This window comes from Talpa europaea (genome assembly GCF_964194135.1).
Source record: "Talpa europaea genome assembly, chromosome: 12".
Lineage (NCBI taxonomy): Eukaryota > Metazoa > Chordata > Mammalia > Eulipotyphla > Talpidae > Talpa > Talpa europaea.
In genome coordinates this window covers 7,335,737-7,469,698 of record NC_140079.1, presented here as the reverse complement: position 1 = coordinate 7,469,698, position 133,962 = coordinate 7,335,737, and the positions used below count along the sequence as shown (strand labels likewise).

At 56.2% G+C, this 133,962-nt stretch overlaps 4 protein-coding genes across 6 annotated transcripts; all 4 read left to right on the top strand.

The window, feature by feature from the left end:
- Positions 1-52,261: 52,261 nt before the first annotated feature.
- Positions 52,262-85,261, top strand: TCF3 (transcription factor 3; the record flags this gene model as incomplete). 3 transcript variants are annotated; one of them, XM_084250696.1, is made up of 18 exons in its annotated part: positions 52,262-52,339; positions 55,642-55,714; positions 70,042-70,115; positions 70,332-70,410; positions 72,503-72,570; positions 73,389-73,521; positions 74,320-74,369; positions 76,063-76,165; positions 76,248-76,411; positions 76,493-76,625; positions 77,068-77,126; positions 77,231-77,309; positions 78,110-78,183; positions 78,588-78,746; positions 78,826-78,949; positions 81,961-82,093; positions 82,252-82,487; positions 85,119-85,261. In XM_084250696.1, the coding sequence occupies 18 exons, from the start codon at positions 52,268-52,270 to the stop codon at positions 85,259-85,261; spliced, it is 1,956 nt and encodes a 651-aa protein (XP_084106822.1). The 3 variants fall into 3 exon arrangements, with proteins under 3 accessions (XP_084106822.1, XP_084106821.1, XP_084106820.1); XM_084250695.1 differs by lacking the exon at positions 82,252-82,487 and adding an exon at positions 84,594-84,820 and having other exon boundaries at positions 52,268-52,339; positions 78,585-78,746; XM_084250694.1 differs by having other exon boundaries at positions 52,268-52,339; positions 78,585-78,746.
- Positions 85,262-88,337: 3,076 nt separating this feature from the next.
- Positions 88,338-91,984, top strand: UQCR11 (ubiquinol-cytochrome c reductase, complex III subunit XI; the record flags this gene model as incomplete). The annotated part of the gene is made up of 3 exons (XM_084250713.1): positions 88,338-88,387; positions 90,802-90,950; positions 91,831-91,984. The coding sequence occupies 2 exons, from the start codon at positions 88,338-88,340 to the stop codon at positions 90,920-90,922; spliced, it is 171 nt and encodes a 56-aa protein (XP_084106839.1). The 3' UTR covers positions 90,923-90,950; positions 91,831-91,984.
- A 6,346-nt stretch (positions 91,985-98,330) lies between these two features.
- MBD3 (methyl-CpG binding domain protein 3) lies at positions 98,331-107,288 on the top strand (the record flags this gene model as incomplete). The annotated part of the gene is made up of 6 exons (XM_084250705.1): positions 98,331-98,440; positions 103,430-103,589; positions 104,208-104,345; positions 105,141-105,231; positions 105,562-105,739; positions 107,081-107,288. 6 exons carry the CDS (start codon positions 98,331-98,333, stop codon positions 107,286-107,288), a joined length of 885 nt encoding a protein of 294 aa, XP_084106831.1.
- Positions 107,289-116,891: 9,603 nt separating this feature from the next.
- On the top strand, positions 116,892-123,182 carry MEX3D (mex-3 RNA binding family member D; the record flags this gene model as incomplete). The annotated part of the gene is made up of 2 exons (XM_084250436.1): positions 116,892-117,471; positions 121,816-123,182. The coding sequence occupies 2 exons, from the start codon at positions 116,892-116,894 to the stop codon at positions 123,180-123,182; spliced, it is 1,947 nt and encodes a 648-aa protein (XP_084106562.1).
- Positions 123,183-133,962: the final 10,780 nt, after the last annotated feature.

Here is a 133,962-nt window from a genome sequence, read left to right as displayed (position 1 = left end):
CCTCTGTGTACCCCAGCCCCCCACCACCCAAAGCTTGGGGCCATCAAGTGGCAGGAGTTCAGTGCCTGGGCTCCAGTTGTCCGGGAGGGCTTCTGGGGTGGAGGGGGCTGGGGTTGGGATGGTTCCCCTACCACCACCCCCAGCCCTTGGATCTCAGCTCAAGTGAGCTTGAAAGGCTGCAAGGGGGTCAGTTTCTCAGCTGCCTGGAGGGGGAGAGCAGAGCTCATTAGGGGAGGGGATCAGACAAGGCGCTCAGCTGGGGCGGGGAGGCTGTGACAAGAGGGAATATTTTATCGAGGCGGCTGAGATCTCTCTTCCAAGGCCAGCGGCCCCTCAGATATTGAGCCTCCCTGTCGATGCCACTAGCTGTAAGTGGAGGGAAAAAAATCGCTTAATGGGCTGCTTGAGCCCCACTCAGGTGGGTGGGTGCCCCGACAGCCAGGAAAAGAAGGTGGTGCTGGACCCTTAAAGGGGTCTCTGTCCCCCCTCCAGGCTTGGGGGCTCAGGGAGGAGGGCTGGAGATAGCTGCTAATAACCCTTCAAAAGCTGAGCTCATTTGCCGACTTCCTGCTACAGGAGGCCCTGGGATCTCCATTTATTTCCATCTCAGGGGCTGTGTCTCCTTCATACAATTAGCAATGGATCTTTATGGTACCTACTGAGTGCCAGCGCCAGGCTGGCCCAGTCAGCCTGAAAACTGTGGGTGGAGCAGGTGTGAATACATGAGAAGAGGGAACAGCATACCTGGTGGAGGGAACAGCAGAGGGAAAGGCTTCACTGCTGGAGGAGCATGGACTGTGAGGGGCGAGGTCCGGCAGGATCTGTGGGCCTGGAGAGGGTCTGGATCATCACTTTGGGGGTGCTTTCCTTGGGGAGATTCAATGTGGCAGGGGGAGCACTGACTGGAATATTATTAGTTTTTAATGAAAACTAGCACCGTTTCAGGATAAGGAGGTGATGCTATTTCCATCTTCTAGAAGGGATGGAGTTACGGAGTTGGGAGCCACCCCTGCCTCTTCCCTGTGCAGGGAAGGCCAGGCTGTCCCAGGCAGGCTCACAGGGGATGAAGCTGGGTTCAAGCGGACGGAGAAAGTGGGACCAGGGTCCCCATCACAGCCAATTTTGGACAAGCTGAGTCATAAAAATTTTTGTTACATTTTCAGCCTGTTTTTGAGCAAGTCTGGATGTGTGTTTTTAAGCAAGTATGTATGTATGGGGAATGAAACTTTTTTAAAAACAGTAATAATCACGGCCTCTCTGCTGGCGCAGGGGGTTAAGTCTCAGCACTATGAAGCTATCCACAGCCACGGTGGCCTGAGTTCCATCCCCAGCCAAGGAGCTACCCACATGGCACAGCAGGCCTCTCCTGTCTCCCCGCTGCTCCCCTCAGCTGTGTATTTCAGTGGATCTGCCAGTTCTGTTCCCCACTCTGTCTCTGGTGAATCCTCTCACCCCCGCACCTCTGGCCTGTACCCCAGTTTTGTATGCATAAATAAATAATTTTTTTTTTTTTTTAAAAAAGCAAACCTGACTGGGAAAGGATAAATTGCTGTAGTTCAAGCCACTCAGGTCCTGTGTTATGGAGGCTCCGGAAGCTAACACATTAACAAGAGGTTGTAACTTACATTTGGCCGCACTATTGGTTTGTCCAGTCTATGGTTTTTTATTATCTAATATGGTGTCACACAGAATAGTTTCATTGCCCTAAAAATCCCCTGCACTCCTCCTATCCATCCCTCCCTCCGCCCGGACACCCACCTCTCCTTTTACTATCTCCTAGTTTTATCTTTTCCAAAATTTCAGAGTTGGGTCCCTCGGTCTGGAGGCTCTCAGACTGGCTTCTCTCATTTAGTGACATGCACTTAAGGTTCCTTCGTGCCTTTTCATGCCTTCATAGCTTATTTCTTTTTATTGCTGAATAATATTCCATTATCTGGATGGACCACCGTTTAGATCTCCATTCACCTCCTGGAAAACATCTCAGTTGCATCCAAGTTTTGACAATTATGAAAAAAGCTGCAATAAACATTCACAGGCAGGCTTGTGCCAATTGCTTTGGCATAGTTTCCTTTTCTAATCTATCCTAGAAACCTTTGGAACCACTGCTCAGACAGGGTCTCCTCTGGCATGGCTGCGGAGCACACTGGGGTGCAGATGGCCTGTGACTTAATTCACCAGCATCCATTGTTGGTCATGCGATGTGTCTCAGATTTCTTCTGGAACAGCTAGGGCTGCTGGGAACGCGTGTAAACACTGCACGCTTCCGTGCGAGGCCGTGGGATAAATTCCTAGCAGTGAGACTACAGGGCCAAGGAATGCACTTACTACTTATGGAGCACCTGTGTGTTCTGGGGATGGTTTTTGGGGGCTCTGGATCCATCAGGGAAGGTGACATGTGAAGGCTTTTGTCCTCACCACGTTGGTATTTTGAATATACTTTTACATTTTTGTTTGCTACCGGCACATTGTATTCCAAAAAGACCCACTCGAATTGCCTTAATGACCAAAAGTGTGTAATTGTGAGCGTGTGTATCATGGCAATCTTAGAGGCTTCTGGTGTCGCCTGCTCTCCTGGGCTCATGGAGACGGAGTGGGGTCCCTGGAGGGCGGAGCAGCCGATAAGCAAACACGTCAATCACTCGATGCATCGAATTGGGTTAATAAAGCTGCCTGATGGAGAGATGGCTTTGGAAATCCATGTGCCCACCCATGACCAACAGAGACAGCATTCTAGAGCAGCTGGCCGGCAGGCCAGTGCTTGGACAGGCAGGGGCACACCCAAACGGGGACTTACTCTCCAGGGCTCAGCTTCTCCGTGTACCAGGGCTTCCATGCTGTATGCGGGCAACTGCAATCCAGACTGGTGGCCTGTGACGGTCATACTCAAGCCCCGTTGTCCTGTCCTAGGCTCTGGGACTGAGCAGTGTCCAAGGTGGCAGAACCCTGCTCTCTGAGAGCACCCAGGGGAAGCCAACATTTATGAAATGGCGCATAATACAACTGTTTTTTTTTTTTAAGATTTATTTATGAAATAAGAGCTGCGGTATAGGCCAGAGGTACAGGGGGTGAGAGATTCACCACAGACAGAGCGGGGAACAGAACAGGCAGACAGACTGAAATACACTGCTGAGGGAAGCAGCGGGCGAGACAGGAGAGGTCTGCTGTGCCATGTGGGTAGCTCCCTGGCAGGCCAGGGATAGAACTCATGCTGCAGAAGCTGCGGATTGCTTCATAGTGCTGCGTCTTAACCCCTTGTGCCACCAGGGAGGCCCACAGGCCTGGTATTGTGTTCTGAATCCAGGAGGGTGTTCCAGGAGGACTTCTGAGAAGGTGGTACTGAGGGACACCTGAGCTAAGCGGGGGGGAGGGGCGGAGGACTGTCCCTGCAGCAGGAATAGCAGGAGAGAAGGTGGGGAGGCCAGAGAGGGACCAGAGCAGCACAGAAAGGTGGAGCTGAGCTAGGGTGGGGAAGGAAGACAGGAGGGGCAGACATGCTCATGAACACACACACTTCCACACACCTGTGCACACGCACAAACACGCCACACCCATGTGTACCTGCAACACACCAGAGTGCAAAAGCACATGCACACGATCACACCCCCATTTGTCCCCCCACACTTGCACAGATCGTCACAAACCCAGGTGCACAAACATGCTCACACATATAACCTGTAACGGCTCACACACCTGTACAAGCACAGGCACGATGCTCACACACATGCTCACAAATACTTCATAATAGGACATGTTTGGAGAAATGCATCGTTAGGCAATTTCATTGTTGTGCAGACATCAGAGTGAATGACATAAGCCAGATGGTACAGCTGCACGCGCCTCGTTGTAAGCAGGACATCAGTGACCAAGGTGTGTTTCAGCGACACATGACTATACACGCAGCATCACTCGTATGTCTGCACATACACACATACTCCCATGCACACACACACATCCCCTCACATGCTCGTGTGCACCCACACACACTCACATGCTCACACACCCATGTATCCACACAGCACACAATACCCACTCACACCTCACACATCGGGCACAGGCACACTCACTACACGATATACACACAGTCACTGACATTGACCAGCCTCTCCCCTCCCCCTCTCACAATGCACTCATGCACACTCACACCCATTTATATACATAAGTGCAAACACAAGTGTAGAGGCACCCAGTGTACCCCACTCACCCATGCACCAATATGAACACTCACACGGTACATGCACTTGCACTTTCATTCACACTCGCACTAAAATGCACAAAGTCATGCTTGCTTTCTCTCTCTCTCTCACACATACACACACACACACTCGTTCAGGGCTGCCCTGAACCATTCATACAGTACAAACTCAGCAGCCATTTTCAAAATAGCTCATCCTTTGATGAAATACAGCTTTTTCATCTTGCACAGGCATTGGCAAACCTCTGCCTTCCTCCCCCTCCCCACTCAATAACCAGGTTAAAATAAAAATTGAATTCCAGCATCTGCTTTCAAAAATAACCCCCACACCATCCACTGGTCAATGCAGCCTTCCTCAGCCGTTAAGAAATACAAAGGCTGTGGAGGGAGACAGGAGACTAGTCAGGTGCAGCAGTATGCCAAAATAATAAAATAAAATAAATGCAAATTTGGGCTGCGTGTCACACGAAAACCACGGTTCTATGAAGTATGTCTGGGTATGGCACAGAAGCCAGGAGACCCCAGCAAAATGACCACAGCTGAGTTTAGATGAGTGAAGCTGTAGCTGGTGGTTTTGTCCTTTTTTGTTCCCTTTAAAGTAGTTATGAATTGTGTCGTTTCCTCCTTTGGATTTCTACCACTGACTTCAGGGTGTGTGTGTGTGTTTCATTGAGATCATTTAAATAAATCTCTCAGCACTGGACTTGGCGTAGCATGGATATAAAAACTACGGCATACCCTAAGATTTTTAAAAGATTTATTTATTCATGCACATAAGAACTGGGGTATAGGCCAGAGGTGCACGGGGTGAGAGGATTCACCACAGACAGAGTGGGGAGCAGAACAGGCAGATCTACTGAAATACACTGCTGAGGGGAGCAGCGGGAGAGTTAGGAGAGGTCTGCTGTGCCATGTGGGTCAGCTCCCTGGCTGGGGATCGAACTCATGCTGCAGTGGTTGAGGATAGCTTGATAGCACTGAGACTTTAACCCCTGTGCCACCAGGGAGGCCCCTAAAATGTTTTTTTAAATCACATGTTTGCAGGCCTCCCCAGTGGCGCAGCAGTTGAGTGCTGGGTTGCGAAGCTGCCGGCAGCCTCTGCAGCGCTGGTTCCATCTCTGGCTGCTCCCCGGCCACCGCCACCGGAGGAGGGTCCCGCATGGCGTGGAGGAGGGTCCCGCATGGCGTGCAGACCTCTCCTGCCGCCCGCTGCTCCCCTCAGCAGTGTGCTTGCTCCCCTCAGCAGTGTGCTTCGGTCCTTCTGCCTGCTCTGCTCCCCACTCTGGCTCTGGTGAATTCGCTCACCCTCCCGCGCTTCTGACTGTACCCAGTGCTTGTATAAATAAATAAATAAATAAATCTTTAAAACAAAAATAAAATAAAATCACATGTTTGCATCAAATTATTCAATCTTGTTTCTTACCCCTGAAGGAAGAAGAAATATTTTGGTTCCCACAATAGGAATGCTAGCATTTTAAAAGGAGAGACTTTATCTTTACAATGAATCACTTTTTGACATAATCCAATTGTTCATTTTAATAACCCCAACTAGTTATTGGGGCCTTTGGAGCCTTTTTTTTTTTTAACTAAATGGAAAGATTTAGAACATTCGTTTAAAAATAACCAGGTTTCTTCCCTGAAGTCTACAGCCTTGAATCAGGGCTTTCCTTGAGCCATAGTTGTGTGAAAGGCTCTGGTGAGGCACCAAGATTACACAGCACCCCAAAGTTCTTAATTTCAACATTGCATTTTAATTCTTGTTCCTCCTTATAGGGACCCAGTGAGCACTGGCTAAATTTCCTGATTTTCTTTCTGCGGTCTCCATGATCAGCCTGGTGTGGCAGAAAGAACCAGAAGCCCCTGAGCCACACTTTCCGGATCCCCGGCCCACCAGCCTGAAGTCCCTGAGACTGGGGCAGGTCTATGATCCCTTCTGAGTCTTGCTTTTGCCCCGGGGAATGGAGGCCCGCCAGCTCTGGGGGATGGCCAGGAAGGTTCTCAGAGGCTGCCCCGCGCATGTTGGGGTCCTCGCCGCCTCCTCATCCCGGTCCCCGGCCACCCGCCGCCCCCACCACAGGAAGCCGTGCGTCCCCGAGATAAGAAACGGGTCAATAAACTTTTTTCTAAGACGGGCCGGATTGCTCCACACTCCCGGCCCCCTACCCCTCCGCAGCCCCCGCTCCACGCCAGGAAAGGTCAGATGTGAGACGGCATCGACCCGCGCCGGGAGCCAGGCCCCCGGCCACGCCGCGGCCGCGCTGACCAACTGACCGCGCGCCGCCCGGGAGCGGGCCGTCCGCCGGCCAATGGGAGCGCGCCGAGCCGCGGTTGCCGGGCAACGCGCGCCGGGAGGAGGGGCGGGGCCGGCGCGGGGATGGATTGCAGATTGCCGCTGATCAATCCGGCGCGTGTGCGCATGCGCGACCCGCGGCTGGGAGGGATGTGCAGCCGGCGCGCTGGGGCCATCGATCGCTGTGGCCCGAGGCGCTTAATAAGCTCCAAGAAGGGCTTAAGGGAGGGGTCTGGGTGCCTCCTCTCCTCCCCTTACCCTCCCCCCCCGTCCTTTCAATAATAATAACAACAATAGCAACGGCAGCTCACGGCCCTGCACCGTTTCACGCCTGCTGGACCCTTGCACTTAAAATCTTCCCACCGTCCCAGCCAGGGCGGCCGGCCGGCCTCAGCTTTGTCCTGAAGGGGGACGCGGGGACCAGATTTCTTGGTTAGTATCCCGGCCCCACCACCCTCAGGCCAAGTGCCGGCCCTCTCAGGCCTTAGGGGTCTCACCTGTAGCGGGGTAAAGATAGTACCTGCCCCACAGGGCTTTGAGAGGGTGCAGGGAGGGTCCTTAAAGGGCTTTGTTTCTAGGCATCAGCCAGTTTATTCTCAGATGGGGATGCTGAGGTCTGGAGAGGGGAAGTCAGGGGCTCAAAGACAGGGTCTCCACTCTGCTGGCTTTTATCTGCGGGGCATTCATATGGTCTTCCCAATACTTACAGAGCATGCATGGTGGGCCTGGCTCTGTGCTCACTTCGTGCTGGCAATTTGTGAGGCGTTTCTGCGTTTATCTCATCAATTCTACGCAATCCCCATGCACTGGGGAACTTGTCCCCGTTTTGTGGATGGGGAAACAGGAGAAAGTGAGGCCCCTTTCTCCTTCCTTTTCACCTTCTCCTCCTCCACCTACCCCCCTTTTCCTTCTCCCACTTTTCTCTCCTCACTGTTCCTCCTACATTTCCTTCTTTCCTCCATCTCTCCTTTCTCGTCATTCCTCTGAGTTGTTTGGGTTAAAAGCCAACAGGTTTTCCAGGAACTTCCATGAGAAAGGCATTCCTTGCACCCTGGATCAGGCCCTCATCAGTCCCAGCTGGGTGTGGGCGAGGGAGCAGGGCTACCTGGTGTCAAGTGGAAAGGAGATTCTGGATCTGCTGGGACTGTCTTGGTTTTCACTGCCTCGGAGTCCCTGTATATCTCTACACACACACACACACACACACACCCTCCAACCCTGCCCCCACCCTGCTGTGTGGCTCTGAGCTGCTGACATGCCCTTTCTGAGCCGCCATCCCATGGGAGGGGAGTCCTAAGGCTGCCATAACAAGGTGGCACAGACCAGGAGCTTAAACAACAGAGTTTTATTCTCCCACAGTTCTGGAGGCTGAGGTCAAGGTGTCACAGGACCAAACTCCCTCTGAAGGTTCCAGGAGAGTATCTTCCTGTTTCTTCCAGCTTCTGGTGATGCTGCCAATCCTTGGCACCCCCATAGATGCTTCAGTTGTTCCCCCCCCACCCCCGCCTCCATCATTCCATGACCTTCTGTCTGTGTCTTCTCCTTTCTTCTGTGTCACTGGATTTAAGGGTCACCCGATGCAGCGTCATTTTAATTGGATTTCATCCTCGTTTTAATTGGATTTCACCTGCAAAAATGTACAGTATTTTCAAATAAGTCCCCATACTGAAGTTCCAGGGGATACAACTTTTGGGGGGCACCATCCAATTCACTACAGGTGGGCATACAGGGAGAGGATATGAGGGCGGTCCCAGGAAAATGTTGACAGAGGCCTGGGAATTTACCAAAATGGGCTCCTGTGACCTTCAACTGTCACGAGGTCTGTGTACTTCTTACCACGTGAGCATCTCTCATGTTCTCAAAGGTTGTCCTCCATCACCTTTTTTTTAAAGATTTATTTATTTATGTATACAAGAACTGGGGTATAGGCCAGAGGTGCGGGGGAGGGGAGGCGGTGAGAGGATTCACCAGAGACAAAGTGGGGAACAGAACAGGCGGATCAACTGAAATCCACTGCTGAGGGGAGCAGTGGGGAGACAGGAGAGGTTCGCCGCGCCATGTGGGTCACCTCCCTGGCCGGGGATCGAAATCGTGCTACAAGGACAGCAGATAGCGTCATAGTGCTGAGTCTTAACACTTTGTGCCACCAGGAAGGCCCCTGGATCAAAGGCATTTGAAGTCTGTACCTATCCCAGGAAGCCAGCATCACTGAAACACAGTGATGGGGAAGGGCCACTTCATCCTCATTAGGTCATTTTCTTTTTTTTTTTTTAAAGATTTATTTATTTATACAAGAACTGGGGTACAGGTCAGAGGCATGGGAGGGTGAGAGAAATCACCAGAGAGAGAGTGGGGAGCACAACAGGCAGACAGACCGAAGACACTGCTGAGGGGAGCAGCGGGCGAGACAGGAGAGGTCTGCTGTGCCATGTAGGAATCTCCGTGGCTGGCTGGGAATCGAACATGCGCTGCAGAGGCTGCGGACAGCTTCAGAGTGCAGCGCTCAACCCACTGCGCCACCGGGGAGGCCCTAAGTTATTTTCTTTTTAACTGAGGTCAAATTCACATAGCACAGAATTAATTGGCCACTTTAAAGTGTACGGGTCTGTGGTATTTAGCACATTTAGTACAAGCAACCATCACCACTACCTAGTTCCAAAACATCTTCATCCCTCCAAACAAAACCTGGTCCCCACCAGCAGACACCTCCCTCCCCTGCCACAGTCTCTGCAGCTGGGCCTGTCCTGGACATTTCTCGTCAGGGACTCACACCGCGTGGCCTTGTGTGTCTGGCTTCTCTCCCTGAGCAGCGTGTGTCCAGGGTCCCGCCACATTGTAGGGTGACAAATCTTCACTCTTCTTTCTCTAAAACAATTTTTTAAATTGTGGTAAAATGCACATAACATGAAATTTACCACTTTGGCCATTTTAAGTGCATGACTCAGTGACATTGGTACATTCACACGGTTGTGCAGCCTTCCCCACGCCACCCCCGCTCCAGAACTTTCTCATCTTCCCCAACTGGAACTCCATCCCCATCAAACACTAACTCCCTCCCCTCCCAGCCCGGGCACCCTACACCTACCCACTGTCTCTATGGCTGTGACTCCTCTGAGGCCCTCCTGTGAGTGGGTCACACAGGAGTTGCCTTTTGGAGTCTTTGGATGCTTATTTCACTGAGCATCCTGTCCTCGAGGCCCATCTGCATTGTCTATGTCAGAATTTTCTTCTCATTCCACACTAAAGAATAATGTTCCACTGAGTGGATGTGCACGTCGTGTGTGTCCATCCGCTGATGGACACTAGCGTTGCCTCCGCCTCTTGGCTGTTGTGAGTCTTGCTGCTGTGGACATAGGCCTATGTCCACAGCCATTTTTGATCTCATCACTTTCCAAGAAGCTGACCCGGAAGCATGGGACCAACCCAGTGGGGTCAAAGTTCCCCGTCCTGCCTCACTTGAGGCTGAGCCTCCTGATCCTAATGGAAAGGACGATGCCAAGAGGGGACAGTCCTGGGAGTGGGCCGGACCCTGAGTCCCACTGGGATCTTGGGCATGTCACTTCCCTAAATCTGAGGTTCAGTTTCCTCATCTGTAAAATGGGAATAGCCAGCCTTGACTCGGCGCCTCTGGGGTGCCAACAAGTCCTGAGTAACAGACCCCTGCTGCTGCTGCTGTGGTCAGGGTCTGAAATGACTCATTAGCATCCCATGGCCACCGGGCCCTGCTCTCCTTCCCGGGCGTCTCCGGCCCTCTGGCAGCAAACAGACGCTGGCGTTATTTCTGATTTGTCCCGGTCCCCTGAAGAAATACATTTTCTTTCAATTATTAATCATCGAGGTGTGAGAGATACATAGGAATGAAATTAGCTCTCTGACCTTTGGGGAGAGGGACGGGGGTGGAGAGGGGGTGGCCCCTACTCAGCAGAGGCCAGATGGGGGTCCTGGAGCGGGAGCTAAGGCTCCAGAAGACTCCCGGGAGAAGAGTGCAGAAATGGGGTCCTGGTGAAAGGAATGGTGAGGGGTGCCGTTTCACTTTTCCCTCCTCTTTTTTCTCTTTTCTTTTCTTCTGGGGAACTGGTGGGGAACCAGGCGCTAAGGCAAGAGAGGTCTGAGGGAGGCAGGACCCCTGCTGACCTGCTCCCGTGCTGTTGGAGGAATTTTCTAGCTTTGCGTTTCCTCAAACCTCCCCTCAAGTCTCTTCTACAAGTACCTCATCTTCTCCCTGTGCCCTCCTCAATTATCCTTCAAAAACTCCCAAGTGCCCCCTCTGTGCCTAGTCCCCTGGAAGGCAATGCCCACCCCTCGGAGCCACCCTCCCACGGGCTGGCAGGGACACACCAGACCGCCCACTGGATACAGCGGGATGAGGTGTCTAGGAGGCCCTGCCTGGGAGGGCTGGAGGATGAAGAGGGGCTTAGCTGGATGCGGAGCAGGACTCCAGCCAAGAGGACAAAGGCCAAGTGGGGTGGGAGCACCCAAGAAAACAGCAGGGCTCTGCTGGGGGCAGCGGCAGGCTGTCATGCGGCTGGCAATGGCACCAGCGGTGGGTGGCTTCCAGGAGCATCAGACTGAGGCGCTTGGACTGGCAGCAGCGAGCTTCAGGAGGACTTCGAGCAAGGGAAGGATCAGTTTCCATCTGGCCTTGCACGGTCCCTGAGGAGCCAGGTGGGGGTCAGGCAGGGAGAGGCTTCTGAGGTAGAAGGGGGAAGCGGTGACCCACAGGTCTTGGGAAGCAGGGCGGAGGGACCAGGTCTCGCAGGACCAAGGCAAGCTTTTGGGGAAGAGGTGAAGCTACGCATGGTCAATCCCGACCTGCTCAGGCTCTATTAAGTCCAGGGTCAGAACCCAGAGCTACCACACTGTGCATGCAGACCTCGCCCTGCTGGCACATAGGTGTGGTGATCATGGCTGCGGCTTCGCCTCCTGGACTCTGCACAGGCCGTTCCCTCTGCTGGCAACTCTCCCCCATCTAAGGAAAGGGCAGGCACCCCCAAATGGAAGGAAATGCAGAGCTAGTACACCCTCAGGAAGCCACGCACTCCTGCGGGGCAGGGGCACCTGTTACAAAACCCATTTTACAGACAAAAGCGCTGGGGTGGGCTAGGTTAGAAACGCGCTGGAGGTCACACGGCGGGCAGTAAGCGGGTAGGATTTCCCCAGCCTACTTCTGCCTTTGCCCCCTGTCACCCAGAACAGCCGGGGAGGGGCTGTGAAATGGGGGGGGGCTCAGCAGGAGGGGCCGGGTTCAGCCAAGCTCGAGGGCCAGAGCAGAGCAGAGCACCGGCTGGTGACTGGTGACTCCCCTCCCAGCCCCGCTGCCCGCAGGCACCCTGAGGAGGCGCCTCTCCCTGCAGCCCGGGGCTGGGTCCTGGGTGGGTGGGGCTGGTGCCCGCTGCCTCTCGGCTTGGGGGCCCGTTGGGGGAAGGGCGGGGGGCAAGGGGTCTGCTTGCCCGGCCCTTCCTCTCAACTCGCTGCAGCGGCCACACCGATCAGCAGCGAGCGATCAATGGCGTATTGAGCACTTTTCAAGCTTCGGTGATTTTTGTGGATTCAGTGTAAACCGCAGCCTGGTCCCACTCCCATCGACCTTGGGCGGAGGCGCCCCTCCCCATCCCGCGGCTGACAGCTCCCGCCCCCGGCTCTGCGCCCCAGCACCCTGGGGGGAATCACCCACTCTCCCGCGGGAATCAGAGAGAGGCCTGGCCGGGGGGCACAGACAGGGCAAGGAGGGAGGTTCCCTGTGGGCAGAGCAGGGCTGGTGTGGGGGCTGGTGAGATGGACCCAGGCTGTCGGGAGCCCTACATGGGGGGCCAGCTCCAGGTGTTACAGGGGCCCTCAGGGAGAAGGTAAGGCCGGGAGGGGCCACATGCTGGCTCTTCTGTGTCCCTACCTTCCTGCCCTGGAGGGTGCTCTTTGCCCACCCCAGCCCTGGACCTGGGACCAGCTACAGGTCAAGTGGTTCTTCCTGCTTCTCCACGTGGGTTCCCCTACTCTGCCCTGGTGCATCATTCTCTGCAGATGTTGGTCACTCCTGAACCAGCACTGAGGCCAACACAGAGGCTTCCTCCCCCAGAACATGTGCAGGTACAGTAAATATTTAGAAAGGGAGTTCCAGAAAGCTCCATGGCTGCATAGGTTACCTGTACAAAATAACCCCACTTAAGCCTCTTTGTCCATCCACTTATATGCCCACGTATCCACCCTTCACCGAAATACTGGTCTGTGTGTTCAGCAACACACCTACATGCTGACTGACTTACCAACCCTCTCATCCCTCTGTCTTTTCACCAAGATTCATTCATTTAACCATCTATCCACCTATAGTCAGCAAGTCCACATTCACTGAAGTACACCTCCATCCTTCCATCCCTTGTATCACCATCAACCCATTCACATACCCATTGATTCACCCATCCATTCTACCCATACATGCCCCCATTTATTTACTCATCTATTCATCTTTCCATCCATCTATCCATCCACTCACCCATTCATTGATTGACCCATACATTTATCCATTATTCTGATTTATCCATCCATTTATCCCTCCTTCTAGCCATCCATCCATCCACCAAACCATTCACCCATCTACCCACGTGTTTACAATACATTCACCCACTCATGCATCTGTTTATCAGGCCCTTCAGTCATCCATCCACACAGACAACAAGTCATATATTCACCAACATGCCCAGTGACTCATCCATCCATCCATCCACCCATCTATTGTATCACCATCCATCCTCCTAACCGTTCATACCATTATCTACCCATTCACTCATCCATCCACCCGTATATCTATCAGTTCTCCCACACATTACAGTTACTCACTCATCTGCCTGTCTAGTCACCCATCTAGCCATCCATCATTCATTCACCAAACCAGCCACCCGCCTACCCATGCATTCACAAATTCGTCCATCCATTCATGCATCCATTCATTAACCTTTTTAGCATCCACTCATCCTTCCTGCCATCCACACATCCATGTGCCCACCTGTCTGCCTGTCCATTCACACACCTGTTCATTCATCAATCTTCCACTATCCCACTCACCCTTCCGTTCACCTGCCCAGCCACTTCCCCACCCACCCCTCCACCCTCCACCCACCCATTTGTCCACCACAAGCATGATCTGTGTCATTCCTGCCTCATCTGTTGCTGCACTCGGGATAAATGTGAGTCTCACCTGGCCCGACTTCTTAAGTTCCCAGACTGAGGCCACCTTCCCTCACATAAACAACCAGGTTCAGTCAGATAAGGGCCGACACGAGGCATTATCTCATCAGCAGGAGAGTCCCCTCATCATTTCATAGGTGAGCACATTGAAGGCTGCAGAATTAGAGAGGGGGCCTGCCAGGACCTCCAGGCCCAGCGCCAGCTGTCACTGCCCTGGTGGTCTCAGCGAGACTTCTGGTCAACCCATCGTAGCTTCTCATGGTTAAAGCTCACCCCTGGACTCCCTCCTCCACGTCCCCACTCGGGGTTCTGTTCCCATTTGCTCTGGTATTCAGCAATCCTTACTGGGCCTGTATGCTGGGCCTTGGAAACACAGGGAAACAGCGGGTGAGGTCCCGCATGTTGCTTACGTCCTAGTGAGGGGGGCAGAGAGAAAACCAAAGAAGAAGAAAGGAATAGAATTATATGATGCCAAAGCCCTCTGCTCCTGCTGGGCTGGAAGGTGGGCACAGGGCCGCCTCCCTCCTCCGGTCCCAGGCTGCAGGGTGCTCAGCCAGGGCACCACCACCCAGACCAGGGCAGGCAGTAGAGGGGGAGGTAGCACAGGAAACAGGGCTGGGGGGAGCCTCCATGTCACAGCAAAAGAAGGAGACGGCAGCACTGAAATCCCCCTTCATAATTAATAAATGAAGAATATGGTTGTTAATCGATGGAGCTGTGAAGAGAATATTGATTCCAACCCCGCGCTATTTTTTTTTTTTGTATGTGTGTGTGCCGCTTAGATTTTTACACCTCATTTAGAACAAGGCTTCCCTGGGGAACTCTTAAAACCAAAAGATATTTGCAAGACTCTAGTGGGGGCCAGGGGGTGATGTCAGGACTGGGCTGCAAAAAGGGGGGAATCAGGGAAGCAAGTAGCAGCAGGGAGAGCGTGGCAGAGAAATATTTTTTATCATCAAAGTTGCCGAATCACTGTGTCTTTCCTCGAAGCACCCATTTGAATATTTGATTAAGGATCAATCATTGCGGGTATTGGGAAAGGTCATCAGGAATATTCACAAGAGGCTGTGGGGGAAGTTTCAGGGGTAGAAAAATAACCCCCCGTATGATTTTTATTACACCAATACTGCGTATCTGTAGCCGAAAAATTGCAGTAAAATAAAGACTGTCAATTGCTACAACAAAAAATGTCCATCTTCCATTCCAGACAGAAACCGTTTGGGATTTCTTGCACGCAAGGTGTATATTCATATAAAATAATTGTGCATAAATATTACAGAAATTTACCAAAATGGCCTCATGCATTGTCTGCAGGCTGCTGTAAAAGGTTGGCAGTTCTGATTGAAAAGTAATACGTCGTCAGGGTCAGAAATAATTGGAGAATACTGAAAGTATAATGGAGAAAATATCACGCTCGGTAATTTAATTTCTTAGAACAGAAACATCAGTTCTCTCTCTCTTTCTTTAGATTCATAAACTATACTGGAATAATTTTATGTGTACAGAAAACTTGCAAAAATACAGGGGGGCTCCCCAGCCCCCACCCAGCTTCCTCTCTGTGGTCACCTGACATGCCTCTGTGACAGCCGAGAAATAAACACCCGACATCAGTGTGTTGTGGCTTCCAGATTTGATTTGGAGATTGCCAGATTTTTTCATAATGTCCTTTTTCTGATCTAGAATCCTATGCAGGACACCACCTTGCATTTCAGCCTCTCATTTTGATCCATGATAGTTCAGACTCTTTTCATGCATTTGTAATTGAGGATATTAATACACCCATTTTACAAACAGGGAATTGAAATGCTGTTTTGCAACCTTTTATTCAATGAATGTAATATTGTGAACAAGTGTTAGGCCAGGAGATATACATCTTTTTCCACAGATTTTGATAGCTATTTGTGTTTATTTTCCTTTTCCCCTTTTGAGGAGCAAGGTGAAATTCATATAATATCAATTTAAACACTTAAAGTACAAAATTCAATGGGTTTTAGAATATCTACAGAGTCGTGCCACCATCTCCATTGTCAAATTCCAAAGTAAAATCCAGTTTCCATTAACCATCCATCACCTACCCCAGCCCCTGGCACCATAAACCCACGGTCTGCCCCCATGACTGTGCCTGTTCTGGACACTTCTTGTCAGTGGCCTCACACCGCGTGGCCTCGTGTATCTGGCTTTTCTCCCTGAGCGTCGTGTGTTCAGGGTCCCTCCCTGTGGTAGCGAGTGCCAGAGCTGCCCCCCTCTAAGGCCCAGTGATGGTGCAGGGGGAGTGGACACTGTGTGTACCTGTTTGCCTGTTGAGAGACATTTGGGTTATGTTCATCTTTTAGCTGTTGGGAATTGTGCTTCTGTGAACATTCATGAGCAAGTATTTGTTTGAACATCTCTTTTCTATTATTTTGGGTGTAGACCTGTGGGTCATTTTTTTTTAAAGATTTATTTGTTTATGCATAGAAGAACTGGGGAGTAAGCCAGAGGTGTGGGGCAGTGAGAGAATTCACCAGAGACAGAACAGGGAACAGAACAGGCAGATCTACTGAAACACACTGCTGAGGGGAGCAGAGGGCGAGTCAGGAGAGGTCTGCTGCGCCATGTGGGTAGCTCCCTGGCTGGCCGAGATCGAGGGATCGAACTCGTGCTGCAGTGGCTGGTGATAACTTGATGGCGCTGTCTTTAACCCTGTGCCACCAGGGAGGCCCTGTAGGATCATCTTAAAGCAAAGTCCTCCTAGGATTTACCTTAACAGTTCAGATGCTTTTTATGTCCTTTGGGTAACTTATGTTTTTCTAGAAAATCATACTTTTCTTGCTGGTTTTCAAGTTCATTAGCATAGAATCCTACAATGTTTTATCTTCGTACATCTAAATGTCCTCAGTATTTATGGTTTCCTGGCCTCTCTTTCATTCCTAATTTTCATTTGTGCTGCTTCTTTTTCTTTCCCTTGATTACACTAGCTGGTTTATCTATTTTAGAGGGTTTTATTTTTTTCAAAGAAGTAGCCATGGGACTTATTTATTAATTCTGCTGTTTTCCCCTTTTCTAGGTCATTAATTTTGGTTTTATCTTTATTAATTTGTTCCTCTGCTTTCATTAGTTCTGTTTTGGGGTCGTTCCCTTCTCTAGTCACCGACTATTTACAGCCACTGTGTTTTCTTTAGCAATGAGACCATTTAAGGCAATGGATTTATGCTTAAACATAACCCATATATTTTGGGGTGTCTATGATCATAATTTCTGAAATACTCTAGAAATGTTTTGATCTGGGAATCAGTTATTTTTAATACTTTGTTTTGGTTTTATTCGTTGTGGTTGACAAACATGGACAATATTCTGTCCACTCTTAGAATTTTGTCCAGGTTTTCTTTGTGGTCCAGGAAGCGGCTAGCTTTCCAAACTATTAAGTGTCCTGGAAAGAACACTGTCTTTCTGCTCTGTCTCAAGCAGAATCTGAGGTGCCTATTTACACTATCTCATTATTTAGACGACACTGATCCCTGTCAGTCTTATTTTTCTGTTCATTCCCCTTGACAGTGTAGGAGCAGGGAAATCTTTCCCTGCCCCTCTGGGTCCACCTTAGGCTGGCTGAGTGATCAAATTAACATGCACAGATTAGTAAGAGAAAAAGAACCAATTTCATTGCATTCATATGAAGAATTGACATGGCTGTAAATTCTAGAGAAAATGAGACACATCCTTCACCTCTCATATTTATGTTCTTGTTGTTTTGTTGAGAATGCTGTGTTCCCTTTAAAATGTGAGGTTGTAGGGCCTCCCTGGTTGTGCAAGGGTTTAAGCACCGCACTGTGGAGCAATCTGCAGCCTCTGCAGCATGAGTTCGATCCCCAGCCGGCCAGAGAGAAACCCACATGGTGCGGCAGACCTCTCCTGTCTCCCCTCTGCTCCCCTCAGCAGTGTATTTCAGTAGATCTGCCTGTTCTGTTCCTCACTCTGTCTCTGGTGAATCCTCTCACCCCCTGCACCTCTGGCCTGTACCCCAGTTCTTATATGCATAAATAAATAAATCTTAAAAAAAATAAATTGTGAGGTTGTAGAGGAGAAATCTGAAACCATCCTGTTTTTTTTTTCTTTCATAGGTTGTTTGTTTTGATAAACTTTGTTTAGAACAGCTTTAGATTAAAGAAAACATTTTAAGTTAGTACAAAGTGATCCTCAAACTCCCATACCTGGTCTCCCCTGTTATTAGCATCTTACCTTTGTCACAATTAATGAACCAGTATTGATACATAATGGATAACTAAAGCCCACACTTCATTTAAATTTCCTTCATTTCTCCTAAATGTCTTTTTTCTGCTCCAGATCCCCATCACGATACCCTCTGACACACAGTCATAATGTTCCCTCAGGTTCCTGTTGGCTCCTGTAGTTCCTCCAATTTTTTTTGTTTTAATCTGCATGCTTGTGTGTGTTTCCTAAGTCTTGAAATGCACACATTTCTCCACAAAAAATGTAGGAGTTGATTGTTTTACTCTAATTATGCCTCAAAAGTAGAAGCCCCTTTTTTGGACTGTAGATTCAGATCTTTCTTCATCTGAGGGGTGATTCTATTTGGGAACACCCACTATCTCTTTTTCCTCTCTGCCTTCTGGAAAAATCTATAAATCTAGTGATCTATGCAGACTAGAGTTTTTGTAGTGTTGATTCTGAACTATGCCACATCTAACGATGTTTGAAATTTTGTTCTCTCATTTATTTTCACTGCTTCCTTAGCCCTGCTAGACTTCTTTTCACCTTCGTCTCTTATCTTAGCATCCGCTGTTCATCTTTTCTCCCCCTATAAAATCCATGTCTTCTTTCTTTTTCTTGAGCGCACGGAACACTTTTCTTCTGTTTCCTGGAGTAGAACTTTTTGCTACATGTGCTCCTGTGTGCACTTCTAGTCCTCCTTTGGGTAAGTGTTTATTTGTTCTTTATTCTCACATTTAATTATCTTTAATTGAAGTCATATCTGAGATAGATTTGCCAGTGTCAACTGAGAAAAACAAGATGAGACTCAGATAATATAATAGCATTTATTTGCAAATCAGAGAGTGTCATTTTGGGTAAAGACCCCAATTGTGTCACGCTGGAGCATTTTTCAGGGGATTTTAAAGGACAAACATGGAGTAGGGGAAGGATCGAATTGACCAAGAACGAGAATTGGTTATAGATTATATTCTTTAGAGTTCATTGACTTTTAGTCAAGTTGGCCTTGGCCACTACAGAGAGAAGAAAAAGGGAAAAAATTATCTTGGCACATTTTCTGTGCCAAGCTGGAAACCAGCCCCTGCTAGTCGGTAAATAGTGTTCAACAGTTAAAAATTCAGTGATGGAGGTTTGGGCACAAGATGGAGTCAGTTTAGTCTGCCTCCAGCACCCCTTTTCACACCAGACAGTGGTGTTAATGGGTTCTCCTGAAGACTCTAGTCTGCTGATCAACCTTTCCTGTAGTGGGGGAGCAAAATCTCTCGCCATCAATAAGGGGTATATTAACTGGCTCAACTACTTTGCAAAATTGGCCACAAATACTTATCCTGTGTCCCAGCAATTCCACTCCTGATTAAACACTCCAGAGAAGTGAGGGCTAATGTTTATAAAAAAAGATTTACACGAGAGCATTCATAGCATATTTGCTTGTGACCCGTCTAGGAATAAACTAAATGTCCTTCCAGCCCAGACATCCACAGTAGAATGGCTGAGTAAAGGCTGACATACTCACACAGTGGAATACTAGTGAGCGGAGAAAAGCACAAGCTACCAACACACCCAATACGGTGGCTGCACCTTTCAGATATAGTGTCCAGCAAAAGAAGGCAGACACAAAGGAGCACACATCAATTCCATTTATGTGAACAGATTAAACTAATCATTGGTGGTGGAGTTCGGGGCAGTGATTACCGCCAAGGGTTGTAGACTTGCTGGGGCCATGAGGAAGCCTTCTGGGATGAGGAAACGTGGTAAATCTTCGTTGGGGTGGGAGTTGCATGGAGTGTCTATATGGAAATGTGCATCTTAGCTGTAAACAACAAAATCCTCTATGTTGGGGCCTCCCTGGTGGCATAAGGGGTTAAGATGCAACCTATGAAGCCAACCGCAGCCTTTGCAGCATGAGTTCAATCCCCGGCTGGCAAGAGATAAACCCATAAGGCGCAGCAGACCTCTCCTGTCTCACCCGCTGCTCCCCTCAGCAGTGTGTTTCAGTCAGTCTGCCTGTTCTGTTCCCCGCTCTGTCTCTGATGAATCCTCTCACCCCTCACACCTCTGGCCTGTACCCCAGCTCTTGTATGCATAAATAAATAAATCTTTAAAAAAAATCCTGTCTGTTGATTCTAAACAGAACATTGGAGGTGTTCGAGGGGAGGGTGTTGATCCCCGCTGGATGCACTGGATAGTTCCTGTCTTGGGCGAGTTAAACATTGCATTTGGGCATTGCTGGGTCTAGCTTCTGAGAACAGAGATGGGGGGTTGCCTTGTCTCAGTAGAGGGATGCCCTTCTGTGGTCGGCAGAATAATGGCCTCAAAGATGTCTTTGTCCTGGTCCCAGGACCTGGGTACATGTCACCTCATATTATAAATGGGTTTTGCAGAAGATTGAGCTGAGGGCCTTGAGCTGGAGAAGGATTCTGGAGTCCTGGTTTCTCATGAGGGTCCTTATAGAGGGAGGAGGAGTCTCGAGGCACAGAGCCAGGAACAGGTTGTGCGGCTGGCTGTGAGGACAGAGGAAGGGCCTGAGCTCGGGATGTGGCACCTCTGGAGGCTGGAGCAAGCAGGAGAGGGGCCCTGAAGCCTCAGAGACACAGCCTGCCCCACCCAGGTTAGACCCGCGAGGCCATGTCAGACTCCTGGCTCTCGGATTGTGAGATGACAAGTGTGGCGTCTTACCGTAGGCTTCTGGTGATTCGCTACAACAGGAATAGGAGTGAATACATCCTCTGATATGGGGGCCGCCCCCATGCATTGGCGAGTTTGGCCTGACTGTGGAGGCCAGGTGTGAGAAGCTGGCCTCATGGGCCTCCCTGGCCCGCCCACCTGTGTCCTCACAGGGCAGTTCCAACAGCCATGACCTTTTAGACCAGCTGGGCCTCATGTTAGCGCTGGAAGATGTTTGCTTCCAGCTTCTCCCCTGACACTGTTACAAGGACACTGGGGAAGGGTGTCTCCCCGCTTTGTAAAGATGGGGCCAGGCAGGCAGGTCTAGATGTGAGTCCCGGACAATGGGTGGGACTCAGGAGAGGCAGGAGCGCCGCCCCCAAGCAGGGCCTTGGAGGCTGGGAGAGAAGGTATTTACCCTTGCAGACTGGACAGTGAGGGGGGCCCAATGTGGTGGACAGGGGGCCACGGGGGCCGCAGGGCTGGCAACATCGTCTCCCAGGCCAATCGTGCTCTCCCAGCAGATCCATGTGGGTCGATACAAAATTAATTAGAGTAATCAACTCGGCCGCACCACGAGAGCACCCACACAGGTTTAGGCCACTAATTGGTAGGAGCTGACAGTGTGTCTCCTGTGTCTGGGAGGTATTAACACTTCTCCCTCCTCCGTGGATTAATTACCTTTTTGCATCTTCCTCCTGGACCTGCCCTTTCTGCATTGTGTGGGCGTGGGCAGCTTAGCAGGCTCCGGGCTCTGCCTGTCCCCCGCCAGGGTGAACCGCTTGGGGAAGACGGACACCCAGAGCATGACAGGTGGCTGCGTCCGGTCCTGGAGGTGCAGGACCTTTGGACCAGCCAGCCCTGGAAGTGGCCACTTGCTGGAAGTAGGAGTCACAGGGACAAGTATCTGTCTGTCCATCTGTTCATCCGTGTGCGTGACCATCCGTCCGTCCTGCCTTCCTCCATGCATGCATTTGCCTTCCGCTCATCCAACCCTAGTCCATCCCTGGTCCATCCCTGGTCCATCCCTGGTCCATCCGCCCAGCCATCTAGCCACTCTTGCACCTATCTGTCCACCATCCATCCATCCATCCATCCATCCCCCATCCCCCCACCTATGCTTCCATCCATCTATTCCTACCATCCTCCCGCTCGTCCATCTACCCATCCACCAGGCATCCATCCATCCATCTACCTGCCCATCCATCCATCCTCCCATCCTCCCATCCGTCCATCCGTCCATCCATCCACCCATCCATCCATCCTCCCACCCTCCAGTCTATCCACAAAGCCAGAGTTGCTCCTGTTCCGCCTTTCTGCGCTCTACCCCCGCTCTTTCTCTGCCTGTCTCTGTCTCTGTCTAGCTCTCAACCTTGTTTTTTTCCCCTCTCCATGTCTCTGTCTCTATGCCCCCTGCCCCCCTTTCTCTGTCTCTCCATGTGCCTCTGGACCCCACTCCCAAGTCTCTCTCACACTGGGTGTTTATTAAATGGCGTTGGAAGGGTGATGGTCAGGTCACCCTGAGTCCCTGACGGGCTTGCCCCTTTCCTGTCCGGTGGAAAGTGGGGATGGACACCCCAAGACCACCAGGCTGGTATCCACATGTGGGCATCACAGTTGGGGAGACTCAGCTGCTCTGCACCCTGGACCCCTTTGAACTGCACCCTGTGGGGCCTCCTGTCCTAGACCTCCCAGTTAATGATCCAGTTGGGTAATGGTCAGGCCACGGACTACAACAGGGGAGGCCCCAGGATCCCCAAAGGTCAGCTGCAGGGACACATGCCCAGGCGTGCCGACACCTGACCTGCACACACGTGCCCTCACACCTCAGCATAGGCCACACAGATGTCCACATGGGCACATGCTGACCAGAGGTCTCCACAGAACACAACCGCAGACACAGGTGCTGATGCCAGGCCTCTCACACACGTGTCCCTGCGCGGGACACCTGAAGACAGTCACATGGCATAGACACACGTGCACACCTGCATGGGCCACAGGCTGCACACCCCGGCCCACGCTCAGTCACCCACCACGTCCGCATTCCCTCCAGCCCCTCCTCTGCTCGCTTCGATCAGGCTGTGGCTCCTGCAAGCACAGCGGAGCCATCGATCCACAAGCTCCCGAGATTGGGGGAGGGATCCTGCAGCCTGCCAGGGCCGGTGTGGGGTTCTGTGACCTGGCAGCCGACCTGCTGTCTGACCCCAGGCAGACTCCTGGCCCTCCAAGGCCCTGACCCCATCCCCCACAACACCGGCATCCCCCAACCCCAGGCACACCCCAACTATCAGCCTACTTGTGGGGGTGGTGGTGTTAGTCCCACAGTAGGTACTTAGTCCTCTTCAGTGGAAGAGAAAGGATGTTTGGGGTGTCAGTCATAGCCTATGCAGTCACAGGGGTACCCACAGGCAGCAGGGGTAGGAGGAGCCTGCCTCTCCCTCCTGTTGCCAGCTAAAATCAGGCTTTCCCCCTAACAAAATCAGGCTAAGTTACATGCAAATTCAGCTAAGCAATATTTAGTATGAACGGGTCCCACCTCTGGGGGGCTCCTCCCATGGTGACAGTACCTGCAGGGGTCCAGGTTCCCATCCTGAGATGCCCCACCTGGCAGGAGGGGGAGCTAGAGGAGCCAAGGCCCTTGCTAGTCACCCTCCTGCGTAGAGAGCACAGACACGGTTGCACTAAGACAGGAGACACTCTTGTGCCGAGTCCTGCTGCTCATCTGGAATGCACATTTCACCTGCCTGTTGTGTTTCTTCTCTCTCTGGCCAAGGCACTGACTGAGAGCAACCCCTGTTCTGCTCTTCAGATGCTCTCCCTGAGCAGCAAGGTCCTTGAGAAACTCTTACATGTGGGGAAACTGAGGCTAGGGATTGTATTCCCCAGGTCACACCAGAGGCAAAGAGAAACAGAGCATATATGAATAGCATGTGGGCAATATGGGGGGACTTAGAGAACCCCAATCTAGAGAGCCAGGGTTGAATCTGTCCAGCCACATGCGGTCAGGGCCAGGGGGAGGGTTTGGATTTGATGAAGTTCAGGGGGTAGGAATCAAGAACGCTGCCTGGAGGAGGGGGCATATTTATGGGAATGCAGAGAAGTTAGGGCTGACCAGAGATGGGTGGGTCCAAGGGCCTGATCAATCCAGCTGCAGAGCTTTGCTGCCCTTACCCAGGCTCCCCAGGACTCCTCCAGGAGGAAGGGACCACAGGGCACAGGTTGCTGACATCCTCCCTTGTCCCACCCCCAGATGTCACATGACCCAGGCAGAGCCAGTCAGAGCTGCTCCCCCCCAGGATGCAGATATTGGATGAAGAACAGCTATGTGACCAAGCGGGTCTGGAGTGAACCTCAGGCCTTAAGCTGCTTAAAGGGACATGTCTCCCTCCCTCTTTTCCTCTGTCTCAGTCTCTCTCTCCTGCTAGGCCTGAGCGGGGCGAGGCCAGGCTATGCTGCTGTCTTTGGACTTCCCAGCTATGTCCACTCCGTGCTTCCATTTTGGGCCAAGTTATTTTGTGTCACACACCCACGCTCTTGTCTGCCGAGGGAGCCCCCACTCAGCCCAGGGAACTGAGTCTCTTCCTAAAATTCACCCCTGCTTTGTAGCTGAGAGCACTGAGGCTCCAGGGGTAGAGAACCAGTCGGTCCCACTCAGAGGAAGACTGGATCCCAAGGCGGGGCACAGCAGGGAGCCGCAGAGGATGCACCTCACAGATGGCCAGGGGGTCAAACAGACCATGCGCAGGGAACCGGGCCTATGGTGGTAGGACTGGGGGCCTGGCACCCCATCAGAAATGTAGGCTGGGGAGGCTGTAGCAGCCCAGTGGCCAGAACTGGATTTTTGCACAGAAATCTCATGGCTTTGCAGAGCGGGGACTCCTTGCATCGGAACAAACACTGCACATGAGGGAAAGCCGGCCAGGCCGGGTGGGGGCCTGAGGTCAGGGGCAGGTGTCTCACTACCCCCACCTGGGCTGGGTGCTCCCCTCGGGGCTGCACATGGGGCTCCTGGGCATGCGTTCTGGGGGAGATCTCAGTGCTTGTGTAGAGTCTGAAAGGGAGAAAGAAAGAGCCAGAGATGGAAACAGAGAGAGGCAGAAACGTACCCAGAGAAACAGGCCTATGGTGTAAGGTGAGCTAGAGAGGCGAAGACACAAAGAGAAACACAGGGACGTGGGGAGACCCCCAAACAAGAGGTGTCATAATGAGGTCAGACCCGACGTGGGGCCTGCAGATGTGCCTTGCTTTCTGCACATCTGGCCCAGGCCCAGCCTCTCCCCACCAGTGTTTGTTTCCCAATTAGAGGAGAGAAATCCTCTGTCAGGCTGCCTCGCCAGCTATTGATCTGCCTTTATGGCTGGGGCTGGGCGCAGCCAGCTCTGGGCAGCTGCCTGAACGCGGCCGCGCGCCTCCCTTCCTGCATCTGATTCATTTATATGGACCAGCCGCTGCGCGCCAGGACCCACCCCCAGGCCTGCGATGCCAGTGGGCGGGGGCCAGCGGGGTCCCGTGTCCTCTATCCCTTAGAAGAGGGGTGGGGGCCATGGTGGGCCTAGATCTGGGTCCCCCTGCCTGCACCCGCTGAGCTGCCTCCAGAGGTCATCTCAGCCCAAAAGGTGTGCATTGACCCCCTCCTGTCCAGATTGCAGGACTGGGGGGTTAAGCCCCCGCAGGTGGCTTCTCTTTCTGGAATGAAAGGACTCATCCTGTGGGCCCCCAGGTGGCTCAGCAGCTCTGAGACCAGCAGTCAGATCCCAATCCTGGGTCACCACCTGGCCTGGGAGGGCCCCTTGTCCATGCCAGTGTGTAGGCAGCTCTCTGGCTGCACGGACGTAAGCCACCACCAGAACGGTGGAAGCTCCTGGAAGGCACCAGGGCCCAGGCCAGTTCCTGTGCCGGGGGCAGGTGCCCTGAGGAGGGTCCCGGGGCTGAGGGGAAGGCTACCATCAGCCCCTCTCAGTGCACGAGGCTTCAGTCCCTGCCATCAGCCCCAAGCTGCCAGCTGCTTTCAAAACAGTGTGTGGTTTCGTCCTCTAGAGTACAGTGGGGGACGGCGGGGGGAGGGGGGGGCAGTGAGCATGAGCAAACTGGTGACACATGAGCCTCTGAGGCTGGATCAGCATCCACGCTCCATGCCCTTCTTGTTTGTTCTCTGACCCCAAGACACTCAGCCCCCAGGCTCCAGGCCGCACAGGCTTAGGGGCCATTCACCACTGGGTTCTCTGGATTTTTCTTGTGCTTCTCAGCCTGTGACCCTTGGAGTGGCCGAGCTCCCGAGCTTGGGGGTGATCAGGCCCCCAGAGGCCTTTGGCATTTCCTGGCTGTGGTGACAGTTCCACGCACCCCTCCACAGTGGCCCGATCCAGCGGAACTCGCCTTGGGTCCTGGCTCCTGCGAACTCTCCAACCACGACAGACACTTTGTATCCCTGGGCAGAGGGAGGTGCTGCATTAAAGCTTAAACCCGTGCCATGGAGGGACCGCGGGCACCAGCATGGGCAGGAGACGAGCCAGATCAGCCAGGAGGCAGCCAGACTATGCAGCCTGGGCCAACCCATGCGTGTGTGCGTATGTGTGTGTCCCATCAAGAGGATGGCCAACCAACCAGCCAGCCCAAGGAGCAGAGCAGGGCTGGGGCCTCCCTGGCAGAGGGGGAAGTGGGGTTCTCACCACCCAGTGTCTCCCGGGGTCACGGGACTCGGCTGCCAGCCACCCATAAAGGCTTCTTAAACAGTCTGTCTTGGCCAACTGTCATCCCCTTTAATGCGTAAAAATCATTAGGCGCTGGGCCGGAGACCTGGATCATAAACTCGCAGGCCCCTGAGGCTTGCGCCCAGGCTGGTGAGTGACATCCATGGGAAGGTTCTCCTGGCAGCCCCCCGGCGCCCCCACCCCACCGGGGCCTCCACTCCTGGCCTCTTCCCCGATCGATTTTATGGAAGCAGCTAGAGGTTCGCCAATGTTTCCGCTGCCGCTTTATGCCCCTGTTTAAAAATTCTTAATTAAGCAGGTTTTTTCTGTTTACACTTGAACTAATTACACTTTTAAAACCAACAATAAAACATTAGACCCAGGCTATTAAAGGCTTTGGTGGAGGCCTGCGGTGCTGCCTATCGGAGCAATTCAGGAACTGGGCCCTTCCACGGCAGATAGCAGTGCCGCGTGGCGGCCTGGTGCCTGGCGTCCCTCAAGAGGGTCCCCGAGTCTTATCCACCTTCCACCAGGGTGGGGTGGGGGACAGCAGGCGGCCCGCCCCGACCTGGCTTCCGCCCACCGGGCAGTTGACGGAGCTATCGATCCGGCTGTCACGCCACAGCCCATCCTTCCGGGCATCCTCGGAACACCGGGTCTGTGCCGGGGAGGGCCCAGGGTGAGCCGGAGGGAGGCCCAAGGAGGCCCAGGCTCAGTGGGTGGCCGGTGCCCGGTCAGTGGGTGTCGTTGGAAAAAGTCCAGCAGGCCTGCCCTCGGGGTATTTTCAGGGCAGAGCGGGGCTGGATGGGGCATTTTGGGCAGGTCAAGGGTCCCCGTAGTATAAAGAGCCATTCCTCTAGGGTCCCCTGAAATTCTCCCCAAGGTGGACCCAAGTCTCGTGCCAGCCTGGCCCCCCATGCCCGCATACCCAATATGGGTCACAGACACTCCACGTACTCCCAGTGTGTAGTGAGCACACGGACACAGGATATCCCCCAGCACTGGATAAATGTGATAAATGAATAACCACAAATCCCAGCCTCCCAACCTCTCTCCCTACCACCTAATTTTTCTCCACAAGTCATCTTACCTTCTTGCATCTCTTATATTTGAAATATAAAGTTAGGCCTCTCTGGTAGAGCAAGGGGTTAAGTCTTAGCATTATGAAGCTGTCCACAGCCACTGCAGCACGAGTTCGATCCCTGGCCAGGGAGCTGACCCACATGGCTCTCCTGGCTCCCTGCTGCTCCCCTCAGCAGTGTATTTCAGTAGATCCACGTGTTCTGCTCCCCACTCTGTCTCTGGTGAATCCTCTCACCCCCTGCACCTCTGGCCTACACCCCAACTCTTCATGCATAAACAAATAAAATAAATATTTTAAAATATATATGTGTGTGTGTGTGTATATACATATTTATATATATATAAATATATATATATATGTTTATTTCTTGCCCGCCTCCCACACCAGACTGGCAGGTTCATGGAAGCAGAGATCTTTGTCTACCTGTTCTCAGCGTCTCCAGCCCCCAGATGACAGGATCTACATAATTTGCAGAACTTGCTGCCAAATGAAAATGCTTGGGAAAGTGTTGTTCAAGGTACTAACATATAAATGTTTCCTTTCTTTTTTTTTTTTAAAGATTTATTTATTCATGCATACAAGAACTGGGGTGCAGGCCAGATGTACGGAAGGGTGAGAGGACTCACCAGAGACAGAGCAGGGAGCAGAACAGGCAGACTGACAAAATACACTGCTGAGGGGAGCAGCGGGCAAGTCAGGAGAGGTCTGCTGCGCCATGTGGGATTCTCACCAGCCGGCCGGGATTGAACCCGCGCTGCCAAGGCTGCGGACAGCTTCATAGCACGGCGCTCAACCGCCTGCACCACCAGGGAGGCCCAATGCTTCCTTTCTTTCACAGTGTCTCACTTTCCACCTACATAGTTTTCTCCCAATGCTAATCCATGTTATTCTAGTTTTTCCATGTTTTTCTAAACAAAGAAAAAAGAAAAATGTGAATGATCATTGTGAATGGTGCCAATTTTATGTTGTGCGGGGCCCATTTTAAGTGCAAATAAACAGAACAACACATCATTTGTGCGTGCGAGTGACCCAACGGTACTCTCACATTTTGCGGGGGGCACACATGTGTGCTTTGTTCTTACAGAACAACCGAGGCGCTGCGCAAAACTGACCTATTTTCATTTCATCCCCGACCTGCACATAGTCTGCTGGCACTGAGGAAGCTAAGGATGTGGATGAAACAGAATGGGCAGACGTGCCCCGTGAGTGCCCACTGGACTTCACTTAGGAGACACAAGTTCGAAGATCAATTTAGCAAGAATTTCAAGATGGCAATGGCTGAACCTCAGACCAAGCGTGGTACCCTGAACAACTAACTCCACAGTGGCATCTCACCGGGCTGGCCCTGACACAGGTCTGGTACATAGCAGGTGCTCAATAAATGCTTGACGAGTATGTGAGCGATGGGAGCACACTGAAAATCATCTACTCCCCAATGCCAAGGGAGGGCGGCGCCCCCAGAGACTGCCCACCAAGTTGCCTGGGAAAGGGACCTGGGCTCAGCCCACTTCCTATGGAGGGGCCCAGAGATGTCGCTGCATTCAGCAGGACCCTGGGCACTGGGGAGGACAGGCTGCAGGGCCCCTGTGTAGGGAGCCGGAGCCCAGGGAGCCAGCAGGCCAGAGCACCTCTCACACACTGGCGCTGAGTAGGTGTGAACGGGGTGCCTGGGGCTGCCAATCCTAAGTGGTGCATTTTCCAGGGACCGGGAGATGGAGTGGAGGGCAGTGAGTGGGGGAGTCATTGGCTCTGGTGTAGAAGATGAGCCCACTTGAACATTGGGGAGCAGGGGGTGACAAGCCTTGGGCATGGAGGAGTGTGTGGGGACTAGGGGAGCAGGCAGGAGGCTGGAGACACTGGCCTGGGGTGGGGGCGGGGGAAGACAAGGTCAGGGGCAGGAGTCTGTGCTGGTCAGTTCCCTGCCAGCTGCCTCCAGCATGTCTTGCTCAGGCTTCTTACCTAGCCGTGGTGGGGAGTGTTTCTGAGCCGGGAAAGGAGTCCCTCAGGGTCTCAGAGTTTCTGAGAACTGTCTCCACCCCTTCTCAGAACTGCTTCCCCCAGACCCACCCCTGGGCCCCAGTCTGACAACATCAAACCCCTGCCCCCCCAGGCTCTGGGGAGGGGGTGTGCTCCCCGTACTTGGGAGGGTGCGCAGAGAAAGGAGGTGAGTTGGGGAGACAGCTTCCTTGGAGGGTCTGTGCCAGGCCAGAAAGGGGTGTGCTTGGCGACAGTGGCAATTCAGGCTGGGGAAACTGAGGCGGAAGCCGGGATACCTGGTGCCAGGCAACCTCTCGCCCCTGCACCCCTTCCTCCGGCTCCCTGTCCCAGCCAGATCCAGGGCCCAGCAGCCCACGCGGGAGGGGAGGTCTCACAGGAGGGCTGGGCAGCAGAAGGGGTGCTCATCTCCACGCTCACACCGCATCCTCTCATCCCAGCGCGCCACAGCTCAGCCTCATTTCACAAATCACCCCATTTTACAGGACGGAGGACCAGAGAGGCAGACTCCCGATTTCCCTCAACAGCAGCTTCTGGCCCCCACCCCCACCCCCACCCCACGTGACCCCTTGGGCTGGGGAGTCTGTCAACCCCAGTCTGCACTGTCCCCACAACCGCCTGCTGGAAGCCCCCAGGGTTCCCCTGTGAGAAATCCAAATCCTCACCAGTGCACTCTCCCACCTGCTGCTTGAGACTCCCTCCCGCCCCTTCCCTCTGCCTCCATCAAATAAGCCTCTTTGCTATTCCTGCCTCAGGGCCTTTGCACACGTGGCCTCCCTGTGTCTTCTGCTCACCTAGCCAGCTCCTTGTCTTTGGGGAACCCTCTCTGCTGCCCAGCAGAAGCTCAAAAGCCCCTTAAGCTCTTTGTCCCGTCCACCCTCCTCAGGGAAAGCTGAGTCCCCACGTACAGTCTATGTAAGTCACCTCCAAGTTCACACCCAGCTGAGCTCCAAGTGCCCCAGAGGAGGCTACGCCATGTCCCATTTCCTTTCCTCCCCAATTCTGGAATGGGTCCAGGTTTGGGGCCTTTCTGAAGCCCTTCAGACCTGTCTCCCTCTCTGCCCCTTCGCGGTGGCATCCATTCACCCTCAGACCTCCTCTCTTCCCCACCTGTACTCCTCCGGGGCTCCTCCAGGGCTCCCCCACTCCAGGAAGCCCCCCACCCCGTCCCCTCCATGTTTTCTCTCCTAGGTGGTCACAGCCCCATCCACAGCACCCAGAGGCGTTCACAATACCTTTGTGTGGACAAGTGGGTATGCGGCGTCTCAGTGTCCACTTGGAAGGCTGCTGGAAGCCCCTGTCTGACCCCCAACTCTTGGGAGGGCAGGAATCTGCCAGACTGGGCTTGTCCACAGGGGTGGCCTGCGAGGTACCCCTAACCCTTTGCCTCCTAGGAAGCCCCCAACCCTGTTCAAATTTACAGACTCCTGGAGGCCTGGGGTACCCTCTTCCCTCAGCAGAGTTTGGGGAACAGGAATCTCAGCCCTCTCCAGGAACACCAGGACACAGGTCAGCAAGCAGAACCCCAGCTGGCGCCTCTGTGAAAGCATGGAAAGGACTGCAGGAGGCCTCCAGGCCTGGGCGGGGGCGATTTAGGGGACTCGCATCTGACACTCTGGGGTTTAGGGTTTTTTAAATTATTATTATTATTATATTGTTATTATATTATTATTATCATCTCCTCTTCCTCTCCAGGCTAAGCACCCACCTCACCTCATCTGAGCATTGCCCCATTTCACAGATGTGGCAACTGAGGCCCCCCAAATGGGCCCACCCCCAGCCCACACCCCTGCGACCACTGGGCCTGTTGGGGAAGATAAAGCTGTGAGCCGCTATCAGCCGGGAGACATGACGGATGAGAGGGAGAATTCTTCTCTGTCTTCCAACTGCCCATCGATCGGGCATTCCAGCCTCCGTGGCCGGCCACGATTAATTTATGTGGGACTGGAGAACACTAATTAAGTCTGTTTAAGAGGAAGTTAACTTTAATGCCCTAGTATCTGCCTTCTATATGGTCAGAGCAGCGGGAAGGTTCCCAGGTGCCAGGGAGACCCGGAAGTGGGGGCACTTCCCCATGGACTGCCTGGTGTCCGCTCTGGCCCACCTTGTACACCCGGTCAGCAAGCCCTGGCTCCGGGGTCCTTTGCACCTCGGTAATCTCCAGTCATGCAAAGAGTCCCCGGAGCCCCTCCCTTGCTGCCCCTGTGCCCACCATAGCAGGGTCCTGGGCTGACCCGTGAGTGGGAGGCCCGCCATGCTGTGTGGGCAGGACCACCAAGAGCCACGGCCTCCCAGTTCTAGCCTCAGTGTGATGTCAGCTCTAAGGGGAAGACAAAGGCTGGCATACAGTAGGTGCTCAAGCAATGCTCGCAGCCGTCACAGATTTCCTGTCACAGGAATATCTTGCTCCCAGAGTGGAATTATAAATCCAGCAGACAAATCGGGGCTGGTCCCTCTTCTGCTTGAGACTCTCTGGCTCCCTCGCGCTCTCTCAAAAGAGTGCAGAGTCCTTAACAGACCCCGAGGTGTCAGGCTCAGTCCCATCCGGCCCAGCTCGCCTACAGAGCTGGGCAGAACTTCTAAGGATGCCTTTCCATGCCTCCGAGTCTTTGCACACACTGATCCCTCTGCTGGAAATTCCCTCCCCTCTTCCCTTAGCAGATACCCCCTTCCTCATCCTTGGAGGCCCTCCTCTCCACAGCCCCCCCAGAATTAACCCTCAGTCCCTCTCTGATGCCCCTTCCTCACCTGGAATCTCTCTCTCTGACCCCAGGAGCCTGGGTATAGGTGTTTGTCTCTATCTCCACCCTGCCTGAAGGCCCAGCTGAAGCTCCAGGCCACCCAGTTGGCCCCAGGGCATAGAGAGGTGCCTGCACGTATAAGTCAACAAATGAACAGCTGACATAATTCTCATAAAGGCCCCATAGTGAGGTATTGCTGCAGTTGTTGCTGTCAGTGCCCATTGGGTCAGTCTGCTAACTTTACTGGGCCTCAGTTTCCCCACCTGTTAAATAGGCGCTTTAGCTGGAAGCAGGCCCAAAGACAGGCTTGCAGCTGAGAGGCTCAAGAGAGCAGCTGACCAGCATCCTGTGCCCCTGGGACCTACCCAATGGGGCCCCTGGGACAGGCCCCAGATGAGGCTTTGCAAAGCCAGGACACCCAGTCCAGCATGGGAGAGGCTCATTCTTCGAAGAAGAAAGAGGTGAAGGGGTCTGTATCCCAGGACCCCACTGTGGTGGGCTCAGGAGGGTGTGGGATGACATGTGGGCTTGGCCCCGAGACACAACCCTAAGAGCAGTGGGAAGCCTTGGAAGGTTCTAGACCAGAAGAGAGCCATTGCTGGGTGAGTTAGAAATGGTCTGGTGGTGAGAGACAGAGACCAGGAACCCCAATTCCAGGCTGGAGCCCGTATCCTGGCTTTGACATGTGCTTACCAGGTGACCTCCCCAACAACTGTCTGAACCCCTCAATGCCTCATTTCCCCTTCTGTAGAAAGGTGCGAATGGCGGTATTGATGACAGGCGGTGGCTGTGAGTACAAAGAGTGCGGTCACTTTGCACAGGTACCTGGGGAGAAGTCCGCTGTGGTTACCATGAAGCCACACTCCTGGCATGCAGGTCGCTCTTGGCCAAGCAAGGTTCTGAGGAGGAGAGGAGGGCAGGACACCTACTCTGCCAGCAGGGAGCTGAAATTCCTCAGGGGAAAGTTGCCCGCCTCCCTCCACCATCCCTTTGATCTCTGCAGGACAATAAAGAAGTCAAATCCCCAAACCACAGAATCCTGGAATCCTGAGATCTAACCATCCCCCCACAAACCCCCCCATCCCAGAATTCTGAGATCCTGGAATTTCAGCCTTTGGGTGAGCAGCACCCACTAGTGCCCAGGAGCTTGTACGCCCTTGCATGTGGCTCCTGCCTCACATCTGTGTCTGCCACCTTGGTACCGACTTCACCAGGCACCTTATTTTTCATTTCTTGTTTCTAACAGCAGAATCTAGAGAAAAGATGTGGGACCCCCTCAAGATGTGCGTTTCCAGCACCTGGAGATGGGCCACTCCGATCTTGGTGGCTCAGTCTATGGGGGCCATCGCTGCCAAGGGTCAGCTCAGAGTGACCTCAGAAGCAGAGACTGGCTGTGGCTTTGAGCTCTCGGGGAGCAGCCAGCTACAGCTATGTCAGAATTACACACTCAGACTCCCAAGTGTCTGCTGGGGGGCGCAGTTTGCTGAGCGTCACCCATGCTCTAGGACATGGTCTCTCCCTCACCCAGGGGAGACAGACAGCAGCCAAACAAGTCATAAGACAAGGTCAGGAGTGGCAAGTCTTCAAGAAAGGAAAATCGGGGGCACTGGTAATGGAGATGCAACGAGGGCCCCTTGGATGGGGGGGTGGGGGGGGCGCCAGGGAGGTCCATCAGGCCAGAGAATTTTGAATTTTTTCCCCAGGGGCTGGGAAGCCATGGGCAGGTCTGGAACAGAAGAGGGAGGGATGCCATCTGATTTCTGTACTTAAATGTTCCCCTGACAAACCCACCAGGCAGGCAGGGCAGCAGGAGGGGGCCAGGGAGTCCTGGCATCCAAAGGAGTCTCGGGCAGCCCCCCACCCCCACCCCATCAAGGTGGGCTCCAGGCAGCTCCGCTCTGGCTCTGGCCTCTGTCTCCCCACCTGCCAAATGGATGTTGACATGACCCTGACCTGCTGGGACATTTCACCCAGACATTGGCTGCCATTGCCAGCGAGACCCCCAAGTCTGAACCCTCTCCCCACATTCCCGCCCACGCCACCCACCAGCCTTCCCTCTCAGGCAACATCTTCATTATGGAGCCGAGTTGTTTAAATAAATGAATTAATATTGACGAACCATCAGTGACCTAATAAATGATTAGTTAAGGCACACATACATCATGCCGCGGGGATGCCGGGAGCCCTTAATTACTGCTTCGGAGGGGCCAGTGGGGCCACAGCCATTGCCCTGAACCCCTTCGCAGACCCAGAACCCCCCTGGCTCTCAGGGGCTAGGCAGAAAGGCAAGGCTGGTCTGGTCTCTCCCTGTCTCTCCATCTCTGGCCTGGTTCAGTTCACCAGCTGCCTGCATGGCCTCCACTCCGCCTCACCCAGATTCCCAGCCTCCTCACCTGCCCCCAGTATCCCTCCCAGCAAGCAGAGTCTGGTTAAACACATGATTCCTTCCACACCTCCCCCTCACTCTAAAACCTCCAGAGGCTCCCCCGTGCACTCTGGAAAAAGACCCAAGTCCTCAGCAGGGACCACAAGGCCCACAGGGGCCAGTATCAGAGGCTGTCCGGACAGTAGCCAGGCCGGCTCCTCCCTCCTCCACCACATTCAGCTTCCCGCTACAGGGCTTCTGCCCCCGCTGTGCCTTCTGCTGTGTCATGACCCTGTGTCCCCTAAGGACCCAGGCAAATCCTGCCTACCTCAGCCTGTTGCCGGATGTCCCTATCTCCAGGAAGCCCTCCCTGACTCCAAACCCTCCCTGACTCTGTCTTGTCTCATTCCCTCTGGTTGTGTCTCGCTTTGTGATGTCCGTCGTGTTGCGTCTCTCTTTCAGCAAAAGCCAATGCAGGCCTGGCAGTTCACTCCTGGTCCTCAGCACCTGTCTGTGAGGCCTGCACTTGGCTCTAGGTAACATCCCCTGCCTGTCCAGGTGGGCTGTGACCACGAGTGAACATGGCCCGCTCATCCTCTACACCCCCAGGATGGAGTGGGGGTAGGAATTGAAAGCTGGGCCCAAATACTCACGACCACACACTGGCTGGCCATACAGTCTGACCCCTCATTTCTACTTTTGTTTCTGGGTGCCCAGCCCAGTCTGCAGCCTTAATGGGGCTGGGGTCTTGAGGGGGCACTTGAGGAGAGGCTGAGGGGGGACTTGTAGGGGGGAAATGGGGAGGAGCCCGGGGGGAGCCAAGAGAGGAGAGACCTGAGGAGAGGGAACCTGGGGTAAAGCTTGAGAAGAAACCGGGGGGTCTGGGGTGATATATGGTGGGGATGCTCTAAGCCCAATCTCCTGCCCAAAGGCCTGAGGCGGGGTGGCACTTTCCGAGAGGGCAGGGACCCAGCCCAGGCCATGCAGCCTGGCAGCCATGGCTGCTGCTCCAGGAGGGGCTGGCGCGGGTGGGGGGCCGGGGGCTGTTCTCCCCCGGAGCTCTCTGGTCTCTGTGGCCCTGAGTGTGGGGCCAGCCTCTGGGTGAGGTGGATGGTGTTCTCTCCCCAGCGGGCTCCTCACACCTCGTGGACAAGGGCACCTGGGAGGCCCCTGGTAATGCTCCGGGTATGGGGGGGGGGGCCTGAGCGGAGCTGGGCTGGGGAAGCTGTGGCAGAGCCAAGGACATGGGAGAAAAAGAGGATGTGGAGGGGAAAGACAGACACGGAGAGAGACAGAAACAGGAAGGCAGATGGGGGAAGACGGAGAGACACGGGGTGGATGGAGAGACAGAGACAGATGGAGCTGAGGAAGAGAGATGGACAGAGATGGAAACCAAGAGAAGGGAGAATGACAGTGTGGCATAAAGAAACGGAAGTGGAGAGACGGGTGGAAAGAGACAGAAGACAGGAGAGAGGCAAGGAGTTGTAGGAGGAGTCACACAGGTGAGACCCTTGGGGGCCCCCTTGGAGGTGCAGGGGAGATCTGGAGGAGGCAAAAGTGACCCCTGGTGAAGCAACTCAAGATCCCACTGTCTGGTGTGGCCTGAACTGGGCTGATCCCCACCTTCTGCCTGGAGCCACCTCCTAACTCCTGACTGCAGCTCTGTGAGACCACCAGGCCGCTCCACAGCTCCGTGACTCAGTTTCCCCACATTCAGAGCCTCAGAAATCCATGCCCAAGCTTCTCTGTCATGCCCAGATGGATGTGAGCTTAGAATCTTATCTCCTGGGCCCTGTCACCTCCCTCTCCCTGTACCTGTTTACACCTCTTGGACCAGTCATATTCCCTGCCTCAGAGCGCTGATGAGCAAATGAAGGGAGTAGCGAGGGCATACAGTTGGCACTGAATAATTGTTGGGAATGGTTGAATGATAGAGAATTATAAGGATGATAAGTCCAGGAGAGCAATCAAGAGCCAAAGTCCAGTCTAAGCAGTTCAGGTTTATTGCTATTAACACTATTGCTAAGTCAATCAACAAACATTGCTGTAGGAGCATTTGGAACTAGGCTCTGAGGTCACATCAGTAGTGAGTGTGGTTGGCTGTGGGAATTGGCTACTGTGCACCCTGGATGGGTGCACTGGGAGCGGAACACACAGTAGGTGCTCAAAGAACATTTCCTCTGGCAAGCCACTCCCCCAGCAGTGCATCTGGGCAGAGTGGAAGGAGAGTTACTCCCATTTGGTGCCTGCTGCCCCCCACCCAGGCTCTGGGTGAGCAGCTTCAGTCAGGAAGTGCCCCTCACCCCCATCCCATAAGTGTGTAAGATAACACACCCTAAATTTCTTAAGTCAGGCGATGGGGGCAGAGCCAGGAGGAGGGTAAAGGACGAGCTCTGGCGCGCTGGACACCTCCCCCTACTGCTCAGAGGCACATCTGCCCGCCTGTCCCCCAAGGCCAAGTGCACCCAGAGGCCTAAGTGGAACAGAAGGAGAGAGGGTTGGTGGAAGTGCTGAACCCCTCAAAGCAAGTCCTGTCCCTTCTCTCTTCAAGTGACCCCATTAGGGAGGGTCCCCCGGAATGAGATGGGAAGCCCGCATGCTCTTGCTCAGGCCCGGGGGATCACAGCCCTCCTGGCTTCGGGGCTTGGGGCCAGCAGGGGCCGTTCCCGCGCACGGGGACTATTTCTACGAAGGACAACAGCGACGTCCTACCGCGGGGCCACGACTCGCCCGCGCACCCGCGGCGCTCCCTGAAAGCAGCGGGGTAACTAGTCTTCCCGGCACGCCCGCCCGCGCCTCAGTTTCCAAGCCCACAAAATGGGGGCGCCAAATAGCCACCCCTAGTCCGGAGAGCACAGGCCCGCCTGCACCAGGGAAGGCTCCCAGGCGCGAGCGCCCCGGGCCCCCGGCGCCCTTCGGGGAGTCGTTTACAAGAAGCGGCGCTCTTCCCCGAGGCCCCCGCCCGGCTGCGGTTCCCAGCCCGGATAATTTAATCGCGTTTCCAGGGCTGCGATCAATAAGCCCCAGGCGGAGCCAAAACGAGGCTCTTAAAGGGCCAGAGCCCCGCCCAGGACCCGCAGGAGGCGGAGGCCCGAAATCAGATTGCAGACTCCCCGCTCCGCTCCCCGGCGCCTGCAGCAGGGGATGGCTGGGGGGGGGGGGGGTGACAGAGGTGGGGGGCAGCAAGCAGTGGCCAAAGTCGGACTTCCCAGCTCTCGGCTCTCCACCTCTAAGCTGTGTGGTCCTGGACCGGCAAGCTGACCTCTCTGAGCTGTGGGTGCGGGGCACAGCAAACTCCCTCAGCATCCGCATCTCCCCCGTTGCCTTGCCGGGGTCGGGGAACTGAGGCTCACCCAGGGAAGAGAGCGGCTGAGCTAGCTTCTGTGCTGTGCTGCCCCTCGCACACCCTCAGCATCCCCACTCGGCCTCAGCCCCACAAGACCCCCCAGGCTCCTGCCACCCTACCTCCCCTCCCGGGAGGCCCAGGCTACCTGTCCCAGGATCTATACAAACGCACTTAGTGATCGATGGACTAGAAGATCCCACTCATCGACCTGCGGGGGGGAGGGTGCTGTGGGCCCCACCAGCCGCACTGCCCTACTGAGCTGTCCCCACAATGACTGAGAACAGGGCAGAAAAGTCGCTTACTCCTGGGGACATCCTCTCCCTGCTTCTTATTGGTCCTAATAGGAAAACACACAAAGGTCCCCAACGCTGCTTCCTGTCCTCCCTGAGCACTGGACTGGTGGACTCTTCCAGAAGCAGAAATGGTGGAACATTCTAGAAGCAGTAATGGTGGACTGCTCAGAGCTGGAATGGTGGAATCTTCCAGAAGTAGCAATGGTGGACTGCGCAGAATTGGAATGGGAGAATCTTTCAGAAGCAGCAATGGTGGACTTCTCAGTAGCAGTAATGGTGGAATCACCCAGAAGTTGTAATGAATCTTCCAGAAGCAATGTTGGCAGCTGCTCAGGAGCTGGAGTGTGGATTCGGTGCCTGGCATGAGGGTTTCCAGTGCCAGCCCTGACTAGCGCCTCTACACCCCACCCCACCCCACCCCACCCCACCCCACCCCACCCCACCAGCAAGTGCTCTGGAGAATGGGCCTGCATAGGGGCTTGTGCCTTGGGGAGAGGAGAAGCCCACAGAGGGTCACACTGTCAGTGTGTACAGAGGGCCTGCTTGACCTCTGACCCTGCTGACCGTACCCCTAGAGAGCTGCTTACCCATCCTGAGTCTTACCAACCATGTTCCAACTGAGGGGCACATGTCCTACCCCCTGAGGTGCCCCCCACCCCAGACTCCAGCACCAGGCCTAACTCTGCTTCCCCATCGCCAGGGTCAGGGCTGCAGGGGTGAGAGGAGATTGATTGAGCAGCTGACCTTGTGGCCACCGTTGCCAAGGAGATGGCCCATGGGGGCTGGAGGGGGGCAAGGCCAGGGGGTGACAGGAACAGAGAGAGGGCAGAGGGAGGGAGGGAGGGAGGAAGACCACAGCAGAGGGGTAAAATCATATCAGAGCCCCCAACAGCTTGTCAACTATATTAGAGTCGCCAGGCATTCTCTGTTCACCGGGGCCACCTTTAAAGAACCACTTGCATAGGCTATTATCTGAAGGCTTGGTGGACTGGAGGCCCCCAAGGTCCCCCAGCAGGGCTGGGAGCTGTTGGCCCCTGGCCCATTCATGTGCAGGACACCAAGGAAGGCATCCTGGAAGAGGGGCCAACGACCCAGGGCCCCAAGGATGAATAATAGTGCAAGAGGGTGGAGAGGGAATGATGAGGAGAGAGGCAGCCCCTCACCTAGCCTTGGGTGTGAAGAGGAGGGGCAGGAGGGTGGATCCAGGGAGGGTGCCGGCTGTGGAACTTCCGCCCAGGGCTGACTGGGAGCCACGCGTGGATTTCCCATAATCATGGGGGCTGCTGTGCTTATCCTTCAGCCAGTAGGGCCTCTGGACTGCTGATTGGATGCCCACAGGTGCTGGACATTGGGGTGCCTTCACAGAGCATAGCTCACTTTGGAGGGGCAGGCAGCAGCACCCCAGACCATGATCAGGGCAACAAAGGAGAGAGACAGGGTGAGAGAGTGCTACCCAGGGGGATGCCGAACCAGGGCACGGACATGTGTAGACATGTGTGGACATGTATGAACATATGGAAATGGGTGTGTGCTGTGACACACATTGGTGGTATGCAGGTCACACATGAAATCACACACGTAGTAAGCCCAGAGGCAGGGGAACAGGGCAAAGCACAAAAGAAAGGCAACCATGTGGGCATAAACTGGCCTCACAACGCAACCACAACGCTTGTGCATGTGCAGCCGCCAGGGCGTGTGCACGTGTGAGTGCACCTGAGCTCGGCTGCCTTGTGCACCCACAGGAACACGGGGAGCAACTGTGAATGTAAACACGTGTGCGCACGAACCTGCTGGAACACAGGGGAGCTTGCAGACGGCATGCACACGCCTGAGCACACGTTGGCAGACATGACCGGCCTGAGGGGCGCACCAGCCGTCTGGACACGCTGCGCCCGGCCGCGCCGCAGAGTTCAGCCCGCGCGCAGCGGCCTCCAGGTTTCTGGGCGCTTGGCGCCCTCTGGTGGACGCCGGGCGCGGCACGGGCCCCGCTGCGCCGGGAAGGGTCCCGGGGGCGGCCCCGAAGTCAGGGCCGGCGCCGCGTGGTCAGCTGAGGACGACAGCGGGTCAGAGGTAGGCGGGACTGGAGTTAGGACGGGGTCGGGACAGGGCGAGGGGGCGGTTCGGGGGGGCCCCCTTCATCACCGTTCAGCTCCCTCGTCCCTCCCGTCGGGCCCGCGCCCCGGCTCCGCGGAGCCGCGTCCGGCTTGTGTCTCCCCACCCTGGGGCTCCCCGGGCTCCCCAGGACACGCGTTAGCGAGCGCGCCGCCCCACACCTGCACCCCTGCGCGGGTGCTGAGCCCGAGCGCGGGCTGCGCTCCGTGGGGCGGCGGCTCCCACGCCCAGGGAGGACCCGCGGCCTCGCCCGGGCCCCACCAGGGGGCAGCACGCACCCAGGGGCGCCGCGGGGACCCCGGGACCTGGGACACAGGGGTGGGGAGGACTCGGTGGGACCCTGAGCCCGAGATGTCCTCGCTCTGAGTTTCATTTCCCCCAATTTGTTGATCGGGATGTGGAGGTGACAGGACTGGACAAAAGCAGGGTGCAGAGTGACCAGCTGCGCTCTGGAGAAGTGACGTGGAGGGAAACAGAAGGGCACTCGGAGCCGCAGGGGGGAGCCGAGTGTGCAAGGGCCCAGAGGTGGACGAGGGGGAGCTGAGTGAGTGCGTGGGGCCAGGCGGGGATGGGCGGATGGGCGTTCGGGCTGCCGCCGGGCTTTGAACCCAAACCAAGAGTGGGGGCAACAGCTGGACCTGGTGGCAGAATCCAAAAGTTTTAGGAGTATCTGATCCTAACTTCTCAACTTTCCCACGCTGGGATGCTCAGAACAGAGCTACCCACAGAAAATCCCAGAGTCCCGGCTCCCCTGACTGAGACCAAGGTTGACGCCCCAATTTCAAGAGCAGACACCTTGACCCTGGGGAGGCAGGGGCCCCATGACCTGAAAGCTAGGGTGACACTGAGGGGCAGGGATCCTGCGGCCCGGAGACTGGCCCTCGCTGCTCCGCAGTTCCAAGGTTTCTGTGCCTTTAAAATAATGTGGCAAAATGACAGCTCTGCTCTCATTAATATGCAAAAATGCAAATCAGGCAATTAAGCTGAAGTCCCAGGAGGATAGTTCTGCCAGGTTGGGTTCTAATATTGCCAGGATGCTTGGTGGGGTTGAAGTGCTGGCAAGGGAAGGGGGATGTGGGTCTGAGAGGGTGGGGGGCTCTATGGGAAGGCTCCATCTTCCCGATCCCTCCAGCCTGTGTTCCCCAAGGCCTGGCTGCAGGGGCACTAATTGAGAAGCAATGAGTGGGGTCAACTATGTTAGGGTGTCTGTGACCTGGGGTTAGGGACCCGGGGACTTGGCTGAGAATGGTTCTAGCCCCCGAGCTCTTGCTCTGCCTGTGCCCCAGCCTCCCGATGCCCTCCAGGGGGCCCTTTCTGACCACCCAGTTACAGCCCCCATAGCTTCAGTTGCTTGTAAAGCAGCTCCTTCAGGACAGTTTCCATCTTGGCTGGCTGCCAGCCCCAGGGGCGATGACCTCCAGTCTGTGGGCCCCACAAGTGGCCATGCTCAGCATGTCTACCATGTCCAGGCCCAGAGAGGGTGTCCAGGCCCAGAGAGGGTGTCCATAAACCCTATGGATGCAAAACAGGCTTACTACAGCATTCTGGCTCAGGACCATCCAACTGGCGTGAGGTGGTTCCCAGGCCCCTATCTAGGTCAGAGAGAGACCTTAATGGGGGGCTTGGAGGCAAGGAGCCCCAGTTCATTCACTCACTCAAGGGGGTGAGTGGGGCTGGGGGTGGGTAAGGGGCCTGCATGTGGCAAGCATCCTCCGCCCCGAGATAGAGGAGGAAGCCCAAGGCAGAGAAGGAAGAGGGACAGGCAGACAGACAGAGACATAGAGACATGGAGACAGAGAGACAAAGAGAGAGACAGAGAGACAGAGAGGGGTGACCCCGGTCCTCCCGGCAGAGGCTCCTAGCTGGCCCTGGGCCAGCCGCCAGCTGCTGCCTCCCTCCCCTCACCTCCCTCCCACAGGGGAGCCCCAGCTGCCACTGCCACACATGCTTGACACCCCTTTGGCAGCCCCACCAGCTGCACCAGGACCCTGCAGCCCTGGGCCTGGAGGAAAATGCCTCCTTTCCGGGCCCTCCAGGTGCAGCTCTTTGGAAGTCAGGCCTCCCCTCGGGTCTGTCTCCTCCCCTGCGAGGCGGCCTCTCTTCCCACAAGTGCCTGCTGTGTGTCAGGCCAGGCTGGGCTCAGGACTGAAGCGCTGACCAGGTCAGTCTGGGGCAGCCCTCGCAGCGCTGGGAGTGGGGGCCCTGAGCTGGCAAACCAGACGGGGGTGGGGGGTGGGAGGGAAGTAACAAACAGCACGACAGCTGGAGGGGAAGAGAGAATTGGTGTCCTACTGGGAACCAAGGAGCCAGGGACCAGGCAGCCCTCCCAAGTTCCAGCCCTTAGAATAAGCATCGAGGGGGAGCCAGTGTGGCTGGAGGGAGAGCAGGCCAAGGAGCACACAGTAGGTGCTTTGTGGTGCCTGGCCTGGCGGCTTGATCCTTTTTCCCTCTGGGCCTGCCTTGACCCCACACGGCTGGGCAGCATGTCTGTGCCCAGCTCTGTGTCCTCCCGGGCCCCTAATTGCCAAGTCAGGGGCAGGGAGGGAAGTGCAACCTGCTGGGTGAATTTCTTGTTCTTCATGCCTATCTGGGGGATGTTCTAAGTGAGGTACAGAGATATCACCGCAACTCTCAACTCAGAGTTCTGCTCTACACTCAGGCCAGCTGGGGGTAAGAGCAAACTGAGAAGCAGTGGGGGGTCCAGACACCCCATCCAGACAACTAGGTGTTGGGGAGCCAGCCCAAGAAACCAAGAGCTGAAGGGGGTCAGAGGCAGGGCTTGGATGCCTCAGCAACCTGGATAGAAATGGGGAAAATGAGACCAGAGACCTTCTGAGGAGAATCCATGGGGTCACTTGACCCAGTTCCTCTCTGTCAGTGTGGGACTGTCCCAGCCCCCAGGAAGGGGCTGCCCCTCCTTGTTCCCCTGGCACCTGCCAGTGGATACTAGAGGCCCAGCCTTGACCTCGGGGGGGGGGGGTGACATTGTTGTTGATTCCCTTCAACTGATGAGAACTTGGGAAGTGATCTCACTGGACTCTCTCTACAGTGCTCCTTTATTCTCATGATTGCCCTGGAAGGGGGCCTTCTCAGATCTTGGGAGTGGGACCCCCAGAGGACCCTGTGGCAGCTGGAAGCCTGCCCCTTCCAGGCTCTCCCAGGGGGGAGTCACCCCAGTCCTATGGCTCTGCAGGATCTTACAGCTTTAGCCAGGAGTTTAAATATTAAACTTTCTTTTAATTTAAAGAAATACCAAAGCATGCCACAGAGAAAATAAACCCCAACATCTCAGTTAATCCCACGTCTTAAATATAAATATAAAGAACTGAAAGTCCCCTCCACACCCAGAGTAACCGCTGAACCCGTGGGGCATTTCCTCCTGCACTTTTTCGATACACGATTTTTTTTCTTTTTCAAAAACTTTACTCCCCAAATGGTGCCATGAATCTCAAGCTTGCACTTTACTGCACAGATCACCCCGGACATCTTTCTTGCTCAAAACACTGATCCAATGTATTCCTCACATGGCCGTGTTGGAATGTTCGTACACATTCCCTTTTTGCTGGACATTTTTGTTTCCAAGTCCTCCAGTGATGCTCTGATGAACACCTTTGTCTGCACTATTATTTTAATTAGACTTATTAGAGTTTTGAGATGAGGATTGGAGGGGGAGGTAAAAGGGAGGTGGTCTCCTTATTGTAATAAACCCTTCCCAGTGACCCCTACATCTCCCTGCACCATCAGAGGATGTGACCTATCTTTCACTGTTTTGCCAACTACAAGGACAATTTGTTTGCATATTTGTTTGCATTTTTTTTTTATCATGAGTGACTCTAAACTTTTTTTTTTTTTCCTCTCCAATTGCCCTTTGTATTTCCGCTTCTATGAACTAATAGCTCATTTCTTTGCTCCGTTTTTCTATTTGGTTGTTTTCTATTGGTTTGTAGGAACTCTTTGTATATGAAGGACATGGAATCCTTCTGTTACGTTGTTGCAAATATTCCACCCTACATCCCACCCCCACTGTCACACCTCAGTTGTGGGTCTGTTACAATTCAGAAGGACTTCTTTTTTTCATGTAGTCAAGTTGGAAGATTTTTCTTCTTCTATATCTTTGTGCCTTTTCCAGTCCCAAAGAGGACAAGGAAGTGGGGGAGGGGTGAAAGGAGCTATCCTTTGTGGAGACTCCTCCAATTCCCAGGGTACAGGGAGCTCAGCCAAGTTCAAGCACCTCCCACCCACTGATCCTGCCTCACACACCCTCCCTGCTGGTCAATTGAAAATTCCCAATGAACATGAGGACAAGTAGGGCGAAGTCTAGGCCCAGGTGCCTGGGACCCAGAGAGGGCCGGGCCCCGCCTCACCTCCAAGAGCAGGAATCAAGGCCTGCCTCCCTCCCTGTGCTGCCTGGACAACCTATTTGTGCAACTTATTTATTTTCTCTGCAAACATTCTAGCCAGGCCAACCAGCTCCAGCAAGGAGGGAGCAAATGTAGCTGATTCAGCCTCGCTGGGCCTCAGTTTCCCCATTGGCAAAAAAGGTGCCATAGGGTGCCTGCCTCACAGAAGCAGAGTGAGAGTTAGTGAGGTGTCGCACGCGGGGACAGCCCGAGGTAGGCCAGCTGGATTTTCAGAAGGAAAACCTGAAGCCCGAGAGGGGCAGTCCCCGCCTGGGGTCATACCACAAAAAACATGGTGAGCTGGGTTTGGACCTCGATCTGTTGGCCAACTGGGCCAAGAAGCTGGGAACAAGGCTCGCACCCTAGACACCCACCTCTCGGGTCTCAAGCCTGTCCCTCAGAACCAGGAGCCGCCCCTCCTGTGACACCTTCCCTGCCACCCTGGCCCTCCCCTCCGGGTCCTATCAGGCATGCCCCTCAGAGTGCCTGGAAAGTGGCACCTGGGCTCCTGCCCTCAGGGCTCCTGAAGCTGGTTTGAGTGAGGGGATCACAAATAGTGAGAATTACAGAGGGCTGGTGGAGGGAGCCTGGCCTGTCTGGGGTTGGAAGGATCCCTGGGGGAGGCAGCATCTGAGCTGAGGGCTGAAGGATGAGGAGCATATAGCCAGGTACAAAGAGAGGGAGGGGGACCCCAGAGGTGGGCACAGCCAGGGGCAGGGGCTTAGAAACTCCCAGGAGGAACCCAAGGAGGGGCCATAAGGTAGGGGTTGGGTAGAGCTGGGGTCCAGGAGGACGCTGGGCAGGGTCCCAGATCAGACAGGATGGCCAGAATTGGGCCAGTACCTCCAGTTGCTCAGTGTGTACCCACATAACACCCCCGCCCTGCACCCCGGCTGTAGCCTCCGCCTGGCCAACCTGACCAGTCAAGACATCTCGGCATTTCAGGTTCAGTGCCTGGCCCCAGGGCCACCACGCCCTGCCCTGGCTTTCGCCAGTGCCCTGAGTAAGACCCACACTCCTTAGTGTGGCAAGTGATGCCGGCCTGGTGCTGCCCCCCACTTCTGGGGGCGCGAGGGAACAGGTGAAGGAGCTCAGGTCTGGGAGCCCCGCTGGCCTCGGCACACCCCAAGTCTCAGCTTCCCGTTCTCAACAGTGGAGTGATTTGTGCTGCTTCCTGGGGAAGACTCAGAGGATGAGAGACCTCTGGAGAGAAGAGGGTGCCCCCAGAGTGACGGGGCGGACAGGGATGCCCCCCACCCCAGTGGGCAGAGGTCCAGCAGGGCTGCCCTATGGGTGGATGCGTGGGTAGCAGGAATCCAGGAATCAGCTAGGCTTCCTGACCCCTGTCCTGCTCCCCAGGGGAACTGGGCCGACAATGCCTGTGGGGACCGTTGGGGAGGTGCCCTGTGTTTGCATAGGCCACCTCGGAATGTGGTGGGACAGGCCCCGGGGCCCCTGAGTCAGGAGCTGTGGGGCTGTGGGCACTATGCCAGGAGGGGAAGGGCCGCCCTCAGCAGGTGGCATGGGTCTTGGGAGGGGGTGGGCACAGGGCGGGCGGAGAGGGGCGGGTGGGCCTAGGTGGAAAGAGAGGCCGGGCTCAGTCCAGGCCAGGGAGTCCAGCCTGTGTCCAGGGTTCGGTTCAAACCCAAGGGCTAGACTAGAATCGGGGCTCGGCTTGGGGCCATGGCTTAGACCAGGCTTGGGGACTCAGGTGACATTCAGGCTTCAGCCTGCGTTAGGGGACTTGGTCTGGGTTCCAGATTTGGTCCAGTTCAGGGTTTTTAGCCTGTTTTTCTGGTTCAATCCAGGTTTGGTGCTCAGCCTAGGTCAAGGAGCGTTCATTCACTCACTTGCCCGGTGCCCCTGGCACGCAGCCACTCCTGGTCAGTCTGTGGCTCTGTCCAGTAGGGTTTGAGCATAACCATGGCCTTCCTGGGGCCCATTCATCCTGTCACTGGCCCAAGATGACCCTGCACGACCGCTAGTGCGCCTGGATACCCAGCCCCACACCCGCCACCCATGGGTGGCTGTCTCCTTATCCCCACACCACAGGGTTATCCTGCAAACCCATCCCAAATCCACCAGGCACATCATATCCAGGGCCAGAACTATCTGAGTGCTCCCTGTTCCACTCTAGAGACCACGCCTACATCACCCCACAGCAGATCACATCCTGGGCCTGTGTAGACCCTCACCGAGGCTCCCTAATGCCCTCACCCTTAAAGGCGGACTCCTCTCTCTACCCTTGGCTCCTCTCCCTTGTTCCTCTGGGCTCTGGCTCGACTGAATTCCTTAAATACATGCCCCACACTGTCCCACAGGCCAGCCTTTGCCAGGCAGGTCTCCCCAGCCTAGAGTATTCCCCACTCTGCCCAATTCACGCATCCTCTGGTCACAGTCCAAGTGTCACTGCCCTAGGGAACCCACAGGTCTGGGTCCCCCCTAAAACTTTCTCTGAGGCCCTTCATGCACCACAGCCAGGATCACCTCCCACTTCTTGGGGAGGGCAAAAAAACTCCATTCCATATCCCAGGAGACTTCAGCCCCACACCACCTGTAGCAGGCCCCATAGAAAACTTCTTTGCAGGAAGAACAAATGAATGACCCCTGACGGCAGGCTTCTAAGAGGTAATGGTTGTGGTGATCCTGAACCTGTCGGGGTCAAAAGGCCCTTCCTGGGGGGTCTGCATGGATCAAGAAGCCCCCAGCTCAGAGTCACCTTTCATCAGAGTCAACTTTCAGGTTCTGGCTTGAGTGATAAGTGCTGCTTCCCTCCTGCCTGTGCTTCTGGAAAGCAAGGAGGAGCTGGATGGGGGGGGGGGGGGAGAATGGAGATCTGTTCTCACCCCAAGAGAAGGACCCACTTTGGAGGCAAATAAGAGCAGTAAAGAATGGCGCTGGCCCCAAAGTTCCAAGTCCAACCACATTTCCTTTGCAAACAACAGGGTGTCTATTTTCCTGAAATTCCCATCATCCCCATATTCTGTACCCCATTCACAGTGAAACCTGTGCCTGGCATTTCTTTTCCAATCAGAAATGGGGTTATCTTTCTCACCATGGGGGCCTGCTCAGCAGGTGTGGCCTGGGTGGCAGGAGGAAGCAAGTGGGGAGGCAGGTCCTTGGCTCCTGCTGCAGGGCCCCAGGCACCCAGAGGAGAACAAAGGCTGAAGTCAGCCAGGCAGGGGTGGGCAGGCTGTGGTCTGCCCTTGAGGGGCCCTAGCACCAGCGCTGGCTCCTGTCCCTATGCCAGTGCCCTGTAGGGCGTGCCTGGGCCCCAGGGCCGGGCAGAGGTGGTTGCATAGTGAGGGCCCCCACAGCCCTCTCCTCCCGATGACTCAGCCCCACAATGGACCTCCCCAGGGAAGACAATGGAGACTTGTGGGTGTCAGGAGAGCCTCCTAGCAGGTGTGAGCCCCAGGGTGGACTGGGCCCCAGAGAGGAACTCTCTGAGCCTCAGTTTCCTTGTCTGTATTATGGGCTCAGTCACTCAGGTATGAGGATTTTATGGCCAAACAGATGGCTGGAAAAGAGCCTCGTTTCCATCCTAAACGGAGGCCTCTGATGTCCCATGGAGGCCAGGGACAGGACAGGTCATACCACCACCGTGTCCCAGTGCCCAACACCGTGCCTGGAAAACAGTCAGTGCTCAATAACCTGCCTATGGTGAACGGATCACTGCCCTCCTCTGTGGGTGTCCTGAGGCCCACTGCGGGAATACGGGCCCAACTCTACAGTTTAAACCCTGAGCGTTGCCTGTGATGGTCCACGCTGAGTGAGGCTGGGACCCCTGAGAGGCCTTGGCCCTGGACTGATTCTGGAGAAATTTCCGGGCCAGGGGAAAGCCAGAGCAGCCCACCGACCTTTTGGGTTTGGGCCACCAGAAAACTTTAGGGGGTCCTCGCTTGAGCCCAGGCTCATCAGGGTGGAGATAAGGGCATTAGCTGTTGGTCCTGCTCCATGCCCATTGCTGTTTTCTTTTTCCTGATGGGTAAACTGAGGTCCAGAATTTGTCCAGGGTCAGTGTGGCCTGGAGGGATAAAGAAATGGAACCCACACCCTGAGACCCACACCTCTCCTCAGGTCTGTGGCATGTGGGGGCCCCTGGGCCAGAGGTCAGAGGGAGCTCTGTCCAAGGAGGGTGTAGCAGGAGGTACTTAAGGATGTTTTAGGAGCCTGCTGAGCCCCTCTGCCTCCCCGGGGGGGGGGGGGGGGGGGCTACTCTTCCTCCTTCCTTCCAGCCCTGCTCCAGGGAGCACCACTGAATTGAGGTGACTGGGGGCTCCAGATGGGAGTAGAAGAAAATGTGACTGAGCGCATAGCAAGGACAACAGCCCAGAGATGGGAATGAGCCTGGAAAGTTCCAGAACAATGAGGAAGCTCTGGTGGCTAGAGGCCAGTGGGCCGGAGGAACAGTGGCCCCTTTCCAGGTCTGGAAGGAGCGCAGCAGCCCCTCTGGAGACACAGGGAGCCACAAATGATTGTGTTATTTCCATTTAAAAGTATCACTACTCCGTGCTGCAGGGGCTGAGGTCTGCTGCAGCTGAGAAGCCCCTGGATGTGGGGGCGGCAAAGGGGCCTGAGGGCTAGACCTAAGCGAACACACAGACCCCTGAGAATTTCCTGGTTTGACCCTAGTCCTGTCCAAATTAAGGTCCAAATTCAATTTTACAAATGAGGAAACTCAGACTCAGGCAGGTCAAGGCAACCGGCCAGCAGAGCGCAGCCGGCTCCCGGCGCTCGCCGCCCCTGCCACACAGCTGGCCTCGGTTGTTCCCGCCAGTAAAACGGGTCTGGCTCCCCGGGGGCTGGGAGGCCCGCTCGCAACACCTAGCACCGGGCCCTGCCCTGAGAACGCAGGTACAATCCGACCACTCGGGCGGTCATGCAAACCTGAGAATAAAACCCCAAGGCCCTCCCCTCCGCTTCTCGCGGCCTCTGGCTCGTGGAGTCCCGCCTCTTTCCTCGCTGGTCGCGCACAGGGGGCGGGGAGGGGGCGGGCCCTATCGCGAATGGCCGGCGGCCCCGCCAGTTAGATTTTTCACGCTACGCGATTGGCCGTGGCCTGTCGGCCTTATCTTTTCATCTCACGGCCTGTACCGCTTGCGTCACGGGGCCGAGTACAGCGAGCGTGCGCCTCCGCGATGGAATATAGTCCCCGCCTCGTGTGTCCGCGAACTCTCCGGGCCCCGCCGCCCCCACATCCCAGGCCCCGCGGGGCAGCGCCCGCCTCCTTCGGGCGCTCGGGGGGGCGAGGCGCGGGCAGCACGGGCGGCGGCGGAGGGATCCGCGGGGAGCCGGGCGGGGCGCAGCGCGGGGCGGAGCGGGGGCGGGCCCTCGAGGGGGCGGGCCCGAGCGCGGGGCGGGGGGCGGAACATGTCTCCCGCCGCAGGAAGATGAGGCAGCGGCGGCGGCCGCGGGCGTAGCGGGCCGGACCGAGCCGACCCGACGCGGGCGGCGGGAGCCGCGGACACTGCGCGCCGCCTCCGCCAGCTCTGCGGCCGCCCAGGACCCCGCGGGGCGGGCCACGCGGGAGGGGGCCGGGGCCACGCGCGCCGCCGCCCACGCACGACCCTCGGGGGCCCGGCGCGGCGCCCCTTTGTCCGGGGGGGCCCGTTCATGCCGCCGCCCCCCGCGCTGCTGGCCGGGCCGCGCCGAGCAGGTAACGCGCCGCCAGCCCCTGGGCCGGGAGGCGGCGGGGGCCGCGCCCGCGCCCCCGCGGCTTTGTGCAAAGTTGACCCGCGTCCTCCCCGCGCCTCGGGGCCGGGGAAGTTGGGGCCAGGGCGTCGTCGGGGGCTGCACCCCCCGCCCCTTGCCGGGGGCCGGGCCGAGGGGCGGCGGCTCCCGGCCGGGAGTCATTGTTCTCCAACTTTGCGCGGCGATGGGGGGGCAGGCGACGTGGAGGGGCCGGCGCGCGCGAGGCCCGCGCCGCGCCCCCCCCCGCCGGGCCCGGCACTTCAGGAAACTTTGCGGAGCCCCGGGCGGGGTCTCGGGGGGCGCCGGAGGGGCCGCCCAACTTTGTGGCGGGCCCCCTGCCCGGCGCGGGGCCTCGGGGCGCCCCCTCCCCGCGAGGACGCGGGTCCGGGCGCCGGAGTTTGGAGGGGAGCGAGGGAGGAGGGAGGGAGAGCCCTTTTGTCTGTCGGCGAAGGTGCCGCCGCGCGGGCCGCGGGCTCGGGGTGAAGGGCCGGGCCGGGCCGGGCCGGGCCGGGCCATCTGCTCCGCGTTACCGCGCGCGGCGGCCCCGGGCGAGAGCGGGCGGCGGGGCCCCGGCGGCGCCGCGGGCTTCAAAGGACTCCCGGGGCCGCGCGCCTGCACCGGCCGGGGCCGGGGGCTGGTTTCCCGGCCGCCTCCCGCCCCTCCCCCCCGAGAGGGACGCTTCGTGCTCGAGTCCGTTTCGAGTCCCCCAGAAGTCCCGGAGCCATCCCAGAAGTCTCCCCACCCCCTATAAAAACCTGTTTCAGCCACCCCCCCCCACGGCCTGTCTTAAAATCGGTTTCAACTACCCACAAAAAAGGAGCGGTTTCGTACTCCTCAAAAAAGTCAGTTTCACACGCTCTTCAAAAAAGAAAAACTTGGCGGGGGTGGGGTGGCAGCGCGCGGGGCATCCATTTCACACCTCGGCTCTAGTTGGCAAACAAAGGGGGGTTTCTCCGCTTCTGAAGTTGGGTCTTCCTCGACCTCGGAATCCCCCCGCTGCGGTTTCTCCTTGGTGGCCCCCGCCCCCACCTGGGGAACCCTGGGACGAGCTGGAGGGGCTTCGCCGTCCATCTGGGGGACGGAGACCTGCCTCTCCTGCTTCCTTTTCTTGGGGCGGGATGGGACCCGGCAGGTGGATCCCGCACCCCCATTTCAGAATGAAGCCCCTTGGGACGATGCGTGCGTGGAGGGGAAACCCTGATCTTTGGACCCTTCCCCCCCCAGGGGTAGGAGACAATGGGTGTTTTCAAAGTTGTTTTAAAATAATCGCCGGATACTTGGGAGTAGAACAACCTCGGGTTGCTTATTGGGGGAGGGGAGAAGTTAAAAGTGGAGGAGGCTTTGTGGGTATATCCCTGGGTGAAGTGCCGCCCCCCCCCCTCAGTCGTGAAGTGGGGGAGGGGTTTCGCCCTCTTGTGAATTTCCTTCGTTTTTAATTTGGGGGTAACTAGGCCTTCAACAGACTGACAACTGTTGGGGGGTGGCTTCACCAGTTTTTCCTAGGGGTGGGGCCTGGGCCGCCCCTCCCCATCTCCGCGGGTGGGTGGGGGCAGTGAGGAAACCTGGGTGGTTAGAAATGGGAGGTCTGACTGGGAGACATGGAGGCTGCTGGCTCGAGGTGGAGGGACTGTTCCCATCCTTAATCCAGTTTATAATTTGCAACTTGAATCCTAGATCATCGCAGAGGATGTTTAGGGCATCTGTATTTGTGCAGCTCAACTCCACCCCCACCCCCAGTGTTCAAACTCCCCAAGGACTCTGGGGAGGGGTCTCCAGCCTCAAAACCCAGAATCCTGGCTGCCCCTCCCCCATACCCACAACTGCTGGGGGGGGGACTCAGGGCTGATGATGGGGCATTTTAAACAGCTCCTCCTCTCCCTGTCTGTCACTCAAACCTCTCTTCTCTCTCCCTGTCTGTGTGTTTCTGTTCTCCCTGCCTCCACTGGGCCACCACAGGTCTGTCTGTAGCCTGAGGTACCCCCTGCTCACTCTGGTGCCCACTGGTGCTGTGGGAGAATGAACCAGCCACAGAGGATGGCGCCCGTGGGCACAGACAAGGAGCTCAGCGACCTCCTGGACTTCAGTATGGTAAGCCAGGACTGCCTCTTCGTGTTACCTCCATGCCCAGGGCTCCGGGGAAGCAGCATCTGCAGCTATCACCTCCTCTGGCCTGGACTCCAGCTTGTTCAGTGGGCAGGGTGACATCCCCATGACAGCGTGCAGCATTGGGACTCACATCAGCTTCCAAAAGCATCTGCCACCCAGGTGTTTGCCCAGGCGGAGAATGGGTTCAGTCACTGATTTACAGTTGGAGAAACTGAGACCCAGGGGAGGAGGCTGCCAAGAGCCTGCAGCCCCTTCATGGGTCCGCTTGACCCTGGGCACACTATGACCAGAGCCTTCTTGTCTGTAAAGTGGGCTCGATCGGGGTTATTCACTCCCATGTAGATTCACATTAAAGAGAGGGTGCTGAGTGCCAAGAGGACCCTCACTAAATGATCAGAGGGCATAGAAAGTAGGAGTAATGCTCAACTGTGTAGTCCCACAGAGGCTGCTGGGTAGGTCTCCAGGAACTGGTGCATGGTTGTTGGGAAGAAGACTGGGAGGAGTCTTGGGAAGCCTGTGGGTAGCACTGGCTTGGAGGAAGCGCTCAAATGTTGGGGGGAGGGTGGCATGTGAGAGTGGGTGCTTCCCTGAATTCATGGCAGATGGAGATTCAGGGAGGGTGCTGGCTTCTCCAGAGGTCACCCAGTTCACACAGGCCCAGTGAGGCCAACAATCTGGACTCCCATGGATGCCTGGAATAGGAGGGTACACAGAAAAACCAGGGCCTCCATTCCCCATCTGCAGTGGGCCGCCTGTCAGAGTGTCACGGGCTGTCGGCGTTTCCGGCAAACCCAGGACGTAAGTGGATGATGGTTCTGTGAATCCTGCCCTGCCCTGCCCTCCCCCAGGATGCACCATTTGATTTCAAACAGGTTAGGGCAGCTCATACCGGGGCCTCGCGACTGAGTTCTGTTAAGTAACAGTCCCCAAACCAAGATGGTCTCAGCTACTGTGCGGAAAAACAGCCCACGGGACAGAGGGCCTCGGTTCCGGAAGGGCCATGCTGGTATTTTTAAGCCCCATTTTATTTTTGCCTCCCCGGATGAGTAACCAGGGCCGTAGCCCAAGCTTGTTTTTTTGTTAAACTGACAAGTCACAGACCATTAGACTGGAACCGACCAGCTTGGAGCTGGGGAGGGCGCGTGGACATAAGCTCTCGCCTGCTACCCCCACCTCAGCCATCCTGAGGGCCCTGAGCCACTTGCCACCTTTTTTGTCCACGGACCTTTCCTACCGTAGCTCAGAACGAGTGACCCATTTCGCAGACGGGGAAACTTGAGACTGAAAGGGGTGAGATACCCGGGTTCTTCCCTCAGAGAGACCCAGAGCTGCATTTTCACCTACCTCATTAGAACAAGGAGAGTGGTGGAGCCAGTCAAGGGGCACAGAGGGCCCCCTCTCCATTACAGGTCACACCCCTCCTTCCGGCCCTCCCACTCGCCCCCAGAGAAATTGAGTTCATTTGTTTCTTTTAAAACGGTTTGTTTTTAAACAGAGACAAAAGATTTTTAAAGGGAAGTAATTTAGGGTTTAAGTGAAGTGTGAGTGGAGACCACTGCTGGGCAGCCCGCAGGAGGCTCAGCCTGCTGGTCCTCCTGTCCCCCGGAGCCCGGGCCCAGAGGTGCCCTGCGGCCGTGTAGGCTCTGAGCTGGGGTCCTCCCATGGGCCTGAGGCAGTCCTGGGCCTGCGCACCCAGCTTAGAGGCCAGGGGCAGGGGGAGTGTGACCTGCGGCCCAGCCAGACAACCAGTAGTGATGATATCACACCCCTCCCGGCCACGCGCTGTGCCCAGGATGCCCGCGCACCTTGGGGTTCACAGTGTCCAGTGTGGTAGAGCCAGGGTCCATTTCATATGCCAGAAAGCTGAGCCTCCGAGGGGCGCAGGGATTCTGGGCTGATTCTGGGGCCTCTGGAGGACATAGCTCAGTGTCCCCTGTTGTAAGTGACCCCTGGGGAGCAAAACAGAAAGGGAATGGAGCCCCCATCTCCTGTGAATTGGGATGTTGGCCCTCAGGCCTGGGGTCAGTTTGGTTCCAGTCCTGGCTCAGGCTGGCCCCTCCACCACGCAGGCCTCGGTTTCTCCAGTGGGACAGCTGTCCATCGTGGCCACAGCGCTCCAGGAGCTGGGCCAGCTGAGTGAGAGTCACATCTCAGTGCGGTGGGGGGTAGTCCCTGAAAACCCGCCACCACCACCCTGAGCCCTGCAGGAGCACCTCTGCTTGTCACTCCTGGCAGGATCAGATGTGCGGTGACCTCAGTTTCCCTCATGTAGAAGGCAGGGGGGCAGGACCCACTTCCCTGGTCCCTGTTGGGGCTCATGGTGGCACCCCAGGAATCACTCCCATAAATATGCTGGAAGGCTTGGGCGTCTGTCCGCCTCGCTCTGACCAGCTGCATTTAGTCACTCAGGCCGCAAACAGGGTCGGTAAAACCCAACCCTTGGGGCAGGGCAGGGACGTGTTTTGTCTTTTCCCTGGCAAAAGGGTTTGTTGATGTTGGGTTTTCCGGTTAATGCTGCTAAGCTGTTAATCTTCAGGGATTTAACACCCCGGGTATGGGTGAGCCGGGAGGGAGGGACAGAGTGCCGGTCGCGCACCCCTGAGCCGGAAGAACCACTAAATTGTGTTCGGTGCGAAGCTCGGCCTTTCTCTAGTCCCCCCAGCTTCCTGCCTCTGTCAGTCCCAGTGTCCCCTTCGAATGGGCACCTCACCTTCATCGGGTGCTGGGCAGCTGCTGAGCACAGAGGCTAGCGCGTGGGACACTGACCTGGGTCTCCTGTCCCCTGACCCTCCGGTCCTCCCCATGTTCCCGCCCCACGGGGCTGGGCACTCGCAGGAAGTGGGTGCACTTCCCAGGAAGGGTCATTACGCTGGGCCAGCAGTGGCCGGCAGAGCTTGAACGTCCGCCCCACTTGGTGTGCCCCCTTGAATGTGAATGGGGTTAGATTCTTGAAGTTGCAATTTAAAGGAAATTTCGTATCACTTTTAAGGACAGATAAATTGTATCAGGTGCTTACATTGGATTATCCGTCCTACCCCCCCAACAAACAACCAGGTTCTGTGGTCCATCCTGGCAGTTGTCAATCCCACACTGCACACCAGGGCCTGGAAGTCTTCTGGGCAGGTTGCCCCCAGGAGTGCCTATCTGGGGCATCGGGCCCCTTGTCTGCTTTTTTCCACTGGACCATGGGGACTCTGTGGTTGTCTGGAGTCCTCCCTGGGAGAGGGCCCACGGGCATAGCCGCGCCCCAGACTGTACCCCTCACCTGTTCCCCTTTCCTGCAGATGTTCCCGCTGCCGGTGGCCAATGGGAAGGGCCGACCTGCCTCCTTGGCCAGTGCCCAGTTTGGAAGCTCAGGTAGGATCCAGCTGTTGGGCTGTGCGTCGGTGGTATCCAGTGACCTGGGACCATCCAGGATTGGGGCAGCGCCAGAACCTAAAGCGGGGGGCGGGGGTGATGGTGTCTGGATACAGGGTCCCAGAGGAGAGGAGAGGGAGGTATGTTGAGGGTGGTGCCCAGGTGTGCTGGAAACAATGGGATGTTCCTGGGGTCTGGGTCTTCGAGTTCAAGCCTGGACATCTTGAGCAAAACAGATGGGTTGAGGAAGCTGTCCAGTCGTGGGTACCAGTGACAAGGCAAGGGACAGCAGACAGGGGCCTGAAGGGACATTTGGTGTGGCCAGGCAGCAGAGCTCAGGAGGGAGCTACCGTGAGGCCAGGGCAGTGGGTCTCTGAGGAGGTTGTGTTTGAGCAGACATGTGAGGGAGGTGGAGAGAGCATTTCCAGCAGGGTCATAGCTTGCATAGAGGCTCTGGGCAGGACCAGCCTGGCGTTTTGGCGGAACAGTGAGGAGGCCTGTGTGGCTGGAGGAGAGCAAGGAAGGGTGAGTGGGGAGGAGGCACAGGCAGGAAGGGAATAGGGCAGGTCCTGCTGGACCTTGTTGACTGCCATGGGCAATCTTTGTTTCACAGGCAGACTGTGTGGACAGAGAAAGGTGCTATTTGTGGAGTCTGTTCTGTCCAGGAGATTTGGAGGGCTCCCCTCAGGGAAACTGGAGCAAAAGAGCCCCTCACCCTCTGGGCTTTAGTCTTTTCTTTTCCTGGGGTCTCAGGTCAGAGCCTAGTCCTTCAATATTGCTGGGATTCTGGATAGAAGGTTTTGTCCTGGAGTGGTCTCCAGATTCCTTTAAGGGATTCAGGGGCTCTGGCTGGAGTAGGAGTGGATTTTGAGGGGTGATTAGTGTTCATAACCCGCCCCCACAGAGAGGGGCACCATATTGCTGCCTCCACTACCCTGCGCTGTCTTCCCCTTGGCCTGAGGAAGTGGCTGCAGGGCTGGCCAGAGTCCTCCCAGGAGTGAGGAAATCCCCGTGGGCTACCCCCCACCCACTGAAAACAGCCCCCTAAAGCCTGGACTGCTGCCACTTCCCTGCCCTGGCTGGGGGTCAGTGCCCAGGGACTTCCTGGAGGAGGTGGCATAGACATGTTCTCATCTACATGTGGACCTCTCTTTTCAGTCTTCCCTTTATACAGTATCCACTTAAAAGACCGGCAATTCCAGTAGCCAAAGCCACGAACCTGTGCACCACTTGACCCCGCAGGGATGTACGACTTGGGACACTGAGCCGGAGCAGGACCCCTGTAAATGTTCTCAGACTGGTTTTGTTTTGTGGTTTCTGCAGTCCCTTCTGGCCCCTTTAAGCACTTTGAATAGGGGAGAGGGTCTTGCCTTGAGCCTATTCCCCCCACCCTCACATCAGGACTGAGTGTTCTTGCTCATGAGCGACATGATGTGCTTGGTGTGGTGGGAACCCCCTATTCTGGAGTCACAGCTGGAGACCCCTCCCATTTGAGTTCAAGCAGTTTTTGCCAGCCTGAGCCCTGGGCATGGGGTGGGGGACAAGTCCGGTAGCCCTAAGACCTGAACTGAAGGACTCTCATTGCTGCCACTCACTCCCTCCAGGCACCAGGCAGGCTGAGCCTCAGTGTTCTTGTCTGTATGACTTGTCTGCCCATTGGCAGAGGAACAGGCAGGGCCACGGGAATGAGGGTGCTTGGTAAACTGAGATGTGGGGTTCATGGGGAAGGAGGGTCCTGGCCCAGACTCAAGAAGGGGGCAGTCTCCCAGCTCTGAGCTTCCCTCCACACCTCTTCCCCAGTGGAGCTGGAGACACCGGCTCTGAGGGGAGTTCGGTGGTCCGTCAAGGAGGTGACCCCGGGAACATCATTCTCTCCTAGAGCCTTGATGCTTTCATCAGTGTGGTGGCTGCTACCCACTCCCAGAGCTCAATCTTGGGGGATACCACCACTGGCGAAGTTTCCAAATGCTAGAGGTACCACCAGCTACACGCTCCCCGTGTCTCCTCGTGTTCCTGATCCAGCACTTACTTAGTGTTCCAGGCCCATCTCTGAGATACTGAGGGTTTTGATTCCAGAATACCACATAAGGAAATACCACAGTAAAGCAAGTAGCAAGGATTTGTTTGGTTCCCCAGTGCATCTGCAAGTTATGTGTACACGACACCGTAGTCTTTTAAGTGTGCAGTATAGCGTTGTGCCTTTTTTTTTTTTTAAAGATTTATTTATTTATACAAGAACTGGGGTACAGGTCAGAGGCGCGGGAGGGTGAAAGGATTCACCAGAGACACGGCAGGGAGCAGAACAGGCAGACAGACGACTGCAGTACTTTGCTGAGGGGAGCAGCTGGTACAACAGGACAGGTCCACGGCACCATGTGGAATTCTCGCCAGCCTGCTGGGAACGAACCGGTGCTGCAGAGGCTGCGGACAGCTTCACAGCGCCGCACTCAACCTGCTGCACCTACGCCTTAATTTTTATTTTTATTTTTATTTTTTTAAAGATTAATTTATTTATGCATACAAGAGCTGGGTCACAGGCCAGAGATGCCGCGCGCGTGTGCATGCGTGTGTCCCCACCAGAGACAGAGTGGGGAACAGAACAGGGAGATTGACTGAAATACACTGCTGAGGGGAGCTGCGGGAGAGCCAGGGGAGGTCTGCTGCACCATGTGGGGTGCTCCCTGGCCAGGGTCGAACTCGTGTAGCAGAGGCTGTGGATTGCTTCATAGTGTGGTGCGTTATAACCCCTTGTGCCACCAGGGAGACCCTGCCTTAGTTTTTAAATACATTATTGCCATCAAATGCTAGCCATCATCCAGTCTGTGGGAAAATGGCAACAGTAGGCTTGCTGGGCCCAGGACAGCCACAAACATGCAAATGGGGGGTGGGGAGTGGGCATGGTGTTTGCAAGGTATAGTAAAATGAGGTATGTCTGTATTTTGAAGTCGATGTGCTATCTTAAATTCAGTTTCTACTGTAAAATCATCCAGGGCCAGAGAGAAAGGTATTTCTGAGGGTAAATGAAATAGAAGCTGAGAGACAGGTCTGTTTACCTGGTCTGTGATTTACCTGGGCCATCTGTGTTTTTTGTAAAAGTGTCAGAGAGACAGGTTTCCTGGGGTTATCTAAATTGGAAGATTTTTTATTTTTAAAGATTTATTTATTTATGCATACAAGAGCTGGGGTGCAGGCCAGAGGTTATGGGGAGGTGAAAGGATTCACCAGAGATACAGTGGGGAACAGAACAGGTGGTCTACTGAAATACACTGTTGAGAGGAGCAGCGCGTGAGAGAAAGGAGAGGTTTGCTGGCCATGTGGTTCGGCTCCCTGGCCTGCTGGGGATCAAACTCATGCTGCAGCTGCAGATAGCTTCACAGTGCAATGCTTAACCCCTTGCCCACCAGGGAGGCCCAATTGGAAGATGTTTAAAAGATTGCTTTGCCATTCCCTCCCGCCCTCCCTGCTGGGAATGCCTCAGGCACACATCTCTAAGTGACAGTGTAGCCTCTGCCAGAAACACAGGGTCTGAGGTCAGAAAGCATCAGGATACACTGATGGACTGAGAGAAACAGCGCTCCTATTTTTAATTTCCCACAGCTATTGGTTGAGTAATTGTGAAGTGCAGGCCTGGAGTGAAATCCTAACCCCTGGGCAGGGCAGGGTCCACTTCCTGTCTTGCGTGGGACTCAGGGTTAGCGTGGACATCTGTTTCCTCAGGTAGGTTTCTGGAAGGCGACCTGCTGCCTGTTGTGGGCGGCATTCATGGGAAATGCCTCTCCGTGTCCCTGCCCTTAGCCAGCACCCGCATCTAAATCTCTTCCCTACCAGATTAGGTGGAAAGGACTTTGCCATTTCAGTGGGCACTGATTTGATTAATAACAGTTGATGGGTCATGAAGTTCTTGTTGATGAATTCCTATTACTATCCTGAGCTCCCTGCCCTGTTTTCCTGGAGTTGGATCATCTTTTAATTTTGGCCAACTTTAGGTTGAAATCATTGTAGATTCATAGAAAGTTACAAAGGAATGTGGAGGGAGCCCCTCTATGCACCCCTCCCCTTGTGTGACATCCTCTGTGACTGTAGCAGAACAGCACATTGGTTTTGACTCTGGTGCAGTTTACCGTGAAGTCCCCAGTGTCCCAGGTTTCTACACCGTGTCGTCCATGCGTGGCATCCTGAAGCCCCCGCCACCACCTTGAGCTGCAGAGCTGTCCATGCCTGCACAACCTCTGTCCTGCTGCTGCCCCTTCATAATCACGCCCAGCCCTCACTTCTGACAACCACAAATCTAGTCTTCAACTCCACAGTATTGTTACTTGTATGGAGTCTTGCAGTATGTAATCTTCTAAGATTGGGGTTTTTTCCTCAGTATAATTCCTGGTGATCTAGCCACCTAATTAACTGTAACAGTGATTGTTACAGTTGCTACCTGGTATTTTTTTTTTACAGCAACAATAATATGACTCACTAGCCACAATTTATGTTACCATTTGTTGAGCACTTAAGTGCCAGGCACCAAACTCAGAAAATTTAGTAAGTTTATCATCTTCATAGGTTAATGAAATAGGTGGTGGTTATACCTGTTTTACTTTGAGTTTAGTAATCATTCCAATTAACCACCTTTGCTCCTTTCTCGTAGTGGCCTATACCCCTACCCTATATTGGTCTTATTGAGTAACAAGAACTCTTTATGTAGGAAGGAAGGTAGTCTTTTGTCATTTGTATTGCAGGTTTTTTCCAAATTTTTCATTTACAAATTTTGTTACTTAAAGAGATTTATAGTTGTCTCAGTGATTTACAGGTTTAACTTTTTTTTAAAGATTTACTTATGCATACATGAACTGGGGTACAGGCTGGAGGTGTGGGGCGGGGAGGGGGGTGTGTGTTGAGAGGATTCACCAGAGATGGAATGGGGAACAGAACAGCCAGACTGACTGAAATATACTGCTGAGGGGAGCAGCGGGGAGACAGGAGAGGTCTGCTGTGCCATGTGGGTATCTCCCTGGCGGGGTTCGACCTCGTACCGCAGAGGCTGTGGCTAGCCTGCTCTCCTCAGAGATTTTGACACCAGGGAGGCCCTACAGGTTTAACTTTCATGTTGTCTTTTATTGTGACATAGTCTGTGTCATTTGTGGAAAATATTTAAGAATTAGATGACAGTTCATTCTGCAGCACAGATGTGACAATTGTGAGAGTCCCTGCTCCTTGTTGTGTCAGGTAGAGGGGTACAGAGAGATGCTGGAAGGGAGAAATGGGTGCTTTCCAGTCCTTGGCAGAGCAAAGAATGAACAGTAAGAGGGAGGTCAGAACCATAAAGTAAAGGGATTGAGCTACAGCCAATGAGGCCAGGTCCCAGCCAAAGGGTCACTTGTGGGGCTGTGCAGAACATACCTGCTAGAACCCTGGACCCAGAGGCACAAATGAAACTTGCAGCTGTTTGGAGGTACACCCCCAATTAGAGGCATTTATCTGTCAAATGTGTCCTTTAAAGGCCATGAAAGAAAAAATTATAAAACTTGCCCAAGGTCACAGGGAAGAACTTTTTTACTTCTAGAAAAGCAAAAATTTGTTCCTACTTTTAACATTACAAAAGTTTAAACCCCATGCCCTGTAAGTATTGACCATACTCCTTTCACAAAAATTAGTCACTTGTTTGTCACAAAGAAAATTTCTAACATTAAAACAAAGTATAAACATATTCTCTGCAAACAACATGGTAAAACTAGAAATAAAAGACCAGAAAGTAGAAACAAACAGAAAAAAACCTATCCACTTGGAAATATCAAAATTTCTTTTTAGCCACCTTTTGCATTGAAGAGGTAATTAAAACAATCAGATAGAAATCAGGCAGCCATGTCTATACATGGGGAAGAATTGTAGCCTTTGATGTTCTCTTCATTAGAACAGATAGAATGAAAAATGGATGAAGCATTTAAGTTAGGAGGTTATAGAACAACAGAATCAATTCAAGAAAACCTTTCTTGCTGGTTAAAAATGCCTCATAGCAATTCCTAAATTGGCAGTTACTCATGAATTTCAACAGTATCATGTGAAGAATATTATAGACAGGGAGTCAAGCAGTATGTAATCTGATGGTAGACATGATTCCCTGGAGATTCATCCAAGTTACTGGCTAGCAGTGGTTACATTGGCTAGCTCAATACCATTCAGTTTTAGTTACTGTAGTTTTTTTTTTTTTTTAAGATTTATTTTATTTATTTATGCATACAAGAGCTGGGATACAGGCCAGAGATATGGGAGGGTGAGAGGAGTCACCAGAGACAGAGCGGGGAACAGAACAGGCAGACTGACCAAAACACACTGCCGTGGGGAGCAGCGGGTGAGACAGGAGAGGTCTGCCACACCATGTGGGTTTCTCCCTGGCCGGCTAGGAATCGAACTCATGCTGCTGGGGCTGTGGACAGCCTCATAGTGCAGTGCTTAACCCCTGGCGCCACCAGGGAGGCCCTAGTTACTGTAGTTTTAGAGTGTTTTTATGGTCCTACCTCAGTTGTCCTTTCTTAGTGCCCCCAATATTTTCTTAGTGTCCTTTCTTAGTGCCCCCCCCCAATATTTTCAGACATACTGATTACTTCCCTGGGACTTTGGAGTAATTATATCCTGTGTCTCTACCCAGCTGTCCCCCCCCCCCCAAACAAACAAACAGAAAACCCTATTGGGACTTTTTTTTTTTTTTTAAAGATTTGTTTATACAAGCACTGGGTACAGTCAGAAGTGCAGGAGGGTGAGAGGACTCACCAGAGCCAGAGGGGAGAGCAGAGCAGGCAGACTGATGAAGCACACTGCTGAGGGGAGAGCAGGCAGCAGGAGAGGTCTGTGTGCCGTATGGGACCTTCACCCGGCGGCCGGGGATCAAACTGGCGCTGCAGAGGCCGCGGGCAGCTTCGCAACCCAGTGCTCAACCGCTGCGCCACCAGGGGAGGCCCCCTATTGGGATTTTGACATGATGTTCAATTCATAGATTAGTTTGGGGAGAACATTTGTCTTGTAAGAACCTGGCACCCTCCAATTGTTTTCATTTTTGGTCCTGTTAGTTTTGAAGTAAACTTGGAAAATTGAAGTATAAGACAGTCTTTTAGTAGGTTTTTTTTTAAGCCATGGACTTTCCAGTGAGGTGAATTTCTAGGTATTGTGGGATTTTCCATGTGTAATTCTGGATCTTTTCACCAGGCTTCCAACCCTGTTCCTCGTGACTCTTCATTGTTCTCACCTTTCTCTGAGTTGGTTTTGCTGGTAAGCCACCAAGCTGCCCTTAGACCTCTTGCCTCCCTCTCACATCAGTGATGTTTCCAGAACTACCCAGCACCTGCTCTTTGGCTTGTTGTCAGTAGGACCGACACTGGCTGTCCATTCCAGAGGCTCAGCTTTCTCTGTGTGTGCGTCATGTGAACGTGTTTCCTTCCGGTCTGTGTGGGCTCCCCTCAGCATGTTGATTCCACCTCCAGGCTCCTTGAGTTTGGGGTATGATCCTGCATCCTTTAAAGACCAGTGTTTATATGTGATCCTGAGTCTTGTCAGTCTGCTGTTCCTTCTCTCTTCGCTGTGTTTCTGAATCATTTTCTCTGAAATCATCTTGAACGAGATGGACCCTGGTTCCCTGGTGCATGGAAACCATGGGGGTTTGCATCCTGACTTCTCTGGAGATTCCTGATTTCTTCTTGACCTGTTGAGATTTTGCCCGCTTGTCAATTCTAGCGTTTTCTTAGGGAAAAAGGCATTCATTTCAGGTATATTTTTAAATTCCTAATGTTGTCAATAACCAAAGGCACCTCTCCCTCGTCCTGCTTGTCTTGCTGGGAGGTAGAGCTCACTTCTCCTCCGGAAATCTGTTTAGTTTCTCATTTTGTTCTTTTGCTCTTGGTTCTGCTGCCTCAGTCTTTTATCTGTGTTACTGGTTTTTCTTCTAAGAATTCTGGTTTATTGTTGAATCGATACTTACCAGTTGACTGCTTTTTTCTACCTCTGAGTTCCTCCGTTTTCAAATTTGTTTTTTTAACGTTCAGCCAAAGTTCTATTCGTTTCTATTCTCTGTAGTAATCAAGGGTGTTGAGGATTATAAATTTTCCTCCAAGGACCACTGTTGCCATGTTCTGTTGATCTCAGTAACGTATATTTTTGTTAACCCTTTTACAGATATAATAATACATGTTGCATTTTTATACAAACATACTGTTACATATACATTAGATGTAATAACTTAAAAAACTTTCCCCACTGAGTCAAGGTCTCACACAGATTTCTGATTTCCAGGTTGGGAGAGGAACATTTGTCCTTGAATGGCTTAATTTCTAGGCCACCAGTGTCTCCCTGAGATGTGGGCCTCTTTTGTCACTCCTCACGAGTGCTTGAGGGACAGTGGACATGGAGCTGTGAAGTCTTTGCCTCCCACCCACCACATTTAGGTTCTTCAGCTGTTTTACAGTGAGGCCCCAGAGCCGTGCCGCGGCCCCCGCCGTCATGTGTCTTGGTCTTGCGTGACCTCGGGGCTGCTGTTTATATCTGGCTGCCGGGCACGGGAAAACTCGGGTCAGTGGCCTAGTCTTCCCAAGACGTTTTGTTCCAGAAATGTTTCCTGTAGGTGCTGTGTTTTTGGAGTTCAAGAAATTAAGGCCACGTCTGCATTCTTCCATGCTAGGTTAAGGTTTTCCTATCTTGACGCTTCCTTCTTGAAAGCTGCGTCCATGTGGCAGCTGTTTCCCTGAATCGCGGCTGCACTGTAGCGGGCTCATGGTTTTAAACAAGAAACTTAAACCTCCCATTTCCTGCTCTCCCATCCCCAGAGGTGGAATCACATCTCCCTCTCCTCCAGGGAAATGGAGCAGTGAGCTCCTGTTCATCTCTTCCCCCACCCTGGTATGTGGTTTAAATAAATTGCCAATTTTAATTGTTAAAAATTTAATTGTAAATTTGCCGATTGTATGTTTGCATCCCTTGTGTAACACACATGTCATCTTTGTATCATCTGCTGCTTGTTACGAAACATTTTGAGCAGGCATCTTGGGTTCCTCGTACCTCAGTTTCCCCATCTGTAAAATGGGAGCAATCGCAGCTCTGTTTCAGGATTTGGTAAACAGTAAGGCGCCTATGGGCGCCTATCAGGACCCTGGAATCTCCGGCCCTCAGCCTCAGGCACCCACCACGTGCCTATTACAACTTCCCAATGTGTACGGTTTGTTCTGATTCCTTTCCCAGGCCGGAGTGTTTTCTGCAGTGGTTGTCTTTCCAGTAAGGGCACATCAGCACCGTGAGGCTTGCACACTCCCGTCCATGGGCATGACAGCTGGGGACAGAATTCCTGGGTCATCTCCTGTCCTTGCTCCGACTGTCCCCTGGTGCACCCTATCCATCCTTAGCATCCAGCCAATTCCCATACGTTTATCTTAACCTGCTCCGCCTTCTCATTCACGTTTTCTGGACTGTCAGTGAGCTTTGTGGCTGGCTTATGGTGTCGTTCTCCCAAGGGGGAGTCCAGCTCTCCACCCTTGGGACTGCTGTACTTCTCCGCATCCCATTTCTCAGATTCTGTCTCCTTCCTCCCAGCCTGGGGCATTTCCAGAACTCACCCTTCTAGATGATCATCCCTTCTGCATCTTCCATTCTGCTTCTGTGGCCTCTAACGCTGCTTTAAAACTTCCCATGATGTCGTGTTAACTTCTTCCCTGTGTTTTCCCCACTTTCCCCCCCTTCTTATGAAATCTCATCTTCTGTCCCAAAGACCCCACATGTGCTGTAACTTCCTCAAGGGCTCTGCGAGTCACGTCTTGCACATGCTCGTATCTGGAGCAGGCCCTGTGCTAGACCGTGGCCTTTGTCCTTGTTTCCTCAGGCCTGTTTCTTGCACATCCTAACACGGCTTCTAAACTCCTATTTGAAGGCAGAAGGAGCAGCCAGCAGGGTGGGTCCCCACATTGGGGTAACACATGGGTCCCTGTGGAGCCTGAAGGAGGAGGGAGCTTTCTGTTATAACTTTGGGGGTCTTTATGTTACCACTTAGGTCACAGATCTGAAATTCTCCGGGGGATGGGGGGCGCGGGCAGCTTCTGCAACGGGGTCCCCATTTCTCTGAGTTACTTAGGACCTTTCATCTGAAGACAGGCTCCAGCTACCAGGGAAGCCCCTGGGGCTGGGCTTGCTGCCCTGAGGCTTACAAGAGATGACTTGGAGTGAGCCAAATCTGAGGCCCTGCCTGCCCTTCACTTTTCTCTCTGCCCAGGGGTGTGTCCTGCTGCTTTGGGGGCTTGGTGGTCCCATTAGGCTTAGAAAGGGTGGGGTGTGGCCTCTACTTATGTACTCCTTATCGGCAGATCCTCTGGCTCAGGGTCTTCTGGGTGCTCTTACGTTCCCAGCCCCTCAATTTGGGGGCAGATACAAGGGCCCTGAGCCGCTCGGACCCTGCAGCTCATGCTGGGAGATCCTTGCATCTGGTGTCCCCTGGGTGCCCTGAGCTGTCCCCTGTTGTGTCAGTGATGTGTGTCTGATTCTTTTCAGAACATGGTGGGGAGGCAGGCAGAGCCATTGACCACAGTGACCATGGAAAGCTTGATAAAATGTACAATTCCGCAGGTCAGAAAAAGGCACACTTGTAAATGTCCAGAGGGCAAATGAAAAGTGGCAGCGCAGAAACTGCGAGTGTCTGGCATAGGGCATTCTCCCTGCAGCTGCTCTCTGAGTTTGAGATGATGGAAAGGTAAAAAGTTGCCCATAAAAAAGTCACAAGAAGAGAGGAACACCTCTCTCTGCCTCTCCCCTCCTTGAAGAAAGGCCACCCCCTAAATTCAATCCTCCCCCCACCGTGAGACCAGAGGCAGGACTGCCCAGCGCTGGGCTATTGGGGATTAAAGTTGTAGCGAACGTTGAAGGGAGAAAGGGCAGCTTGCACGGCCTCCTGCTCTTGCTGGGCTGCAGGAGGACCACGCACAGCGCACCGGCCCAGTGGTTGCTCTTTCTTCAGATGTGACCGAGATTCATAATGGTTATTTTTATTGTTAATATTTCTTAGTCTTTCCCTTTTGGGGCCTCACTTTCCAATATAGCAGCCACTTGCCACAAACTGCTGTGTAAATTTACATTAATTAAAATCCCATAGAACTTGAAGGTCCTTAGGCAGGTGGCGCTGGCCACCTTGTAGGCGATTGGTCTCTGCATGGCTGCCTGTGAGGACAACCATGGACAGCAGGGTGGGTCCCCACATTGGGGTAACACATGGGTCCCTGTGGAGTCTGAAGGAGGAGGGAGCTTTCTGTTATAACTTTGGGGGTCTTTGTGTTACCACTTTGGTCACAGATCTGAAATTCTGGAGGGGGCAGCTTCTGCATGGGGGGTCCCCATTTCTCTGAGTTACTTAGGACCCCTCATCTGAGGACAGGCTCTAGCCACCAGGGAAGCTGTGATTGTCCTTTTGGAGACAGGTTAGGTGATTTGTGGTGCAACAAAGAAATAAAACACTTGTGGGGGCGCAACCCCATACCAGACAATACTGGGGACGTGGAGGGGGCTGGGTTGGGAAGGACAGGGGCGTTGAGGGTTGAGTCGGGGGAAGATCTAAGAAGAGATTGGTCTTTGTCCTGAGAGTGCTAGGGGGCTGTGGGGGGTGTTAGAGGAGAGCAGGGTTTGCTTCTACGAGCCCCATTAAATTGCTGTGGTGGTGGGGTTTTGGCAAGGAAACCCGGAAGTTGCTGCAGGGACTCCACCCAGGGCTGTCGCTGTGGGAACAGAGGGTCACGTCAGGTTGGCCTGAGGCCACTAGGAACAGGCTGTGGAGTGAAAGATCTAGTGTGTGCATGGGTAGGGGGTGCGTACAGAGCGGGACTTGAAGACGGATCCCCCAGCAGTCTGATGACCCCCCCTGGTGTGGTGCCTCCTGGTTGAGGCTGGGACTCTGGACAGAGCTGTGCCCGGAGGCACGTGACCGTGTTGGCATTCACTGTCATCCTCCACACCCCCAAACCGAAATCTGTTGATTGGGCCTCTTGGTACGGAGGAGCCAGCCCTGGACTCTTCATCTATACCCAGTGGCCGGCCAGTGTCTGTCGTGCTGCTCTGCCTCTGCCAGTGAAGTCCGTGCCAGTATGACTCTATTTACAAAAGCAGGACTTGGGCCCCAGTTTGCTGACCCAGCATGGGATGTTGGCCACTCAGCCGCAGACAGTGTGACTGTGCCTGACAAAGCCCATTGCCCCGTTTCGGGGGGGCTTCAGGCAAGGGTACACCAAGGAGGTGACCCAGCAGGCTCCAGGCAGGAAGCCTCAGCATTTGTTGGGTGCCAGCTGTACCCCCAGACCTGCAACTTTCCTTGTCACCCCTGGCTGACGCAGACTGGGATGGCCGGTGCTCCAGGGCCTCTTGCAGCCAGGATTAAGCTGAACGGAGTCTGTCCCAGGCACCCACCTCCACCAGCACTTCACCCCCAGCATTTAAAAAAATTATCCTGCAACAGCAGTGTCTTATCCTATTAGTACAATTTAACGTGAACAAGGAATGCATCATAAATATTCATGGAGAGCTATTAAAATGCATAATTAATTGGTGTGGGGATTTTAATAACTATTAGTGGTGTGTTGGGGGAGGGGTATTCCTGTTTTTGTAATTTCCACTGTAAGGAAGCCAGGGCTGGGTGAGGGGTTTTCCAGAAAGGGTGGAGCAAGACCCCGCTGTCTCTGCCAGGTGCTTGTGGTGCCCATATGAAGGCTCACCCCTGGGTGTGAGACCCCAGGAGTCCCTTCATCAATGCTGGACCTGGGGGGGGAATGCCCTGCTTGCTGAGTCAGGTGTCACTCAGAACACAGGCTGACTGTGGACTTGGAAGGTGGCCTCACTGCTGTTTTGGGGGTGCTCAGTAGCTGCTCACTGAGGGGTGGGAGCTGTGGCTAGAGTGGGAGGGGACAACAGACAGGTGGACCTATAGGAAACAGGCTCAGAGCACTCACTGGTGCTTGGCCCAGGGTCATTCCCACCTTGCAGTTCACTCTAACTTGGAGCCCAGATGGGGTGCAGACACCCCAAGGTGGCAAATGCTGGCTGGATTCCCAGAGACCTTGGGACCCCCTTCCCCCTTGCATTGTAATCACAATGGAAATTTTTGATTAGAAAACAAAGTATAAATGAGATATATGAATATTCATTAGACCAGGAGCTTGGTATGCATAATCATGCAAATTACACAGCAATTAAACACCAATGGTGGGGGGGGGGTGATTAACACAAAGGCACCAAAATGGAAGGAGGTAGTTTGAAACAAGTTTCTGGTACAGATGGCCAAGAGGGTCGGAGGTGAGGGTAAAGGGTTTGGGCTGCAGTGCAGACAGACCCTCCCCCCACTCTAGCCTGTGGGGGGAAGCTTATGTCCAGCACCCTCCTTCCACACCGTTCTCCCAACCTAGCCTGACTTAGGGAGACTTCAGGTTCAGGATTGGATGTAGACATTCCCCGTCCTGCAAAGTAGGATCTGTTCAGAACTCCATTTACAGAAGAGGGAAACTGAGGCACAGGGAAGGACCGGGAGCGCCTCCCCTTCTACTTTTCCAGACTGTGTGCTCTGTGACCCCATAGAACGGGGGAGTCAGAGCCTCCTGCCTCAGAAAGCTTCTAGTACCCACTGCCTGCAGAGTGGGGGAAATTCTGGAGCCCTGGGCGGGTGCCTGCCTTTCAAAGTGTTCCGAGAGATAAGCACCCCACACTGCCCCGCCCTGCCTCTCCAGACCAAGGTTCTGGTCCCCTGCTTTGTTAACCCCTGCCACACCTTGGGCCTCTGGCCTGTCAGTGAAATAGAGGCTCCTGTTTGTTTATGCTTCTATCTGAAGGAGTTTGGAGTGATGCCACCCAAGGGGCCACCAGGCACTGTAGGCAAAGATAGCTCCTACGGTGATTTCAACAGAGGGATGGCCCTGCCTCCCAAACTGGCAGCGAGTGCCTTGCCTACTCCACAATGCCCTGGTGAGCTCTTTTTACATGGTCAGGAGAAGCTGATGCCTCAGCCTGGCATGGCCAGCCCTGGGGCTGTGGGGAGAGGAGGCTCCATGTGAGTAAGAGTCCTGCCTGAAGCGGGCATGGTGGCTGGGACTTTGATGGATGGGCAGGTGGTGGTCAGCAGAGATAGCCGGTAGAAGTTTCTTGAGTGTGGACTTGTGTTGCGCGGAGTGCAGGTGTCGGGGAGGGTTTGCTGCTCCGCCGGGGTCAGTGTAGACACAGGGCTGGGCTGGCGAGACGCACAGCCTGTGTGCTGGCGAGGGGCGTGCCTCCCTGTGCGGCCTGTGCTCTGTGCGGGTGTCGGTGGGTTGTCACCCTGTCTCTCTCTTCCCACCCTGCAGGTCTGGAGGACCGGACCGGCTCGGGCTCCTGGGGCACTGGCGACCAAAACAGCTCCTCCTTCGATGCTAGCCGGGTGAGGAACTGCGGTGATGCCGAGACCCTTGGGTCTTCCTTCTCTGGGGTGGGGGTGTAGGAGGGAACTGAGGCTGTGCAACCTGGTCTCCAAGATGTGGGTTCAGGTTCTGACTTGACTTAGGTGCTTGCAAGCATGCCTGCCCCCTAAACCTGTTCCCCAGCTATGAGATGGGGGTGTCCCCAGCAGTCCTTACCTCACCTCATTTCTTTGCAGACCTACAGCGAAGGCGCCCACTTTGGTGAGTCCCACCCCAGCCTTTCTTCGTCCACATTCCTGGGCCCCGTACTTGGAGGTGAGTGTCACACAGCGGGCCTGGAGTCGTGCTCGGGAGGCCGGTGCTCAGCCTGGGCCTGGGCTGCCCACTTGGTGCTGTGACTTGCACTCCCTCCCTGGGTGCTAGAGGCAGGAAGGCAGTTTTGGACTTGGGCTCCCCTGCTCCCAGGTGAGCAGTCAGGAGTCCTGCAGACTCGAGGAGTCAGAGCCTGCGGGACCCTTGAAGATGGCCTGGACAGTTGTGGTCTCTCCCGCGGGGTGGTGGTACCGGGCCCCATGCTCAGCCAGGCCCCTCTGCCTGTCTGAGGGGATGTTGGGAGTGACCACAAAGGTGGGAGCTCTGAGGAATCCGGGGTCTGCTGCTGTGGCTCAGCTCCCTCCTTGGAGCCGGGGCTGTGATTTGGGTGTTTTAATTCCATCCCATGGTGATCCTGAGACGAGGCCATTCCAGTGACAAGCCCGTTCGTGGGCGTCTCCGTCACCAGCAGTTTCCGAGCTCAGGGTGCATCATCGGGTCTGTGGCTGCTGTGGAGCTGGATGTGTGAATTGTGGGTGGGGAAACTTGGGGGCCAGCCTTTGCCCTGGTCCCTGAGAGGAACGTGGGAAGGGGAAGGGGTGGCATCCCCTGCTGCTGTGGGTTTGTGCCCAACTCCCCACAAACGTGCAGAGCTCGGGTGGCCTCAGCACCTGCAGGGGTTCGGGTTCCCTCTGACTCCTCCCTCCTTCTGCTCTTCATCTGGGCAGTTCCCATGTCTGCGCCTGGCCACCTGATTCCAGAGCGCAGCTGTGTCCAGGCCCCCCATGCCCTCACTGTCTCAGAGACCAGGAGGGCAGTGTGACGTTCCGGCTGGTGGCTGGGGGCCAGCAGGGACACGGTGCAGTCTTGCTCCCTGGGCTTGTTTCTTCATCCGCTGAAGGAGACAGTGGGGCTGGTGGGGTGGCAGGGCCAAGCAGCCCAGGGCAGGGTCAAGATTTTGTGCACCTGTGACCCCCAGCCCAGGCTGGCTTCCCAGCAAGACCTTCGTAGTTTTGTTCCTTGCTTTTTGCCCTTGTCTTACTCTCTTGTGTGGGCCTAGTGCCTGCTGTATTCCTAAGGCACTCGTGGCGCCTACATGATCCCCTCCCAGAGCTCCGACTTCCTCTCCTCACTACTCATTCGTTCTGTTCAGGAGACCTTTGTTTGGCTCCTGCCATATGCAGAGCCTGGACCGTGGAAGCCCAAAGAAGTGATGCCCACATGTGCAGGGGCAGCCCCTTTCTTGGGCCAAGTGCAGCACTCTGACTAGACTTCAGCTTTGCTCCCCTTGCTCTGGGCAGAGGGAAGCGGTGTCACCCCCAGGCTGACCAGTGGCGGGGGTGAATCCCCTTTGGCCCTCAAGCCTGGATTTGTAGGGTCCTAAGTGGGCCTCATGTCCTCTGTACAGGTGGTCACTGGAGGTTGGACTGGCGGGTATGGCTCAGGGGGCACCCAGCTTGTCACTGACATTAAACAGTAAGACCCTTTTTCCCCACAAGCCCCAGCTTTTGTTCCAGAAGTTTCACTGAAATTGTCCTGCTTTCAAAATAAACTTGCAGAGTTTTCCCCCTACTTTGAGAATAGTTTAAGTCAGTCAAATATTGTAATTCCTCCATCGCAGCAAGCGGTCACTCCTCCCTGGTGTATCTAGGCTGGCGCTGGCCTAAGCCAGAAGCAGACTTTGTAGCTGAGGTATGAGTGATCCGGAGATGTTGCCTTCGGAGACCTGGATCCAGGCGTCTCTGGGGGCTGGAGCTCGAGGACACTAGTACTCCTAGCTTGTCCTGGGCATCTAGCACCCTGGGGAGTCAGCACCTCAGGACCTTGAGTGGGGGAGTGCACTCTCCCTGGGGAGAGCAGGGAGGCACTGAACTTGGTGTTGAGTCACCTTGGGGCCAGAGGATCTGGAGGGGGCTCCTGGTGTGGCCAGGTGTCCGCTCACTCTTGTCACAAGGGCCGGTATCGGACCTCACCTCCGCGTGTCCAGGCGTTTGTGTCCCATCGTGCTTCTTTGCAATGTGCACTTAGTAGCGCCTGCTGTATGTAGGCGTGTTAGGTGCTGGGGTTGCCTCTGAGTCTTTCTCCTCCCCTCCAGGCAAGAGCAGTGAGCGGAGCACCTACACCACCTTTGCAAGAGACTCAGGTGTTGGTGGTTTGACTCAGGTGAGGACACGGCCCCATAGGCACCCAGAGGTAGGCAGGGTGGGTAGCACCCCACTTTCTAGACTGGAGGGGACAGCATATCTAGATGGGACCTTGTTGGGATGACCCCTCTCTCATGGGTTGTAACTTTAAGCAAATTCATCAGTTCGTCCCTTTGGTCTATAGGTAGATCCATGGCTGAACTGAGTTCTGGTCACTCTAGCAGCTAAGATAGGACCTTGCCCTGGGTCAGGCCAGGGGTAGAAAGGAGCAGAGGGGACCTAGGGAAGGTCTTGGCCCCCAATCCACGGCCCTTTCTCCCTGGGTACCCTGTGCACAGCCAGAGGGGCTGAGAGAAACACTCACCCACCCCCAGTGCCAGACAGGAAGCCCAAGCCTGGCTCTGCTCCTCCCTGGCTGACCCATGGTGCAGCCTCAGCACCTCTGCCCTGTGCCTTTCAGGGAACCCACCCTACAGGCCACCAAGTACGACAGAATTCTCACTCATGCCCACCTCAGCTACAGTGATCCCAGCATGGCCTCCAACCCTCGGGCCCTCTCCCATGTGCTTGCGGGCCTCATTTTTGTTCCCACTGTTGACTCTCCTGAACCGCAGTTATGAAGTAAATGGTGCCGCTGTTGGTCCCCAACACCTCAGGCCACAGAAACACAGCTCCCCATGGCCAGGGATGGTGCAGAGGGCACTTCTGAGGGTCACTGTCATCCCTCCTGATCCAAGTGGTGTGAGCCTTCACAGTTGTCCTCTCTCTTGACCAGAGTTGAGCTGGGGCCAGGCACCGGCATAGCTTCTACTGACATCTGCTTATGCCCTCCCCCAGGCTGGCTTCCTACCCAGCGAACTGACCCTCGGCAGCCCCGGGCCACTGTCCCCCTCAGGTGTCAAGGGTGGTTCCCAGTATTATTCCTCCTACCCTGGGCACCCTCGGCGGAGAGCTGCAGATGGCAACCTGGGTGAGTAGGGTGACCGGGAGGCTAGGAGGATAGCAGGGAGGGGTGGGCACTCTCTGTGCTGTTGGGTGCTGGCTGGACGCTGGGAGGCACGGGCAGCAAACCAGGAAAGAAGCAAACACGGCCGATTCTGTCACTCATAGAGGTCGTGTTCAGACCACAGGTTTCCCAAAACACCCGGTTAGCTCACAGAATGGGGGTTCGGGGTTAGGTGTCTGCCAGGACTCCGCCTGGTGCTGTGAGTGTTTCTGTCAGAAGACCCTCATCTAATACTCATGCATGGTGCCCTGTGCGCAGGACCTGCAGGTGGCTCTCCTGAGCTCTCCACGGGAGCACAGAAAATGGGACAGGCAGGACATTTCAGTCGACCCCAAGAAGGACTCTCAGTCCAGTCTGGGTAGTTCCACCTCTACTGACACGAGCGTGTCTTTCACGGCTCTGTGCAAATAACCACAGGCTTGCCGAGTCGCATGGCTCAGCAGTGGGTGGGTGAATTCGTGAACTTGAATCTGGCTCTGTGAAAGATAAGAATGGTGGGGGGGCGGTGCGTGATGGCAGTAGTAGAGTCCTGGCCCCCACCCCAAATTCTCACATGTCTTTAGGCCTGTGCACGAGCCGAGGCTTGAAGTAGTTTTATGAAAAGGGATGTTCAGGAATCTCTTCTCTGAGGTGCAGAGTTGGGACTTTTCTCCTGACCCCCTCGCCAGTGACCGTTGTCTTCCCGGGGGGCCACTCAGCCCCTCCTTTGCATCCCTACTGGGTGGGGCCAGGTGAGGTGCTCACTCCTCTTATTCCTGATAGATGTGCAGCCCAAGAAGGTCCGGAAGGTTCCTCCAGGCCTCCCGTCCTCGGTGAGTCATGGACTGGGACAGGGACCCCCAAAGTCAGGTGCCTCTTGTACCCCTAAACTTGGGGGCTAGAGGCATAAGGAAGGTCTGGGAACACCACTCCACTTAGGGTTCTGAGCTGAAATCCCACAGCTCTACTGAACTCGCTCAAGGTTTCCTCTTGGACCTTCAAGCGAGTTGGGAAGGTTCTGTCTTCTCTCTAGTCTCGATCCTTTTTTTTTTTTTTTTAATTATGGCTTTATTTTATTATTATTTTTTAAAGACTTATTTATTTATTTATCTATACAAGCACTGGGTACAGTCAGAAGCGCGGGAGGGTGAGAGAATTCACCGGAGCCAGAGCGGGGAGCAGAGCAGGCAGAAGGACTGAAGGACACTGCTGAGGGGGGCAGTGGGCGGCAGGAGAGGTCTGCGTGCCATGCGGGACCCTCCTCCGGTGGCCGGGGAGCAGCCGGGGATCGAACGGGCGCTGCAGAGGCTGCGGGCAGCTTCGCAACCCAGCGCTCCACCGCTGCGCCACCAGGGAGGCCCCTCGATCCCTCTTGCTTTAGGAGAAGGTCACCTCCTGTGGCCCAGGTGCTATAGAAAGGTTATGAAGGGGGATCCTGGGAGCTGGATCAGGCTGGAGGCCCCTTAGGGACTGTTGGAGAGGGTCCTCCTCTCCCTTAGTGGCTGTTTCAGAGGGTCCCCCTCTCAGCCTTGCCTCGGGATCTTCCCGGAACCCCTGCCATCTCCCACCCCATCCACTGGGGTTCAAGCTGCCCAATGTCCCCTCTGCCTAGCTGTTGGCTGGGTGCCAGATCAGCAGATGGTGTCAGGCCGTCAGTGGCTTAAAGCACTGTGCTCCTGCAATTTAATTATGTTGGAAAGAAGTACAATTTGCTGGATTCCCCTACTTGGCTTCCCTCTCTCTGCCATGGCCTCCAGGAGCCACGGGCCCACCTGGCGCGTACCAAGCTCCATGCTCAGGGTTAACATCAGAGGTTGACGCCTAACTGAAGGTGTGCAGTTCAGATGGTTTCAAACTCAACTCACAATGTCATCAGTTCCATTTTCTCACCTGTTTCCTTGAACATCAGAGCTAAAGAGTCCCCTGGACCCACTTTGTCCTGCCCAGCATTTAGACCCCGCTTTCTACTCCATTGCTGGAGCAGACGTGACCAGTTGATTCAACACTTTGCTGCAGCCTCAGACTGAATTCTGACTCGGCAGGATTGCTTCTGATTATAGAACTCCTTTGCTGTCTTACTGTTCTGGGGCAGTCAGGGTGGAACATTAATCCAGGGACCTGCCTCTGAGCCTCCCCCCACCCTGGGGTGGTGTTGATCAGACCTGAGGCCAAGGGAAGTTCCAGCACTGGGGGGCAGGAAAGAAGGAAGCTAGGCTTTGATGCATCAATAGGAGGGAAAAGACATTCTAGGCAGGGAGTCCTGCAAAGCCCTAAGTGTGAGAGGTGGGAACTGGGGCACAGGAGGTGGGGTGTGGAGGAAGAACAGCAGAAGTAGAATCTGGTACTGTCTAAGCTTCAAGTGAGGGATGGTTTCAGGGGAACGGTTAGGCCAGGGCAGAGAAACAGGTGGGCGGAGTCAATTGCTGTTAAGACAGGGCCAGGACTGGGGTCAGGGCCAGCTAGGGGTGAGGGAGCAACCAGTTCCCAACCCACCTCCTGCCTGACTACCCCCGCCACCCCCTGCAGGTGTATCCACCCAGCTCAGGTGATGACTATGGCAGGGATACGGCCACCTACCCATCCACCAAGACCCCCAGCAGTGCCTACCCTGCCCCCTTCTACATGCCAGGTATGTGGGGGCCTGCCCGGGAGGCCTGGGGCTGGGTCTGGAGTCACTCTGCCCACACACGTCACCATCCCCCTCTCCACAGACAGCAGCCTGCACCCCTCAGCTGAAATCTGGAGTTCTTCAGGCCAAGCTGGCTTCGGACCTATGCTGGGTGGGGGCTCCTCCCCACTGTCCCTCCCGACTGGCGGCAGCAACTCTGTGGGAAGCAGCAGTGGCAGCGGGTTTGGCAGCCTGCACGAGCGCATGGTAGGCCCTGCCAGGTGGAGTGGGTGTAGACGGTTGGCAGTCGCTCTCTCTGACCCCCTCTGACTCCATCCTTACCCACAGAGCTACCAGCTGCATGGAGCGGAGGCGAACGGCGGGCTCCCAGCTGTGTCCACCTTCTCCTCAGGTCCCGCAGGCGCGTACGGCAACGTCTCCGGCCACACAACCCCTGTCAGCGGGGCCGAGAGCCTCATGGGTACAGCCCCCACCCCATGGCCTCACCATCTCTGTGCTGGAAACCTGGGTGGGAGCGGAAGTGTTCTACTGGACCCCTCCCCGCTCCCAGAGCTGGGCCCTTGTTATATAAAGGATGTCCCGTCTGTCCTGAGCCCACCCCTGGACTCCGGACTCCTGGACTCCTCGGTGGGGCCCTGCCAGAGTTTGCAGTTAGCTCTTTGAGGAATGGGTTTTCCATTTTATAGCTGGGGAAACAGGCTCACAAAGGGGAACTGCTCACCCAGGGCCCACTGGCCTCTGTGAGGACATGGAGATGTCAGACAAAAACTACACCAAGTTGGAGGCTGCTGAGTGCGGGACAGTTTACCAACAGAAACTCCCCATCACCTGGGGTGTCCAGGCTGGGGCACCATGTCCTGGCAAGCAGCCCTGGGGTTGAGCTTCATCTCTCTCCTCCACAGGCTCCCGTGGGACCACAGCTGGCAGCTCTGGGGATGCCCTTGGGAAGGCACTGGCCTCGGTGAGGCACAGGGTGTGGGGGTGGCAGGTGTGACCCAACTGGCAACCCCAAGAGCAGGCCCCTGACTGACCCCTGGTGGCCTGTGTCTCTCATCCCTGTCGCAGATCTACTCTCCGGATCACTCCAGCAATAACTTCTCCTCCAGCCCCTCAACCCCGGTGGGCTCCCCACAGGGCCTGGCAGGTCTGTACAAGGCTGTACAGGGAATGGGATGCTCCTGGTGCCCAAAGCCCTAGGTGGGTGGGTGGTGGGTGGAGAGTGGTCAGGGATGAGGGAGTCGACAGACCTCTCTGCCTTGTATCTAGCTCATGTTTTTGTGGGCATCCGAGAAGTCTTCCTGGTGAAGGTGACTTCTAAGCCAGTGCTCTTAGGTCAAAGCCTGGACAAAGACCAGGAGGCAAAACTTGTAGCTTTCACTGTGTGAGCACGGGGACCAGTGGAATCCAGCCAGGACTGAGAACAGGTCCAGCCCTAGCCTGGACTTGAAACATGCACATGTTGGTGTTTGGCCACCCACAGATAATAGTTAGGCACCAACTGTATGTGCTGTGCTTGGCTCCCCAAGGAGGCTAGGTCCTTCATTTGTCCCCACAAGGACACGCCGGGGCAGTGTGAGAACCAGTGGTTTCTCGAGGGCGTGGATAGTTACGTTAAAAGACCTCACCTTGACCTGTCCTGCCCTATCCCTGCATCTGTAACCATTTCGCTGCTCTGGGAAGAGCCAGCTTCCAGAGCACCCACTGTGCCCCGCTAAGCCACCTTTCCTCTGGGGGGATAGAGGGTGGGCTGTGGGTTGTAAATGGTACAAATGGAACCCCATAACCCTGCCTGGCAATAGAACCCCCTTGAGCCCCTAAGAATGGCTGTGTAGGTGTGGGCGCCCCCATGTGGTCAGGACTCCACAGCACTTCTTTCTCTCCCTGGGCCCTTGGACACCTGTTTGCTTCATGTCCTCCGATTCATGGCTCCTCTCTCACTTCCAGGGACCTCTCAGTGGCCCCGAGCAGGAGCCCCTGGTGCCTTATCGCCCAACTACGATGGGGGTCTACACAACCTGGTGAGTGTCCTTCTGCAGCCTGGGGCAGGGGCCACAGGTAACTAGGGCGCCTGCATCCTTGTGTAAGGGTCCGGGGTGGAGGCGTGTGTGGGTGTGCTCAGGCCCTCTGTGGCCATGTCTCACGTGGTTGAAACCTGTCTGTAAGAAAGCTGTTTGATCTTGTGTGGCCGGCGGAATTATCAACAGGACAGATGCTCTCTAACGGAGACAAGTTTTTGAGTTAATTTGTTGGGAATAGTGACTGAAACTATTGCTGCGGCCTGTAGCCAGTGAGGGTGCTTGTTCTGAGCTAGGCCCAATCTCAAGAAGACATAATTTGCAGCCACTTCTTGCCTGTGCCAAAGGGGTTCTGTGTGCTCTTGCTGGCCTAGGCTCTTGACCCCCTGCCCCCCGCCCTGCAGCAGAACAAGATGGAGGACCACCTGGATGAAGCGATCCACGTGTTGCGCAGCCATGCTGTGGGTACAGCAGGCGATGTGCATGGGCTGCTGCCTGGCCATGGGGCACTGGCCTCAGGCTTTACAGGCCCCGTCATGTCATTGAGCGGGCGGCACGCCGGCCTGGTGAGTGCTGGGCTGTGCTGGGCAGATGGGTGGGCAGCGGGACCCTGGACAGTGTTGACGAACCTGCTGCCATCTGCAGGTGGGAGGCAGCCACTCAGAGGATGGCCTTGCAGGCAGCAGCAACCTCATGCACAACCACGTGGCCCTTCCTAGCCAGCCCAGCGCTCTCCCTGACCTCCCTCGGCCACCTGACTCCTACAGCGGTAAGGAAGCCCTTTTTCAGATCTGCCACTGGACATCACTCCCCAGCCACATTCCTCTGGAAACAGGGATGCAGAGGGGGCTCACCACCCAGAGACCAGGCGCTACAGGGCTGGGCTGAAGGTGTTCTTTGCCAGGCACAGATCTGGGGTGCCAATGGCACCTGCCAAAATCTTAAGCATCCCACAGACTTGGGACTGTCTGACACCCCCTCCCCAATTTCCATTTGAAGCACATGAGGCACAGTGGGAATGGGAGAGGGTGGGACTGGATAGGTGGGGTCACCATTGGAATTTGGCACCGTCACCCAGTTGCTCCTGTCGGAAGGCAGACGGGTCCAACAGACGCTGAGGTAGGGGGTGTGCAGGTGCTGCCCTGGTCACAGCTCAGCTTTCCTGTTGACTCGTTTAGTGAGCTAAGGATTGTGCCCAGGCGGCGGCCATGCGCCTGCACTGCATAGCAGCAGTGGCACCCCCAGCACTCTTCCAGGCCCTGGGGAATCAACCCGGGAGTCCGGCAGAAAAAGCCCCTGGGCTGGGGGAGGGTATAATATACTCAGCGGTGGGGAGACTGACCATGAGCTAAAAACTAAAGACAGACACTGTGGAAAATATGTGGAGGGGCTGGCTTTGGTTGGGGGGCTGGGGGCAGGGGTGTGTGTGTGTGGTTTAAAGACGGTGGGAGCAGGGCCAGATTGTGATGTTTGAGCAGAGTTGGGGAGGAGCAGCGGCAGCAGACACTTGGGGGACGCTTGCGCAAAGGCCCGGGGTCAGGACTATGTTGAAGGAACCATGAAGAGGCCATAGGGCCTGCAGGGCCCTGGGTGTAGGAGGACGTGGACTTTGACACCAAGGGACAGATGAGGGAGCCATGGAGGGCTGTGGGCAGAGCAGATGCACTAGACTCAGTGCTACAGGCCTCCCCTGGTGGCTTCCGACAGCATCGCAGGTGGTGCTAGGAGACCTGAGCAGAGGGAGTGGGGCTGCAGTGGTCCGGGCAGGATTAGGGGTAACTGGGGCACATGGTGGAGACAGGCCTGGCCATGGGCTGCAGAGGGCAAGCTAAAGACAGGTTCTGAAGGTGGAGCCCACAGGATTTGCAGGTGTGGAGAAGGCAGTGGGATTGGAGGCTGGCGTTCGACGCCAGGTCCTGGCAGCGTTGGCATGTCACAGAGTTAGAACCTGGGGCCTGAGTGGCGTCTCCAGAAGCGCATGGACTGAGCTGGGGTAGGCCATCGGGGCAGGTGAAGGAGGACAGACTGTGTCAGATGCCACAGGGACAGCCCAGGCTGGCCTGTGGGGCCTGGTCACAGGGTGGAGTTCGGGGGAGTCACCTGTCCAGAGCGGCCCACGCTCATGTCAGCAGCATTAAGTCTCTTTTCCTTGGATTCCCTTTTTCCTTCCTTCCTTCTGTGGTAGCCCAGGCCCTTCCCCATGGTCAGTACTACCAGTTAAATGTTAGTGTGGTTGAGACTTTGATGTAGCTGTGTATGCTTCAGTCATGTATTTTGTTTAAATGGCTGGACTTTGCCAGATTGACGACCTGCCAGCACCATCTCCAGCCGTGTTTGCTCCCTCACCCATTGGATGGGATGTTCTGACCCTGCCGTGGTGTTAGGGCGTCTCCACTCTGTGTTCATGCCAGGGGCTTTACAGATGTTCCCAGATAAATCTTCTGGTGCATACATGCAAAGTCCTTGGGTGGGATTCCAAGTTATGAAATTTTGGGGTTCATGTGTCCCCTTTTCTCAGATGTTGCCAGTTGTTTTCGAAAGTGACCTTACTAATGCCTTCCCTTGAGCACTGTCAAGAATTTTCAGGCGTACCTATTTAGCTGGCAGAGGGGTACAAGCTTATTGTGGCTTGATTTGCGTTTCCTGAACTTCCAGATGCAATGAAGTAAGTTTCTGTAAAACGCCTGTTCACGTGCTTTGCCTGTTTTCCTATTGAGCTATATGTCCTTTGCTACTGATTTTTAGGCAGTGCCTATTTTGGAAGCCAGTTCTTTTTTTTTTTTTCTTCAAAGATTCATTTATTTATGCATACAAGAACTGGGGTACAGGCCAGAGGTATGGGGGGGTGAGAGGACTCACCGGAGACAGAGTGGGGAACAGAACAGGTAGATCCACTGAAATATACCTCTGAGGGGAGCAGTGGGGAGACAGGAGAGGTCTGCTGCACCATGTGGGTCAGCTCCCTGGCTGGGGATGGAACTCGTGCTGCAGTGGCTGCCAACAGCTTCACAGCGCTCTGCTTAACCCCTTGTGCTACCAGGGAGGCCCTGGAAACCAGTTCTTTACTGGTTTACATTGGTTTTCTAGCTTGTGTTCTGTGTATTTATTTTGATGGTGTCTTCTGATGATTAGAAATGTATAATCTGAAATTTGACAAGTTGACTTTATTGACTTGTGTTTCTTTGGAGAACAGCTCCTGTAGTGTCTTAAGAAATAGTTCCCTGGGCCTCCCTGGTGGTGCAAGGGGTTAAGACGCAACCTGTGAAGCTGTCTGCAGCCTCTCCAACACTAGTTCGATTCCCCGGCTGCCAGGGAGCAGTTGCCCACATGGCGCAGCAGACCTCTCCTGACTTGCCCGCTGCTCCCCTCAGCAGTGTATTCCAGTCAGTCTGCCTGTTCTGTTCCCTACTCTGTCTCTGGTGAATCCTCTCACCCCCCATACCTCTGGCCTAAACCCCAGCTTTTGTATGCATAAATAAATAAATCTTAAAAAAAAAAAGTAGTAGTTCCCTGCCCTTAACTCATGAAGGAGGTGTTCATGCACTTCCCACTGAAGGCTGTAAAGTTTGGCCTTCCCCATTTTGGTCCTTAATCTTTTGGAATTGGTGTATGGCCTGGGTGTGGTGTGAGGTAGAGATTAGATTTTAGTTTGTTAGAGTTTTTTTAGTAAATGAAGGCCTGCATGTCCCAGGAGAGCTCAAGTTCGCCCTGGCGAGCCAAAAAGGATTTGTCAAGTAGCCCCAAAGTCTGCCCAGCAGCTGACTCCCAGGCCTGTTGCAGGACTCGGGTGCACGAGCACCTCAGGTGCTGGCGAGATCAAGCGGGAGGAGAAGGAGGATGAGGAGAACATGTCGGTGGCTGACAACTCTGAGGAGGAGAAGAAGGAGCTGAAACACCCCCGGACCCGGACCAGGTGCCAGCCCCTCCTTGGCCCCTCCCTGCCCTCCCCGTCAGGACTCACGCACACACGCACATGCACACAGTACCCACACTGCGAGGTTGTCGGCAGGCCCCTCGCCTGTCCCCCTGCCTCACTGTCTCCCTCTGGCCCCCTGGCCCCCTCCCCCGTAGCCCGGACGAGGACGAGGACGACCTTCTCCCCCCAGAGCACAAGGCTGAGCGGGAGAAGGAACGCCGGGTGGCCAATAACGCCCGGGAGCGGCTGCGGGTCCGAGACATCAATGAGGCTTTTAAGGAGCTGGGGCGCATGTGCCAGCTGCACCTCAACAGTGAGAAGCCCCAGACCAAACTGCTCATCCTGCACCAGGCCGTGTCGGTCATCCTGAACCTGGAGCAGCAGGTGCGAGGTCAGTGGGGGCGCTGCTCCCTCCCCTGCCGCTGCCTTGCTCTCCCCCCAGCCAGCCTCAGCCTGTCCCTGCCTGGATCACCCCCTGCAGTGACTGCCACCCTGCCACGACTGCCCCCCACAGTGACCACCTCTCCCTCCAGGACTGTCCCTGTTCGAGATGGCACCCCTGCAGGCTGTCCCCCACAGCACCACCCCTGCAGGGACTGTCCCCGCAGACTGTCTCCCACAGTGACTGTCCCCTGCAGCAGCTTCCTCATACACACGGCAACCATCTCCACCCCCCACCCCCCATACACACAAGCACTGACTGAGCCCTCACCTGGCCTGGCCCCATGTCCACTCTGAGATGGAAGAATGAGTCTCTCTGAACCCTCTGCCCCGCAGACTTGGGCCCTTTGCCTCAGAACTGCATCCTGGGAACAGAGTCCCTGCCACCCCAGCCCTCCCTTCTCAGAGGCCCAGAGCCCCGCCAGCAGGGGCCTTGGCCAGGGTCAGTGCTGGTGCTGAGCACACCCATATCAGGGCCACGTGAGCTGGTCAGCCTCACACTCCCTTGTGCACGGGGGTTCATCTACACACTTCCCAGCACTGGGCATGGACAGGGGATCCCTGTGACCTGGCTCTTTCCCTCCCTTCTTCCTGCTGGCCAGCTGCTTCCTTAACCCCTCCCCTCCTGCGTGGCCGTTAACCCTTTCTCTCCTGCAGCGCTGTCGCTTGGACCGGAGCTGGGGCCCTGGCCTGCCCCGCCCGCTGTCCCCTCAGCTCTGAGGTTTCCACGTCTCCACGGTGGTATGGGCGTCAGCTGTTGTCCCCGTGCCGCCTCTCTGCTCTCCGCTCTCCCCCTCTCCCTCTCTCTACCCGGCTTGTCCGTCTCCTCACTTCCCACAGCAGCCCCTCCTCACCTCGCACTTGCTGCCCGAGCACCAGAAGGCCAGGTGCCCCTCAGACCTTTCCTCCCACAAAGTCCCCCTCAAATCTCCCAGGGGGCTTGAGGGAAGAAAAGACATGAGGCCTATGCCAGCCTCCAGTCTGACTGTCAGTTTGGTCTGCGTGCTTGTCCTGGGCTCCAGGCTGCTGCCACTGAAGGAGTCCATTCAGGCCCAGAGGAGAAAGGGTGAGCCAGTGGGCGAGAGCAGGTCCCAACCCCTCAGAGGACAGGGCAGGCATGTGAGCCAGCACAGTTCCCTGGCTCCCCCTTCTCAGGGACAGACAGTGCCACATGTCACCACCACCAGGATGGAGCTGTCCTCGCTGTCATTAGCCTTGTCCTGCCGAGGAGTCCACGGCACAGGCAGTCAGGTGTCTTGGCCACAGCCACGTTGCTGACAGCAGAGCCCAGAGATCCAGGAGCAGTGCTGCCTGCCCAGAGGGAGCCGGGGAGGCCTTGTAGCAGCAGGTGCCTGGCCCGGCCCCGCTTCCCGGGCGGCCAGAGCCCACCATGGAAGCACAGATTCCTCAGGCCCTCCAGAGGTGCAGGGAGGTGCGCTGGTTGCTCCTGTGGGGGTCGGGTACCCTCAGCCCTAGAGCGCTCCCACATGTCCGTTTTGGGGCCAGGCCTTTGCCTGCGGAGCCACCACCTCTCTGCTTCTCCCACTGGGGCCAGTCAGGCTAGATTCAGCTGCCGCCCCATCAACAAGTCCTCTGACAGGGAAGGTTATAGTCCCCGGAGGGCCTCCCACTGGGGTCCCTGCCTTCCTGAGCATGTGGGATGAACCAGGGTGAGGGACAGGTGAGGACATTGAGGCAACCCCACAAAATGCCCTGTAGTCAGGCCTGAGGGCCCCCTGGATATGCCCACACACCGCCTCACCTAGAGCTGGCACTGAAGCACACACACTGGGCAGCCACCGCACACGCAGCAGGCACACCGCGAGCATTTGCTCCGGGGACAGCGTCTCGGGCAGGCACACCTGCTTCCTTGGAAGCGCGCACACAGCACATGCACCCACTCGGATGTGCCCACCAACACACCGCGCACCCTCGCTGTGGCACCTGCCCACGCTGCTGCGCCACCGACACCAACCCGGGCAGCGGAACCCTCACCACCCCAGCCCCACCCCCGCCCTGGCCCATGACTAATGGAGCCCCCGGTGCTGTGACCCAGCAGTACGGAGGAGGTGCTGTCCCTGGAGGAGAAAGACCTGAGGGACCGGGAGAGGCGTATGGCCAATAACGCGCGGGAGCGGGTGCGTGTGCGGGACATTAACGAGGCCTTCCGGGAGCTGGGGCGCATGTGCCAGATGCACCTCAAGTCGGACAAAGCACAGACCAAACTGCTCATCCTGCAGCAGGCCGTGCAGGTCATCCTGGGCCTGGAGCAGCAGGTGCGAGGTAGGCGCCCAATCCAGGTCCCCAAGCCCCCTTCCTGCCCATGTGCAGCTGTTGGGGACCCTGTCCACATCTCTGGTGGGCTCAGGCTCTGCAGTGTCCCCAGAACACCAGCTCTGTTATCTGCAAACCCCTAAGTTTCCAGTCTTGGGGCTAAGTCAAGAAATAGCTACATGTGCAGGACCCTTGTTTCCACCTTGTAATTCTTCTCTGATGCCCTCCTGATACCCTGCCCCGCACCTCATGTTCTCCCTTTCTGGAGACCCTCTCCCATAGTGCTCTCTCCCCCCCCGCCCCCCAGAGCGTAACCTGAACCCCAAAGCGGCCTGCTTGAAGCGACGAGAAGAGGAGAAGGTGTCTGGTGTGGTCGGAGATCCCCAGATGGTGCTTTCGGCTGCCCACCCTGGCCTGAATGAGGCCCACAACCCCTCTGGGCACATGTGAAGTGCCCCATGGGACAAGCCACCTGGCCCTGGACCCGCTCCCGGGGCAGGTCTCCATCCTCCCTGAGGCAGGACGGGCCTGCCTCATCCATGCCTGTGCTCAGCGTGGCACCAACACTGACCTGAGGACACTACGCGTGATGGGGTGATGAAGGGAACCCCAGCCCTCGCACTCCACCCCGGGTCTCAGCCTCCTTGGCGCTCTGGGCCCTGCCCAGTGGACCCTGAAGCTGCACCTCAGCCCTGCAGCCCAGGCTTGGACTGGAAGGACTTTTTTTTTTAACCAGAAAGCAAATAAGAAAGACCCACTTTGTCAGAGAAGAAATGCCTTAAATAATAAAGCGTGCAAGAGATAAACACGTCACTCACAGAGGGAGATGCTGTGCAAACTGGCTTGTTCTTCAGAAGCCACCAGCAATTGTGCCTAAGCCGAATATTTTTTTTAAGGAAAATTTAAAAAAAGTTACTCATGAGATTTTTTTTTTTATTATTATTATGTAGAGAAAAACTAGGAGACTACGTTTGGGCTTTTTTTTTTTTTTCTTTTTTTTTTTTTTTTTTTAGCTTTTTTTGCATATGTTTTGTAAGCAACAGAATTTTTTGTATAAAACTCATGTCTTGCTATTACTGCTGTTTCTAGAATTAAGTGCTGGATTTCATGATCAACCAGATTATTAAAAATTGTGTTAAAAAGAGCCAATGTAAACCGAGGTTCCACCCGCACCCCATGCGTGGAAGCTTTGGGACACAGAACCTGGGGTAGAGTGGGGAGGGGAGGAGAAGTGTGTGTCTCCTGTTCGGCTTTTCAGGGGGTGGTTTTCTTGGTTTTGCTGAGTGTCAAGTGGTGGGTGGGCCCTTCTTTATTGGGGGTCCTCTGTCCCCATTAGGGGGACACCCCGGACCCCTCCTGGTGAAATTACCAAGGACCCCGAAAGCAGCTTAGGTCCCCCAGGCATCCCCTGATAGCTTCTGAGGACCCAAGCAGCCTGTCCTCTCAAGCCACAGACCTCTGAAACAGGGTTTTGTTGGGACCAGTATTCCTTGGCAGGAACCATGTAACTGGACCACGGTGCTGGGAATCCCCGCAGACCTTTCCTGTGACGGGATGGGATGAGGTCACAGAGAGACTCTTGCCACCCCATGTAGTGTGGTGCAAGGCTGGAGCCAGGGCTGGTGCAAGGGAGCCGCCATGTGTGCCATGACTCATCCAGCCTGCCTGAGTCCCTTTCTCTGGTCTTGTGTGACACCAGGAGCTTTAAAACCAAACCCAGTCTTCCTGGAATCCTGTGGTCCCAGGGAGATCACACAGTTGTCACCCTGTGTCACCCACATGGGGTGACAGCTATGGGGTCTCAGCTTCTTTCCCTTTACCACCTGCAAAGGGGCCTTATGCACCCCAATGCTGGTCAGCATCTCAGGCATCCCCCCATACCCTTATGCTGCCCTGGACTCACCCTGGGACTGGAATCCCTGAGGCTGCATAAGTGGATGCCAACCAGGAGCTTAAGGAAACCCCAAGGCCAATGCCAGGCACGATGGCCTCCTCACCCCTACTTCAATGAGCCAGTCCTTTGTGGGGACGACTTAGTGACTCCACTTGGTCTGTGTGTGTCTAATGAGAAGCCCATCTCCGTTTCCCTCTACTTAGCTTCTGGGCTTGCTGATAGGTACAGAGGGGAGGGGTTGGGACCTCAGAGATTATTCCAACATGGGGGCAGGTAGCACTGGGAGAGGGAGACCATGGTTGTGTCCTGGGTACCGTAAGAAACTTCAAAATTTTTTTTTAAAGAGTATACAAGTGTCAACATAGCTGGCTGGATTATTTGAATTTTTTAATGATCCTCTTTGAAGGTCAATTTGAAAATCTCTCCTGTATGTAACAGCACTGTAGCAATAAATGTGACATCATGAAATGTTCCGATCTTTCAGCTGCTGTGTGCTTAGAAGTGACAATTGGGGGTCAGAAAAGGGATGCCTTCAACTAGTGGCCCCTTGTGTCCACATCACAAGGAAATAGCTTAAATGACTTGAGGTGTCCCACTGAAGATGGCACTGGGCAGGGGGGCCTCCCTGGTAGTATAGGGGTTGAGTCTCAGCGCAATCACGACTGAAGCGTGAGTTCGATCCCCGGCCAGGGAGCTGACCCACATGGCGTAGCACACACCTCCTGTTTCGCTTGCCGCTCCCCTCAGCAGTGGGAGCAGTAGATCCACCTGTTCTGCTCCCACTCTGGTGAGTCCTCTCACCCCCCGCTCCTCTGGCTTACACCCCAGGTCTTGTATGAGTACATAAATAAAAAATATTAAAAAAAAATAAAGACAGGGGCCTCCCTGGTGGTGCGAGGGGTTAAGTCTCAGCACTATGAAGCTGTCCGCAGCCGCTGCAGCACGAGTTTGATCCGCCACCAAGGAGCTGACCCACAGGCCGTCGCAGACCTCTCCTGCCTCAACGCTGCTCCCCTCAGCAGTGGATTTCAGTAGATCCACTTGTTCTGCTCCCCGCTCTGTGTCTGATGAACCCTCCCTCCCTCCCTGCCTCCCTCCCTCCCTCCCTCCCTCTCTCTCTCTCTCTCCCTCTCTCTCTCACACACACACACACACCCGCACCTCTGACCCGTACCCCAGTTCTTGTATGCATAAATCTTAAAAAAGAAAGACAAGAAAAATAGGTTCAAATCTCACCCTGGGCAAGTCCCTTCCCGGTTAGGTCTGCTTTCTTAACTGTAAAAACCGTTTTGGAACACAGTAAAAGCACAAAGTTGCACTCAACTATTATGTGCCCACGTCGCCGGCGGCCACTCGGTGGCGGGTCACTGACCACAGACGCCGGGAGACACCCGCGGCCCGCGCCGGACACGCGCCCACGAGCCCCGGCCGGGGCCCCCCCTCCGCTCGGCAACCTTCGAGGTTTCCCCGCCCCTCCCGGAAGTTCCCGGAGGAGTAACTACTTTTCGGGGCTGCGCGCGCAGCACATGTGGGCGGAGCCTCTTCTCCGCATGCGCACTTCGGAGGCCGCGCCTGCGCCGCGCGGGCTTGTTGGAAGGGCCGGGGTCACCCTGAGCTGCCGCCGCTGCCAGGATGCTGACCAGGTTCCTGGGCCCGCGCTACCGCCAGCTGGCCAAGAACTGGTGAGGACGCGGCGCCCGACCCCTCCGCCCGCCCCTCCTGCCCTTGCCCGTGCCGCCACTGCCGCGACCCTCGCGGGTGCTGTCCCGAGGCTCGCAGAGGCGGAGCGTCTGCCCCAGGCCCACGCACAGGGGGCGGGGGGCCCGGCCTCCGGGCCGCGCGCGCGCCTCTGAACCCGCTTCCCCGGCGCTGCCGAGGGCCGGGTCCGGTGCCCGACGGGGCGGACACACCTCGGCTCTTCAGGCCTGCAAACGGGATCTGCACGCGCCTGGCCTTTTTTGTAACTTATGACACTGAACAGGAGCGTGAAACGGATAGCGATGCCTGCCTCTGCCTCCACGTGGAGGCCGGGGTGGGGGTCGAGGGGACGCCTGGTGGGAGGCTCAGGATTGGGGCGACCTCAGCCCGGGGTGTCCGCTCGCGTCTACATCACGCGCCGAGGAACAGTGGCTTATACTTGGCAGTCGTGTCCCTGATCCCGGGCAGGGAGTGCCCTGTGGGGCTGTTTCTGCACAGTGGGGCTGGTTACACTATAGGAGGCCCTACAGTTACACACTGGCTGTGGCGCTTTACAGCTGCGTGAGGTCTGGGGCCATCCCAGGTGTCAGCGTGAGAATCACGGGCAGCCATGCAGCCCCTCCAGCCGTCAGCTCAGGACTCCCCAGGCAGGGGTCTTGGTTCCCATCTGTGCTTGGGTAGAGCACGTCCCCAAGGCTCCCGGTCACTTACCAAGCGCTACTGTGTGCCTGCTACTATGTGCTGGTCTCTAGTGCCCAGGAAGGCTGCTGAGGAAAAGAAAACAAATGAGGTTTATGAGTTAAGGCTAAGCTAAAATAGAAAAGGGGAGGGGGCGTGCGGGGAACTGCTGGCGGGCATGCAGCGAGTCCCACAGCCTCCGGCTTCTGGGAGACAGGTTTGTGTCTGAGATTCAAGACTTTGAACCTGTGTGCTAGCCCCATGCCCCAAAGCCCTGGTGTCCTCTGAGAAAGGGGCGAAGAGGTGGGTGAGGGTGTGACAAGGAAATGCCTTGAGAGATATCAGTGTTTTAGTCTCAGCATCCCTCCTTGGTACCTGTGGGAGTTCACGTTCAGTTGCTTCCCTCCTTATGCATGTCCACAGGGTACCCCGGGGGGTGACCAGGAAGATGGCCAGGCAGAGGCACCGCTGGCCATCAGTAGTCCTCAGCACTGTTGAGCTGTAGGCGGGTCCTTCTCTGTTGGACACTTGACACTGCCTGGTGTGATATCAGCAGTCATCCCCAACCCCACCGAGGCACACCGTTGAGTCACGTGGGCCATGTGCAGAGAGTGGTTTGGTAGGCACCTTGGGGCAAGGTGGGGAGCAGCTGGTCATTTCCCTGTGGAAACAGGCCCTTCTACTGCGCGCCCCAAGGAGCAGCCTCTCTGATATACCAGACAAGGGGGTTGTGATGATCCAGCAAGGAGGGGACCTGGGTTCAAATTTCGGCCCTTCTCAGCCTGTGGTGGGATCTGTCATGTCATCTCTCACTGTGGAGCAAATGACCCCCAGAGTTAGCAGCTTGACAAGCAGTCATTATCTCACAGTTTCTGAGGGGTAGGAATTAGGGCAAAACTTAGTTGGTCCCCTGCTCAGTCTCAGGAAGCTGCAGTCCCCCCTTTCCATGCTCACACCTGTATTGGAGGCCAGGGCCAGCTCACGGCATGGTGGCAGGGTCCCCACAAGGGGAGTAGTGCCCGTGATGGGAGCTGCTGTCTGTAACCCCACCTGGGAATGGACTCCTGTTACCTCGCTTACTCATTGCAATGGGTCCTGCTCACACTCCAGGGGCCGGGCCAGATGGGTGCTGGTGTGACCACCGGGAGGTGGGACTGTCCCAGCCATCCTGGACTCAGTTCATGCCACGTTTACCTCCTGAAGTGGGCAGGCACTGGTGGGTACTGGGAGCCCCACCCAGGCTCTTTGCTTGCTGCCCGCGTCCGCAGTGACTCAACTGCCTTGTTCTGCTGTGTAGACAGAATCTTGATGGTCGAACCCCTCTGGGGTCTATCTAACCTGCTGTCGTGGGGTAGGCAGTTGCTATAAGCCTCATCAGTGGCGCCTGCGTGCCAATATTACCTGTTGTTGTGATACTTACAGACTTTTGTGTTTAGCAGCAGAATGTCTAAATAAAACTGTAGGCAGGTCCCAGCATGAAAGCAGATGCGTGTAGAGTCGCATAGACACAGGCAAGGTGGGGACCCAAGATCACCCTGCCCCCCTGCCCAGGCCCTCTGCTTGAGCAACCTCAGAGCCCTCTGCCTTGGGGATCATCAGAGGGATGTGTGCACACTCTGCGCAGGGGCCAGACTTACGGTGGGTGCTGGGGTGGTGAGGGACCAGCTGTGTGGCTGGAAGATGAGTCCCGAGCAGGGCCTGACCCCTTGTCCCCTCACAGGATTCCCACGGCGGGTATGTGGGGTGCCGTGGGCGCCGTGGGGTTGGTGTGGGCCACTGACTGGAGGCTGATTCTGGACTGGGTGCCCTACATCAATGGCAAATTTAAGAAGGACAGTTAATTAAAGCAATCCTCCAAGGACCCCTCTGGTAAGTTTTGGCGCTGTCGGTGGGTGAACCCCAGGGAGTGGGCTTGTACAAGGCAGTTGTTTCTGAGGCTGGGGCCTTGGGGGGCTCACCTAGGCTGTTCACCCTGGAGAAGCCTGCCTGAGTGTGGAGCTCTGCGTTGGGGTCCCCAGACACTGAGCTGCAGGTGACTAGCCTCTCACCTTGAGGGGTGGCCTGCCCCATAGTGCTCCATCCTATAGGCTGACCCGACCCCACACCGCGCTGCCGCCTCAGGAGGCCAAGCCCTGGCTGGGATGGAGGGGCACCCTGTTTCGTAGGTGAGGGCAGGGGAGGCTGGCCCACAGCTGCCGGCGCTTGGAACATTAATGACCCTTTGGACTGGTCCGTTTGTCTCTGCTGTGCCAGCCGCGTTGCCCGTGTTGCTACGTCTCTGTCCATGTGACTGTGCGCCTGCCCCTTCATCGCCGTCACAGGTCACAGAGGGGGGCCTCAGGCCCCCAGCCACCAAACTACTAAGCGGCCACTTTATTTATTTAAGGATTATTTATTTATGCATACAAGAACTGGGGTGCAGGCCAGAGGTGTGGGGGGGCAGTGAGACCATTCACAGAGACAGAGTGGAGAGCACAACAGGGGGATCCACTGAAGTACACTGCTGAGGGGAGCAGCGGGGAGCCAGGAGAGGGCTGCTGCGCCCTGTGGGTAGCTCCCTGGCCGGGGATGGAACTCGTGCTGCGGTGGCTGCCAATAGCTTCGTAGTGCTGGGACTAAACCCCTTGCGCCACCAGGGAGGCCCTAAGTGGCTACTTCAGTAACACATCAGGGAACCCCGCTGCAGCACCTGCGTTCCTCCTTGCCGCTTGGCTGGGAGCCCCCGCTCACCCTGCCCTGTTCCCCCCAGGTGTCTGCTGATGCTGGTTTCTTCCATTTGCGTCTGAAACAGCCTGAGCCCTCAGCATGGACTTTGAGGACATTCACAGCTCCTGAGGACTCTGTTTTTGAAAATGGCTTTGATGTTCGAAGGCACACAGCATTAAACCTCGCTCTGAAACCTGCCCTGCCTGGATGTGGTTGTGCTGGGACTTGGTTACCTTAATGCAGCCCCGGTGGGTTGGGGGCATGGGAGGGGTTTCCTTTCAGTGCCAAAATTATGCCCATCAAAGAGTTTCTGGTGACTGACCGACAGGGTTTGAGATGCTCTGTGATGTCACATGACAACAAAATTGCCTAAAGATGCATTTCTCAGAAAGTATCCTCGTCGTAAAGCAACAGGTGTGTCGGGTAACCATGTGCACAGGCACCAGCAGGTAGGCAGGCAGAGAGGGGGCCCGGGAGGCTGGCAGCAGCCGAGCCTCCAGCCCCCACCATCTCCGCATCTTCTCTCTAGCTTCTTTCTGGCATTCTCTTTCACACTGACACTCATGATCTCTCCCGGGTGTCCGTACTTACAGGTACACTCGCCCTCCCACAGCAACACATCACCCTGTGCGGGCAAGGAAACCTGGGCGGAAAGCAAAGGTGCAGGCGGTGGCCATAGAGGCTAGTGGCGGGAAGGCAAAGAAAAGCCGGAGTCCATTTTCCCTACAATGAGACTGTCTATCCCTGCCTTAAATGGTCCACAATCAAGTAACAAACAGTTTCTGTGGCTCAGGAAATTGGAAGGAACTTAGCAGCGTGAGCCTGGCTTGGGGTGTCTAATCACAGCCAGGGTGGCCTCATCCAGAGGCGCCACCTCTGGCAGAGCAACTGCTTCTGCATTAGCGCCCTCATGTGGCTGTCTGGGGGAAGCGCAGCTCCCCATCTCCGAGCACTGCTTGAACGTCCACGTGGTGGCCATCTTCCCCCAGAGTGAGCGGCAGAGCCCACTGCACCTTTTATAACCTCCCCTCCGGAGGAGTAGAAATAGGGTCTGTGTCTTTTATTTTAAAGATTTATTTATGCATAGAAGAACTTGGGTGCAGGCCAGAGATGCAGGGGATGAGAGGATTCACCAGAGACCTAGTGGGGAGCAGAACAGACAGATCTATTGAAATACACTGCTGAGGGGAGCAGCGGGCGAGTCAGGAGAGGTCTGCTGTGCAATGTGGGTAGCTCCCTGGCCGAGGATTGAACTCAGGCCTCAGCGATGAGACTTAACCCGTAGGCCACCAAGGAGGCCCGGATCTATATTTTAAAAGGAGGAACATCGGAACTGTGGACATGATAGACCATCATAAGGGATACACTGCATAATTAGTTCCTGTTTCCCCTGCCTAGTTCTTGCCAACTCTTGCCAAGTTCTTGAAATTTTCAGGAACATTCTAAGCATCTTTGTGAAATAGCTTGTTCTATTAGGTAGCTCCAGCTGCCATGGCTAAATACCACTGACTAGGCAACTTAAATAGCAGAAATGAATTATCTCAAGTTTCGGAAGCTCTGAGTCCAAGGTCAAGGTTCCAAAATGGTTGGTTTCTGGTAAGGTTTCTTGGCTTGCAATGATCATCTTCTCTATGTGTCCTTAACGTGGGCTTTGCTGAATGCCATGGAAGGAGAGGAAGCAGGTGTTCTGGTGTCTCTTAGAAGGTACTTTGCCACACCCCCTTGACCTCATTAAACCTTCACTGCATCTTTAGAAGCCTAGCTCCAAATGCTGCCGTGTGTGTGTGTGTGTGTGTGTGTGTGTGTGTTTTGGCAGGGGGTGTCAGGGCTTCCCTTTTTTTTTTTGAAGATTGATTTATTTATACAAGAACTGGAGTACAGGTCAGAGGCACGGGAGGGTGAGAGGATTCACCAGAGACAGGGCGGGGAGCAGAACAGGCAGATAGAGCAAAGACACTGCTGAGGGGAGCAGCGGGCGAGGCAGGAGAGGTCTGCTGCACCATGTGGGTTTCTCCCTGGCCAGCCGGGAATCGAACCCATGGTGCAGAGGCTGCAGACAGCTTCACAGCACGGCGCTCAATCACTGCGCCACTGGGGAGGTCCAGGGCTTCACTTTGTGCATTCTCTTTTCATCAAAGCTTATTTTGGGGAGTGTGGGGGTTTGCCATTGCCATTTGAAAACATAGCAATTTGAATTTTTAAGGGCTACCTGGTACTATATCACATGCACCATTTATTAACTAGTCTATTGGGGCATTTGTCTGCCATCACTTGCTATTACAATAATGTCTGTGATATTATATCTGAATATATCTGTCATATAACACGAGGGGTGCAATATGCGATAAACAAGTTACACTTATAATTTTTAAGCAATTTCTAACTCAGAGTAGACTGTGCTAAGCTGTATCATAAGCAAAAGGAGATGTGTGTGCTTATCCATAAACTTTTTATAATGATTGTTTTAATGAAAATATAGCTGAGTTTGGTCCCATGAAAGCAAACAAATAGTCCCCAGTAAAATTCTGGATATAAATATTTTAGCAAACTATTATGTTAAAAAATTTTCCCATATGTTAATACATTCTCAACCACTTTAATTCTGGGGGGAATGTTAACCATTAAAAATACATACAGGAAAAAAAAAATACAGGGCATCGGGTGGCACAAGGGGTTAAGTTTTAGCACTATGAAGCTATGGGCAGACACTGCAGCAGGAGTTCAATCCCCAGCCAGGGAACTGACCCCCATGGTGCAGCAGACCTCTCCTGACTCACCCACTGCTCCCCTCAGCCCTCTCACCCCCTGCACCTCTGGCCTACACCTGCCCAGCTCTTGTGTGCATAAATAAAGTAAATCTTTAAAAAAAAAATACATATAAAAGGGTCTGTCTCCTTTATTTTGTCTTGGACTCCACATGGCTCAGCACGGTGCTGCTTGGTCCCATCTTGAACATTTTGATATTTTGTGCATCATAATTTTTTTGCATTTGTTTTGAATTGTTAAGTTTGCACTAAATACCATGCATCTTGATGGAGGTTTTCAGGGCCCCTTCATACTTTGTGCCCCAGGCAAGTGTCTCCCTCTCCACACCTGGGGCCTAGCCCTCTGCAGAATTCTAAAGCAAATCCTAACACTGTGTTACTGCTGGCTCAGTGCCCCAGCATGCATCTCCAAATAAGGATTTTTATTATGTTTTTAAAGATTTAAAATTTTTTTAAGATTTATTTATTTGTGCATACAAGAGCCGGGATACAGGCCAGAGGTGTGTGTGTGGGGGGGGGGGGTGAGAGGATTCACCAGAGACAGTGGGGAACAGAACAGGCAGATTGACCAAAGTACACTGCTGAGGAAAGCAACAGGCAAGACAGGAGAGGTCTGCTGTGCCATGTGGGTAGCTCCCTGGCCGGCCAGGGGCTCAAACTTGTGCTGCAGAGGCTGTGGACAACTTCACAGGTTGTGTCTTAGCCCCTTGCAGCACCAGGGAGGCCCAATTTATGTATGCATATAAGAACTGATGTACAGGCCAGAGGTGCAGGAGTTAAAAGGATTCACCAGAGACAGTGGGGAGCAGAACTGGCAGACTGACTGAAATATACTGCTGAGGGGAGCAGTGAGCAAGACAGGAGAGGTCTGCTGCACCACGTGGGTAGCTCCCTGGCTGGCCGGGGATTGAACTCATGCTACAGTGGCTGACCATAGCTTGGTAGCGCTGTCTTTAAACTCTGGGATAGGGCCTCCCCAGTGGTGCAGCGATTGAGCGCTGGGTTGCGAAGCTGCCCACGGCCTCTGCGGTGCCAGTTTGATCCCCGGCTGCTCCCCGGCCACCGGGGAGGGTCCCACATGATGCGTAGACCTCTCCTGCCGCCCGCTGCTCCCCTCAGCAGTGTACTTCGGTCCCTCTGCCTGCTCTGCTCCCTGCTCTGGCTCTGGTGAATTCTCTCACCCTCCCGTGCTTCTGACTGTACCCAGTGCTTGTATAAACAAAACAAACAAATAAATAAGTAAAATATGCCTCTATAAAAATAAATAAACTCTGGGATACCAGGGAGGTCCCTGTAGCTATATATTTTTTTCTTTTCTAGTAAAAGTGAAAATGTTTTTTTTTTTTAAAGATTTATTTTTATACAAGAACTGGGTACAGATCAGATGTGCAGGAAGGTAAGAGGATTCACTGGAGACAGAGCGGGAACAGAACAGGCAGACTGACGAAATACACTGCTGAGGGGAGCAGCGAGACAGGAGAGGTCTGCTGTGCCATGTGGGATTCTCGCCAGCTGGTGGGGATCAAACCCACGCTGCAGAGGCTGTGGACAGCTTCCCAGTGCAGCGCTCAACCACCCGCGCCACCAGGGAGGCCCTTTTTTTTAAAGATTTATTTTATGCATACAAGAGCTGGGGTATAGGCCAGAGTTACGGGGGCAGGGGGGAGAGAATTCATCAGAGAGAGTGGGGAGCAGAAGGGGTAGATGTACTAAAATCCACTGCTGAGTGGAGCCGCAGGCGAGACAGGAGAGGTCTGCTGCGCCATGTGGGTCAGCTCCGGGGATTGAACTTGCGATGCAGAGGCTGCAGATAGCTTCACCGTGCTGATGCTTAACCCCTGTGCCACCAGGGAGGCCCAAAAGTAAAAATACTTTAATTGCCAAGACTTTGAGAAGCAACATTAATGCGTGTCAGACATACATTAACAAATTGAAGTCATTCTGTTACATAAATTAACCCATTTATCGTAAGTCGGCAATGGTTCACATTGTGGCACTCCCACTGCTCTTCCAATTCCTGTCTTGGGTTTCGCTGTGACAGCCGAAGCTGTGGTGTGGGGCCAGGCGCCGCCAGCTACCATGCAGGAGCCGCAGGCCCAGACCCCTGCCGCTCACCTCCTTATCTTGGTTTTGCCACAAAAGGAGCAAGTGTACTGGTGCGTTGGCTGACCTCACCATTTTGTGAAGGGTCCCCTATTTATTGAAGATCCCCACCTCCTTGCTGCTTTTGGCCATGGGATTGCAAACTAGGTCAGCACCCAGAGAGGGTATAATTTTTAAACTAAGAAATGAAGTCCCATGCCCAGGAAGAAGACACACCCAGTTGTTAAGAGTGTTGTCCCTCAGGAAGGCCAGGGTTCTCAAGTCGGTTCAGGTCTGAACTGGGCAGATGTGAATCTAACTGCTCAACCAGCACTGTAACATGGTGACCACCTCTCGGGGTGCCTGCCTGGCCACTTTGCCCTTTATCTGTGAGAGGCAGCCCTGCTCACTGGAGCCTGCTGCCGTCTTTACAGCGAGCTCCTTGGGAATCCAGGAAGGAAGGGGGCGAATTTCGAGAAGTTGCCTTTACCCAAAAACTTTATTTAAAAAAAATATATTTTATTTATTTATACAAGAGCTGGGGTACAGGCCAGAGGCGCAAGGGGTGAAAGGAGTCACCAGAGACAGGGCGGGGAACAGAACAGGCAGACTGACTGAAATACACTGCTGAGGGGAGCAGGGGCCAGGCAGGGGAGGTCTGCCGCCCCATGTGGGTTTCTCCCTGGCAGGCCAGGAATTGAACCTGCGCTGCAGAGGCTGCGGACTCTGCGCTCAACCCACTGCGCCACCGGGGAGGGAGATGCTCAACCCAAAAACTTTAAAGAAAGAAGTGACACCTGCCTGCCCGGCCTTGGGCTGCAGGTCCTGGACTTGCCTTCAATTACAGAGCCTACGGGCTGGGAAGACACGTCCGGGGGGGAGAGCCAGGCCTGCAGACCACCCCTCTTTTCCCCTCGGGGCAGCTAGGGTCTCCGTCCCAGCATCCTCCCGGCTCAGCCAGGGCCTGGCCAGGGCCGGGCGCTAGGGCAGGCGGGTCGCGGAGCCCAGCCTCCCGGCCTCGGCCCCGGCTCTGCCCACAGCTCCGCGATCCTTTCCTGAGCACCCGTCCTGGGCCCGTCAGGCTCTGCCACGGAAGAGCAGTGTGGGCCGGGGTGGCGGAGTGTCTGTGGGGCGGGCGGTGCCCGGGGCGCACGGAGCCGCCCGGCCCGCGGCCGGCAAGGGCAAGGGGTGGACGCGCCCTGGGAAGGTCACGGGTGCGCGGGCGAGATGGCGGCGGTGAGGGCGCGGGCCGGGAGGGGGCCGGCTCCTGGGCCCAGGGCCTGGAGAGCGCGTCGGGCGGGAGTGGGGCCCGCGCGGGCACGGCCAGGACACCCGCGGCGGCGCCCGCGGGCCGGAGCCCCGAGCCGGGCGGGGCGGGGGCGCCCCGAGACTCGCCGGGCGCGGCCCCGCCCCGGAGGGCCGGCGGGGGCGGGGCCTGCGCGGCGCCTGCGCAGCACGGGGCCCCGCGCGCGGGCGGGTGGGCGGAGCGGGCCCCCCGAGCGGGGGCTGGCGAGCGCGGGGAGGGGGCCGAGAGGGCGGCAAAGCCGGCGCGCGCCCGGCTGGGGGCGGAGGGCGGGGGCCCGCGGGCCGGAACAGCCGCGGCTAGTGGCGGCGGCGGCGGCGGCGGCGGCTGAGACGGCGGCGGCGAGCGGGGGTCCGGGCGGCGCGGCGGCGGCGGGCCGAGGAGCCGGGCGCGATGGAGCGGAAGAGGTGGGAGTGCCCGGCGCTCCCGCAGGGCTGGGAGAGGGAAGAAGTGCCCAGAAGGTCGGGGCTGTCGGCCGGCCACAGGGATGTCTTTTACTATAGGTGAATGAGCGTGCTGGCCGGGCAGGGCCCCAACGGGCGCCTCCCAGCGGCCTCTGCGGCGGCCTGGCGCCCCTCACGGGCTGCGGCCTGGGTGCTGCGCGTGCGTCGTGCGTGAGTGCGTGCGTGCGAGCGTGCCGGCGCGCGGCGGGCCCCGGCCCAGTGCGCGTGCGCGCCCGGCGGCCCCACCCCCGGGGCACAACGTGCGGGCGCCCGCGCGCCGAGGGCCCGGGCCGGCCGGGGCGGGCGGCGGCCTTTGTCCGGCCGCCGCGGCCCGCCTGCTGCTGGGCGAGGGGCGCCCGGCGCGGGTCAGACGCTGCTGGGAGGCCGGGGTGGGGGCTGGGCTGTCCCTCCGATCCTCGCGGGGCGCTCCCGGGGGCGGCTGTGGAGCCGGGGCTCGGGAGCGGAGTTCTCGGCGCCGGGAAGCGCGCGCGGCGGTGCGGGTCGCCGGGCCCTTCGCGGCTGCCGGGGGCTGCGCGCTTTCGGCGGCTCCCACGCGCCTGCCCCACGTGGCCGTGACCTCGCCCGGCGGGGAGCCCGCGCGGGACCCCCGGGGCGCCGCGCACCGTAGCCGCCATGGGCGCGGGGCTGGGGTCTTGGGCCCTCGGATCTTCCCTCCTCCAAAGTGGGAGGAGGGACCGCCCTGGCCTGTGAGGGCTGGGGCGCAGCCCCCCCCCGTGGAATAAAGGAGAAGTGGGCGGCTGGCCGCTCAGCCCAGACTGCGGGCCACCTGCTGGGCGCCTGCCCCCGCCTTTTCTTCTGACTGGCGGACGATGCTTTTGTTTCCCTGGGGTTTTGACGGCCCCCTCCCCTTTGCTTGGGACCCTCATGAAAGGAGAGCATGTGGGCACCTGCCACGTGTTGAATGCCAGCAGGGTGCTAGCCGGCCAGTGTGTGGCCAGTCCGGGCACCGAGATGGGGTGGGTGAGGATGAGGGGGTGCAGGAGTAGTGAAGCGGTCACCCTGCACTTGGGTCGCCTGTGGACCCCTGCCGTCCCGGGCTGTGAGCCGGGAAAAGATGATAGCTCCGGACAGCCTCGGCTTCTGGGTTCCAGGCAGCCTTGGGCAGCGAGGGGCAGCCGGGCGCGGTGTGCCCCTGTGTGTACTAATGTTGACCGGGACCTGTACCTCCAGGGCGTGTAGCAGTGGAACTGCAAGTAACATGTCTCTGGGGACACGCGTTTGCTGCCGCCATCTGTGGCATCATTCCTTGCTGGCTCTTTAGAGAATCCAAAGCCTTGTGGTCTCTCCTGGGTGGACAAGGGCGGACTCGGACGCCTTTCATTCCCAGTGTGCTCTTAGGCTTCTTTTCAGAGCCAAGGGCTTGCCTCTCTATTCCTTTGTTAATTTAGCAAACACCCCCACAGCACCTGCTGAGTGTCTGGCACTGCAGGGGAGAAGGTTTGGGGGGTGAAGGAGGCGGGGTTAGCCCCAGGCCTGCCCTCCCTCGTGATAGCACATGTACCAGCCCTTCGCCATTATAGGTGGTGATGTCAGCCCAGGGTGCCTTACTGAGCGGGGTGGTTCCCAGGGCCTCAGAGGATTGACATATCCCTGACAGAGAAGTAAGGAGAAGTGGTCTGGGTAGGTGATTGACCTGTGCAGACACCTGGGGGGGGGGGGCAGGAGTTACCCCTGGACTATCCTGTCCCACCTGTCTAGGAGCGTCTCAGCCTTAACCGTGTGGGAGTCCATTCAGGCCCCAGCCCTGAGCGTGGGAAAAGCTCTAAACCGGAGTGGAGATTATAGTTAAGGTTTCCTGCAGCTCTACCGAGATGGGACAAAAGGGGTTTTTAGGTACAGGCTGACCAGAGAGGGTGTCCGGCCACTGCCAGGCTTCTAGCCTAGTGCTCCGCTGTGCAGGTGGGTGTCACCCTCCTTCCCAGTGCTGGGAGGCTGGGGGTTGTGATGTGGCCTCTGCTGACCGGGCAGCTGGGCATGTGCAGGGGTACGTTTCCCGTGTTCCTCTGATCTAGAGAGAAGACAGACCTGGGCTGGTGTCCCAGCCTCTCCTGAAGGGATGTGCTGTCTGGTTTCCTCATTCTAGAGGGACTGATGTAGAGTGACCCCACAAACCATCACTTGGGGGGCACTCACACAACCTTCCCACCTGACATAGCCCCGAGCTTCTCCAGGGTCTGTGTGAGAGGTGAGAGGCCATATGGGAGTGTCTTTGTGAAAAGTCTCACCTTAGGACATGATCCAGGCAGGAAGTTGAGACTTACAGGGAGTTAGTGTCCTGACCAGGGGTGCCGAGCACAGGCTGTTTCCAGAAGGTGTAACGGGAAGAGCAAGAGGTACTTAGTGTCCCCTTTCTCTGAAGAGCAGGCCAGGGGTGCCTGGAACCAGCTGCGCCAGTCAGCTTGGCCTTGCTGCCTGGCGGGTCACGGCCTTACAGTGAGCGAGGAGACGCTGCCTGCTGACCCTGTATGCGCAGCGGCCCTTTGTGCCCACGAAAGATGGTGCCAGGGGAGGGGCCTCTGCTCCTTACTCTGGGCGCCCGTCTCCACCACCAGCCAGCCTGGGAGCTTCTGCCATCCCTGTGGTGTGGTGGACCCCCCAGCCCCGCCCCACCCCACCCGCAGGTCCTGCTCCCAGGCTCCCGCCGTGGGCCTGTGCCAGAGCCGAGCACTCGTGTCTCCTCTGCGTGCTGTATGAGAAGGGCTCTCTGGCCTCCGGGTCTGCAAAACCTTTTTTAAAGTGGAGCTGTGATTCCCAGTCCATATAGTTCACTCTTAACAGAAGACAATGCAGCGGGTTTTAGTACATTCACAAAGTTGTACAACCATTACTCCTGTAGTTCCAGAACATTTTTATCACCCCCAAAACAAAGCCTTGTGCCTGTTAATAGTCACTCCTCATTCCTCACCCCAGCCCTACAAACCCACTTTTTGTGCATTTTGTCTTAAACTGCTTTATAGACGTGATTCACACCACACAATTTTTAAAAGCATAACTGGTCTTTAGTACGTTCTGGTACAGTTATTACCTCAATTTTATTTTTTACATGTTTATTTTTCCTTAGAAGAACCGGGGTGTAGGCCAGAGGTGTGGGAGTGGGGGTAGGGGATCAGCAGTGTAGGCTGTAACCATGGTCAATTTTAGAGCATTTTTATTGCCCCCCCCCAACTCCAGCCTCTGCCTATCACTGCCCTCTCCCCTGTCCCTCACAACTAACTGCTCATCTTCCTTTTGTGTCTCCCTGCTTTCTTTTTTTTTTTTTTAATTATTTATTTATTTATTTTAGGGACATGTTTATTTATTTATTTGTTTGTTTGTTTGTTTTGTTTATACATGCACTGGGTACAGTCAGAAGCGCGGGAGGGTGAGAGAATTCACCAGAGCCAGAGCAGGGAGCAGAGCAGGCAGAAGGACCGAAGGACACTGCTGAGGGGAGCAGCGGGCGGCAGGAGAGGTCTGCGCGCCATGTGGGACCCTCCTCCGGTGGCCGGGGAGCAGCCGGGGATCGAACCAGTGCCGCGGAGGCTGCGGGCAGGTTCGCAACCCAGCGCTCAACCGCTGCGCCACCGGGGAGGCCCTCTCCCTGCTTTCTTCAAGTGCCAGGCAAGGCAGGTGTGCATGGGGTGACCTGGCACAGAAGTGCTGGCGCATGTCTCAGGTTCTCTGCCTCCCTCTCTGTGGCTTTGTGTTTTAAGTCTGGTCGGGATGTGGGTTTCTTTTGCTGCTGGACAAGTGGACTCAGTGTTAACATTAGCCAGCACGGAGTGTAACAGAAAAGTGACTCCAGAAGGTTCCACAGTAACCTGAGGCCCTGGGACAGTCAGGACCCCCTGTCCTGGTGAAAATAGCACAAGTTCCTCCGGTGGCTTCACCCAGCAGGCCAGGTGCTCGCATGGGCTGCTGTGCCCCCAGACACACATCCTGGAAGAAACGGTTTCCTTCTGGCTGAGGGGTTCCCTTTTTCTGCCCTATGTGGGACATCTGGAGGGGCAGGCACGCGATCACTCAAATTAGGGGCTTGTTCCAGAGGCTGTCAGGAGGTCAAAAATCCAATCCCCGGCCACTGTCAGACTGAGGAATTGTTTGCCAGAGGGGACTGTTGATTGGCTTGTAGCCCCAGAAGGCTTGGGGCCTGCTACCCACGACGCCAGCGCTCAGCGTGGCCGCAGTCCACACACCACAGCGTCCACCTGCCTCTGCGTGTACATTGGTGCTTTGTAGGTTGGGTTCCCCTCCGCCACGAGCGTCACCACAGCCCCTGGCTTCACAGATGCACACTCTGTCGCTGGCTGGGCCTGTCCTGGACGTTTCTCGTCAGGGACTCACACCACGTGGCCTCATGTGTCCGGCTTCTCTCCCTGAGCGTCCCTGCTGTGTCTGAGTGGCTGAGTGAGTGTCCAGGTGTGGCTGTGTGTGTCCATCATGTGATGGACACGTGGGCTGTTCATTCTTCGTTCCAAATTGTGCTGCTGTGCGTGTTTGGGTGAAGTGTTTGCAAGGACGTGTGTTTGTTTCTCCCAGGTAGACACCTGGTGTGGAATTGCTGTTTACGGCTTGAGGAGCAGCTGGGCTGTTTTCCAGAGTGACTGCTCCAGCGTCCATCCCCAGCCAGTGGTTCTGTCCAGAGCGTGCTGGCTGAGTGGGGTCAGCTCCGTGAATGGCACGGCAACCTGTAGACTGACGTCGTGTGTGTGTAGCAGTATTGCAGGGCCTCCCTGCTAGTTTGTGTCCACCAGCTGTTTGGGGTCCTGGCCCCGAGTCTTAACATAAACTTTTCCAGATTGGCCCCTAGGACACCCCAGTTCCTGGTACTTTTACCATAAGGACACTTCTCGTAGGGGTTGTCCCTCAAATACCTGCTATCTTTGAGTTCTTTTCTCAAGCGGACAGCCCAGTTCTGTTTGTGGAATGTTCTGGAAGTGTTAGTCTGGCTTCTCATAGGGCATTCATCCCTACTCTCAACCCCAGCGTGGGGTTGCTGGCTGGGGATCCAGTACGCCCCACCCACTGCTAACCCCCATCTCTGTGCAGCCCAAGTGGGAAGAAGTTCCGGAGCAAGCCGCAGCTGGCACGGTACCTGGGGGGCTCCATGGACCTGAGCACCTTTGACTTCCGCACCGGCAAGATGCTGATGAGCAAGGTGAACAAGAGCCGGCAGCGGGTGCGCTACGACTCCTCCAACCAGCTGAAGGTGAGCCCTGCCCACCCCGGGGTCACTGGCCGCAGAAAGCCCACTCTTGGTGCAAAGAGCGGTTTTCCTAGCCAGGTTCTCTTGTCCTGATACTAAAGCCATGACTGCTTGTTGAGGGACCCTTGGAGCTGCAGGTGGGAGGAACAAGCACGAGGCCCCCTGAGAGCAGGTCCCTGCTGCCGCTGCTGGGCCTATGGTGCGGCCCCCCTCACATGGCGTTTGTGGGGGCTGGGAGGTGGCATGTCTTGACAGCAGATGGGCCACCCTTGGGTGTAGATTTGCTCGTGGTCTCCTGGTCCTGGCACCCAGTGACATGGTGTGATCTGTGATGGACACATGTTCGGGGGGACCCTGGCCCTGCCCCTGCTGTAAGGAGAACTGGCCTGGGCACCACCAGGACCTAGAGGTGAGGGTGCCGCAGGCAGCCGTGCATCCAGAGCCTTGGGCAGGACCTGGCAGGCACCCTGGGTCTGTGGGTACCATGGTGTGTTGGTGATTAGGGGCCTCAGTCAGTTCCCCAGGGCCCAGAGGGGCACTTTCCTGCACTGGCTGGGAAAGCGTGCTGAGGACACTGCTGGGCGCATTTGGGACCTGAGACCAGCCTGTGTGTCTCCGCAGGGCAAGCCCGACCTCAACACGGCCCTCCCTGTAAGGCAGACGGCGTCCATCTTCAAGCAGCCAGTGACCAAGATCACCAATCACCCCAGCAATAAGGTGAAGAGTGACCCCCAGAAGGCTGTGGAGCAGCCTCGGCAGGTGAGCTCCCAGGCCTACGTGGGCGCTGCACCACGGGAGGGGGCCCTGGCTAGTCGCAGAGGAGACTCCTATGCTTGGTCCACACTGCTGGGCGATAGCCAGGAGCAGCCGCCCCGGGTCACGGGTCCTGTGGGAACTGGCCTCGCCGCAGCAGCCTGCTGTGTTCTCGCTCTGGCCCTGCGGGTGTGGGTGCCGTTCAACAGGCATGACCTTTGGCGTCTCTGCAGCCGCAGAGGGCCTTCCGTCAGCTCCCACTTACTCACAGACTCAAGTGGGGTGTGCAGGAGACGCTCGGGGGCCCCAAGGGCGAGCAGGGCTCTCCTGGGTTGTGGCCGCACTGTCACTGCTGCAGGCGGCATCAGAAGTCTGTGTCTGCCTGGCTCCTGCACTTGTGGTCGTGCCTTTTGGGGTGCAAACTTGTGTGGCTCTTGGGGGGTGATGGAGGTAGTTTCCCCTTGTCCCTCGGTGGGCCCTGTGACTTCACCCTCGGTTGAAGTTGGGCCTCGGAACCCCCAAATCCAGGGCAGAGGGGACCTATCCCTTGGTGGGGCCCAGGAAGCCCTCGTGGCAGTGACAGTCTTTGGGGAGCCATGAGCCATCCACGCGCACAGTGAGGCTGCCCCAAGTGGGGAGCGGGTCTGGCTGTGAAATCCCCTCGTGCCCTCCAGACCAGCCCCCTCACTGCCCAAGCTTGGCAGCTGTGGGGTCAGAGGTCATGCAGAGGCTGTCATGAGTACTAGGTGGGCTTGGCTGTCTGTCAGCCTCACATTCGTCCGTCTGTCCGCCCGGTGACAGCTCTTCTGGGAGAAGAAGCTCAGCGGCCTGAATGCCTTTGACATCGCGGAGGAGCTGGTGAAGACCATGGACCTCCCCAAGGGCCTGCAAGGTAACTGGGGTGGCAGAGACAACCACGAGGGGCTGCTCCACAGCCCAGAAGGTGGAGTTGAGGCCACCCTGGGGGAGAGAGAAGATGTCTGGCAGAGGTCACAGAGCAGTCCCCTGCTCCTTGTCAGCATTGGCATCCTAACTAGGCCATGGCACAGCTCGGGGGCGGGGGCACCCTCGGAGGCCTGAGATGTTTGGTTTTGCTCCTGCACCCTAAAACCCACCCTTACTGGAAAGGCAGAGCGAGTCTGTTTTACATAAGCGGCTGCGTGCTCACAAGGGGAGGTCTGGCTGCCCCCCCCCCACACCTAATGGTGCTCCTCCCCCACAGGGGTGGGCCCCGGCTGCACAGACGAGACGCTGCTGTCCGCCATCGCCAGCGCCCTGCACACCAGCACCATGCCCATCACTGGGCAGCTGTCGGCGGCCGTGGAGAAGAACCCCGGGGTGTGGCTCAACACCACTCAGCCGCTCTGCAAGGCCTTCATGGTGACTGACGAGGACATCAGGTAGCCCCCCCACCCTGTCCCGGTCCTCTCTGGTCCATGGCCAGTGTCCGAGCGCGTGTGAGTGTCCTCTGTCCTGGGACAGGCACATGTGTTGTTGAAGCGTCAGCAAGGACGCTGCCTCTTCAGCGAGCAGTTGTCAGTGCAGGGCAGGTGTGGCGCGGCCTGCTGCGGGGGCACAAGGCCTTGCTCTAAGGAAACGTTTTTGAGATGAGAAGTGGGTTCTTGTCCTGCTCTGATGGGCTCGTGGTGTGTCCTGCCTTCCCTCAGGGGCGAGCGGTTCACCAGCCTGCCTGTTGGGGGGCCGCAGAGGGGTGAAAGTTCCAGAGGGTGGCAGGGAGTGTGGCATGCGACAGGAAGGGGTGTGGCTGGGGGGTGAAAGGTACAGTTGGGGGCCCCTGAGGCTGGGCCTGAGTGAGCAGATCCTTGGGTGATGAGTAGGTCGGTGGGGGGCGGTCACTGCCATTATCCAGGTGCAGATAAACTCAGGGCATCTGTTTGCTGGAATGACCTAGTAAAGACGTCCTTGAACTGGCATTGGTACAGGAAATATCTAGAAATGCTGGAGGGATGAAACATTCTTTTAAACTGCAAAGCACGAGTACGGACTTGATGCTAGACTCCCCCGAGAGCCCGTGCAGGGAAGGGGCTAGGGACTGGCAGTGCCAGCTGTAGGGTGCAGACCCGTGGGGTTTTGTCTGGGGACCAGGGGTTTAAAAGCCATGTGGGTGGGGCAGGAGCGCCGTACCCTGCGCATGGCAAAGGCTTGACCTGAGGCTGCACCCCCCACTTCCTCCTTAAGATCCAGTCCTGAGGGAGAGGGGTGCGCGGGGACTTAGAAGATTAGGAATGAGGAAGACCCCTAGAACTTCTAGAACTGAAAGGGGTGTTCAGACCAAAATTGAATGGGTGGCGTGTGGACTTGATCCCACCTGGAACGCAGATGAGCGACTGACAGAGACTGGGGCGACTTGACCGGGACATGGGGTGACCTCACCCGGCCTGTGGGACCCGGGGCGTGTCCACTCTCCATCGCAAGCACCGGTCACCGTGAGGTGCGGGACGCTTGGTTAGACTCGTGGACCCACACCACGGTCTCCTTGCCACAGGGGTGGTGAAAGCACACGCGCGTGAGTGTGCACATGTATGCGCTGGAGCAGAAAGGAGCAGGCGGGTGACAGGTCTGCAGACCTGACTGACGCTGGGGGGCTTTGCCCCCGAGGCCGGGCAGGCTCGGCACCAGGCGAGCATGGCAGGAGGGCTGCCCCAGGTGGGGAAGGTGGCAGCAGGCAGGGTTGACTCTCGGTCAGAGGCACTGACTGCCGCGCATCTATGTGTCCCCAGGAAGCAGGAGGAGCTGGTGCAACAGGTCCGCAAACGACTGGAGGAGGCGCTGATGGCTGACATGCTGGCTCACGTGGAGGAGCTGGCTCGGGATGGCGAGGCGCCCCTGGACAAGGCAGGCGTGGAGGAGGAAGAGGAGGAAGAGGAGGAGGAGGAAGAGGAGGAGGAGGAGGAGCCAGACCAGGACCAGGAGATGGAGCATGTCTAGAGCAGGTGCCGCCACGGCTGGTGCCAGGTGCTGACCACCAGGTGTGACCTCAAGTCCTCGGCTCTGCTCCCTGGCGGCACCCCCTGAGGGCCTCCTGCCTCCCTGGATGGGCCTGGGGACAGCCACCCAGCACTAATTGTTCCCCCACTGTCTTTCCAGAGGCCCTGCCCCCCAGCGTGGCCTCTGTAGACTTGGCCCTTGCCTCGCTCAGGACCAGGTTCAGGGCTGGGCCAGCTGGGAGGAAGGATCCTCCTGGCCCTTCCCAGGTGTGCTCCCTCCTCGGCCCCGGAGCACGACTGGAGGACGGCCTCCACCCGGCGGGCCCCGTGCTTACTCTCCACTCAAGGGCTGGGTTTCTGAAGTGCCATGGTTCCTCGGCTGCGCCTGCAGGAAGCCCACCTCAGGCAGATGCGCCACGCTGGACTCGGGCCCCTGAGCTTGAGCCTTGCCTCGGCCTGTGGCCAACAGCTGCCTCCTGAACTCAGACAGGAGCGCCACCTGCCAGGCTCCCTGCCAGGCTGGAGACATAGGTTTGAAACAGTGTTGCCTCCTGGTCTGGGCAGCCTGAGAGAATCTTCTGGGGCCAGCACCTCAGCCCTCTAGAGGGGGCACAGCCCCTGTGCCAGCCTGGCTGGACAGGCCGAGACAGCCTGAAGACAGCCCGAAGCGCTGAAAACCAGTGGCACAGCCCAGACTTTTCAAACTTCAATAAACCTGTGGTACAAACGGGGCTGGACGTTGGCATCACTGCGGAGCCCTTGTGTTTGATGCACGTGGATGTGAACTCTGGCCTTTGCTTCCAAACGCCTCAGCCCGAGGGTCAGACTCTGGGACAGAGGAGGAATGGCCACAGCCGAGGCGCAGGGTTCCAGACTCACCGGGTGCCTATCCACTGCCAGGCTGGGCTCCGAGGCAGCTCCAGCTGCAGCCAACCTCCGTGCCTCGGTTTCCCCCATGTGACTGAGACATCGACGTTCAGCTCCCAGGCTGTGCATCTCTGGCTGAGCTCTCCCAGGAGCTGGAAGAGGGAGTCGGGGACACGTTGCCTAATCCTCCTGCAGCCCCGAGTGCCTTGGCCTAGAGGAGCTCCCACCGCCCTGTGGACAGGGGCCGCGCGCTCCCCCACCTCGGATGGCCTGTTTCTCCTGCTCATTCCTTAAGCCCCGTCAGCCTGGAGACACCACCATGGACCAGCAAAGCCCAGCGAGTGCCAGCCTCTCTGCCCTCACCAGCGGCCATGACTGAGGGAACGTTCTGAATCCTGGCCTGGGCTTTAGGTGGGGGTCCTGGGGCAGGGTTGATGGTGGGGAGCCCCAAGGAGCTGTGGGGGGCATCACCCACCCCCTCCAAGGACATTTGCCTGATGGCAGGCGGCCACTTCCTTCCCAAGTCAAATCGAAGCACAAATCTTCCAGAACACGGAGGCCGCCGCATGCAAGGGCCCTGGTGCTGGTGCTGGTGCTGGGGCTGGGTGGCCTCCCAGGCGAAGAGCCCCACTCTGTTCGCGCCAAGGTGCTGCGGAAACACAAGGGGCTGTGGGTGGCCCGCGCTGGCCTGAGGTCATGTTCTGGGGGTCCTGCAGCGGAGGGGTGTGGGCTCTGGAGTGAATAAAGCCATCTGGGTGGTGTGCTTGTCATCGCTGTGAAGGCCTGAGCTCCTGTATCGGTGCAGAAGCCCCACCATCCCCAGATTCAAGTGCCCTGGCCTCGTGTGCCAAGTTGCGCATCACCACGGAAAGGGAGGTGGTAGGATGGGCTGCACATGCCCCAGCGTGGCCCTGGGAAGGGGCAGGAAGCCGAGGTGCAGCCCAGCTGAGGGTGTCTGGAAGACTCATGCTCCCAGGCATTGGCAGCACCTCAGCCCTGGGTCCTGCCCCCTGTCGAGCGGGCACCAGTGCCCCCAGTCATCCCCAAGAGAAGTGAGCCAGCCCACCCCAGTTCTCTGGTGCAGGGGCTGTGCCAGGAGCGGCCCTACTGGTGTCCTGGGCTCTTCGGGCCTGGCACACACCTGGCCCTGCTGCCCCTGGGGGGCTCCTGAGGGCCCTGTCTCCTTCAGACCCTGTGCCACCAGGGCCATCACCCATGATGCCCCCTCTCCCACTGGCTATGCTGACCTTGGCAAGCTTCTCCCAACCTGGAGGCTGGGAGGTGCTTCACCTGCAGCTGCCTGTTCGTGGCCTGCCCTGTGTGTGTGGGCTCAAGAGGATTTGCCCAAGGCCCCATCCCACAGCTGGTCGGGGCCCTTGCCTGGACCCCTCTACTACATGGTCTCTCCCTTTCTCTTTCCTGTTCTCTCTTCCCTCGTGACGTTTTTCAAGGAGCCCTACCTGTGCAGGATTGGCCCCAGCCCGCAGAGGGGAAATTGAAGTGGAGTTACTGCCCAGCCCACTACACCAACTGGAATGGGGTGGTCAGGCCTGGCTGACTCAGCTTGTGCAGCTGTCTTCCAGCCAGAGGCCCTGAGCAGCCATTGACCTCAAGTTTGGACTCCTGGGTTCTGGCCCCTCCACGGTCTGCCCTAAGGGTGAAGTGCCCCAACTCACCATCACCCTCTGCCCTCCCCGAAACCCATCTGACTGGGCTGGTGCCACTTACAGGGTGGAGGAGTTCTCCCAGCAAGACCCCGCTGGCAAAGACTGTGCCACCCAGTTGCGGGTGCAGGGAGTTCTGGGGTCTGCAGCCCGCCTGTAGGGGTAGGGTTTCTGAACTGTCGGCTCAGGGGCATCTACCATGTGTCCCCACTGAGTGTCTGGCTGCCCCCAGCCCATGGCAGGCAAAAGAGCTTCCAGAATCACCTGCACCTCCTGGGGTGTCGGGGCTGCTGTGATAGGGTCACTACACTACTCAGACTGAAGTTCAGGTGTCCAATGTTGTCTCGGGGGCTAAACCTGGGTGGAGCAGGCCTGTTTTCTGCCTTGTTGCAGTTTCTAGAGGCTCTACATCCCCCTCCCCAATCCTGGGCTCAGGCACTTCATTCTCACAGCCAGTGTGTTCTCCCTCCACCCCTCCAAGGACTCTCCTGATGACTCCCCGCTGCCCAGGAATCCAAGATTCTCTCCCTTCTTAGTCAATCCTACCTGCAAGGTCCTTTAGCACGTGGGGTGACAGGTCCAGGGATTAGGATTTAGGCCTCAAGGGGGGACATTAATCATCCAACCATGTTATGCTGGAGCTGGGAGTTGCCTCCTGTTAAGATAGCTCCTTCCCCGCACGCCTGGCCCTGCAGCCTCAGTGCAACCATCTCAGCCCCAAGTTTTGCCAGCCCCTGCCCTCTGTCGCCTCACGAGGTGCAGGGGGTGAGAGGATTCACCGAGACAGTGGGGAGCAGAACAGGCAGATCTACTGAAATCCACTGCTGAGGGGAGCAGCGGGGAGACAGGAGAGGTCTGCTGCGCCATGTGGGTAGCTCCCTGGCCGGGGATTGATCTTGTGCTGCAGTGGCTGCGGATAGCTTCATAGTGCTGAGACTTAACCCCTTGATCCACCAGGGAGGCCCAACATACTACAATTCTTATGTAACTACAAAAGACCCAGAATTGCTAAAGCCATTTTGAGAAAAAAAGAAAAATGGAGGCTTCATGTTACCCAGTTTTAAATTATAAAGCAGCGCTGGTATTGAGGGCCTCCCTGGTGGCGCAAGGGGTTAAGCACAGCACTGTGAAGCTCTCCGTAGCCTCTGCAGCAGGAGTTCTAGCCCTGGCCAGGGAGTAAACCCACATGGCGCAGCAGCCCTCTCCTGACTCGCCCGCTGCTCCCTCAGCAGTGTATTTCAGTCAGTCTGCCTGTTCTGCTCCCCGCTCTGTCTCCAGTGAATCCTCTCACCCTCCCACCCCCACCCCAACACCTCTAGGCTGTGCCCCAGTTCTTGTGTGCATAAATAAATCTTTTTCAAAAAGACAAAAACAACCTAATTAATGTTTATCATCTCTCTTATTAAGGAAATACAAACCAAAACCACTATGAGATACAATCTCACACCTGTGAGCACGCCTTTCATCAGAAAGACTGTTAACAAGTGTTGGTGAGGCTGTGGAGAAAGGGGAGCCCGAATGTGACTTGGCGCCGCCATTTTGGAAAGTGCTTTGGGAGCCCTCAGAGAAAAATAGACCTACCATGTGACCCAGCAATCCAGTTGATGTGAAATCATCCATGTGAGGAGTTATATGCACCACAGTGTTTACTGCAGCATCATTTACAATAGCTAAGCTGTGGGAGCAAATAGCTAAGAAGTAGAAAGTACCCACTGACAGATGAGTGAATAAAGATGTGCTCCAGCAATACAATGGAATACTATTCAGTCCTAAGGAAAGTGAAATTTTGCCATTTACAGCAAAATGGAAGGAACTTGAGATTATATGAAGCAAAATTAAAAAGATAAAGACATATTGAATGATTTTGCCACTGTGTGCAATAATAAGGACACTCAAGCAGATAAAGAGCCAAAAGAAAATAAAGTAGCGGAGACTAAAGACTGAAATGAGGTTAAAAGAAGTAAAGAGGGTGGGAGTAAGGATGGAGGGAGGTGAATGTTTTTTCTAACAACAAAAAGTCTTGCAAGGCCAAAAAATTTTCTTATAATTGACATACGCTATTTTCGTTTGAGGTGTGCAACATTTGTATACTTTGAAAAAGCATCATCACAGTAAGTCTATTTGCCATCTTTTCTTAGCAACTTCCTGATTCACAATACCATATTGTTAATTCTAATCCCTGTGTTATTTATTGCGTCTCTGTGATTTATTTACTTTGCGACCAGAGTTTCTACATTGTGATCCCTTTCACTCATTTTAATCCCTACCCCAATCCTCTACTTCTGGTAACTACCAATCTATTTTCTGTCTCTATAATTTTAATCGTCTGTTTTCCTTTAGATTCCACATGTGAGATCATACAGTATTTGTCTTTCTCTGACTTATTTTGCTTAGTATTACACTCTCAAGTTTCATTCATATTGTTGCTTGCAAGAATGCCTTCTTTTTCATGGCTGAATAATATTCCACTGTGTATACATACCACATTTTGTTTATTCACTCATCCATTTGTGGATATATAGGTTGTTTCTTTTGAAAATAACGCTGCAATGACTAGATATCTTTTTGAATTCATGTTTTCCTAGTCCTCAGATAAAAACCCAGAAGTGGAAATGTTGGATCATATATTAGTTCTATTTTTTAATTTTTGAGGAAACTTCATACTATTTTCCATAGCAACTGCACAAATTTACATTCCCGACAGTGCACAAGGATTCCCTTTTTTCCACATCCTCACCAATGCTTTTGTCTTTTAAAAAACAAAGATTTTTATTTATGCATGCATGCATACAAGAACTGGGGTGTAGGCCAGAAGTGCAGGGGGTGAGAGGACTCACCAGAGACAGAGTGAGGAGCAGAACAGGCAGATCTACTGAAATACACTGCTGAGGGGAGCAGCAGGCGAAGCAGGAGAGGTCTGCTGTGCCATGTGGGTCAGCTCCCTGGCCGGGCATGTAACTCATACCATAGTGGCTTGCTCTAGCTTGATAGTGCTGAGACTTTAACCCTTGTGCCACCACAGAGGACCCCTCCCCCCCAAGAACATTTTTTAAAACTTAAAAAAAATCATGGAAATTTCTGAACACACGTCAGACAGACAGATGATATATCCATGTCCATGACCCAATCTGTCAACCTGAAAATATGGCCTTATTTGGAAATAGTCTTTGCAGGTATAAACCAGTTAAGTTGAGGTGGTACTGGAGCAGTGTGGCCTGCTGTCTTTTTAAGAGGAGAGAAATTTGGACACAGATACACAAGGAACTGACTGTGACAATGGAGACAGACTGGAGTGATGTGGCAACAGTCAGCCAAGGCGCAAGGATTGGTGACTACCATCAGAGCTGGAAAACGCAGGGAGGACCCCCAGAACCTCCAGAGAATGAGGTCCTCAGACTTCTTTTTTTAAAAAAATATTTATTTATTTATACATACCAGAGATGGGGTGCAGGGCAGAGGCACAGCAGGTCAGGGATGGGGAGGATTCCCCAGAGACAGAGTGGGGAGCCAAACAGGCAGACTGACTGAAATACACTGCTGAGGGGAGCAGTGGGGAGACAGGAGAGGTCTGCTGCGCCATGCTGCCTGGTCAGAGATATAACTCCCACTACAGTAGCTGCGGATAGCTTCGTAGTACTGATGCTTACCCACTTGCGCCAGCAGGGAGGCCCCTGAGGTCCTCAGACCTCTAGACTCCAGAACTGGCAGAGAATAAATTCACACTTTTTTAAGCCACCAGTTTGTGGTCTTTTGTCAAGACCACAGAAAACCAAGATGGGGTGGGATAGGATAGGTGACTCCTGACATTGAGTGGGTGGGGCCATTCTAGGCTGCCCCCATTCCTGCCCCCAAAAAAGAATGAGCTGGTCCCGATGAAAATAGTGCTGGGAGAAGGGAGAACCTCTGTTCTGAGGGCTGCCACTGACATTGACTCCTGGCTTCAGCCATGACTCTCCATGTTTCCACCTCTGTCCATTCCTCCTTCCATCTTATTTCTGGTGCTCTCAAAGCACACTGCAGACATAGCCTTCTACCTTCGAAACACTTCACGCAGAGAGGTTAGTGGCTTGTCACTCTAAAGGGCTTTTAAAGTGCATCACCACAGGGCCGCTGTGGACAAACATGCACAAACACGCACCAGCTCTGCGCAGCTCTCCTGCCTGCCTGACTGTGCAGGTGCCTCGCTTTTTCTCCTTTTCCTAATAAATCTGTCCTTCTCAAATGTAAAAAACAAAAACATGTAAGAGCTCTGTGTTTCCACACTCTGACTAACGGGACATTAGGCCCCTTGAGTCCCCTCTACCCTTTCCTCTCTGTGCTCTTAATCCATTTGTTCGCAAACAGCTTCTGCTTAAAACCTGCACTTGTCTTTGCTCTTGATGGCTACTTATCCCCACACCCCTCAGGGCTCTTCACCACAGTCAAAACCCTTGGATGATCCCCAGTCCCACTTTCTGGAGCCCCTCCATGCTCTGCTTTGGCATCACCCTCACGTCCCCCTCCCCTTTCCTTTCCTTTCCTTTTCACACTTGTTCATTTCTTCACTCCTTTGTTTTGCTGGAGCACACCCTGCAGTATACTGAGCTAATCTGTAAAGACTTTGGTGTCCCGGAACCATTTGATTCTTCCTCCCCACTGGATGTAGATCTCAGGGTCTTTCATCACTTGCCCCAGGTACTAAGCCTTCTCCTTCCTAATCCTTTGGAATGTGACCTGGAAGCATTTAGGGGTCCCAGGACTCCAGACACATACTCCCAGAAGCTCTGAGGTCCAGAGCCATAGTCTCTCCCTGTATTTTCCTGTTCTCTCTGGGATTCTTGGGTTGTTTTTCTATTTTCTGTTTCCTCTTCTGGTTTCCTTCTCTCCTCTTTGGACCTAATTCCTGGGGGAGTTCTCTGACTGGGCTCTTCCCACCCCCTGCTTAAGTTTCAATTCTAGCTACTGTGTTATTAACTCCCAAATTCTCTTTCTTCTCTCTCATCCCTGAGTAATTAACAGAGTCTATTACTCTTGCCATTGGAAATACTCAGGGAGAGGGAGATGTAAGGGGGACCTGGAAACAGAAAGGCAGGCAGGAAGGTCATCCTAGGCGGGCAGCGCCGGAGTTTAGGACATAAGCCACCCAGCCCCCTGCCTGTCTGAAGACCTCTCCATGGGGCCAGATGGAGACCATGTGTGTGTATGCAGGACCATGCAGAGGTACACCCCTGGCCTGTTCCAATGCCCAAATCCCTACCCATCTCATTCCTGCTTCCTCCTCCCATCCTGACTCCCTTTCTTAGAACTTAGGCCCCTGCACCTTTTGCTCCTCCTTCCTCCACAGGTCACAGGTCAGCCACAGGTCAGCAACCTGATTCCACCCTGGCTGGGGCCTAGGAAGGAGGACCAGCTTGTGTTCAGGACTGGCCTTGAGAAAGGGCAGCCATGATGCGTGCTCCCAAGGTGGGTATGGAGGACCTGGGGCTGGCTGGGTGGGCCTGGACATCAGTGAGTCAATAGATTACCTGTGGGGAGAAAGAGATGAACTCTGGCTGGAAGATGGAAGTGGGAGAGGAAGGAATGGCAGTGATCACACAGAGTGCTTCCTGGGATGGCAGATCTGGCAGGGGGCTACATGTAAGTTGTTCGGGGATTAGGGGCATGGACCCCTTGCAGTTGAATATTCCTATACTACTTATAGTAGGTGCTCCTTGAGGATCCAGGGGTTCAGAAGCAGCAGATTCAGCTACCTGACTTCCCAAGGACCTACCCAGCTCAGCCTCTGTTGGTAACTGTCATGAACATTCCACGTATTCAACTGCAGGAAAGACCAAGTCTGGCACCTAGAGAAAGGTGCTTGATCTCCATGTGGCCTGGGGGTGAGGAAAGACATTTTAGGGTGGGGAGGGGTTCTAGGCACAGTGACCAAGAAAGGGAGCAGCGAGGCTTTAAGGGTGTGAGGGGGCACCTTCCCCCAGTGTGGACAGAAGCCACTGGAGGTGAGGCGGGGCTAGCTGTGCACAGCTGTGACCGAGGGACTAGGGGTGTGGGGCGGCAAGACTGTGAGGCTGGAGGTGAACACAGGAGGACAGTGCGGGGCAAAGGGGCAAGCCACCCCCACTTCCACCTGGAGAGCCCACACGATCGGCTTGAGGTTCCGCGGTCGGCCAGGGCCCGCTCGGAGGCTCGGGAGGCTGACCTGGGTGGGGTCCAGCCCGCTCCCGGCTGAGCCGCCGTGAGAGTTCCCGTCAGGGAGAAACCCGAGGGCTCCTCCCCCCGGGGGAGAAAAGCAGCCCCGCGAGGTAACGCGGGGAGGGCGTCGGGGAGCAGGGCTCTGCAGGCGGGCGCGCCGCGCTGCCCCGAGTCTGCCGTCGGGGCGACGGGCCCCTCGTCCGAAGGGCGCCTCCCGAGCCCAGGGCTCCGGCGGGCGGAGCGGTCTCGGCCGGGAGGCAGCACCCACGTGGCGCGGGCTCGCCCGGGCTGGGGGTGTGGGCGCCGCGGCCCGCCGGGGGCCCTCGCAGGCCCGGCGCGCGCGGGCACGCGCGGAGGCCGCGCCCCGGGCCAGAGGCGCGGCGCGGGGCCGCGGGCGGGGCCGGGGGCGCCGCCGGCCCGCGGGCACCCACCTGCGCCCCGCCCGCCGCGCGCACGCTCCGGCCCGCCCGCCGCGCGGGGCCGCCCGTCACGTGACCGCGCCCCGCCCCGCGCGTGCGCCCTGCGCGGCGCCCCATTGTTGGCCGCGGGCGCGTCACGGGGGCGGGGCCGGGGCGGGGCCGGGGCGGGCCGGAGGGAGGCGGCGGCGGGAGGGAAGCCGCGTCCGCGCCGCCGAGCCCCGCCGCGCCCCGCCGCCGAGCCCCGCCGCGCCCCGCGCCCCGCGCCCGGGAGCAGCAGAGTCGCGCCGCCGCCGCCGCCGGCCGCGGCCCCGAGCACCCCGCGCCGCCCGCCCCGCCCGCCGCGCCGCCCCCGCCCCGCCGCTGGATGCCGGCGGCCGGCGGCCGAGCTCTCAGAGGCGGAGGGCGGCGGCGCGGGCGGCGGCGGCGGCGCGGGCGGCCGGCGGCCGAGAGGCAGGAGCGCGGGCCCGAGCGCTAGCGCCCGCCATGCCCGGCTCCGTGGGCCAGCCCGACGGCGACGGGGGCGGCCCGGGAGGGGGCGGCCCCGGGGGGGCGGCCGCGGGGGACCCCAGCCCGGGGACCCCGCCGCCGCCCCCGCCCGAGGGCGCCGAGGAGGCCGCCCCGGCGCCCCGGCCGCCGCCGGAGCCCGACGACGCGGCCGCCGCGCTGCGCCTGGCGCTGGACCAGCTCTCCGTGCTGGGGCTGGGGGGCGCGGGCGGCGCGCGGGAGGCGGCGGCGGGCGGCGGGGACGGCGCGGCGGCGGGGGGCGCGGACGGCGGGGCGGCGGAGCCCGCGCCCCCCGACGGGCCCGAGGCGGGCGCCCCCGGGGCCGCGGCCGCGCTGTCGCTGCTGGAGCCCGCCGCGAGCCCCCCGCCCCCGCCGCCGCCCCGGCCGTCGCCGCCCGACGTGTTCGCGGGCTTCGCGCCCCACCCGGCGGCCCTGGGCCCCCCGACGCTGCTGGCCGAGCAGATGAGCGTGATCGGCAGCCGCAAGAAGAGCGTGAACATGACCGAGTGCGTGCCGGTGCCCAGCTCGGAGCACGTCGCCGAGATCGTGGGGCGCCAGGGTGAGTGGCTGCCCTGGGGTGCCGCCCCGGGGACCCCGCGCCAAGCGCCGCCGGGAAGGGCAGCCGCAGCCCGGCCCCGCGCGGGGCGCCGGCCCCCCGCCCGCCCGCCCGCCCCGCATGGGCTCCGGCCCCGCGGCCGCCCGTGCGCCTTTGTCCTGCCGCGGGGCCGCGCGGCCGCGGGAGAAAGTTGGGCGCAGCCCGCGCTCCTCCCCTCGCGCCCGGGCCTGCCGCTGCCTTTGTCTGAGCCGCCACCAGCCCGGAAAGGCCCCGGGCGCCGCCTCTGCTTAGGCCCCTGGCCACCCGCGTGGGCTCCGCGGCGAGGGCGCCGGCACCGGGGGACCGGGCGGCGGGCGCTCCACGCCCAGACCCAGCTTGGGGTGGGGCATGCCCGGGCTTGGGGGTGGCCAGGGGGCACCCGGGCGGCCTCAGGAGGTAAGTTTGGTGGCACAAAGAGGGTACGTCTCTTCTTGCCAGTCTGGGAGCGCTGGGGGGGCAGCGCTGAATGAGCGGATCCTTGTTTCCACTCTCAGTCCCGAGTCAGGGATTTTGGGTACTGTGGAAGGACCAGCTGTAAAAGCTGCTTCTGGGGCTCAATCCCATGACTCCCTCCTGGCAGGCGGCAGCCCCAGGGTACAGGGGTCCCAGCAACAGCATTGTCGGAGTGTCCCTGTGGCCGCCCCATTGTTCTCTTTGTTAGAGAGCCAGGCTGAGATTTGCAGGGTGACATCAGGCTGGCCGCAGCTCATTGGCCCTGGAGCTGCGTGGCGGGCGGGCGGGTGGGCGGGCGGGCGGTGGGCAGTGCCTGGCCCAGCACACACCCACCCACCCTGCTAAGCCACCTGCCTGCCCACCTGGCCTCAACTTTCTCCTGCCTCCCTCCTGCCTGCTCCTCACTTCCAGCTCCCTGCTCCCTTCAGTCCACCAGTTTCTAGAACTTGGGGTGGGGTTTGGGTGGGGCTTGAGGGGTTGGGGGTCCCAGCTCTGAGTCCTCAGTGACTGGAGTGAGAAGGGCAGCTTGGGGGGCTTGAATTGCAAGGTCACTTGTCACTCTTGCTGTGGCCAGAGGACCACAGGGATGCCCTGATGCTGCCCCCTGTGAGTTCTGAGTGGGTGGGGTGACTTTGGTGCAGGTGCATTTGCTCCTGCATTTGTCTGCCCCATGTGTCTGCAGGGAGAGTCCGGTGCGGTGCGGGTGGTGGGACCCCTGTTGGGAGGGGAGTCCTGCCGGCCGAGGGAGCCTTGTCTCTCTCAGCCCTGCAGCGGGCTCCCCAGCATGGGGACCCCTGAGGGGAGACTCTCCCCCCCTCCATCCAGCAGTTACCTTGGCATTTCATTTCCCCTTCCCGGGCCCTGTCCCCCGTACCTTCCCCGGGATGTGGAACGCGTTGCTGTGTGCTGAGTGTGCAGATGCTTCTGGGGACATCTGTGTAAACCAAGACCTGGGGGCTGGTGCCCATCCCGCTGGGTGTCAGCCAGAGGGCACTGAGCCTGGGGCCTTGGCTAGGATAGTCTTGGGTTGTGGGAAGCGAGCCTGGGGCATCAGGCACAACCGGGCCCCTCTTCCCCAGGTGCCATCCAGGTTCTTACTGGTCAAGGCAGATTTGGGGGGTATGGTGGGCCCTGAGAACCTTACCCTGCAGGCTGGGCAGCGCTGTGACCCAGGGCAAATGGGAGTTTCCTATGTGGGGTTGTAGCAGAATTTTCCAGCCAGATGTGTGTTCTAAGCCCAACTCCAGGCCGGTGCACACGGCCACCCTGTGAGTAGGGTACAGGGTCCTGGGGAGGGGGACTTGAATGCTCTGAGAGCTTTGGCAGCCTGTGTATCTTCCCCACTCGAGTCCTCTGTGGCTCCCGCCTTCTCCCGCCTGATTCTCCCAGGAACAGGCCAATACCCTTTACGTCCTGGCCCCACCCCCTCTCCCCAGCCTGGGGCCTTGGGACCCAAACGCTGTCTCCTCTTCCTACTTGGTTCTCCCAGTGCAGGGGGCACCGCCTGCCCCACAACTCCTCATCCTCTTCTGTCAAACCCAAGGCCCAGGGCTGCCTCCTTCAACAGAGGGCCAAATGGACCCACCTGCCGGGTTTCTGCCCTAGATACTCAGGCTGGGGGCAGCCCCTCCCCTGGCCCCTACTTGCTGTTTTTGAGCCTGGGTTTTCACAGTCCTAGAATAGGTCCTTCTGGCATCGGGAGGTGTTTACAAACCCCTGAGACTGAGAGACCCAGAAAGTCCCCTAAATGGAGCTTTGACCTGCCCTGGGGTAGCCCCAGAAAGATCATGTCGCCTTTGGCTACACTCAGGGAAGGAGAAGTAGACAGGGCAGGGGACAAGCAGCTTAGGCCAGGAGAGAACACCCCTCCTCCAGACCCCTGTCACCACCCAAATTTGCCTTGTTGTGTCACCCACTGAGCAGGGGTGCGACCGGGATCACTCCTGCAGTCTGCTTTCCCCGACTGGGCAATCCCCGCCCTCCACAAGTTATGCTGCCTCTTGGGGTCTTGGTGTGGGGAGGTGGGGACCAATGTGTCTGCAGCTAAAATTCAGCTGGTGACTTGGGCTTCCTCTCTGCCCTGAGGGAGCTGCCCAAGGCCACCTTCTGGGCCTAGATGGGATGGGGGCAGGCGAGGGGGAGCTGCAGGGTCCCACCCTGGCCTGCTCGCTCTCAGTTGAAATTCACGGTCTAGCCTCCCACATGGTCCCTTAGATGCTGCCCTTACCCAGACCCCACCCTGCTCCCTGCCGGCTCTGTATGTGACACCCTCTAAGCCCCCATCACACTGAGGAGCCAGACCGCCTGTCTGTGGGTAGGGGTCAGAGTGTCGAGGTCACAGGGTGGACCTGAGTGGGGAACAGCTGACCAGTCCCAGCTGGCTCCATGTGTTTCGGAACGAGGCCGCCTCCCTGCCTGCGCCGAGGGCCGGCGGGGCCTCCCTTCCCTGCACTGGGTCTCCTCGGCCAGCTTCTGCGGCCCCCGCCCTCTCTTCTGGGCCTTGTTAGGCTGCGCAAGGGCCCGCGGGAAGCAGACATTGCTGGGGCTGGGGGGGGGGGTGCTCTTCCCACCAGCTCTTGTCGCCCGTGGGGCAGGGCACCTGCCTGGGGCCAGGTGAGGAGAGCGGAACGCTTGAGAAGCGGGTGCTGGGGTCCTGGCCTCGGGAAGTCAGGGTGGGTGTCCCAGATGCGGGAACGCGGGCTTGCCCTGCCGAGGAAGGGGAGGAAGAGGGGTAAATTTGAAAGCCCTTTGAGATTTGCTGAGTGGGAGGGGCTATGCCCACTTGACAACTTGGTGGGGGGGGGCTTTGGGGGGTACCAGTGAGGAGCAGGAAGAAAAGGCCCCTTGCCAGGGAGGCTTCTGGCTCAAGGTGACGCTGTCCCCAGGCACCCCCGCCACCACCTGGCGCTCCCCCATCCTGAGCCTCCCTCCCCCAGCCCAGGTCAGGCACTATCTCTGCTTCCCGCATCAGAGTTTGTGTCTTTGCCAGTAGACCAGTTAGCAACACTGTTACTCCTCTCAATGGCGCCCTCTGTGTATGGAAACTAGATCTCTGTGTATGGAAACTAGATCTCTGTGTCTCCCTAAGACTCCTGGTCCCCGTGCGCGGGTGGGCGGGCCTGCGGGCCTGGAACTTGGGCAGGCACCCCCTCAAAGGCCCTGTGTGACTGGCCTCCTCCACAGACACTCCCGTCCCCTTCGTGAGGGGCCCCCCCAGCCAGCTGCCAGGGCGCCATGTCCCTGAGCACCCACCCCTGGAGGCCGCCGCCGCGGGGTGCTCTGGAGGTGTTCTGAGTCAGGGCTAGGAGACACGTTGTCCAACTGAGACCAGCTCCCCTTGGGGGGGGTGTCACTGGGTCAGAGGAAATCGTGGCAGTTTCCAAAGTCTGATGAGGAAGGGTGTCCTGGGACTGACAGGACAATGGGTAGCCGGAGTGGATAAAACTCACTCGCTCCCAGCTCTGCAGGGGGGGACTCTGGCGCCCAGGTGCCACAGGACCGAGCTGTCCCCACCCCAGGCTCCGGGGACGGGCCCTCCGGCAGCCAGGGCCCCCCCACCCCTCCAGATTCCCCTCATAAAGAATAGCACCGGGGGCCGCCCTACTCCCGTGTGGGATCATCTTAGCCGCTACACCTGCAAAACCCGATTTCCAAATAAAGCCTCCTTCTGCCATTCCAGGCGGACATGAATTGCGGGGGGACACCATTCACCCCGCAACAGGGTGCTCCTGGCCTTGATTTTTTGCCAACACCCTCCCCTGAGTCCCCCAGGGCCGGAGGGGTGGAGAGGGATGGGGTCGGGCTGGACGGAGCGGCGGCGAGGCGGGCCCCGCCCTCACTGCGCCCTCCCCGCAGGCTGCAAGATCAAGGCTCTGCGGGCCAAGACGAACACGTACATCAAGACGCCGGTGCGCGGGGAGGAGCCGGTCTTCATCGTGACGGGCCGCAAGGAGGACGTGGAGATGGCCAAGCGCGAGATCCTGTCGGCCGCCGAGCACTTCTCCGTGATCCGCGCCACGCGCAGCAAGGCCGGGGGCCTGCCCGGCTCGGCCCAGGGCCCGCCCAACCTGCCGGGCCAGACCACCATCCAGGTGCGCGTGCCCTACCGCGTGGTGGGGCTGGTGGTGGGGCCCAAGGGTGCTACTATCAAGCGCATCCAGCAGCGGACGCACACGTACATCGTGACCCCCGGGCGCGACAAGGAGCCGGTGTTCGCGGTCACCGGCATGCCCGAGAACGTGGACCGCGCCCGCGAGGAGATCGAGGCGCACATCACGCTGCGCACCGGCGCCTTCACCGACGCGGGCCCCGACAGCGACTTCCACGCCAACGGCACCGACGTGTGCCTGGACCTGCTGGGGGCGGCGGCCAGCCTCTGGGCCAAGGCCCCCAACCCGGGCCGGCGGCCCCCCGCCGCCGCGGCCGGCCTCCGAGGAGACAGCGCTCTGGGGGCCCCGGGGGGCCCCGAGGCCTTCTACGCGGGCAGCCGCGCGGGACCGCCGGTGCCGGACGCGGGGCCGGCCAGCCCCTACGGCGGCGCGGGGAACGGGGGCTTCACCTTCAGCGGGGACGGCCCGGGCACGCCGGCGGGGCCGCCCGCCCCCGAGGACTGCGACTTCGGCTTCGACTTCCTGGCCCTGGACCTGACGGTGCCGGCCGCGGCCACCATCTGGGCGCCCTTCGAGCGCGCCGCGCCCCTGCCCGCCTTCAGCGGCTGCTCGGCCGTCAACGGCGCCCCCGCGCCCCCGGCGCCCGGAGCGCGGCGCAACAGCGGGGCCGGCACCCCGCGCCACTCGCCCACGCTGCCCGAGCCCGGCGCGCTGGGCCTGGAGCTCCCGCTGGCGCGCCGCGGCGCCCCGGACCTGGGGGGCGCCCTGCCCTGGCGCCCCGCGCAGGGCGCCCTGGCCGCCTTCTCCAGCGGCGCCGGCTTCTCCGCGGCCACCTCGCTGCCCAGCGGCTCCGCGGCCTCCTCGTGCTCGCCCCTGGACTCGAGCGCCCCCGACGGCGGCCGGAAGCCCGCGGCCCCCGCGGCCCCGGCCCCCGCCCCGGCCCTGGCGCGCGAGTGCGTGGTGTGCGCGGAGGGCGAGGTGATGGCCGCGCTGGTGCCCTGCGGGCACAACCTCTTCTGCATGGACTGCGCCGTGCGCATCTGCGGCAAGAGCGAGCCCGAGTGCCCGGCCTGCCGCACGCCCGCCACGCAGGCCATTCATATCTTTTCCTAGCGCGGCCGGGCGGGGGGCGGCGGGGGCGGGGGGCCGGGCCGCGGGTGTGGGGGGCCGGTGCTTACAGACGCTGAGCTTTAACTCCGTCCCAGGCGTGGAAACGGCGGCCCCGCGACCCAGCTGCGCCTCGGTCATTAACAAATAACAGTATTGAGCGACAGGTTAAAATAAACCAGAGAGAAAAGGTCTGCTTGCACTTTTTATTTAAGACGCCCCTCCAGGGTGATCTTTTTAAGAAAAATAACACAATTTTTACAACTCTCTGTTGTCCTTTTTTTGTACGTAGCCGATTTCTGATTTGACAGTGTTTTCACGGTGGTTTCAGCCTCTAAAGAAACGTCCACGGCAGGATGGCGGCATTTTTACTCCCTTTTTGGGGCGAACCAGTTACCTTTTGTATGTCAGCCAGGCACAGGGAGGAGGGGCGGGCCCGGGGCGAGGGGCATCCCAACCAGAAATTTCTAACTTTTTTGGTTTAATTATTAATCCCCTTCTGCTGTGATTTTTGTTGTCAGTTTTTTAATTTTTTAATTGTTTTTTTAAACTTTTACTTTTTACCTCGTGTATATGTAGGGAATTTATAGGGAAATATGTACTTTATGGAATAAATTTTAAGAACTAAAATATATTTTATTTTAAATAAAGTAACGGACCTTTAATCTTACACAACTAAAGTACTGATTATATATTTGCTGAGTGACTTAGGGTTAAGAAAATTGTATCAAGAGTTTTATTTTTTGACTTCAAATCCTTCTTAATAAAGTCTTTTTACTACACGTGAGCCCTTGGAGTGGTGTGGGGCTGGGGGGTGCGGGGAGGGGGCGTTCAGGTCCCGCTCCTGCCCTCCACCCATATTCCAGGTAGAGGATTAGGGCTCAGGATATCCTGGGTCAGGCTCTTACTCAAGCCAGGCGCTCTTTTTCCAGATGGGGCCTGTGGGGGCAGGGTCCAGCAAGGCCCGGCTTTATTCAGACTCGGCCCCCCCACGCCCTGGGGCTTGGCCAAACGGGAAGGTTCTAGCTGCTGTGGCCAGCGTAGGGCTGTCCAGTCCCAGGCGCCTGCCCAGCTCTGTGGTGCAGGGCCCCTGTCCACACCATTGTGCAGATGGGGAGATGGGGAAGTGGAGGGAGGCCCCTATACTCCCCACCCTGGAGGACATCTGTGTGACGAGCTTCGTCTCCCACAACATTAGATGGAGCGGGTATCGAGATCTGTTGACCCACGGCTCACCTGGCCCTCTTCAGCAGCTGGCAGGCGTCGCCAAAGTTCCAAAGGAGAGAAGGAAGTTCTGGCGAGCGTGCAGTGGGGCATGTGACAGGGAGGAGCCCAGCCCTGCTCTAGGGACAAACCTGGGGACCAAGCTGCCAGTTCTCGTGGGTAGCAAGAAAGAGTCTGGAGGCAAAGCCTGCCCAGAAAGCTAGGACGTCATGATGGAAAAGCCTGGAGGGCTTCCAGGAGAAGGTGAGGGGCTTGGGATGATTGAAGCTCCTAAGCGTCAGATGCAAGAGCAGGCAGATGGCTGGGACACCTCATGAGCAGCTTCCCCAGGGAGAAGTCACATCAGACCCTCCAACCAAGAGTGGCAGTGCCCGGACAGCCAAACCCCACCCAGGCTTCAGGGTCAGTGTGTGTCCCAAGAAGAGCCACCGCATCTGGGGGTCCAGCCCAACCCTGCCTGGAATTTCCCCTTCCATAAACAGGGACACTCCTGGCTCTGGTGAGGCTCAGCAGGGTGGAGTGGGTTAAATCCAGGCGTACCCCAAACGTGTCCCCAGATCTTGTGAATGGGGCCTTACTTGGATAGAGGATCTTTGCAGATGTAATTACGGGCCTTGAGATGATCCTGAATTAGGGCAGCCCTAAATCTAATAAGTATCCTTATGGAGACACCCAGAGGGAGAATGAAAGCTCAGACACATAGGGAGAGGTCGCGGGAGGATGAAGGCAGACAAGGCACACGGTCACAGCCTGGGGACGCTGGAGAACTGACCGGACGGTTCCTGGCACCTTAAGCTGCCCTCTGGTAATCTGTACAGTGGTCTCAGGAGGCCAGTGCTGGTGTGTAGGCGATGTTTCACCCAGGGCCTGGCCCACTGGCAGTAGGAGTGAACATGGCTGCAGTGGTGTCTGGTAAGGTCAGGCTGCAGGAGGCTGTGGAGGCAGCAGGGAGAGTGTGACCACCCCCCTTGCGGTGTGGCCACACTGGGGAAGGGCTGTGTGGCTGGTCTTGAAGGGTCAAGGGGAGACAGGACGAGGGGGGCGGGAGAGAGGAGGTGGGGCTGGTCCCCCCAGGAGCAGGCACAGTTTGGGGGCCTCAGATCCAGGATCTGCAGAGTTGAGGGCCCTCTTGGGGCGGCTTTCCCTCTGGGGAGCCTCCAGTAAATGACTTGTCAGTTTGCTTGGAGGAGGCTGGCAGGAGGGGGTGAGACGGGGAGCAAGGTGCCAAGGTCTTGGGGGTTAGAGGGGTGCTGGCTGGAGACTGGCCGAGGATGGAGAGGGATGAAGTGCCTGGAAGATTGGCCAGGGAAGGGTCAAGCCAAGGACTTGGGCCCAGATCCAGCGGCCCAGAGCCCTCTTGGGAGGGTCTGAAAAATGCAGCAGCACAATCCCACGACAGGCCTATTAGCAGTGATTTCCCAGGACTTTCCAGAAATGTCTGGGGGGGGGGGGCTGCTTACTCTGCTATGAGGTTTTGAGGCTCATAAGTGGGAGACCAATGTTTCTGTAGCCCTCAGGGAGAGCTGAGAGCTGGCCAGGGTGGATTCTAGAGCTCGTCGTTTGATGTCTGAGAAGCAGCCACGCCTAAAGTTGGACCCTCACGACTTGTTATGAGAATTGATAAGTTTCCTGCCCTTTGGGGACCGCCTTCCTGGTCAGGGATCTGGGGGGTGTTTCCGGGGTCTGGTAGCTGGCAAAAACGAGCAAGTGTCCTGTGCACCCAGCTTCTTCCAGGCATATCCAGGGAGCCAAGAGCTGAGCCTGGCCAGTCCTGGATACAAGGCCTCATCCCCTTGCCATTTCTTTCTTTTCTTTTTAAAAAATATTTATTTATTTTATGCATACAAGAACTGGGGTACCAGTCAGAGGTGTGGGAGATGAGAAGATTCACAAGAGACAGAGCGGGGAGCAGAACGGGCAAATTCATTGAAATACACTGCTGAGGGTGAGCAGCCAGTTGAGACAGGAGAGGTCTGCTGCGCCATGTGGGTTTCTCCCTGGCTGGCGGGGAATCGAACTCATGCTGCAGAGGCTGCGGATTGCTTCATAGTGCGGAGCTTAACCCCTTGCGCCACCAGGGAGGCCCTTGTCACTTATTTCTGTTAGCTCAGGGACCCAAAAGTCAGGTGACCTGAATCAGAGCGTGGATTCTTCCTGGAGCTGTGTGTGGGGGGAAGCTAGATAATGGATGAGAAGCGGGGACTGCAGCCACCAGAGAGACTGGTGAGGGCGATGGCAACCGAGTTAAAGGTGACCTGGGCACAGCCTGGGACTCCTTTAGTCTCATCCATCCCTGTGAGCCCTTTGATAAGGGTCCCCATTTTTGCTGCAGCCTGTCTTACCCCTGGCCCCTCTATGTTGTGAGGAGAAAGCCATGTCAGCCAAAAGAATTTAAATCAACATGGAGGGCCTTCCTGGTGATGCAAGGGGTTAAGATGCAACCTATAAAGCGATCCGTAGCCACTGCAGCACCAGTTAGATGCCCAACCAGGGAGCAACTCACATGGCACAGCAGACCTCTCCTGTCTCACCCGCTGCTCCCCTCAGCAGTGTATTTCAGTCAGTCTGCCTGTTCTGTTCCCTGCTCTGTCTCTGGTGAATCCTCTCACCATCCCCACCCCCTGGTACCTCTGGTCTATACCCCAGTTCTTGTATGCATAAATAAAAAAATCTTTAAAAAAAGAAAAAGAAAACCATGTCAGCCAAAAGAATTTATTTTTTATTTATTTTTTTTTTATGATTTTTTTTTTATAGAGGCATGTTTTCTTTCTTTCTTTATTTGTTTGTTTGTTTGTTTTGTTTATACATGCACTGTGTACAGTCAGAAGCGCGGGAGGGTGAAAGGATTCACCAGAGCCAGAGCCAGAGCGGGGAGCAGAGCAGGCAGAAGGACCGAAGCACACTGCTGAGGGGAGCAGCGGGCGGCAGGAGAGGTCTGCACGCCATGTGGGACCCTCCTCCGGTGGCCGGGGAGCAGCCGGGGATCGAACCGACGCTGCAGAGGCTGCGGGCAGCTTCGCAACCCAGCGCTCAACCGCTGCGCCACCGGGGAGGCCCAGCCAAAAGAATTTAAATCAACATGGAGGGCCTCCCTGGTGGTGCAGGGGTTAAGATGCAACCTATGAAGCTATCGGCAGCCACTGCAGCAGGAGTTCCATCCCCAGTCAGAGAGTTGACCCAAATGGCGCAGCAGACCTCTCCTGACTCGCCCACTGCCCCCCTCAGCAGTGTATTTCAGTGGACTCACATATTCTGTTCCCCACTCTGTCTCTGGAGAGTCCTCTCACCCCCCATACCTCTGGCCTACACCCCAGTTTTTGTATGCATACATAAATAAAAATAAAAATAAACAAATCAACATGGAAATAACCACATGTAGCTGGTCACTCCTGCGTTGGACAGACTCTCTAGACTGTTCCAGTCCAGCACTGTTAATAGGACTTTTTACCATGATGGCAATGTTCTAGATCCACACTGAACCTACAGAGGAGCCACCAGCCGTATGGAGCAGCTGGGCACCTGTGCTGTCACTTGTGCAATTCAGAAGGTGCATTTTAAAATTATTTAGCTTTAATTTCAATGTAAATAGCCACACTGAAAGAGACAAGGCATCTAGGGAAGATATTTTTGTTAGGCAAGATATTTTTGCTGGGCAGCCTTCAAAGTACTTTTATTTAGGGCCTCCCTGGTGGCGCAAGGGGTTAAGCACAGCGCTATGAAGCAATCCGCAGCCTCTGCAGCACGAGTTCGATCCCTGGCCGGGGAGCTACCTACATGGCGCAGCAGACCTCTCCTGTCTCCCCGCTGCTCCCCTCAGCAGTGTATTTCAGTCAGTCTGCCTGTTCTGTTCCCCATTCTGTTCCTGGTGAAACCTCTCACCCCCTGCATCTCTGGCCTGTACTCAAGCTCTTGTGTGTATAAATAAATATTTTTTTTAAAAAGCACTTTTATTTTACTTATTTATTTATTTTTACTTATGCATACAAAAACTGGGGTATAGGCTAGAGGTGTATGTGTGGGAGGATTCACCAGACACAGAGTGGGGAGCAGAACAGGCAGATCCACTGAAATACACTGCTGAGGGGAGCAGCGGCTGAGTCAGGAGAAGCCTCTGCGCCAGGTGGGTCAGCTCCCTGGCCGGAGATCAAACTCATGCTGCAGTGGCTGGTGACAGCTTAATAGAGCTGAGACTTATTACCTTGCGCCACCAGGGAGACCCTGAAGTACTTTGAAAGCCAGGGAAGCAGCAGGGCCAAGGTGCCCAAAATTAGTATGAGAGAGAGAGAGAGTGGACATGTCCACCAGAGTGTCCCCGGAGCAACAAAAATCACAGAGAGACGTGTCACCTCACATGGTAAAGGGACTTTGTGGGTGGTGTTGAGTTGAGGCCCCTGAGACGGGAGCTTCCTGGATTCCCAGGGACAGTGACCTCATGAGGGTCCTTATAGCGGGAGGAGGAGGGTCTGAGGCAGGGCCGGGAAGAGGCTGCTGGCTGTGAGGACAGAGGAAGGGCTTGAGCCTGGATGTGGCGCCTCTAGAAGTTAGAACAGGCAGGAGATGGGCCCTGGATCACCGGAGGAGCGACCTGCCCCATCGGGTTTTGGGGCTTCCACAATCCAGAGCCATGAGAAAATACATTCATGTTATTTTAAGCCACCAAACTGGTGGTGGTTTGTACAGCAGTTAGAAACACACACCACTGTATTAAGGGTTGTCCCAACCCCCTGAAGAAATGACATCTGTGGTGCCAGAAAGTAAGGCTCCCAGGCCCCGGGAGCCTCAGAAGGGGCCAGAGATGTTGGCCTGCGAAAGCACATTTGATTATTTTCCCATGTATAAATAAAAGTTGAGATTTGTCCGAGGAGAATGAAGAAATATCTCACAAATGGGTTAAGTGAGAATTAATAAAATAATTTTCCACTAACTCAGGTAGGTGATGAAGGTCCACACCGGTGCTGATAAATCACGCTGACAGCAGGGACCTGCACTTCAGCGCTGGCATACACTGGGCACTTCCTAAATGTTTGTTGATTGAAGACTTGATAGTATCACAAAGAACGGAGTTCTCCCTTTATCTGGAGCTCAGCTTGCTTCAGCCACTGTTGGTGCTTATAAACCCCACACAAGTGCCCGGATGACTTAGGGGGGCAGGGAACACCAATTGAAAGAGCCCCCGGTAGCCAGAGCTGAATCAGTTCAGCCCGGAAGCTACGTGACACCAATTCACGCGAGGTTTAGAAACACGAGGAATCATTTCCTTAGTAGAGTCTCCAGCGTGACACAGGCCTCCTTCTAAACAGTGATTTGTCGTGTAGCTGAAACTTAGATTTCAGGGGTATCTTGTGTTTTTCTTTAAATCTGGTAATTTAGGAGTGGAAGGCAAGAGAGAGCAATCCCTTGGCTTGCAGGGAGGGCATAACCCCGAACTCCATCAGGGGCCCCCTAATTCTGCCTCACAGGTGAGGTGAGACAAAGCCAATGTAACATGGGCGGGGCTGGAGGCCAGGGCAGGAGGATCAGAATTACTGGACAGATATTTGTGGGTATGTAAGAGGGCCTGGATCCTCGCCAAAGCCAGGAGTGGGTTTGCTCTGGACCAGTAGCTGGGATGGAGCCCAAAGCCCCAAAGCTCTCCAGCTGGGACAGCCAGGCCCACCCCAGCCCGGTACAGCTGCAGGAACAGCCGGCACAGCCTGTCCTCTGTCGCCACCGTGTGTCCAGAGCTGTACATGACACTGTCCTCAGGACCGCGGAGACAACAGCTGGGGAGCTCTGTACCTGCGTAAGGTGGAGACTCATGGTCACTGGGCTTTGGGCTCCCCGCCCCCCTACAGACAGGCTCACCTTTCCCACCTTTCACTGCTGATGCTCCCTTGACCCGCACCAACAGTGGCTGAAGCAAGCTGCGCTCCAGATAAAGGGAGAACTCCGTTCTTTGTGATACTGTCAAGTCTTCTATCAACAAACATTTAGGAAGTGCCCAGTGTATGCCAGCGCTGAAGTGCAGGTCCCTGCTGTCAGCGTGATTTGTCAGCAGTGGTGTTGACCTTCATCACCTACCTGAGTTAGTGGAAAATTGTTTTATTAACTCTCACTTATGGGTTAAGTCATTTGTGAGATATTTCTCCATTCTCCTCGGACAAATCTCAACTTTTATTCACACATGGGAAGATAATCAAACGTGCTTTCACAGGCCAACATCTCTGGCCCCTTCCGAGGCTCCCGGGGCCTGGCCCTGTGTTCCTCTGCTGGTCTCCTCTCCCCAAGGCATGGCCTGCCTTCCCCATGCCCGCCCTCCGGGGTATTTAAGATGTCCTCCTCCGTGTGAGAGGAAAGTGCTGGTTAATCAGATCCAGTTAATGAGCTGGAGTCCTGTCTGCTCTGGGGGACAGTGGGAAGATTCTCATAGAAGGGCCGCTGCTGGTGCATCACGACTGCTTGCGGCCTGGGTATTTGTGGGCAACTCTCAAATCACACACAAAGAGCTTCGTCACGCCTGTGTCCAGACCAGGAAAATATCCCCTGTGGTGGGCTTTCTGGGACTGGAAATTTTTGCCTTATTAGTTAGGGAAAAGACTGGCAGAAGAGGTCTAGGAAAAGAGGGCAAGGGAGAGGGCCTCCCCGGTGGTGCAGCAGGTGGGCGCTGGGTTGTGAAGCTGCCTGCAGCCTCTGCGGCACTGGTTTGATCCCCGGCTGCTCCCCGGCCACTGGGTGAGGGTCCTGCATGGCGCGCAGACCTCTCCTGCTGCCCGCTGCTCCCCTCAGCAATGTGCTTCGGTCCTTCTACCTGCTCTGCTCCCCGCTCTGGCTCTGGTGAATTCTCTCGCCCTCCCACGCTTCTGACTGTACCCAGTGCTTGCATAAAAAAATAAATAAATCTAAAAAAAAAAAAAAAAGAGGGCAAGGGTGAAGAGTGGGGGGGGGGCCCTGCTTTCCAAGGAAATGTATTCATATGTGAGGAAAAGAATTTGCCTAACTGTGGGGTGCTGCTGGGTGACTCCATCGGTGAAGGCAAACACGGGAAGCCAGTCCTCACCGCTTCCTGGCAGGCAGCAGGTGTCCCTGGGGGCGCTGGAGATGGTGTGCTCTCGGTGCTGGCTGCAGGGATAGCTTTGTGGCCCCCACCACTATAAAAATATATATATTAAAGATTTGGACCCCCCTGGGGTTAAATCTCAGCACTCTCAGCACTCAGCACTCCGCAGCCTCTGGAGCATGAGTTCGATCCCCGGCCAGGGAGCAACCCACACGGCACGGCAGACCTCTCCTGACTCCCCGCTGCTCCCCTCAGCAGTGTATTTCAGTAGATCCACCTATTTTGCTCCCCACTCTGTCTCCGGTGAATCCTCTCATGCCTGCATCTCTGGCCTGCACCCCTGTTCTTGTATGCATAAATAAATAGATCTTTTTAAAAAATTCTATCCTATGACTGTATTGCTATGAAATCCATTTTGGATTATATTCATTTTTCTTTTGCTCTTAAAAGAAATTAAGCACTGTTCAACTAGGTTAAAGGAATAGCTGCTTCATTCATATGGGGCCTGGAGGAGCCCCAGCCCTACAGATAGGAAGTAGGTGTGGGTGCCAAGGGCTGGTGGAGGGGGTGAGGGTGCGTGTTTAGTTGGGTCAGATATCAATTTGGGAAAATGAGAAAGTTCTGGAGATGGAGGGTGAGGGTGGCTGCATAACAAATAATAAACATGCTTTAAAATTGAATTAAAATTTTTTTAAAGATTTTTTTATTTATTTATACAAGCACTGGGTACAGTCAGAAGCGCGGGAGGGCAAGAGGACTCACCAGAGCCAGAGCAGGGAACAGAACAGGCAGACCGACGAAGTACACTGCTGAGGGGAGCAGCGGGCGGCAGGAGAGGTCTGCGCGCCGTGTGGGACCCTCCTCCGGTGGCCGGGGAGCAGCCGGGGATCGAACCGGCTCCGCAGAGGCCGCGGGCAGCTTCACAAACCAGCGCTCAACCGCTGCGCCACCGGGGAGGCCCTGAATTAAAATTTTTTAAAGATTGATTGATTTATTTATGCATATAAGAACTGAGGTACAGGCCAGAGGTGTGGGGGCTGAGCGGATTCACCAGAGACAGAGTGGGGAGCAGAACAGGTGGATCTACTGAAATCCACTGCTGAGGGGAGCAGCGGGGAGACAGGAGAGGTCTGCTGCGCCATGTGCGTAGCTCCCTAGCTGGGGATCAAACTCATGCTGCAGAGGCTGCGGATAGCTTCACAGTGCTGTGCTTAACCCTTTATGCACCAGGGAGGCCCGAATTTTAAAAATTAAGACCTTGCTTGGTCTTTCGTACAAGACCACCTGTGCTTGTAAGCCCTGAGAGCGCCCACATATCCCGCGCCCAGTATCCCCCACCGGTGGCGGCCTGCAGAACGGTGGTCAGTGTCCCAACCAGGACTGTCGTGGTGGGTACAGTACAGCATCTGCCTTATTGCATCTCCCATTTCTTCACCGGCACTTGTATTTATTTCTCTACAATGGTCTCAGCTGGTTAGTAGTTGTACCCGCCACCCCGGGGATCCCCTGAATGCCACCCTCTCAGCCACCCCCATCCGGTACCACCGCAACCACTGTGGGCTCCACTTCTAAAGCGTTGCCATTTACAAATGTTACCCAGAGAGAACCTTCAGCACGTCCGTCGCCTTTGGACACTGATTTATTTTGCTCAGCATAATTCCCTGAAGTCATCAGGATTTAAAATCTCCCCTCTTTTTTTCAAACCTCCCTTTTTAAGGAAAGGTTGAGCTAACTAGGGCCACCTCCCTTTTCTCCCAGCAGTTTACAGTTTGAGGAAATCTCAGTTTCTCGCCTGGAAGGAGAGAGGAAAGCTGCCAGCGAGCGGGCGAGCCGCGAGGATTCGAGCAGAGAGAGCAAGGAGATGCCCCAGCCTCGACCCGGGCCGGAACGAGCCCGGCGCCCGCACCCACGGTTGCCATGGCAGCAGCCCGCGGGGATGCAGGCGCCCCGCCCACCTTGCTTGCTGGTGATTGGAGGAGGCGTCGTGTCACGTGCTCCCGGGGGCCAATGACGGGTGGTCCAGAGGCCGGGCCGGGTCAGCCTCAGATTGTGGAGAAAAAGGGAGAATGGAGCAAAACTAAGTTTTCCCTCATCTTTCCAGGTTACAGACGCCGTCGGTGATTTCCTCAAAAGAAAACATGTTGAATGTCCTGACCAGGTCTGGATTCATTGTCGTCTTGAAGCGCCACCCCGTGGAAGCACCCCCAAAAGTGAGACTAGTAATTTCATTTCTGGGGTCCCCCGGTCTCCTCGCTGAGGAAGAGCCCAGAAGCTTCCAGCGCGGGCGGTGTGGGCGCTCTCCGCCTCGTGGAGTTCTTAGACCTAGAAATAAGAATCGGCCTGGGAGGTTACAAAATTAATGTATTCTGTGCTTGGTTATTTTTAATAAACCACCGTTGTGGGCTCAGGCGTGGGCGCTGCTCACAGATTGTTGCTGCTCTGACGCCCACGAGAAGATGGAAATAAACACTCTAGGTAGGTCGTTCTGCACGATACACAGTTAAACAGACTGAGCATGTTTTGTCT